This window comes from Suillus bovinus (genome assembly GCF_016758785.1).
Source record: "Suillus bovinus strain UH-Sbo-P2 chromosome Unknown EDB93scaffold_106, whole genome shotgun sequence".
In the NCBI taxonomy this organism is placed as follows: Eukaryota; Fungi; Basidiomycota; class Agaricomycetes; order Boletales; family Suillaceae; genus Suillus; species Suillus bovinus.
This window is the reverse complement of record NW_024542162.1, coordinates 1-114,236: the sequence shown is the minus strand read 5'-3', so window position 1 is coordinate 114,236 and position 114,236 is coordinate 1. Positions and strand designations below refer to the sequence as shown.

The following is a 114,236-nucleotide window of genomic DNA, read 5'->3' as shown; positions in this document are numbered from 1 at the left end:
ATGGTCGTATTGTAGCTGACCATTTTAAATCCTTATGATGCATCCGAGGTAATATGAGAGGGGGCTGGGTACTCACCTGCATCTTCAATCAAGGCACTGTAGAAAGCTGATTCCTGCTGGGCTCAGCAGAAATCATACTACCTAGACAACAAATATTTAGGTAGATCTTAGCACAACCTAGTCTGCTATACTTGCAGAACAAGTGTGTTCAATCCTATAGGGGTAGCTGTTTGGTATTAGTTTAGATAGTTAGTTATCAGTAATGGGAAAATAATCTGAAGCTAAGAACTACTTGTCCAAAGGGAAACTGTCGGGTCTGAAAATATCAGAGTCGGGTCGGGCGTCGGACTATGCGTCGGACTGTCGGGAATGCATCGGATGGTGAAGGAATGTGTTGGAAGTATGTCGGATTGTTGGTCAAATGAGTGTCAGATGTGTCGGAATGTTTCAGAGAAAAAGAGCGGATAGATATTTTGCAATACAGTGAAGTACTAATATCCAATGACTTCCATCCTACTACTGAGTAGGGAAAAGTAAGTAATGCAATAGGTAGGAAGTACTAGATATTAAATAGAGCCTATGTAGAAATTTGGAGTGCTATAGGCAAGAGTAGTAGCAATATTTTGGGTCCGAAATCCTATGTAATAGGACATGTGGTACTGCGGACCATAAGAAAACATGTAATAACGCTATATACAATGCTTAGCAAGTCAAAAGGAGTAAATGTGCACCTAGTGGGGATAGATGTGACTGGACAGGACATAGGGAGGACTGGTCTGATGCACGGGAATGTCAGGTCATGTGTCGGGTCGGGATTGGACATGCGTTGGACTGTTGGACTTGGGTCGGTGTAGTCAGAAGTGCATCAGACAAATACTGTTTGACATTAGTATCAAAATAGCTGGTTCCAAGCCCAGTGCCACGACCATCGTTACAGCGCCAAGGTCATTATGATGCCACAAGCAGTATGGTGATTGCTTTGCAGAGTTCCACTTTGCTCGGACCACCAGATGACCATGGAATCAGTCAACACATCAATGGACTCAACACTCAGCATCATGGAAAACTTTCCACTAGACTTCAGAACAGGAGATATGATGTTCCAGGTTCAGATTGTCCCAATGGCCAACTTCAACATATTGCTTGGTAGACCATTTTTCACACTAACCAGTTGTCAAATAACCAACCTTTCGAGTGGCAATCAGAATGTCACACTAACCGATTCAAATACCAGCAAAGTTGTCAGAATACTGATGGACCCCTGGGCTAGATAGTGCGTGAAGTGTAGGCACAATATGTTGTGTATGGACCATCTGAGTCCAAAGAGTTTTGAAGTACCAATGATCCTCTATTGTGGGGAGATTTACGAACTCTCGCAACTTCCATCATTCCTTATTATTTATGTTCCAAAACTAATATCCATCTTGCACTATGCACGCACACCTTGCTCTCACGGTGCATTGATACCCTGCACATTCCCATTGGTGCATTATAATTATCTCGTAACAACCCATTCGGTCATTAACCGCTCATCTGTCCATGTCTTTAATAGTGTATATTCATTTGACAAAACCAAGCACACACTGGTCTATAAGCTGGTTGCAAAGAAAGTCTGAACTATACAAATGGCCATGCCCCCCAAATATCAAGTTATAAGAAAATTACCCAATGATCCTGTGGCCAGGAAGCTAAAAAAGAGCATGAAGTGCTCTTTTTGCTTCCTGTACCCAAAGGCACAACAGGTGTGTGCTAGTAAGAAGTAACGAGCAGTAATGATAAGTGAAGTAATAAGTGGTGAGAAGTTAAGTAAGAAGTGGGAAATGAAGATAAGAAGAAGTGAGAGAAGTGAAGTAAGAAGTATATCATCTGGCTCTTTTCTGATACCCCAGATTTGCCTTGAATGCACAGATGAGAAGTAATGAGAAGTAGTGAGAAGTCAGAAACAAAGATGAGAAGAAGTGAGAGAAGTGATAAAAATGATGAGAAGTGTGAAAAAAATGAGAAATAGTAAAAAATAATGAGCAGTGATGAGAAGTAGTGAGAAGTGAGAAACAAAGATGAGAATTGGTAAGAAGTAATGAGCAATCTGTCATCTGACTCTTTTCTGCTCCAGATCTCCCTCACATGCACAAAGTGAGAAGTGATAAGAAGTAGTGAGAAGTAAAGTGAGAAATGATGAGAAGTGTTGAGAAGTAGTAAAAATAAAGTGAGAAGTGCAGTAAAAAAAATGAAGTGAGAAGTGATAAACACGAGGAAATTTGATATATGACATATGACAGCTATCTATGATCCTATATATTATCTATGATTCTGACCTTATAGACATAGCTAATAATCACACAAGGAAGAAATAATGCTAATGTTTGTTGATAAGATAGCATTTATTACCATTAAGCAAACATTTTATAAGAAACAATAATGAGAAGTGCTAAAATCTAAAGTAAGAAGTGAGAAGTAGTGAGAAATGATGAGAAGTAGTAAAAATGAAGTAGTGAGAAGTGAAAAGAAGTAGTAAAAATAAAGTGAGAAGGGGAGGTGAATGTGTAGTCTTTGAAGGCAAAACCCCTAAGACTCAGAGGTTGGTGAAAAATGAAACTCAAGTCAAGTAGCGGAGTCAGACAGAAGTCTTAGACTGGATATATAGAAGTAAGTGGAATAAGTGGAGAAATAGCTGTATATGTCTAAAGATGTGCATGTGAGGGAGGTCTGGAGCATAAAAGAGTTAGATGACAGATTGCTCATTACTTCTTACCAATTCTCATCTTTGTTTCTCACTTCTCACTACTTCTCATCACTTCTCACTCCACTTATCATCATTTTTATCACTTCTCTCACTTCTTCTTATCTTTGTTTCTGACTTCTCACCACTTCTGACTTAACTTCTGACTACTTCTCATCACTTCTCACTCCACTTCTCATCATTATTGTCACTTCTCTCACTTCTTCTCATTTTGTTTCTGACTTCTCACCACTTCTGACTTAATTTCTCACCACTTCTCATTCTTGTTCTCACTTCTCATTACTTCTTATCTGTGCATTCAAGACAAATCTAAAGTATCAGAAAAGAGTCACGACACACTTTACACTTCACATCTTATCATTATTATCACTTCTCTCACTTTTTATCATTATTTCTGAAGGAGTGAGAGAAATAATAAGAAGTCAAGTAGGAAGTGGTAAGAAGTGAGAAACAAAGATGAGAATTGATAAGAAGTAATGAACAGTAATGAGAAATGAAGTCTGGACCATATATAATTGAAGCCCCTATATTTTAATATCTACTAGTAAGTGAAACTCTTGTTCTAATGTACTATAATGTTCAATGCTGATGAATAGTTAGCTTCTCATGCAGAGTGAAGACCAAGTTTGTCTTGCTATTACAGTTAACTTAGGGAAGGCTTCAGTCAAGCTCATGTAAAGTAATGAGAGAAAGAAAACATAAAATATTTGAGTATATGTAATTATCACATACTACAGTGACCTATCTCTGTATTATACAAGTAAACTGATGTACATAATATCCCATATAAGATGGGCCAATGTTATATATATCCTCAATATTGACAGATGGGCTGGAAGAGATATAGGTAATATGTAGAAGTAGGAGTAGCATGGACATGAATATTATAGATAGCTGGGCTGAAGAGAGATGTAAGGCAAATATTATTATTTAGATATGTGGGCCGATGTAGAGATTCGCACTATTGCAGGCTTGCAACACCTTATACTTTAGTTCATACCACCCGGGTTTGCAGCACCAACTCGCAGCATGATTTTCTAGCCTTTCCTTAGCTATTTCCTTATTAGGCGACACTTTCCCATGGGGGGCAACTTTCCCATGCCTTACAATGCCTTCACATTGCTTGCTTTTCCATGCTTTCATTGCCCTATCGTCCAGGAGCATCCATCTACTGTCCAGCAAGTCTCACTGGTACATATTAGAGCATAGACCCTGATTTACATACCTTACTACATACATTATCTCCTACTCGGTGAAGGTTGAACAATTCAGATGGTTAGTCTGAATAATGTTGGGTCTTGCTGCCTAGCTACATTGTCTAGAAGACAGTGTTTGACCCTAAAGGGTTTCTGTACTAAGCTCAAAGCTCAGAGAGAGAGAAAACTACGAAGACTCAAACTCAAGGTGCTGGAAACTGGTGGAGGTAACTTGATTATGTAAGCTACAAAATAGCAAACATAAGGTAAAGACAGTATCTACAAGCCTAGTCAGGAATGAGTCTCTACATCGGCTCAGCTCAGTCTCACTTAGTGAGATACATATACAGGTCCACATTTTTCACTCTTTACCACCACACCAAACCTTACCTTAGTGGAGTTTCCCCATCATGTCCATAGCTAGAGTTAGAATCTATCAGCAGTCTTTTCATTGTCATTCATTAAGCCCTCATCTGTTGCTTGTTTCATTTTGCATAGCACCAACTTTCAACAGTTTAGATTCCTCATCTTCAACTGGAGCCCACCGCGAGGGGCACTACTGAGACTTCTGATAGGGTACTCAGACCAAACATGCATTGTTTAGCTTGCGTGGAATTTATCACACACTTCAGAGAAGCAATAGAAGTATTACCTGACAGTTCACTTTTTGCTACCATATCACCTGCAGAAGAATCCACTGTTGATGGGCTGCGTCCGGTGTAAAGAGTAGATCTGGGCTGGGCTCTACAGAATGTGAGTCCCTAGTCCTGAGAGTTGCAAGTATGCTTCATCCCAAGAGACAACCTAAAGAACCACCTTGATAATGCAAGGGAAGTCTTATACAGTCAGAGAGTAGACAAGATATTGGAAGTGAACCTCTCTAATGCCCGTCCAGAGTTCCAAGACTACGTCTGAAGTACCGAGGTATTGTCCGATGCGACCGAAAGTTGTCTGAAGCTGCGAAAGTGTTGTACAAAGTACGCTTCTCAGGTAGTACGGTAGCAAGTGAAATGCCGCATATTGTAACTTTGATACTGTTCCATCTAACTTGCCTAATATGTATGATCCTCTGAGAGTCCAGCAAAGGACAATCATTGGTCTGATGTACCTCGGCTTTGTCTTCTGGTTTAGCTCGTACTCTATCTTCGAATTCCGCACAAGCACTAAGGTGCCCAGAGCGAAGTCTTGATCTTGGATGGTGTTTCGGAACTTTGTTTCAAATTCTGGGATAGACCAGAACCTTGCTTTTGTGACTTTGTCTTTGATGGAATCTAGATCTTCCTGCCACTTCATAAGTTGGCGGGCGCGCCATGCTATAAGCTCGTCGGAAGTCAGTTTCTCTTGGTTCAGTAAGTCAACTAAGAAGGTTGCTTCGGCGAGATCAAAAGGAAAGATTGGTTCTACTCTGTGTACCATGAAGTACGGCGAGAGTCTGGTAGATACCTGGATGGTTACTCTCTCGGCCCGTAGTACCACATGCGCATATTGATACCAGCGAGACTCATTCCCCTTGCAACTTTTCATGATGGCCTCCCGGACACCTCGGTGATGTCGCTCAATGATTCCGTTAGCTTGCGAGTTGTATGGTGATATTTGGACATGGTTGATGCCGTATTGTGTGACGAGGTCCTCCATTGCTGATATAATGGCTGGGGCGTTGTCGGTGACGAGTTCAGTGATTGGACCCCATCTGCAAATTAGCTCTTCAAAGATAAATGATGCGACAATCTTCGCAGATTCCTTGCAGAGCATCTGCCATTCTGGATATGCAGTGAGCGCACAGCGAGCATGAATGATTTGGTCAAACGCGCCAGCCCTCGGCATCATCATAATGTCAATGTGTACCCTTCAGAATATTCCTCCGGGTATCGCAACTATCGGCAGGATGTGCAACTTCTGGGTCTGTTGGATCTGGCACTCGTGACAGCTCCTGTTATACCATTTGATGTCTTCAGTCATTAGCAGCCACCAAAATCTGAGAAGAAGACGGATTTGGATTGTAAATACTCCCTTGTGCCCAAGGTCATCATGTGCCTCTTTGAGTAGCTGATACCGCTTTGCTTTGGGGACAACAAGCTGATGCTTCCCCTGCATATGTTTCCTCCATAATCTGCTGTTGAAGATGAAATACTGTTGAGATGCACTGACGAAAGTCTTGAATTCTTCATCCGAGAGTTCTGAGGGTCGTTCTCGGTCCTCTATGAATTTCTGAATTTTCAAGATTCTCGCATCTTGTGCTTTAGCAATCTCAGAGCGCAGGATGCGGATATTGTCGGACCCATCTTTAGTGGTACCTAAAAATGCAGAAAGGACAGGGGGTGGGTTAGCGGGTTTGGTACGGACATGGTGTACAGGTAGTGCGGGTTGTCAGAGTCTATCTGTGCAACAGCATAAGTGCGGTCATTGAGAATTTCCATGGAAAATGAGTATGAGCAGTCAAGCTAGTCCTCATGATCGTCACTTTCATCCAAATATTTGGGTGCACGAGGTCTCCTTGAGAGTCCATTAACACCTGCATGCTTCGCTGCGGGAACATGAATTAGCAAGAATCAGAATAAGAGAATGCCAGCGTGGCAAATTCCTGGGTTCTCCGGAATAGTCTTGTATGAGCCATCAGCTCGCTGATGCCGGGTTTTTACCAATTTGGTGGGGACATTGTCAATAAACGGAGAAGTATATTCTGGTATCTTGTGCTGTAAAATGAACACTGTATCCCCTTGGTATACTTGGACTGTGTTAGTGTGGCCTTGTGGCAGCATAGTTAACCGATGGGGTCCGAGTGGGGTTCCGAAGGTTGTCAGGTCGTGCAAGTCTTCATGCAAGGCTCACTGATCATAACCTGAGTACAGATCTATCATACCATATACCGCGTATCCTGTGAAGGACTTGGCGAGGTGCTCAATAAATGGTGGGACTGAGGAGTCTCATATGGTTACCACATTGAGCAGCTGCAAGTTGTGAACTAGATGTAGGGACTTTCTGTCTTTCTTGACAACACAGAACCAGCGAGAACGGTATGTGGCAGTGGGCAGTTTGTAGACTCTGAAGTCAATTTTCTCCTTAATGATTCAGATAACTTCGCTGATGGTTGCGGGTGGAATAGGGATGTTGCACTGAGACCATGGGGTATGCGGAATTGTCGGAATTTTGTACGGCAGAAAGTAGGTTTTGTTGAGACGTCCATGTTTGCTCGCATCCCAAGTGAATGCCATTTCATGTACTCTAACGAGCCAATGCACAAGCTTCAGTTCTTCGGGCCATAACCAGTTTGCTGGGTCTAAGTCTAGGTTGTCGGATCTCTCTTGCGTGTAGTAGATGCCCAGAACAAAGTCGGGTGGAAAGAATGGCAGTGTAGGCATGCCAGCCAAAGGATCGTCGGGTAATTTTCTTATAACTCTATATTCGGGGTGCATAGCCGTTTGTACAGTTTGGACTTTCTTCGCGACTGGCTTATAGACCAGTGCGTGCTTGGTCTTGTCGAATAAATATACACTGTGAAGGCACGGACAGATGAGCGGTTAATGACTGAACAGGTTGTTACAAGATAATTATAATGCGCCAAAGGGCATGCAATAAAAGGAATGTACGGGGGTATCAGTGCTCCATGAGAGCGAGGTTTGCATGGATAGTGCAAGGCGGTGGGATTAGTTTCAGAACATAAATAATAAGGAATGATGGAAGATGCGACAGTTCGTAAGTCTCCCCGCGATAGCGGATCATCGGTTCTAAAAACCCTTCGGACTCGGATGGTCCACACACAACATATTGTGCCTACACTTAGCGCACTTTCTAGCCCAAGGGTCCATAGGTATCCTGATAATTTTGCCAGTGTTTGGATCAGTGAGCATGACATCCTGATTGCCGTTAGGAAGGTCAGTTGTTAGACAACTGGTTAACGTGAAGAATGGTCTGCTGAGTAGTATGTCGAAATTGGCTGTTGGGACGATCTGAACCTGGAACATCATATCTCCCATTCTGAAAGCGATTGCCAAACTGCTTGCAGCATTACAATGACTTTGGCGCCTTGATTAAGGACACAGGAGAGTACCCAGCCCGCTCTCGTAGCACCTCAGATACATCGCAGGGCTTTAAAAATGGTCAGCGATGATACGACTGTCATCGGCTTGCTTCATATGCTCGTCACAGTCCTTCAGGAATTGCTCCATCTGAGGAAGGCTACTGAGCTCGTTTTACCAGTACTGCACCAACCGTGACTCATTTAGACATTGTAAGGTCTTTTATCGCCTTCTGGATATCCGGTGAAGCTGCGATGATGTCCTTTATCGGCAAACTTACGTCTGTATTCAGAATCTTATCAACAACCCTCTTTGCTGCATCCTTATCTTCTAGCGGGAATGCTTAGCAATATTGCGGTGCTTGCGATGATGATGTGGCGCGTACTCTTGGTTCGCTAGTCGGATCCTTTCTAAGTGTTCGAACTCTTTCTCATCTTCCGGTGGCTCGCTGCGGGCATACATGAATGTGGATGAGTCAATTTCTGCATCTATCTCAATGTCCGGAGCTGCACAGCAATATAGCCCAGCCTGGACCTGAATAGTGTTAGCTCCTGTTGCTGGCGATTGACTGGCGAACATGTCAATTCATTGCTTCATTGATCCATCCTCTCTTCTGCCGGAGATCCTACTACCATCTGGCATGAATACCTTACCGTCTGTCTCAATTATTCTTCTGCTTGTAATGTACTCTCAGCGATGACTGCAGTACCGAGCGATGTGGTTCTGACCACTGCAGAAATAACACTCGTATTGCACGTTCTGCAACTTATATTCCTGTTTCACAACAACACCACTGGAAGGCTGCGTCATCAGAACCATACTTGTGGACATGCGGGGAGCTTGGCTAGTTGTCCGAAGAGGTACACTGGTGGCGACTACTTCCACTTCATATACCTATCCATTGGGTATGGTTGTCGGGGTGATGCAAGGTCATCATAATTCCTAAGTGCCTGTGGATTTTAGTGCTTGCGGTATCGTGAATACCCTCTAGGAACAAGCGGTCTTGTTTGAGCTTGGCAAGCTTCTTCTTTACCATTAAGAACTTTGACACTTTTAGAAGCTCCGGTAGTATGTACCGAATTTGTTGTGAGTCCGGATTGGAATATGAGCTTGTTCTGTGCTGTTTGCTGGTCCATCTCAAAAATGAACAGATGGTGTTCTATGACCCCAAGGATGATGCTGAGAAAGTCCTTGAGCGCGCAAAAGTGAAAGATACTTGCCTCACTGGATGGTTCAAAGCCAATGCCAATGAGAACTTGGTAGCAGCTGGAGCCCACGACAGCCTCTATCAGGATTTCCTCTCAAAATTTGTTTGGAGCAAAGGTACATGGAAGATATGGGAGTGAGGAATGGTGATTGGAAGAATGTACGCTGCTGTGCCCAGCTCTGGAGAGTGCTTCTATCTGAGATTGCTTTTGACTGTAGTGAAAGGTATGATGTCTAAGACAATTTTTATCAATCAAGCTCACCATAATTTCAAGGGGCTACCTCCTTTGAACACCTTCGGACACATGATGGGACTCTCTATGAGACTTTCAAGGAAGCGTGTCAGCACAGGGGTCTGCTTGATGACAATTATGAATGGATCCAGTGCTTGTGGGATGCCTCTCATATGTACACAGGAAATCTCATGCACAATCTCTTTGCCATCATCCTGCTGCACTGCAACCCTACCAGCCCTGATGATCTTTGGAACCACTTCAAGGAAAATCTCTGCAATGATCTGCGTCACTGCCTCACTCACGCACTGTTCAACATCCCTGACCCCACAGAGGAACAGGTACACGACTATGGTCTTCATCTCATTGATGGCATGCTCTGCAAAAATGGCAAGTCTTTGGAAGCAATTTCTCAAATGCCAGTAGCTCGAATGGCAGAAAGATGGAGGGCCATGGAGGGCAACCAGCTCATTGCTGAGCAGTGTCAGTATGACACACAGGAGCTTCAGCAGATAGTGGATGAAGGAGTCCCTTTGCTTAATGTCAAGCAGAGGGTGGTCTATAATGCTATGGTCAAGGATGCCATGAATTGTAATCAGCAAAGACCCGGACACACATACTTTGTCCATAGTGCAGGGAGATGCGGCAAGACGTATCTCTGCAAACTCATCACTTCAAAACTCTGTGCTGAAGGAAAGATTGTCCTCTGTGTGGCCTCCTCTGGAATTGCTTCCCTCCTCCTACCAGGCAGACGTATGGCTCATTTGTGATTCAAAATTCCCATTCCCATTAACGAGGACAGCACATCCAATATCAAAAAAGGAGATGTCATCCATGAGCTTCTCAAGGAAACCTCCCTCATCATCTGCGATGAAATTCCAATGCTCCACCATCATATTCTGGAGTGCCTTGACTGCACATTGCGTGATCTTCTAAACAAAGAGGCTTATTTTGGGGGAATAACCGTGCTCTTTGGTGGGGACTTTAGACAGACCTTGCTGGTGGTGACCCATAGATCCAGGGAGCAGATAGTGAGCGCTACCCTTTGCAGATTTTAACTCTGGCAAAAGCTTCGTATCTTCCACCTCAAGAGAAATATGCGGCTTGGTCAAGACCCCGCCTCTGATGAATTTGCAAGGTGGCTCCTTGAGATTGGAGCTGGCGAGGGCACAAATGAAGACGGAACTGTGACCCTCCCTATTCATATGTGCTGCCCCAACAATGATGTCCAGTCTCTCATCAATGCCCTATACTCTCCAGTTCTGCTCCCTGGGCAGCCTGCAGTGGATGATTCCTTCTTCCTAGAATGCGCCATCCTCTCCGCAAAGAACACTGATGTGGATGAGATCAACACTACCATTCTTGAATCATTCCCTAGAGATAAAGCGGTCTTCACCAGCGCAGACTCGGTTAGCGAGAGGGAATATGATTACATCCCCACAGAGTTCCTTCATACCCTCACCCCATCAGGCTTCCCTTTGCACAAATTGGAGGTCAAAAAAGGTGTTCCCCTGATGCTGTTGCGCAACTTGAACCCCTCCGAGGGCCTCTATAATGGAACTCACATGATCCTGCTGTCTTGGACCGTTCACATCCTCAAGTGTCGCATTCTTGGAGATGGAGTCAATGAAGCTTGCCAAGATGATCGGGACACGGTTCTAATCCCTCGCATGACCCTGGATGCCACATCTGAAGATAATCCCATTCCTCTCAAGTGTCGTCATTTCCCCGTTCGTGTCGCATTTGCTATGACCATCAACAAGGCGCAAGGTCAAAGCGTCAAGTGGGTTGGGCTTAATTTGTGGACTCCCGTGTTCAGCCATGGACAGCTCTATGTTGCATTATCTCGCTGCACTCACCCAGATAGAGTGTTTGCTATCTTTCCTGAGAATGAAGAGGGCTCAAAGACAACAAATGTAGTGTATACAGAAGTGCTTAGAAGAATTACGATTCATGTTGGATGATCGATGTACATATGATGTACTTTTATATAGAGAACCGACTTGGATGTGATGTATCATGTAGTTTTAGTTGTGTCGAAATGCTGCTCAAAAATGTCATTGTTTTTAAAATCCACTATGATCATTAGTAAGGCAAAGTGCTGCAGGCACCTCGCAAAGGAGCGTGAAGCGCTCCCTTGCCTTGCTGTGCCTTTGGCACAGCAAGTATTCAAGGTCAAGACTTAAGACACCCAAAGTAGGATGAAGCCAAAGACCAGGAAGCCACAAAAGAGTGCAAAGTGCTCTTTTTTTGCTTCCTGTGCCAAAGGCAGAATGGGTGTGTGCTAGTTACTGATCCCCTAATAGGACTCATCCCCCAGATTTTGTTCCAGGTATCTGTCTCACATAAGCATGAGCAGATAAGCTAAACTTTGATCCTGCAAATTGGCTATGGCCAGAGGAGGCTAAGCTAGTATGCTGGCTAGTCTGCACGCATGAACTCACATTTGCTTGGGAAGCATCAGAGCGTGGCTGCCTTGACGAAAGGTCTTTCCCACCTTACAAGATACCAACAGTTCTGCACGTGCCATGGTCGCAGCGCAATATACCAGTCCCGCCATTGACAAGGGACAAAGTCACGTGCATCATCAAAGAGAAGATCGCATCAGATGTATACGAGCACTCAACGGCCGCATATCACTTGCAATGGTTTTGCGATTCCAAAGCACATGCTACCATTTATCTACAACATCGCAGTAAAGTCCATTGAGACACAATACAAACTCGCAGATGGTACTTATGAGACCATCCCCGACAATCCCAGAATCCATTGCTTCATCTAAGAGCACCTCAAAGTTATAAACCACATCTTGCAATGGCTTCACAACGTCAGCATCACAGTTAGCGCAACATTTGTTCTCGCTGTGCCGAGTGCAGTTATCATCAGACATAAGTGTACCTTCGAGGGTCGCATACCTGAAGACACCAAAGTCCAGAAGATATGAGATTGGCCAGAGCCTACCAACCAGTCACAAGTCTGTGGTTTCTTGGGAACCTGTGGTGTTTTATGCATTCACTAACAAATCTCACCAGGAAAGATGTCCTTTTTGTCTTCAGACCAGAGGAGCATGAATCATATCAGACACTCAAGGACTCAGTATTAGAGTCTCCTGCTCTTCGTCGCCTCAATTACGAGAGTGAGTGCGAGGTCGTCCTTGCCATTGACACATTCAACATTGCGATTGGCTTCATTCTGTTGCAAGTAGGCACAGATGGCAAGTGATATCCTAATTGTTTCAGAAGCATAGTGCTGAACGAGGTGGAAAGCCGCTACTCACAAGCAAAGTTAGAGCTCTACGGACTCTTTCACACAGTTTGCATATTCATCTTTGGAGTCGAGAATCTCATTATTGAAGTCAACACTAAGTATATCAAAGGTATGATCAACAACCCTGATTTGCAGCCTAATGTGACCATCAATTGATGGATCACAGGTATTTTATTATTTTCATTTAAACTTGTTCATTTTTCTGTGACCAAGCATAAAGGCATTGATTGTCTCTCAAGGAGGCCACTTGCTGATGAGGATCCTCTCGAGGAGGACGATGACCATGAAGATTTGATTGATTGCACATACTCATTCGGAGTTGCGCTACTCAATGATAGAACCCATCATGTCGTGAGTAGTTGCATGGAACTTGTTCGCCGCATGCATCTTTAGACCTCACACAAGAAGAGCAACCAGACCTGATCATCCCTTGCTCAGAGGCCACACAAGTGCTTGACACATTGCTTGTCTTAACCAAAGAGTTTCTTATCTCACGCGAAAGACCCACTGACCTTTCAGATCACGAATTTGCAGTGTTCATAAATTATGCTGCACATTTCTTCATCCTCAAGGGCAATCTCTGGCGTAGAGAACCCCATGGAAAGCACCAGCTAGTAGCTCCACTGTGCAAGTGATATCACCTTCTTAAGGAAGCACACAATGATCTCAGCCATAAATGTGTCTATACCATGTGCATTGAAGATGAGGAATCTAAACTGTGAAGTAAGTTGGTGCTAAGCTAAGCAAACACAGCTAGTCCCGGGTGCAAGTGAAATCATTGACCCAAGGGCAGCTAACTGGTAAAGGGAAACCTCTCTTTGTAGAAAGAGGGACACCAAACAACTAATAGGGTACTACGACTATGGATGCACAAAGTGTGAGACTAAAACAATGCGATGAGCGAAAGGCGGAGACGTGCAATGATGTGCGAGTATGAAAGGTGAAGGGCGAGGTACACAATGCAAAGGTAATGCATGCGAGTGAAGGTGAGAGACTAGCGAGTGAGAGAAACAAAGGGAATACGAGGCGAGACTAATGTTAACACCCCAACTAAGGTTGGCTGATGCTAAGACGAAGGCGGAGAACCAAAGTGCGCGACTTTAGATAGTCACTTGCAAACAACGAGTAAAATTCCTTGTATCTAAGGACACAGAGAAAGTGGGCAGAAAATCAACCCAGTACATAAGTAATAGAGGGGTATAAGTAAAGTAGCTAAGCGGCGCTAGGCACACAGGTCCGATGTGACAAGCCAAACAAGTTATAAATAGTACGCGAAGTATGTAATAGGGTCTCAGTTACACGTGAAGTGCAGAGCTGAGTATTAGCGATGGAAACCAATTAGACGAAAAGGAAATATGATGGGAAAACACACCAATGAACTACTAAGGACATGGAATGGACAGGCGGACGGGTGCATGGACAATGTGAGTGCAGATATGCGAAATGCGCAAACCCATGAGGCTGCGCATGAAACCTGCGAAATAAAATATAAGTGCACTAATGCACTAGATGTATCCTATGGATTAGAGCTGGAGTTTGTAGGGAAAGTGGGAGAATTTGGAGGGAAGTGCCTGTGGAGACATGAGGCTCTACAGTGTGTGGTTGCTACTACACTTTTGGTGGCCACGCATTATCGAAGACATCAAGTGGTACACGTGAACATGCCACAAGTGTCAAGTCCACCAAATGCGAAAGCTCTATATCCTGCTGAAGTTGAGGAATCTAAACTGTGGTGAAAGTTGGTGCTAAGCTAAGCAAACACAGATAGACCCAGGCGTAGGGAACTGCGCGGGTATGGGTAACCTGCACGGGTCACGGGTAGGGGTACCGCTGGGGTACGGGTACGGGTCTGAGGTCATGATACCCCTACCCCTACCCATACCCGCGCTGCGGGTATCAGTCACAATGGGCGCCAAACGGATGCCAAACAGGTGCTAGTAAAATTCAACTACATAAATACGAAACTATACAGCTGCCAACTGTCAAACTCTAAAGACAAATATAAAATCATACCACGCCACCCGTGAACCTTCGTCACCCACTAGTGCTGCCCATCATGCAGCTCAACTTTGCAGCCACAGCGAAACACATCATCAAAATGACTGGAAAGGCGAGAGCTGCTCTAGAAGAAAAGAATTTAAAAATGTCATCAAAGAAGTGGAAAAACGATGCTGGTGGAGATAGCGTGAACACACACCTTAAGAAGGCAAAAAATAACCTGCAGGCTGGTAATACTCCCACCAGCAGTGTAGGGTCTGCAGATGAAGATGAGCTGGTCAAAAAAAATAGCTCACAGCTTCACAGACAGTGTCCATGTCTCCATGTCCAGACTCAGTCTCGAGTCGGCATGCCCTGGTGCACACCGAGGAGGAAGAGAACGCAATGAATGAAGACAAAACTGAGACCGGTAGCACTGTATCACAGGCTGAGGTGGAAGCCGACGAGACTGCGGAAGATGAGCTTGGTATGTGCAGAAGCCTTGATGTGAACATTACATTAATTGAGTACCAAACAGCACGCTCAATGAAGGACTGGAACTCACCAGTCTACGTGTTCTTCAATCCGACACCACAGATTACTGAACTTGATGGGCGCCATGCACATAACTTCAAGTGCCAAGCTAGGAATTGCAAGACCAAAGTGTGACGATACCTTGACAAAGGTGATGCATGCTCCACCAGTAACATGCGGAAGCATGTGCGTTCGTGCTGGGGCGATGAAGTGTTGAAAGCTGCGGATGAGGCCAACGATGCCAACGAGGTGCGCGAAAATATAGTTGGTAGTTTCCTGCGAAACAAATCGATCACTGCGTCATTCAAGCGTAAGGGTAAAGGGAAAGTTACATACTCACACCGTCAACATACACGTGCAGAAACACAGTACAAACAAAGTCTTATCTGAGTCTTGGACTGAAACATCTGCCTTCAGGGCCGAAATAGTGAGCTGGGTGTCCGAGAGCCTGCGTCCATTCGATATCGTCAAGGACCGTGCATTTCAGTCGCTGATGAAGACAGGGAGACTGGAATATTACATACCTTCTGCCTCCACTGTTTCGAGTGACGTGCAACAAGTATTTGTGCGAACTCGACAGCGTGTTGCTACAATGTTACAGGTAAGTATTTATCATTAATAAAAAAAATGAATATTCAAAACACACCAGGAATATGACAGTAAAATAAACTTTACTACTGATGGTTGGTCATCGCCCAACCATCGTGCGTTGGTCGCATTTTCAGCGCACTTTGAGCACGAGGGGGAACCACTAAGCATCCCATTAGACGTTGTTGAAGTGGGGAAGGTAAAAAAAACTCACCTATATAGATATATATGAGCTGAGAGCTTCATAGTCACATACCGGCGAGGAGCTTGTGGAGGTGTTTGCAAAAGTGCTAGAAGAATTCGGTATATCAGAAAAGCTATTGATCTGAAGAAAAATTGAACAAACTTACATGCAACTAAAACCGCATTGCACAGATCCTGAGCGTCACTTGCAATAATGCATCTAACAATGACACCATGATTCGTGAACTGAGCAGTAAGGTACTGGAATTCGGTGGACCAACCACTCACACTAGGTGTTTCCTGCACACTGTGAACCTGGTGGCCAAATCGTTGATCTGGGAATTTGATGTGAAGAAAGGAGAGGCCGACCAAGCATTGGCGCATAGTACTGACAGTACTGACATAGAGCTGGAAGAACTTAGCACAGATATGGAAGAGGACACAGGGACGATGTACGAGTCATTGTTTCCGGTGCCGACAGATACAGTTATTTTGTCACTTCCAAGTATTATGGGTACAAATGTTGCACTGAGCATGTCAGGTTCAGTAGCAATGATATCCTGAAAAGAATGTTCAATACAAGGAAGTAATATCCAATATAAAGACACATACCGCTTGCTGCCAGGCCCAGTCATCTGACATGAAGTCTTGGTAACAGTGTTCGTCTTTACTGACCAAATATTCATGGAAAGGGTGATAATCAAAATCATTCACATAGTCGGGGTTAGCAAGGATGTTGCATGCAACTTCACAAGGGTTGCGATAACAAACATCAAATTGTTGATTCATCCATGAAGGCACATCCGGTATATCAAGTTTCTCTCTGGAATACTGAATTTTGAAGGACTGCCAGTTGACACCACCAATTGGAATATTATTGATGGTCTTGTAGAGGTCCTTATGATCCACAAAAGGCAGCATATCGCCATGTTTGAGGAGTGACGTAGCCCAGAGATCAAGAAGAGTGTTTATATTGGGCACGGACATTTGTGCATGGCTGTACAGGAATTCAGCTGTCTCAAATTCAGTACGGTTCTGGAAGGGTGACCAGTCATCAGGTAACTGTTCTGTGAGAGGCAGTGGTGGAGTAGTGTTAGATGAGCTATAAGAATAAGGCATGCTCACCATTCAAACCAGTGTGATAGTTGTGGTACAAGTTCTTGTCCATGCCATAGAATTTGGTGTCTACTTCAGGAGCTGGTGGTACAGATAAATGGCAGGCATCTTCAGAAGGTGCTGTCAGATAAAACACACTGACATTGAGACTGAGACTCACCACCAATATCACCATCAACTTGCCCTGGTGGTGGTGGAGATGACAGGTGCAGTGTATCTTTAATAAGTAGTGTTAGAGCTGTTGTGGGTCGGGTATCACTGATGGGACTCACCAGCATTCGTGCCATAATCTTCTTCTTGTGCTGGCAGCACCAGAGATGAGCGATTTGAACCGTGATCTTGAGAAATCAGGGTCAGAATAAAGACATTAATCACTGAGTGAAACAGATGCTGGACTCTCCATCAATGTCTATGTCTTGTGACCCAGCTCCCTTTGTAGTATTTGCACTGCTCAGAATTGGGTGCATTGCAGTGTGGTGCCTTGTGTGTCCACTGAGGGATTTGAAGTACTTATTACATCCAGGACAGCCACAAGGAAATTGATATAAAATATGTTTCCTTCGAGTGTACTGAGTAGAGCATGGTGGCATGCTAGAGTGCAGAATGAAGAAAGAACATTAGTGGAGGACTGAATGCAAACCTTGCTCTTACAGTAACTTAATTAGGACTAGAGGTAGGGTAGTATCATCAAAAATTGAGCCGCTGCCTACAGAAGTTCGAGAATGTAAGAGAAATGTCAGCAAATGTGCGTTAATCCACGGGACCAGTACCTTGCAATTTTTTGTGCCCCAGTTATTTGCTCTACCTCGTCTATTCCTCTCATCAACTCCAATAGTCAACCATGGCGCCTAAAGCCTCACAAGAAGTGTCCACTCGTCGAACTCGTCCAGCAAATGCAAATACTCATCCTGGCAGGCCTGTTTTAGAGCTGAAGCTGAGGAGTGACTCCAGAATGCAAAGAGAAAACCACGTACCAAGAGCTCGAAGGTCACTGATGACCCACATGTGAATGAAAGCCCTGAAGAGAAGAGCACACAGATTCAGAAAGCTGCTGAACGAATTGCTGTTATTGAGGATACTATGGAGGCTCTTGAAGCCTAAGTGCAGGGAGGAATCAAGGCAAAGCCTGTTCATCCTCGTCCTGTAGGCAAAGGCAAGAAAACATCTAGCCCAGATATTACTAATGGTATGATGAACATTACATTGAGAATAGAAACTGATATTGACACTCACCAGATAAAACCACTTCTGTTGATCCAGAGGATACTCTACTGAGCGATGGAGAAAGTGAAGTTGTTGATGGGAAGAAAAAGAAAGAGAAGGTGCCAAAAACATTGCTGAAGGAAGCCATCAAGAATGCCTGCAAGACTGATCACTTTGATTCTGATGCACATGCCTTGAGTGATAAGAAAGGCAACAACATGCCTTTGTCGTGAGTCCATATTATTTATCAAAACAATGTTTTCACTCAGTGAATCAACACTTCTTTGTATAAATCAGGCGGTTTCAAGTACAACTAAAAAACTCTCTCTTGGTGGTCTTATCAACAGCTGGGCTAACGATGTACCAGCTGAACTGAAGTCCACTATATTAAGTTCCAGATTAAATACCTTTTCTGCTTCTCATGCTGCAACCACTCCACCCTCATTGGTATTATCTACTAGTACCAAGACCAGTTCCAGGGCCAAACCTGCGCACATCAATCAAAAGCAGTCAATTAGCACAACTGAGTCCAATGATGTCCTCATGGTCAGCGACAATAGTCTTGATGACCCTGAGGCTCTTGAACATCTTCCAGCTGTACTGTCTAGGAAGAAAGGGAAACAGCTGATTAAAGTAAGTCATTCTTCCCATCAGTTCAAGGACTCATTTAAATTTCAGAAGTCTACTCTAATTGTTCCCACCAGTGAGAGTGACTCTGAGCCTGAGCAGATCATGTTTTCTGCTCAGCCTGGTAGTATCAAGCGTAAGGCTGATAATGTTGGGGATTTTGTTGATGAGACTGCATCTGAGGCCACTGATGATTCTAGCTTTTCGGCTGATGATTCACAAGCAAGCCTCTTGCCCAAGGTTACATCAATTCCAGCCATTGAGAAGGGCCATGTTTCTCGCAAAACTACATCAGTACATGTATTTTTTTCATCTTGTGTGATGAACTGATTCACCATGTGTATCTCAGACATCTACTGTTGTATCTCAGGGTGCTACCCCTCCACCATCCAAAAAGTTGAAGAAAGAAAGCTTTGAGGTTACCAACTGCAGTGATCTTGTGCCTCTGCCCTCAACCCAAGTTCCAGCGGGTTATTACGACAATGACATACCTCCTCCCAACACCCAAGTCCCTCCGGCCTCACAGAAGGCTACTGTTACAATAACATTTACTCTGCTTATTCATCATCGCCGGATACGGCTATCTCACCTCTCCCAATTCCGACATCTAGAGCGTAGCTCTACAGATCCTCATCTCATGGCCGCCGCATCTGGAACCGGCCTAGACTTGCATCTAGAGGCATCTTGCCTCGTGTTTGATTATCATTGTGCACAGCACGATTCTCTTCTATTCTTTGATTGTATCTTGGACACCATCATGCGCAGCATGATTCCTTTATCTTCTATTGATTATCTTGATTGTTGCATCGTTACTATCAACATGCCAGAGCATGAACACTTACTTACTTAGATGCCTATCTCTGACTCATACTTATGGAAACCCGTCCTTGATAGATAGGCTTGCCCTGAACTACTCTTAGGATACATATAAATACCTTACATGTACCTAGATAGTTCTGCACTTTAATCTACTTGGTCTTACCTTGAAACCTGGTTCACTCTGAACACAGCTAGGTACCTTCGGGTACTTAGTTCCCCTTTTGGTGTATACACTAGTAATCCTCTCTAGTGTATAACCAAACTCTGAACCATCGTCGCCTAGACGGTTTACTGCCAACCTGCTTCCTTGACAGAAGAGGCTCCGCCAGTCGACTGTGGGACTAGTCTCGTTATCAGGCTAGCAGACGCGAAGCTCTCTACTTAGACATCCCTCATTATCAGGGATTAAAGAGGAGATCTATCCAAGTCATAACAGCTACTGCAAATGAGGTCATTAAGCTGCACAGTCAATATTGCAAAAATGATCTCCCGGTATCTGCCGACTCAAAGTGGGTGAAGGCCTTCTTGTCTATGACACTTCTCTGGGGCTGGAAGTCAAGCTAATCCATGGGAAATTTCCGAGTCTCTGATGGCAGATGCGCTGCAGGAGATCTTTGATGTGGTCTACCCTGATGTCAAATACAAGGTGAATTCAAATGGTGCTGTATTCACAGTGGTAAGTTCAGAGTTATTGTTATTTTTTGTTGTGTCTTTCATACACCTTTTTAGACACAACAGTGTCTCTCAGAGTGGAGGAGCAACATCAGCTCAACAGTGCTTGCGATCATCGTTGATTTTTGCTCTTGCATCAAAGATGCACCAAATGCCCTTGTCACCAAGCAACTCTTGAAGGATTTCTCATTCATATCTGAAGACCCAGATAACATATCACGGGAGACAGCCTACCTGTCTGCATTTGTACTGCAAATGATCACATCCACTCACCTCAGTGCCATTGTTGACCATGCCAGTGTACCCGCATTGAATACTGATGAGCTCACTTTGGGCAAAGGTATGGATGGTGTTATTGTGCTCTGTGTCATTGCCATGAGTTTTTTTAAAATTTGAAACCATGTTTCTTTTCTGATTGTTTCCAGCTTGAACATGCCCTCAAGTTTGTCAAAGACAGCATCATCAATGTCGATGAAGTTCTCACATCTATGGCCACTGGCAAGTTTTCTGTCAAGCTCCCGGTGAAATGCAACAAGGTAACAGACAAGATGTCAAGCGGATGTTACAAATTTTCCTTTGCCAATTGGCACAACAAGATGGAAGCATACATAAAGTCAATCAGCAACAGGAACGAGGACTCTAAACTAATCATCATTTCATGCCCACAAAGGTATATGAAGAAGTCTGCAAGGGGAGATGCCTCAGATGAAGGTATCGAGGAGACTCAGAGTGTTAACAAGCGCGCCCTCATTTGTAAAGTTTCTCTCTCCCCACTTAGCGTTATCATTGCTGACTTCTTTTTTTAAATAGAATACTACCATACTATGGGCTTTGACACAATATTTCTTTTTTTTTTCCTGCTGACACCAATAACAGACTTGCACATTTTTCCTACCTGTTTTCTACCAGTACTATTACTAATACATTCAAGTTGCTTTGCTGCCTTATATTTTCTTACTACTGTTTTTGCTGTTTGTTTGCAATGTGCACTTTTTCTTCTTAATACCAGAGGGATAAGTGAGATTAAGCCGAAAATCAGAGACACCTGGCATGTCAGGCAGGATTTGCAGAAGGCCTATACGTCAGAAGACATGCCTTTCCACCAGATGTTTTCACGAAGGTAGAGGTGAATCTTGGCTGGCCTGAGGTGTGCTAAGATAGAGTGAGCATGAGAGATAATAATTTCTCATACTTGCCATTGCTTTATCTTAATGTCTGGGATGCATAGGACATATTTTTCTTTCTCTCTCAAAAAGATTCAGTTGCTGCTGACCTCGAAGTTCTTGAACACAGCTGGGCTGCCCAATATTGATAGAGGGGTTGCCTAGTGCAATAACCTCAGTTAGGTGAGGAGATGAGACAAGAGACTGATCAAGTAGTGTAGGTGTGGACTAGGTTGTGTGTTGTGGGTCCTTGTTTGTGTCAGTGCCATTATTGTTCAGATCATGTGATTTGACTGATTGGGGTTCCAGGTCATATGTTTATGGGCGCTTGTTTGACAGTTCCTTGTTTCTTTGTCCTGTCACCTTCCTGCTCTCTAGTGATTCTGTAGGGGGTGACACCTTCAGGATTACTGGCTTAAATGTGGTGACAGGTGAGTCTTTTGCCTTTTGCTGAGTTACTGACATCTGCTTAGGTGTACTAAGTCCAACCTCATCCTGGTATGGAGTGATATCCCAATCTACTGGCTGTTGAGGTGCATTCTCCATGTGCAGGTCCATCAGAACTTGCTGGGGTACACCTTTGTGATCACTAGTTGTCAGAACATGCTGGAGTACATCCTTGTCCTCGTTCGCCTTCTCAACCTGCAGGGGTGCGCTGACATCTCTGTGAGTTGTCAGAACCTGCTGGGGTACGTCCTTGTCACATAGTATAGAGGGTACCTGTTGAGGTACGCCCTTATTCTGTCAGCTTGCCACTGTCTTATGAGTTCGGTCCTTTGTTGATGCAGTGTGCCTGCCAGCCTCATCACAATAAGTTCATAGCTTTTCGTGTAACACTTTGATGTGCATTGACACAGGCTCTCACAAGATAAAATGCACGCTGGTCGGTAGGGCTCCAGTCCCACTTGGTAGTCTGTGCTGCTACCTTCAACAGATGTTGCATGTAAACTCACACCCCTTCACACCTGGTGTAGAGACTCGCATCTCCACAGACACTTCCCTCGAATTCTTCCATTTCCCTCACACACTTCAGCTCTAATCCAAAGGATATGTCTTGCACAGTAGTGTCCTCTATTTTATTTTGCAGATTCCATGTGCAGCCACTCGCATCACGTGTTCACCTTCACATCATCCGCATACCTGTCCGTCTGTCCTCCCCATGTCCTTAGATGTTCATTGGTGCATTCTCTCACTATATTCCCATTTTGACTGATTGTTTTCCATCGCTAATACTTGGCTTAGTGCTACGCACGCAGCCAAGACCCTATTACCTACTTTGTGTACTATATTTAGCTTACTTGGCTTGCTACATCGGACCTGCATGCCTAGCGGCACTTAGTTATTTTACATATACCATCCCTCTACTCTATTTTCTGGGTCAATTTTCTGCCCACTTTCTCGGTGTCTCTAGATACTAGGAATTTACTCGTTGTTTGCCAGTGACTATCTAAAGTCGCACACATTAGTTATCCACCTTCGCCTTAACATCAGCCAACCTTAGTTGGGGTGTTAACACTTGTCTCACCTCGTCTCTCTTTTGTTTCTCTCACTTGCTAGTCTTTCACCTTTGCTCATGCACTACCTTTGCATCGCGCATCCCGCCTTTCACCTTTCGCACTCACACATCCATCCATTGTATATCACATCGCTCTCACCTCATGCTTTGCATGTCCATCAGTCTTATCACTCTATTAGTTGTTTAAGCAGTGTTTTATGCATTTTCATCCATGATCATGTGAAAGGTGTGCCTGCTAACACATCTCACCAGGAAAGGTGTCCCGTTCATCTTCAGACCAGAGGAGCACAAATCTTGTCAGATGCTCAAGGACTCTATATTAGAGTCTCCCACTCTTTGTCACCTTGATTATGAGAGCAACCGCAAAGTAATCCTCACTATTGATACATTGAACATTGGTATCAGTTTTATTATACTCCAGGTAGGGACAGATGGCAAGCAATATCCTAATCATTTTGGCAGTATTGTGCTGAACAAGGTGGAAAGCCACTACTCACAAGCGAATTTAGAGCTCTATGGACTCTTTTGCGTGCTTTGTGCAGTTCACATATTCATTTTTGGAGTCAAGAAACTCACCATCACATTTGATGCAAAGTACATCAAAGGTATTATAAACAATCCCGATTTACAGCCTAACACAACCATCAATCAATGGATCACGGGCATTCTATTATTTTCATTTAAGCTCATTCATGTCTCTGTGACAAAGCACAAAGGTGTCGACAGTCTCTCAAGGAGACCACTCACTGATGAGGATCCTCTTGAGGAGGATGATGACCACAAAGATTGGATTGACCACACATACTCATTCAGAGTTGTGTTGCTCAATGATAGAACTTACCACATCATGAGTAGTTGCACAGAACTTGTCTGCCACACACATCAGAACACACACTTATTGCTAGACTCACACACACCAGTACATTGTGCCTTCCTAGATGTCATGCAAGAAGAGTAGCCAGACCTGATTATTTCTTGCTCAGAGGCCACACAAGCACTAGACGCATTGCTTGTCTTAATTAAAGAGTTTTTTATTTCATGTGAAAGACCCACTGACCTTTCAGATCATGAATTTGCAGTGTTCATTAATTATGCCACATGCTTCTTCATTCTTGAGGGAAATCTCTGGCATAGAGAACCCCACAGCAAGTACCAGCTAGTAGCGCCACCATGCAAGCAATATCACCTTCTTAAGGAAGCACATGATGACCTTGGCCATAAAGGTGTCTACATCACGCACATGTGGTTGCTACTACACTTTTGGTGGCTGCACATCATTGAAGACATCAAGTGGTATGCACAAACATGCCATGAGTGTCAGATTTGCCAGATGCAAAAGGTCCATATCCTGCCAACCATACCAATACACAGAGGTTTGTTTTGCAAAGCACACATTGACATGATGAAGATACCCAGAGCAGGTGGATTTGAGTATCTCATGCAAGCACACTGAAGGTGAATCAACTCAGTTCTAGGTCAAATGATTAATCTAAGGGGAGGGACACAAGAAGCTGATATAGTGATCTAGAAGCACATTCAATCCAAGGGGAAGTAAGGAAGACAAATCCACAGTTGCACAGTGGCTGTGCAAGGCGAGCAATGTGCGGGCAAAGCATGGGAACACAAAATAGCAAAAATGCGAAATGCAATAAGCAATAAGCAAGGGCTCAATGAATGACAACTAAAGGACTGCTAATAGATTCTGACTCTGGCTATGGACATGATGGGGGAACTCCACTAAGGTAAGGTGTGGTGTAATAAAGGGTGAAAAATGCAGTCCTATATATGTATCTTGCTAAGTGAGCCAAGTAGGAGATAATGTATGTAATAATGTATGTAAGTCAGGTCCATGCTCTAATATGGTGTCATATTGAATAAAAATGCGAAAATATGTACCAGTGAGACTTGCTGGATAGTGGATGGATGCTCCTGGATGATAGGGCAATGAAAGTGCAGGAAAGTGGGCGATGTGCAAGTGCAAGAAGGTCGCACATCACGGGAAAGTGTCGCCTGATATGGTAATAGCTGTGAAAAGGCTAGATAATGATACTGCAAGTTGGTGCTGCAAATCTGGGTGGTATGAACTGAAGTATATCATGTTGCAAGCCTGCAACAGTGCAAATCTCTACAGCACGGGGCATCTCGCATCTTGCATGCATCCATCCTTGCATTGTCCACGCAGCCATCTGCCTGTCCTTCCTATGTCTTTAGATGTCCATTGGTGTGTTTTCCCACTATATTCCCATTTTGTTTAATTGTTTTCCCTCGCTAACACATGGCTTTGCTCTACACATGTAGCTGAGACCCTATTACCTACTTCACATACTATTTTTAGCTTGTTCAGCTCATCACATCGGACCTGTGCACCTAGCGGTGCTCAACTATTTTACTTATACCATTCCTCTACTCTATATCCAGGAGAATTTTACTTGTTGTTGCAGTGACTATCCATGTCTTGTGCACTAGTTGTCCGCCCTTCGCCTTATCATTAGCCAACCTTAGTTGGGGTGATATCAGTTGTCTTGCCTTGTCTCTCTTAAGTCTCTCTCACTCTTTCGTATTTTGCTCTCACTCACGCACCCTACTTTTGCATCACATATCTTGCACTTTGCCTTTCATACTCGTGCATCTGCATATCATTTCTCACATTGCTGTAGGTACAACAATTCTGCTAGGCTCTGCAGAATAATGTTGGGTCTTGCTCTGCCTGCTACTTCTTGAGACAAGCATGTTCAACCCTAAAGGGTTTCTGGACTAGGTATGGATTCAGAGGAAATAAAAGGATGACAAAAAGTATAGTAGTGATCTCTGACAACAGGTAGAGGGTAGGTAGTCTAGTAGTCAGTAAACAAGTATACTGGTCTAGAACATCATGGGTAGTATTCAGTAGAATTCTTGGTGAGGTTTGGAGTGCAAGTGTCAGGGTACTAGGTCAAGGGGAACATGCTTAGGTAAGCAGTGAAAATGCGAACCTAAGGTGAAGGAATGACTATCTGAAAGGTGTATCAAAATTGGCCCTTTTGAGCCCAGCACAGCAACTATTGTTACATCGCACTTTGTGCAATCATTAGTCCCATTACTCTAGTAGTAGTTTGGTGTCCCAGGCAACAGCAGGAACTCATTGTGATGAGCAATAAGCTGTATGCATTCTTGGATGATTGGAGGCAGATGGGACAGGAAATGGGAGACTTTGTTGTGGGGCAAGAATGTGCTCTCGAGTAGTTAGTCTTACTATAGCTTTTTTCTTCTGTGCCTTGCCTTCGCACATTTACTATACTCCATATCTCCTCGCATGCAACTTGCACCGTACTATATGTTTTTCTTGTCTTGCTGTACAATGTACCAGTTTCATGTCATGTCAAATTGAGTCCATGTGATCCTTGCATAAGTCCTAGTCCATATCCATGTCCAGAGAGTCCATTGGGCCTGGATATAGAATGAAATAGAATTGTAAGCGAGCGTGAAACAATTAAAACATGAAAAGAAAGGAATTAGCTGTATGTGCATGAGCTTTGTGCTCAACTTGTCTCCTTCGTGCGGCTTTTTCACATGACAAATAGTGTGCACTTGGGTTTGTCTTCATTGGGTTCTATAGTATTGTTAGCTTCTAAATGGTCTATACTTTTGTCATCAATTCCAGTCATCTGAGTGATGGATACACAATCTTTGCTATGCAGATAATAGAGTATCATGCGAGACACGGTGAAGCGAAGCTTTGATATTGTGCCATCTAATTCTGCAAGCATAAATGAACCTCCTTTCATGTGCCGCATGACCATCATTGGTCCAAGGTAGCGCAGCTTTGTCTTCTTGCTAATTTTATACTCAACTTTTGAGTTGTGGACGAGAACTAGCATGCCAGGTTCGAAGTCATAAGACTTGATCAACGCACAAAAACACTTTTCAAAGTCGCAAATAAACTTGAATCACACCTTCACTACCTTGTCTTTGATTATGTCTAGATCTGCTTTGCACTTCTGTAATTCACACACCTGCCATGCTATGAGGTCAGCTGTGGTAAATGCATCTTGACCTGGCAAAGGAGTGAGAAATGTCTCTTCAGCTTGGTCAAATGGATAGATAGGCTCAATGCCATGAGCCATGAAATACAGCGATAGGCCCGTTGCATGATGAATAGTAAAACACTTGGCCCAGAAAACAGAATAAACACCTTTATACCAGCATGAATCATCACCATTACAACTTTTGATGATGGCCTCCTGGACATCTTGGTGTCACCTTTTGACTATACCATTCACCTGGGAGTTATATGACGATATGTGAATTGGGTGAATCCCATACTTTCATGGGAGTTCATCTACCACAAGTCTATAGGTGCATTATCAGTCACGATTTCGGTAATCGGACCCCATCTGCAAAGGAGTTCTTCAAAAATGAAAGCAGTGACTTGGTATTCTCTTTGCACAACATGTGCCATTTGGAATAAGACATTAGCGCTGAAGATGAGGAATCTAAACTGTGGGGAAAGTTGATGCTAAGCTAAGCAAACACAGATTGACCCGGGCATGAGTGAAATGTCAAACCAAGGGCAGCTGTCTGGGTAAAGGGACACCAAACTAGTAATAGGGTAATAGGACTGTAAGACACACAAAGCGCAAGGCAAGAGCGATGCAATAAACAATAGGCAGATGTGCGAGTGCAAAGGGCAAAGGGCAAAGGGCAAAGGTAGTGCATGCAAGCGAGAGTGAACTAAGAATGAGCGAATGAGACAAGAAAGAGGCAAGGCGAGACTACTGTTGACACCCCAACTAAGGTTGGCTGATGCTAAGGCGAAGGGTGGACAACTAATGCATGAGACTTAGATAGTCACTGCAATCAATGGGTAAAATTCCCTTGTATCTAAAGACACAGAGAAAGTGGGCGGAAAATTGACCCAGTACATAAGTAATAGAGGGGTATAAGTAAGATAACTAAGCACCGCTAGGCGCACAGGTCCGATGTAATGAGTCAAACAGGCTATAAATAGTACGTGCAAAGCACAAAGCTGAGCATTAGCAATGAAAAACAATTAAACAAAATGGGAATATGATGGGAAAATGCACCAATGGACTTCTAAGGACATAGGAAGGACAGACAGACGGGTGCGCGGACAATGCGAGTGCAGATGCGCGATGCGTGTGAAAGCGAGAGGCCACATGCAAAATCTGTGAAAATAAAACATGTGTGCTAATGCGCTAGATGTATCCTATGGATTAGAGCTGGAGTTTGTAGGGAATGTGGGAGAATTTGGAGGGAAGTATGTGTAGGAATGCGAGTCTCTACAACAGCGGGAGACTGTAAAATATGACTGTCCCCAGTCAGCGTGTTCACACGAATGGACTTGGAGAAATTTTGATGAAGTGAAGGTCACGTGATTGCAGTCCATGGTCTGAATGTGAAGTGCCGGTGGTCAGCCTTGTGACTTCAGAAATTAGCGTGAATGCTGACATAATTGTGGTTAGCACAATTAAAAAAGTGCTACGTGGCAACACATTGTTCTTCCATCTTTTGCTGTAACCGCGATGAACACTTTACAACATGTCCACTTTCAATCTTAACCTGCTTGACTCTTATCGTTCTCCCAAGCCCAAGCCTGAGGCTCCTGTCGGTGATGCAGCGCCCAAGGAGGGTTCAGTGTGTGGTAGTCCTGCAGCTGAGCCTGAATCAGATAACACTTGTGTTACCTGGACATGGGCCACAGTGGTTAAGTTGCTTGACACATCCAAAATGACGTGTCCAGACCTTAAGCAGGAGCTGCTTGAGGACATAGAGACATGGTTGCATGAGTGGGATGTGCTAGAGGTACATTTTTCTTTTCGTGTGGCAAGTGTTGTCTGACTTACTGGTTTTTGATAGACTAATATTCGTGCATGTCACAATGATGCTAACAAGGCAGGCATCGCACTTGCTCTTACCGACGATGAAAAGTCCAAGATGACAAGAATAAAGTGATGGGCCATGGTAGCCCAAAAAATGGTGAAGGACTGGAAGGTTGCTGCGGAGAAGTTGATGGAGGAGTCTTGCATTGCACGTGAGGTGGGGAAGAAGGGGAAGGGCAAGAAGAAGGAGACTGATGCAAATATGGACATGGAGAAGCTGGTAAGTGATGAAGTCCCTTTCCTCTTCTTACACTAAAAGTTTTTTGTGATAGAAATTGGGGGGATGCATGTCCGCCAAGAAGACTAACAACCTGAAGTGTGAGTGCTGCACTTTGCGCAAGATTTCATGCATGGAGGGTTGTACCTCACATTATGTGCCATGCAACAAGTTGCATATTGTGTGCTCTTTTGGTATGTCCCTGTCATGTTAGCATTTCGGCTTCGTACTAACTTGTTTTTCAAAAGCTGCTAAGTGTAAGGCCGCTGGTACTGCAGGTCCCACTTGCAAGGTGGCTTGCATAGCTGGCGGTTGCGCAGCTACAGGTCTGACTTCAGTGGACAATGCCAAACCTACAGTCAAGTCTGAGGTCGAGGTTGAGGAAATCGCCCCCCTGGCTCCAGAGCAACCTGCTCACCCTAAGATTCACCTGCCTGTTTGTCCGGTTGCAGGAGGGTCTCAGGTGGATGATAAAGGGGAGCTTGTTCAACTTCATGCTGAGGGTGCACATCTGACTGAGGAGAACACTCACCTGTGCGCTTCGCAGGAAGAGTATGCGCAGTTTGTCCAGAACACGCATCAGCAAGCTCAAGCACAGCAAATCAAATTTGTTGCAATGAGCAACAAGCTCTACACATGGGCAGATGACTGGAGGGACATGGGGTGGGAGATGGAGGACTTTGTCGTGGGGCAAGAGTGTGCTCAGAAGTAGATAGATCCTGTTACAAGAACATCTTGATGCTTGGGCCCCTACCATTTTTCTCCTCATCCTACTCGTATCAGCCCTCGCATCACACCCTTACCCCGACCTTACTCTTGTCATACTGGTTATCCTCGCAATCCCCTTTGCCCTCTACCTGTCATTGCAGCAAAGCCAGTACATCTGGCCAGATCCCTTTGCTGACGAAGCATACCCATGCTCCGTCCCACCACCTGACTGATCCTGTGGACAGTCCCTCTGCCCTTACCATCCGGATGGTAACCTATGATATGACGCATGCTGCATCCCTCTGCCCAGTTCCCTTTTCAATCTATGACTCGGTGCGCAGTCGCGCATGTGTACTTATACTTAGCTCCGCAGTTGCACGATCGTGCCCTGCGCGTTTCACTTCTTATTTCGATCTTTGACTCACTTTCTTATCAGCACGTTCATGTTCACTCGTGTCTCACCGCAAACGTGCTTTTCTGTTATAGTCTTACCCTTTACCGATTGCCTCTCTTGGTAGTATGAGTTATCACCCACTAATACACTTCCTATCCTCTATATAAACTCACTACCATGTACTATATTCCTTAACTTGAATCTACTTGGTTCTTGACCTCCTACTCTCACCAGAGTGATCCTTTCTGCCTAGCCAGCAGTCTATATTCTATCCTCTTATCTGCTCTTCGCGGATAAGTCTTTAGTCTCGATCTTTACTCATCGACTTCGTCGATGAGCAAAGCCCCTGTTAACTAGTCGGACTTCTGTCCTTCTAATTAACGACAATCTTACGATTAACCTTCGGGTGTCGTAAGCCTTGGCCGATATAGCTTATCGTCTAGCACCCACTTGACATAAGCTAGCCGATTTGGACATAGGCATCAAATCTTACTTGCCAAAGCCTCGCCAAGTAAGACCCCTAACCTTGGGCTAGCCCAAGGATGTCCTCGACCGTTGACGACACATGCTCTGTTTGAGCGTCGCCAACAGATACCATCCAAGTCGTAACAGATCCTACTTAGTTTCCTTCTTCCTTTTTCTCTTTCGCACGCCATCTTCGCGCATCTGTACTATACATCTGTCTCTCCACATGCGCTTTGCACTGTACTTATACAAATATATCAGGTTCTCGTCGCATCTGAATTTGTGTATGATCCTCATGTTAAGTTCTAGTCCTCATCCATGTCCATGTCCAAAGAATCCATTAAGCCTGGATATAAATGAAATAGAACTGTAAGCGAGTGTGATATAGTTAGAATGAAAAGAAAAATATTTAGCGATATATGCGCAATCACATGAGCTTTGTGCTCAACTTGTTTTCTTCATGCAGCTGTCTGCATCTATTCCTGCTTTGGGCAATTAGGGTGATCAAGTAAAGTCTATATAAAATGGGCATGGTGCAGCTTTGCACGTTCGAAATGGAAGGTCTATGCGGATGGTTATGCACATGCGAGTCAATAGGAGAACTTATCCGTATATACTGTTATGGTTATAATGCGTGATGCACGTGATATAATAGAGTCTGTGTTTTTGTCATGTTCAGTGAATGTGCAGGATATATGATGAGATGTGAGATAGAAACTGAGGTCACCGGATGAAACCCAGGGTAAAACTCAGAGTAAATACTTCTAGTGAGACTGTGTTTTTGTGTTTTCTATATTTTTGCAATGTTTTTGTTCTTGTGGTTGCGGGATGATATGTATGAGAGCTGGGGTCGAGAATTTGGGAATGCGGGGGTGCGGATATGAGGGTACACAATGAGCGAGCCTTCACACGCAATTCATCTTGCGCGCATCAGGTTTGTCTTCATTGGATTCTATGGCTTCATTAGCTTCTGAATGGTCTATACTTTCATTGTCTATTCTGGTCATCTGGGTGACAGATATGCAATCTTCGCTGCATGTATAATATGGTATCACACAAAACACGGTGAAGTGAAGCTTTGATATTGCGCCGTCTAGCTCGGTGAGCATATAAGAACCTCCTTTTGTATGCCGCATAACCATCATTGGTCAGAGATAGTGCAGCTTGGTCTTTTTGCTAAGCTCATACTCGACTTTCGAGTTGTGGACAAGAACTAGCGTGCCGGGTTTGAAGTCATAAGACTAGTGTTTTTCAAAGTCGCAAACAGACTTGAATTGCGCCTTCACAACCTGATCTTTGATCACATCTAGGTCAGCTTCACACTTCTGTAATTGGCACACATGCCAAGCTATAAGGTCAGCGGTGGTAAATGTGCCTCAGCTCAGTACTGTTAAGACTTGGATGGTATCTGTTGGCGACGCTCAAACAGAGCTTGTGTTGTCAACGGTCTGTGGACGTCCTTGGGCTAGCCCAAGGTTAGGGGTCGTACTTGGCGGGTCTTTGGCAAGTACGATTTAACGCCTATGTCCAAATCGGGTAGCTTATGTCACGTGGGTATGGGACAATAAGCTATATTGGCCTGGGCTTACGACACCCGAAGGTTAATTGTAAGGATCGTCGTTAATTAGAAGGACAGAAGTCCGACTAGTTAACAGGGGCTTTGCTCGTCGACGAAGTCGATGAGTAAAGGTCGAGACTATAGGCTTATCCGCGATGAGCAGATAAGAAGATAGAATATAGACTGCTGGCGAGGCAGAAAGGATCACTCTGGTGAGAGTAGGAGGTCAAGAACCAAGTAGATTCAAGTTAGGGAATATGGTACATGGTAGCGAGTTTATATAGAGGACAGGAGACATATTAGTGGGTGATAACTCGTACTACCGGGAGAGGCAATCGGTAAAGGGTATAACTATAACAGGAAGGCACGTTCGGTCGAGGTAGAACGTGCTAGATAAGAAAATGAGTCAGAGATCGAAAATAAGAAGTGAAACGCGCAGGGGCATGATCGTGCAACTGCGGATCTAAGTATAAGTCGCATGTGCGACTGCGCACCGAGTCAGAGATCAAGAAAGGGAACAGGGCAAAGGGGATGCGTCGTGCATCGTGTCATAGGTTACCGTCCAGACGGTAAGGGTAAGGAGACTGTCCGCAGGATCAGTCAGGTGGTGGAACGGAGCACGGGTATGCTTCGTCAGCGAAAGGATCCGGCCAAATGTACTGGCTTTGCTGAAGTGACAGGTAGAGGGCGAAAGGGAATGCGAGGATGATGAGGATGACAAGGGTAAGGTCAGGGTAAGGGTATGATGCGAGGGCTGATATGAGGAGGATTAGGAGAAAAATAGTAGGGGCCCAAGCGTCTAGATGTTCTTGTAACATTACCCCGGTTTCTAGGACTGAAATCAACGAGTTCAGTTATCCATGTTGTCATACCAGGAGGGGTTGCAGTCGAGGTCACGGAGTATGTCCATGGCCTCTAAAGCATTCTCTTCTCTATCTTGTTCGAGTCGCGCAGCATCATGATCATATGCTGCCTCTAACTGACGCATGTCAGTGTAGAATGTTTCCGAAGATATTCCTCGACGAAGGATCTTCTTGCCGTGAAGGCGAGGGCAGAAGGGGGTGAGATGTCCGGGGGCGAACAGTCCACAAATGCAGCAGAAATATTGCTCGCATTGTTTTTGTTTGTGGCAGTACTGGTGGCAGACCCTGCACTCAAAGTTGCACTGGTAAGGTTGTGGGGTTGTTCTAGTGTGCGTGTCGTTAAGTAGTTGTTGCCTAGTGGGATCCTGGCCCGGTACATGTCGAGTGGTGGGTAATCCGAGTGCAAGGATGCGCTCGGTATTCAGTCGGCGACTTCGTCGGGGTCTACATGTGGGTGGAGGGACGGGGACAGGGGTATCGTCCCTGATGATAGGTGACCCGATAGATAATATCGGTATGTCATCGGTAGAGGTGAACCCTGGAGGGGGAGTGGTAAGACGAGCTTCCAAGCTCGGTTCGTCTTCTTCGTTCGTCTTTCTCCAAGGTGGTGTGCGAGTTTCCTTACTCGACTTTTCTTCTTCGTGCTTCTTCTTTCCTTTATAGGGAGTAGGTAACGGGTCGTTGGCTACGACCTCGTCATTGATGATGGCGGCTTGGAGTTCTTCGAGCTCGTCGCTAGTCATCATCCTGTACTGCTCTTCTTCGTGTTCTGCGAACAGTTTGTTGATTTCTTCGGATGTGAGGTTGGTGGGAATAAGGTTGGTTCATTCAGGGGGAGGAGTTGGAGCACTGCACTCGGCAGTACGCTCAACAACGGTTGCCTGTACAGGCGGTTGGTTGTATGCGATCTCTTCTTCTATCTTGACGACTACGTCGCCGAAATTCCTGGATGCGAGAAGGTTCAAGAGGGCCCTCTTGGCCTTTGTAACGGAGTACCGAGTGATCGGGCTATGGGGAAGGATGCCGTATGGTCCGGTTGTGAAAGCGACAGTGTCAACTGCCTGAAACGCGTTGACAAGCTCCAGGAGAACCGTGTCTTTGGTACGGTCAATATAGCTGTCGAGTCTAAGCGCGTACTGCGCGTCGAGAATAATGGCCTCCCAGAATGCCTTCTGAGAGTCCGGGGTCTGCGTGAAAGGAACGGTGAACTCGTGGATGAGTTCGACGATGGAGGGTGTGGAACCGAGAGAGAGGGAGGAGGCATTGGACGAAGTGGTAGACATGGAGATGATGGTAGCTGGTTAACAACTGAGGAGCTTTGTTGTCAGCTTGAGTCTCTTCTTATAGTCCTTGAGCATCTCCGCTGCGGACTTCAAGTCCTTCTCTGGGATCCACGTTCGTTCGGAGGGTGGATAACCAACCCAGGAGACCAGGTATCGGTGTTTCGTTCCGGTACCCCTGTGTTGGAGGATCGCTTCTATTTCATAATGTTCTTCCCCGTCGATCAGGTCCGGTGGCGGTTCAGTAAAGTTTGGGCCATGCACGTCCGTTTCTTGATAGGAGGATAATTCTGATGCATGGAACGTGGGATGAACACGCCAGGTGGCAGGGAGTTCGAGGGTGAACGTGATGGGGGATAGGACCTGTTTAACGGTAAAGGGTCCGTATCGCTCCGGAAGATCAGTGATAAGATCGACTGAAACTTGGGAGAACGGTCGAGTGCAAGTGGAGGGAATGGGCATAAGGGGAGGTGTGGTGGGATGAGTGTCGGATTTCATCTGCTGGCACATAGTGCAGCCATCAACATATTGTCGGATGAAGGTGCCCATGCCGGGCCACCAATAGCTTTTCTTGACGTTCCATTCTGTATTGGAACGTCCGGGGTGCCCGGCAGTCGGGTGATCGTGGTGGAGCTCCAGAATGCGCTTCCGGAGGTCAGGGGGAACGTAGGCTCGGTCCTTGAAATAAAGGATGCCTTCGTCCATGCGCCAGTCTGACAAGGCAGACTTCATAGGGGGGGCGCAGAGGCCATTTAAGGCGTCAGCTGCTGTCTTTATAGTGAGATCAGCAGGGTTATCGTTCGCTGCTTTGAACTTTGACGCTAAGGCAGTGTCAATAAGTTTAACAAAGAGTGAATCTGGGAGGAGGACAACGTCCTCATTATCTCGATCCGAATTGTCATGATCCGGTCATCGGGAGAGAGCATCGGGTGCAGCAAGCTTGCTGCCCGGGACATGGTGGAATTGGAGGTCGTATTCGCAGAGAGTGAGCTGCCAGCGGGCTTGCCGGCGTGTCAGTGTCTGCGAGGACCGGAAATACAGGAGGTTCTTGTGGTCAGTGAAGACTATCACGGGATGGGGATTGCCTTCGAGGAAGTGTCTCCATGCCTTCAGGGCACGGATAACCGCAAGAAGCTCTCGGTCGTAAATCTGATAATTCCGTTCCGCAGCGTTAAGAGACTGCGAAAGATATCCACATGGGTGGTAGGACCCATTGTCGTCGGTTTGTAGGAGGACTGCTCCTGTCGCAAATAGCGATGCGTCTGTGGCCAGTGCAAACTGGCGAGAGGGGTCGGGGTTCCGGAGTACAGGTTCGGTGGTAAAACATTGCTTTAGCTTCAGGAATGAAGCTTCGCAGTCTGTGGACCAAGAAAACACGGTGTCTTTCTTTGTAAGGTCCAGGAGGGGGTGAGCGAGGTCGGAATAATGGGAGATGAAATGACGGTAGAAATTGCAGAATCCCAGGAAGGATCTGACTTCTTTTACCGTCGATGGAGTCTGCCATTCGCTGATCCCCTTGAGTTTTGCCGGGTCCATGGCAACCTGTCCGGGTCGGATGATCATCCCAAGGTACTCTACCTCTTGGGAGTCGAAAGTGCACTTTTCGGGTTTGAGGAAGAGTTGCTCCTGACGGAGCTTCTCTAAAACCCTACAGGTGCGCATCTGGTGTTCTGCAAGGTCAGAAGAGAATATTAGGATGTCGTCCATATAGACGATCAGCCATCCTTCATCTATCTCCTTGCTGAACGTCTGGTTCATGTAGGCCTGGAACGTCGCTGGCGAGTTACAGAGCCCAAAGAACATCACTTTTGGCTCGAAGAGCCCAAAAGTTGTCGAGAAGGCTGCCTTCCATCTGTCGTCGGGGTGGATCAAAATATTGTTGTATCCTGAACGGACGTCCACTTTGGTGAAGTATTTCGCGTCTTTGAGTTTGGCGATGAGAGGCGGAATGAGTGGAAGTGGATATGCGTTCTTGATAGTCCATTCGTTGATGTATCGGTAGTCCTGACAGGGGCAAAGGGAGCCGTCCTTCTTTCCTACAAAGAAGAAGCCGGAGGCTTGAGGCGACTTCGATTGTTGGATAAAATCTTTCTGGATATGTTCGTCCAGTAACGCTTTAACCGCTTCTGTCTCTTTTGGAGAGAGAGGGTAAGCTCGGGAAGATTTTGGGATGAAACCTTCCTTCGTTTTGATCCGGTGGTCTACACCTGGTCTCGATGGGGGGAGCTTGTTAAGCCCATCCTTCGCGAATATATCTGCGAAGTCGTGAAGGTATTCGGGGACGAGCTCTTCGAATGGTTTCTTCTTCGTTTCTTGAGCTTTGTCCTTGGCGAATTCCTGCACCTTGTTACTGGTTTTCGTGTACTCCTCCTTCGCCGTAGCAAGGATCCAAATGTTGCGAAGGGGAGTCTTCCTTGTCTTCGTGGTCTCCATCTTGGAGGTTCCATCCCTAGTTAGGGGGGTATCGAAGGTGAGGTTCTCGATCAATCTGACCGAAGAACCATCGGCCGAGTATTCTATAAGAATCTCGTCGTCAGTCAGAGGGTGAGTCGCAACTTCCTTGACTTCGGGTAGGGGGTTGATCTTCCCTACCCAGACGTCTTCCATGACGTCGGTTTCTTGAGGCATTTCGAAATGCTTTTCTTCGGCGGGTACCTCCTTGGCAGGTTTTGCCTTCTTCGTCTTCTTTTTCTTCTTTTTGCGTCGAATTTCTTCGAGTATGTGTTCCGTACCCAGGGGGAGTGACTTGAGAGGTTTGAAAGGTGCCTCTTCCTCGTCCTCGATCATAGGTCTGAGACCTTCGAATCGGTAGGGGGTTACCCTGTTCCTTCTTCGAATCTTGTTGAGTAGATTCTCAATGTGTCTGGATCTGGGTGTGGGGAGCATTGTGATTTCGTTGCGTCCCCAATCGATATCTGGTTTCATGGCGGATAGCCAGGGTTTCCCTAGCAAGATATTGTCTCGTTCGGAAAGTCTAGTGACGTTAAACTTTCCCCACATAGTTCATCCATCGAGCCGGACGAAGAGTATGCAGTATCGGGTGACCTTCCCAGCAGTGGATTGACTTCCATCTACTGTGGTGATGCGGAAGAATTTCTTCAGGAGGTGGGTTCTAATATTGTGCTTCTTTACGAAGGTGTCACAAATAAATGTTCCCCCAGCCCCTGAGTCGATGATGGCTGTTGTTGCAACAGTTTTCGTACTCGTGGAAGAGAAAAGTGTCACCAGGACACGGAATTCATTTTCTTTTCCTACAGTATGAGTACACAGGATATCTAAGGAGGGGACGCACGTTGCTTTTGCGGTCCTCCGTTCTAAAAATCCTCTTCTCCTTGGAGCCGGTTGGTCTCCATATCGTCTTCGGAGTTTTCGTCGTCACGCTGGTCTCTACCAGTCGTTACCGGAGTCTTTCCTTTGGTATCTTTCTTCTCTCCACGTCGTATCTTCGGGTGGAATCTGGGATCATTGGCTCTGTGGCCATGCTCTTTGCATGAGAAGCAAAGGCCCTTCTTGTAGCATTCGTCTTTCTCTGCCTGAGAGAGGGTGCGGTCTACGTCCATAGTGTTAGGGTCTCTGGATGATGAGACATTAGGCTTGGGGTAGTATTTGGAACCGCGAGGGGCGTATCGGGTGTGTTGGTTACGGGAGTTGGCAGAGACGGCCTTGCTCCTACGGTAGTTAGCGTCGAGCTGTACCGCAGAAGTGTACCATTTTTTGATAGTGTCAGGAAGTGTCTCCTTCCTGTAGATTGCTTCGCGAAGGCTTGGGTTCAGGCCTTTCTCAAAGAAGTGTGAGAGTGTCACGCCTTCCTTGATATTGGTGATGGTAGCCAACGTTTTGAACTTCGAGATGTAGTCCGTAACATTGTTTCCCATTCTGAGTTCGGCGATTTCGGTGAGGGCATTCACCTGCTTATCAACGGGTTGAAATGCAAGGTTGAATCCTTTCTCGAATTCTGCGAACGTTCCAAATTTCGGAGGATTGGTGCTGAAAGCTTCGCGATAGAAGTTATCAGCCCATGCTTTAGCGCTGTTCTTTGTCATTAATGACAGGGCGACTGAGACCATGATCTGCTCGCTGCAGGGTATGCTTCGTCAGCGAAAGGATCCAGCCAAATGTACTGGCTTTGCTGAAGCGACAGGTAGAGGGCGAAAGGGAATGCGAGGATGACGAGGATGACAAGGGTAAGGTCAGGGTAAGGGTATGATGCGAGGGCTGATATGAGGAGGATTAGGAGAAAAATAGTAGGGGCCCAAGCGTCTAGATGTTCTTGTAACAAGTACAGGAGCGAGAAATGTCGCTTTAGCTAAGTCAAACAGAAAGATAGGCTTGACGCCATGAACCATAAAATAGGGCGATAGGCCTGTTGCATGATGAATAGTAATGCGCTCAGCCCAGAAAACAGAATGAACAACTTGGTACCATTGTGAATCATCACCATCACGACTTTTGATGATGGCCTCCCGGACATCGCGGTGTCATCTTTCAACTATACCATTCACCTGGGAGTTATATGGCAATATGCAAATCGGGTCCTGTACTTTCGTGCGAGCTCATCTACCACAAGTCTGTATGTGGGCCCATTGTCGATCACGATCTCGGTGATCAGACCCCATCTGCAAAGGAGTTCTTCGAAAATAAAAGTGGTTAGCATTTTGTTATTTTCCTTGTGCAACATGCGCCATTCTGGATATGACATGAGCACACAGCATGCTTGCACACAATACTCGAATCCACCAGCTCTGGGCATCTTCATTGTGTCTATGTGCACTTTGCAGAACAAACCTCCTGGTATTGGTACTGTTGGCAGTGTAGAGATTCGCGCCTCCACAGACATCCTCCAAATTCTCCCACTTTCCTTACAAACTCCAGCTCTAATCCACAGGATATGTCTAGCACATTAGCACACTTATTTTATTTTGCAGATTTCACATGCGGCCTCATGCTTGCATTGTCCAAATACCTGTCTGTCCATCCATCCCATGTCCTCAGAAGTCCATTGGTATGTTTTCCCATCATATTCCCTTTTTGTTTAATTGTTTCCCATCACTAATACTTGGTTCTGTGCTTTGCATGTAACCGAGACCCTGTTACATACTTCATGTACTATTTATAGCCTGTTTGGCTCGTCACATCGGACCTGCATGCCTAGTGGCACTTACCTATTTCACCCACACCCCTCTATTACTTATGTACTGGGTCGATTTCCCACCCACTTTCTCTGTGTCATTAGATACTAGGGAATTTTACTTGTTGTTGCAAGTGACTATCTAAGTCTTGCGCATTAGTTGTCTGCCTTTTGCCTTAGTATCAGCCAACCTCAGTTGGGGTGTTAACAGTCATCTCTCCTCATCTCTCCTCCATCTCTCACACTCATTCATCCTTTGTCTTTGCTCACGCACACTACCTTCACATCATGCACCTCGCCTTTCGCACTTGCATGTCTGTCCATCGTTTATCGCATCGCTCTCACCTTGCATTTCGTGCGTCCCTTAGTCTTTATATCCTATCATTAGTTTGGTGTCCCTCTTTCTATAAGAGAGGTTTCCCTTTACCCAGACAGCTGCCCTTGGGTCGATGTTTTCACTCGCGCCCGGGTAGGGAACTGCATGGGTAAACCCGTGGGTGTGCGCAGTCGGACCCATACCTGTACCCGGAGATATACCCATACCCATGGTGCGGGTATCAGCCAAACGGACCTGGGGTATTACCCGCGGGTCACTACGAAGAGCATTGTAATGAATTGTAACAACAAATGTAATACTAATCTACTTGGACTCTGTCCCAACCCTCATTCATTGCTTCCTCTTCGCCAACGACATCTGGGAGCTTAGACGCGTGAATGATATCCTCAGATTTGACCAGGCCTAACTTGTTCCATAAGCCGACACAAAGCAGTGCACGTGTCGACTGCGCCAATAAACGATTTCTGACATGTGACAGGACAAGACGCCCACGACTGAAGAGACGTTCAACGTCTACAGAAGTAGCTATAGGCAATGTAAGCTTACAAGGCATTAAACATAATAATGCCACATACCAGGGATAGTTAGATAATCAATGGCCATGTGTGACAGGTGGGGGAATAATTTGCAATGTTCTTGCCACCAAGCGATAGGGTTGGTGACATGTTCCACATCTGTACTAAGGTAACGGTTGAGTTCGGAGCCCAAGTTAGTAGGTTTGGGGACTGCAAGTGCAGGGAGGTTGTCAAAAATGTTGTCGCTCTAAGATTGAGTCAGTACAGACGCTAAGTAAAAAGCAAAAAAGCAAAATACCATCAATATATTATCATTTGACTCCAAGACATCCGCCTCATGCCCCAAATCAGAGTCGGCATCAAGGGACAGGTATGAATGTTCGAATTCCTCACGCACAAGTTGCTCTGCAGTTTGGATCCAGTTGTCTTCCCAGTCTGCTGCCTTGAAGTATAATAGCTTGTGTTGGGGATGTAACACTAGTATAATAATATTAACCGTCAGTAGAAACTAAAAAAAACCTAGATTGAATAGAACTTACCCATGGAGATCCGATATGTGTGAGACCTGTCTGTGAGCTGATAGTACCAGTTGAGTGTCTTTTTTGCAAGCCAAACTGCTGAATGAATTGAAGGCAGATATTTCTTGTTGCGTGAATAGGACATGAGCATCTTGTCGACGTGATCCATTGCTGGTATCACCTTCGCAAGGTTAGGTGTTGCACGCGAGAAGTAAAGTGTGGCATCCTTTAGAATCTAACAAGAGCAAACAATATAACACAAGCATATGCGCCAAAGCGTCAAACAAAGAGTGCAAACCTTTAGTATATCACGCAATTGCTGTAGTATTTCCCACTCATTATCCTCCAACTCATACTTCTGTAAACCGAGGTCTCGCTGTTGCATAACGGTATCTACGGCCTCACGATGTTCAAGTGTGTAATCCAACATATCAAACGTCGAATTCCACCGTGTGGCCACATCGCGTGGCATGAGGGTTTGGGGTTCCGACAAGTCCTTGAGGATGGCATGCCATGCGGGAAGGATGATAGTAGTTGAATGTATGGTCTTGTATGCGAGCTTGCGCACCTGGAGCAATTGTGTTCAATAGTGAGTCCTCTTTTGTTGCACACACTTACTTTGACAAGTGCTAATTTGACTGGTCTTATCTCTTTGCTTAGTGCGGCCCGCTCTTTCTTGTCCAACAACTCAACCTTGTCAACAAAGCCGTCATCATTATCTACCTCGTACATCGTCCCTGTGTCCTCTTCCATATCTGTGCTAAGTTCTTCCAGCTCTATGTCAGTACTGTCAGTACTATGCGCCAATGCTTGGTCGGCCTCTCCTTTCTTCACATCAAATTCCCAGATCAACGATTTGGCCACCAGGTTCACAGTGTGCAGGAAACACCTAGTGTGAGTGGTTGGTCCACCGAATTCCAGTACCTTACTGCTCAGTTCACGAATCATGGTGTCATTGTTAGATGCATTATTGCAAGTGACGCTCAGGATCTGTGCAATGCGGTTTTAGTTGCATGTAAGTTTGTTCAATTTTTCTTCAGATCAATAGCTTTTCTGATATACCGAATTCTTCTAGCACTTTTGCAAACACCTCCACAAGCTCCTCGCCGGTATGTGACTATGAAGCTCTCAGCTCATATATATCTATATAGGTGAGTTTTTTTTACCTTCCCCACTTCAACAACGTCTAATGGGATGCTTAGTGGTTCCCCCTCGTGCTCAAAGTGCGCTGAAAATGCGACCAACGCACGATGGTTGGGCGATGACCAACCATCAGTAGTAAAGTTTATTTTACTGTCATATTCCTGGTGTGTTTTGAATATTCATTTTTTTTATTAATGATAAATACTTACCTGTAACATTGTAGCAACACGCTGTCGAGTTCGCACAAATACTTGTTGCACGTCACTCGAAACAGTGGAGGCAGAAGGTATGTAATATTCCAGTCTCCCTGTCTTCATCAGCGACTGAAATGCACGGTCCTTGACGATATCGAATGGACGCAGGCTCTCGGACACCCAGCTCACTATTTCGGCCCTGAAGGCAGATGTTTCAGTCCAAGACTCAGATAAGACTTTGTTTGTACTGTGTTTCTGCACGTGTATGTTGACGGTGTGAGTATGTAACTTTCCCTTTACCCTTACGCTTGAATGACGCAGTGATCGATTTGTTTCGCAGGAAACTACCAACTATATTTTCGCGCACCTCGTTGGCATCGTTGGCCTCATCCGCAGCTTTCAACACTTCATCGCCCCAGCACGAACGCACATGCTTCCGCATGTTACTGGTGGAGCATGCATCACCTTTGTCAAGGTATCGTCACACTTTGGTCTTGCAATTCCTAGCTTGGCACTTGAAGTTATGTGCATGGCGCCCATCAAGTTCAGTAATCTGTGGTGTCGGATTGAAGAACACGTAGACTGGTGAGTTCCAGTCCTTCATTGAGCATGCTGTTTGGTACTCAATTAATGTAATGTTCACATCAAGGCTTCTGCACATACCAAGCTCATCTTCCGCAGTCTCGTCGGCTTCCACCTCAGCCTGTGATACAGTGCTACCGGTCTCAGTTTTGTCTTCATTCATTGCGTTCTCTTCCTCCTCGGTGTGCACCAGGGCATGCCGACTCGAGACTGAGTCTGGACATGGAGACATGGACACTGTCTGTGAAGCTGTGAGCTATTTTTTTTGACCAGCTCATCTTCATCTGCAGACCCTACACTGCTGGTGGGAGTATTACCAGCCTGCAGGTTATTTTTTGCCTTCTTAAGGTGTGTGTTCACGCTATCTCCACCAGCATCGTTTTTCCACTTCTTTGATGACATTTTTAAATTCTTTTCTTCTAGAGCAGCTCTCGCCTTTCCAGTCATTTTGATGATGTGTTTCGCTGTGGCTGCAAAGTTGAGCTGCATGATGGGCAGCACTAGTGGGTGACGAAGGTTCACGGGTGGCGTGGTATGATTTTATATTTGTCTTTAGAGTTTGACAGTTGGCAGCTGTATAGTTTCGTATTTATGTAGTTGAATTTTACTAGCACCTGTTTGGCATCCGTTTGGCGCCCATTGTGACTGATACCTGCAGCGCGGGTACGGGTAGGGGTAGGGGTATCATGACCTCAGACCCGTACCCGTACCCCAGCGGTACCCCTACCTGTGACCCGTGCAGGTTACCCATACCCGCGCAGTTCCCTATATTTAATAGCAACATTTGTTTGAATCAAAAAAGTGGGTACCAGTAAAATAAGTGACATCAGAGCTTTCCTTTTTCTACTCAGCGAGATCAGTAATACAAATCAGACATTTAAGTGCAAAAAGGGACTTGAATATTCTGCTGATGTGGTATGAGTGCCCGAACTAAGTCTATTTGGTGGGGGAAAGATCAAATGTCCTACCAGTAGGTAGGTAGCTACCCAAATACTGTCAGAAATGGAATTTCATTGTATGGAGAAGAAGGAATGAACTAAGTAGGAAGAAAAGACAACGGTGAATATTGGTTGCCATCATCACCTGAAGCGATGATGGCTTTTAGCGAGCATTACAGGATAGCAGTTCCTAGAGCTAATTAGTCTTAATTTTGACGATTATCAAAAATTTATCTAAATAGCTCTAAGTTTGTGCGGGAGGGTTTTCCTCATGGAGGCAAAACTCTGAAACCACCAGTGTCTTATCACACATTTATTTGTAAGGGGCAGCAAACCTGCTTACAAGCGATGGAGGAACGTCAGTTGAAGGCAAATACTACTTTCATTCGATATTTATGCTACGTCAATAATGAAATTAAATGAAGAGACACACGGTGCATGACAGAGGAGAGTGGTGGGTGGGAGCAAAGAATATTGAAAGGTGCGAGTGAGGATGTGCCGAACTCGTTGTCGTTAGATCGAAAATGAATCAAGAGGAAAAACGCGTCCGCTCAGCTGGACTTGTAGCGGCGGGATACTCCCTGATACTCCGACAGGCTACATTACCCGGCACCTGTACATCACATCTGAGGAAGTGGCCTTACAGTAGCAGTCCAAACAACAATGTCCATGAGCTGCATAGTGTCGTGCTGTTTGTTCACCGTCGTGGACCATATAGCGAAATCCAAATCACTCTGGTCTTTCAAGGCCGGAAATCTGATGAGCAGTGATTGTCTTAGATCGGGATCGGTCCAGCAGGTCCAACCGATAGTCCGGATAAAATCTGCCAAGACGCAGGGCCTCCCTGCAGAATTGTTGGGATGTAAAGACCCTTTCTTTCGGATGGTCAACACCAACATTTCCCTGACAACCAGCGAAAACGGTACTTACTTGAGGAAGGCAACACTTGAAACAATGAAATTTTGGAAGTTGCAAGTCGGCTTTCCATCCTCGATAGCGAACGTCGGTAAGTTGCTGAAAGCGAGCACAATCTGCCTGTGTGTGATGACATGGTGCACCGACAACCCAGCAGACTGCGCACCGCAGCCCGGGAGAAAAAACATTCTTGAATGAAAACATCTGCTGCTTCATGTGTTGCATCTGGTCGGCAGATAAACTGGATACGATGGCCTGAAGCGTTGTAGAAGGGGCACTGGAGTTAGGGCCGAGCGGTTGGATGGGTTGCTGAGGGGGCACTGTAAGGAGTATAGGAGGGGCAGTATACTGGGGGGGCGTAAGAAACTGAGGGAGCTCAAGGCACAGAGTGGGTGCTGCCAGTGGGGGCAGAGGGGGCGCAGCGAACGGGAGTCGATGGGATACAGAAAGCTCAGGCTGAGGGTGCAGCGAGAGCTGGGATTGAGGGAGCGACGTGCACTCTGGTGCTAGAAGCATAGCCAGCGATGGGTCATGAATACTCTGCAATGTAGGCGTCAGGAAATCTAAAGTGTTGCGAGAGCATGGATAATACCTTGGCGACAGTTATCTGACAGATATCGCAAAGCTGCACCGTCACCATTTGAAGACAGTTTGAAGCCCTGCCATCAAAGAATAACGATAAGCCCAATCTCCTACACACCGGCGTGGAGAGCCATGAGGCTATCTCCGATACCCCGGTATCATCTTGACCTGTCTGTAAAGTAAAAGGCTTGTGCTTAGGGTCATAAATTATGAATGCCCATCCTGGTCTTCCGTCCCGGCATCCACGACCAAATTCTTGTCCGTAGTCCAGCATGCTGTTTGGCTTGCGCAGGTGAATGACCACTCGAATGTCTCGGATATCCAAACCAGCTGAGAGTGCAGACGTAGTGTAGAGCACACGGAATGAGCCAGCACCGGCTCTAAAGCTGTCCAAGGTTGTCTTTTTCACGTCGTCGGGTAACTCTGAATGGTAAAATTTAGTGTCTGAGGCCTTGGCCATTGCCTCAGCGGTTGCCTTCGTTTGACAGAACACAAGTATCTTATCCGTTGCTGGTAAATTGAGGAGCAGGCCCGCAAGCCATACGAGATAATTTTGCTCTCGCTTCTGTGCATCTCGAAAGCGTAGCGACGAAGGAATGGAAAGCTGACCGTCGACAATGGTGAAGGCATTGAACGAAATTTCCTTCCTGGTGGTATCGCCGCGGATAATCTCGGTGGCACCGGAGAGCATTTGAAAATGCTCCAAGAATCGAGTGATAGTGGCGGGAGGTAGCGTTGCAGTACATGCAACAATTGGTAGAGGAAGTTGACGAAGGTGTGGAATAAGACGCAGACATGGACGATAATGCTTGGAGGTTAAGGCGTAATGAGACTCATCTACGACGATGCGGGAAAGAGCGCCCTGCTGAACTCCTTCTCTGAGATAATCGAAAAACGACGGAGACTCTAGCTGCTCCACGGAAACAAAGATGGTCCTAGCGTCGTAGGTCCTCATTCCAGGGCTCCAGGTGATGGTTGCCAAGCCTTTCGCCTCAAAGCGAGCGCGAAGCTCATCCAATAAGGCCTTGAGAGGGACAATCACAACTGTTGCACAGTGTTTTTCCAGAATGCTGACCGCAGGCATCATGTAAAGAAGGGTCTTTCCCTCCCCAGTACCGAGGACAATGACCAGGTCCTTGACCCTTGCGCTGACAGCTTCTGAAGCGCGGGCCTGTTCTATGGATCTAAAGGTTGCGTTACGACCCATGAGAGATCGAAGTTCTTGAAAGCGCAAAGGGTTGATGTAATAAGGGAAACTTGGGCTAAACTCTTGGACTGACTGAGATGTTTGACGAAAGGCATATGCCGCAAAAGCGTCGGATATCGAGCTCACCACCAAGGGTGTTAGGGTAGATAGCAGAGGCATGATAGCTAATTCTGATTGCATGTGGACGTCAGTACCAGTGGAAAGCACCAGTTGCTGCGAAGAGGTGCTTTGCAGGGGGGCAGCGGGAGTGGCTGGAGGGAAGAGAAGGGCGTGATGAGCGCAGCTAAGGGCCACAAACTTTTGCAGGTGCTCGCTTGAGACGGATTGTACATATGCGTGGTCAACCGCATAGCCCCTTGCAACACTTCCCTGGTGTCCACTCTGTTCGTCAAAATAATATTCCAAATCCAAATCAGCTACAAGGCGTTTGCAGTTCTTGCGCATAACGCCAATGAGAAGATGGCGGATATCGGCCAGGCCCATGGGATGACCCAATCCACCCTCGGATACAGGTCTACCGGTATGGGCGATAAGGATGTCAGAGAAATCGTCCGAATCCCATGGCCCATGCAGCCCGTTGAATAGATGATCTTCATATCCAGCAGAAAACTGGAAGTCTTCCCCGTCCAGGCTGAGATAAAGAGCGAGCATGGCTAAAGTCTTGAAGACAAGAGTCAGCCACGGTTTGGAAATGCGACAAAAGTGGTCAGAACCTTTGGGACGAACGTGAGGTACGCTATCATCAACCGAGCAGCTTCCGGAGGCATGCTCCGCGAAATGACCCGCTCCTTCTCCTGGTTGGTCTGAGTCTTGTTATAGCGTGATACGAAGTTCAAATGGCCAGAAAACCAGTAGACGTTTCTAGGGTGAAGGTTGGTGTTTTGCCAGGCCATGACGGCCAGCTCAGTGCCTCGAGCAGGCTGTCCAGAACCCAAATGATAGAGAAGAAAAACCTTCTGAAGAAAGTCCTCGCAATCCCCTATCCAGCGCCTGATTTGGCCAAGGTTCCACACCACACCACTAGAATTGTGAGACACGACAAAACGCCCCGAGAACGTCGACGTCATCTCTTTCATCAACGCTGATCCATGTACACAAAACTGGTTCCTTCTGTCGGATAGGAACGAGTAGCCCGGTTCAAGGTTGCTCAAATCGTCATGAATGTGCTCCTGCTCAATGTTTGGTAAAGAAGCGCCGAGGAGAACAACTTCATACAGCTGAACCTTTGTCTCCTCCATGAGGTTGCGGTACAGGTTTACGAAGTTGGCGATGGGAATAAGTCGACCATCAAAACTGAGAGCAGAGCCTTCAAGATCTGCCCACATCATTCGGGGAAGCAGGGACGTGTTGGCCGTAACAAACGAGAGAAAATGTCCTATCTCCAGCAGGTCGCCGAAAAAATTCAGACAATCTTCTCGCAGCCACCTGTGAACTTCTTCAATCAAACTGTTCGTCGAATGAAGTCAGCCAGCAGTCGAAGACAAGAGAGAGGTAACACTTACGCCTGCGGATTGTTTTCCACAACAAAAGCGGGAGCATTTTGGAACAACAGACAAATTTGATAGAAACCTGCGGCTCTCAAACACCATCTCAACTCGCTCAAAAATGGGTTTATGTGGATAGGATCCAGTATTTGACCGGACAGCTTGACGCAGCTGAAGATGAGAAAGAGCCTGCCTGGACAATCCAAGGGCGTTGAGGGCGGATATTGGGTTGTCAAAAGTGCCATTATTAGGTTATGGGCAGCTGAATGAGCGGCCTGGCATTGATCCATGTCAGTAAGAAGCTGCTCGGCACAGCGCTGTATCTTGCTCCCCAAAGCCACTTTTCGAGCCGTAGAATTGCTGGTACGTTCGAGCCGACCGTCCCGTGCTCGAGACACAAATGCGATCAGCTTTGCAAACGTTCGCACGTAGCGCTGGACCGTTTGCTTTCGAAGTGGTGCTTTGAAGGGTCGATTATTGAGTTCATGGCTAGAACATGGCGCCGTCAGTCAAGGATGATTAGATGAGAGAGAAAAACGCACATGGATTTCGTGGTGTTGACCGCCCGTAGTATACGAGTCTTTCGAAATGCATTCTCGTCGGTTAGCAGCTTGATGATCTCGTCAAAATAACGTTGAAAACACGGCAAGATGCCGCTTAACTCGATTTCATCTTTCTCGGGCATCTTTACCCAGTCGATGATATCAGACGGCGACTCGTCCTTGATCACCTCTAGCCAATTATACTTGGCCAGAAAAGGGTTCAGGTGGGCTCTGTCCATAGGCGGTCCTAGGCGTCCCTTGTGCAGAGCGCGGTGCTGCTCGTAGAATGATTCTACCTGGGCGAGTAAGTCTTGAGACCCTGGCGGAGCTACATGTAGAGCAGAAGGGGAGTGAGGGACGACTACTGGGTACTTCCTTTGCATGCTGGCATAGAAAGCCTGCACAGTGCAGCTCTTCCAATTGTTGCGGGTGTTATGGAAGTCCCTGTCATGGACTTGGATGCGCTGCTTTGAGATAGTGGCGAAGCAGCAGCCCTGAAACGTGCACATATATCCTTCTTGGTATGGAATACCGGGAACAACGGGGCTGGAGTTGTCCCAGTCCTCGAAGCTATCCGACTCGTGAAGTTTGTAGGCCTCCAAGACCGAGATCTGTTCAGCGGTAAGGGCAGGCACATCGTGATGCTTCTGTCTGTGGGCAGAGAGACACTTGGTAGCGATGCCAATCTCACAAATTATGCATATAAGTAGTCCAAGGGGTTTATATATGACGCAGGCAGTCATGTTCAGAAATGCAGACGTAAAGATGGACGGATGACCATAGGGAATAGCAAAGATTCCCCTGCCATCAGCGGGCTGCGGACCAAAGACTTGAATGTCAGCTGGATCTGTGTGAAGGATTAATTAGTATCTCAAACGCAGGAAGAAATATAAATAATACTGACTCAGCACGGGCTTGGTCCTTGCTGGTGCTGGCTTAGCGTTAGGATCGACTTTTGTGAATTGAGATGGAGGTGGCGCAGTGACCTCAAAGCTATCATCTTCGGTCGAACTCCTCACCACACGCTGTGCAGAGGCTGCCGTCGATGATGGCTGCCGATGCGAGAGTTGCAGATCCCAATCAGCCGAGCCTTGAGTGCTCGGTGGCATGATCAAACTGTTGGAATGATGCCGAGTAAGTGGGATGGCAGGGGGAGAGGATTCAGGAAAGGTAAGCTGAGTATATGGATTTCCTAGAGGTGATGACGGAGCTATATCGTAGTCTTCATCTGCAGGTGCTAACAACGACTCGTCAATGTTGTCCTCTTCGTGCATCCTGTCTTCAGTGTCGTCTTCCTCGCTTTCTTCACATTTATCCTCGAGATCACTCTCGTGTTTAATCGGCTGCGTCTAAAATTTAGATCGCTTATAACCCAGACGGCTGGAATGTACTCACCCGTGCTTTCACCCATTTGGCCACCGAAGCTTTGTGTATTGGACCCCTTACTCTCGATCCATGATTGTGCATACTCTTATACATCGTGAATGTTTGGAGACACGCTGGGCACTGGAATGTGCCATCAGCCCGGCGGGCAACGACGACAGGTACTTCGGGATGCTCGACGAATCTAAACCGGCAATAGGATGAATGGAACTGCAGACGATGGTCATCCGCACTTTTAACATCTATGCAGCAGATGTCACAATAATCGTTTCTCCCCACCATTTTCTGAAGGTAGGTCACTGGCAGAAAAGAAAACTGAGTGTCGCGTCTTCGGAAACAAGCCTGGCGCTTACGTATCGCCTAAATTACGGCTGAGAATGTTTACGTTCTTCTGGGTTTCCATATATAATTCCGGCACATCACTGCGATCATATCCGGGAAAAGGCATGGGTGGCATTGTGCTAATCTAACAGCTTTATTGGGCACCAGCACGGCATTCCCTTCGGTTCACCTCGGCGTCTTTAAATTTTTATCGCACAACGTTCAGTTCATACCCAATGATACGGTGTGATGCGCGCGACGTACCCATGCGGTAGAAGAAGTTTGAATGTTTCCTTCCAGCAAGAGGACAGCCAAGGTACTCGTGTGGGCCAGGCGAGGGTGGTGATAGAGAACGATCTAAGAGGCCTGGTGAAGAGAATGGAGGTGAAGAACATGATAAGACGTCTCTGAACATAAGTTCAGTAGTGCAGGTTCATCTATAGCTGGAAAAATTATTTCAAAGAATGATGATCAAGAACAACGGTTAACAGACCTTTGGCACGGGCATCATCACGTCGAATCTCTGCGATATGGTCGTGATATAACCATCCAGCGCGCAACTATGTACAAACCGAGCATAGCAAAGTGCCCAAATCTAGCAAGGGTCGCTGACGATGGACCTTTCCCTTGCCAAAATTATTCACAGAAAGCGTGAATTGTGATTCGTGCGGTCAATGGTGGCGTGGTTAGTCTGTGAGCAAGCGCTTGGGATCTGAGTCTTGTGCGGATGATGCAGAATCGGAGTGAGAGTAGGACCACGAAAAGGAGAGGAAGACGAGAGGAAAGCCTGAGCGTCCTGAGTATGCTATGGCGCCTCGTCTCGCCTGAAAATGGCTTGAGAGGAGTAATCTGTGATATTCCATGAGAACGGCTAGTGAAACTTGAACAAAGATGGACCACACATACCCATGCATGAGCTAATATGTGCAATGACCGAACACACGAACGCATCGGATGAGATGCTCGTTCGATGAAGTATGTCCTGGGGCTGAATACGAATGGAGTTCATGTTGAATATAGTTTGTCAGATAAACACACCTTATCGTCTATGTCTGACAGTAACATTCATGACGAATTGAACGTTTTTAGCATGATCGTGATTCCTGTGAGTATGATTTTAGTAAGGAGATACGGTTGAGGAGACCGGGACATGCCTCGTAAATCGTGCAACCGTGCTTTTGCTCAGAATTTATACCGGCCCCGCCATTCGCATACCATACGATAAGGTACTAGATACCAGCTTATATCGAGATTCGCAACGAATAAGATCATATAACTGTGTTAACGATCGTCAGGAATATCAATAACTCACTTTGAACGCCGGAGGAGGGCTTTTCATCTATAGAGGGTATGGGGGGGAGTCCGATGCGATGGGTTACGTGCTGACTCATCTAGTCACTTACTGCGTGGGAATGCAAAGCTGCCAAATCGCTGAAGTTATCGGGTGCACCTTCCTGTAGTGAATTCCAACACTGTTATCTCGTTTCATGCGTCCTCGCCTCAGATTCAGTCCCTTACCCAACTCGACCAGCATGAATCCGATGCTTCACATTTTTCACAAAAGCAAACTCATTCAAGTTCGACGGCAACATTGTCCTCGTTATAATGCCCGGCTGCTGTTCATTATCTCGTCTCTCACCTCCTCCCTTCCATTCGTTCGGTAGGTGTCCTTGGACCATGCCGGACGAATCGGCCCTCAATTCGACGAGCCGATTCTTTGCTCGTCTCAGGCCGTCCGCGGCACTGGTGGTCTGTTTCCCTTCTTTTAGGCTGAGCCAGGCGAGCGCATGGTGGGTGCCTTGGACGCTGGATCAAGCAATGGTTTGGTTCATGAACCTGTCTTTGGCCCGATTGCTGGGGTAAGTGACTGTTAAGTTGATAAACTCGTTGACGGTCTGATCGTTGACCCTGGTTTCTTTGCGTGTCCCCTAGTAGTTGAGAGGCCAGCCGTCATACGCTCTGCGAACTGTGCACTGCGATGAGGTGGGACTGCCTGTGCCTCCGCGCCTACTCACCCTCGCATAGACACAAGGTCTAGCACCCAGGACACTCCCAATTTTTTGTAATATCATCAGGACATTCGAACATCTCAGTGGGTCCTTTTCAGCTAGAGGATTGATTACACTCCGGTCGTACCTCGAGATTGTTGTTAGGAAAAAAAACAATTAGGATGAACATTTCGGCGATGTTCACAATGATGTACTAAGGTAGAAATTGACCAACCACAGCAGTCCTTCCCCTACTATATCATAGATATCATGCTCTACCGCGTATTCTTAATAGCAACCAAAAAATTGCGGTCACGACGAATGTGAAATGTAATATGTTGCAGTAGGCAGTTGGTGGGCAGCGCTGAATATCAGTGAATCCACGAGTTCACAATATTAACACAAACTGCAAACATGACGCGTGATGGCAACTCGGCCACACGGTACACCACGGCCTTCCTTATTGGGCTGTTTTTTGCGGATGGGCCCGACAACACTGAAACAGACAAATGGCAGCAGGTCTATAAACAACTTCCCACTTTGAGTGAGCGCTACTCAAACCTCTATCTTCCGCGAGCGCAATCGATCTGTTTTTGTTTTCTTTTTTTTGTCGTGTCAAGTTGAGTTGTCACCAGTAGCTGGGGCTGCGGGTGTGAAAACATGATGTAGCAGGCGCCGAGTGAAGTTCCTTACAAAGGAGGTCTGTTATCTACAGCGAACTGGCGAGATATTTGAAACTTATGAGTTTGTCAAACCTTTTCTTTTTCCAATGTCTCCTACAACCATGTTCTCCCCAGGGCCTACGCTGCGCGGACATCATTTTACAGGGGTGCGAGGTCACAGGAAAGAGCGGCCTTGACTACTTTCAGGCGCTTGAAAGCGAACTGCAGGGGGCACAGACTATGCACTCCAGGTTCCCCGAGCCTCTGAAAGCCGCTTTCCTCAAGGCCATGCCGAGAATCAAGTCTCATCTTGATCAGTGCCATCTCCGCCTCACGGAATTGCTGACGATGACGCAGTTCAAATTCACAAGATTGGTGGAGACTTAAAGATCCCAGCGAAGGAAGGATTGGTCCGTGCTGACCCCCCTTATGTACACCTACAAGGTGCAGATACTTGAAGAGCAACACGAGAAGAGTCACGAGAAAGGAATGGCTGCATTGAAAGACAAAGTTAAATGGAGCGGTAGCTTTATGGATGTCCAGTGCAGCATCATGAGGTTTGTGGCCCTCGTTAACATGAACAAAACTGACCACGTCTTGTTGTAGCTGCGATCACCTTGCATTCTCAAAATCTATTATTCGTCGCTTTATCCGTGACTGTGTTGATCGTGATGCTGCACGTTCTCCACTGCTTCCACACAATGTTCTCATCCCACGCGAGGGTCCCATCCTACATGAGGCTCCTTTACACTGTGACATGCACGAGCTTCCCAGTCATCCTCGCGAGCCATCTGTGCCATTGCGAGAGCCTCTGCTTCATCGTGATCCCTCCGTGCACTCTTGTGATCCCTCTGTGCACTCTCGTGATCCCTCTGGTGCACCCGCGTGATCCCTCTGTGCACCCGCATGATCCCTCTATGCACCCTCATGAGGGACCCTCCTACCCACACGATGTTGCTCACTATCATGATGCGCACGACACACCCTATGATCGGAATGGTCCCCCTCACATCCACCCTCATCCTACTGGTGTCCTCAATCCCCATGGCCTTCCATGCACCCGTAATCCCAAAGAAGCTCGGTATGGTCGTGCACCTATGGGATACAACCATCCAGGTTATCTTTCTCGTTACAACTCACCTGCTGATGGATATAACGACCACTATGATGACTGCAGGCATCCACCAGACTCCTACTATCAAGATGTGCGCAGTCATGACAGGAGGTACTATGGAGATAATAGTAGATGGCCAGACCACCGCTGATACCTTTTGTGCTTGTTTTTTTGACTAACTTTTCTTTCTCGCCTTTTAATTTTGGTGTCTGTGCCTCTTGCCTTTTTAGTGTAGTGACTGTCATTTTGTTACCTCATGCTTCGCCTCAGATTGGATGTAGTGCCTCCTCCTGAATATATTGTGTTGGTGTTTTCGTGCTCGCACCTGATGAATGTTACATGCTGCCTCCTGAGTTTTTGTCCCCAATCTTTGGTTATTTTAAATTGACTGATTAAAATCAATTAAGACACGAAAAAAACACGCTATTGAGGAATCAAACTCAAGACTCCCACATGGACCTCGCCAACGATACGAGACACTAATACCACATTGCCATAAGACCTCAAAATGTGCAGAGCGCACATATCATATAATGGCACTTTGCATGCCAATGCTTCTATCAATCATCGGCACACCATCAGCTTCAACGACTTTATCACTTCTATTGATTATTGATGAGGGCACGCCTCCGAGTTATCTCAATGTGTAAGTTATTGATATTTTTCTTCTACGCTCCTCCCTCTCACCATATATTTGTTGCATTGATGGATTTCACGCAACTTGACTGTGTTCTCGAACGTATCACATCACGGCACAGGGTGCAAGCGCAGGAAGTGTTGGACAAGTGGTTGGAGAGACGACGGATTGGTGATCCTGATGGATGGAGGCTGCTTGACGGTATACCTTGCATTATTGGGGGGCTGACAGGACTTCTCGGTAAGTGTGCTCATCAGATCACAGGTAGAATAGCTAAATATGTTACAGGATCACTCGAAGGGCGAGGGGGCAACTTTCCCTGGAAAACGTTACCCACCATCCTAGCCCGTCGTGGCTATATCCTCGAAAACTACCCGGAAAACATACTAATGCCCGGTGAAAGACGTTCAACACTTGCAAAGAGCAAGGGCATACACGACCTCTCTATCCACGAGTGGCACATCCTTGCAGATGCCCTCAAGAATAATGCCCTCACCGTCAAAACTGTCGCAACAGACGCCCTCGAAAACCTCATGGCTTCACGTGTCCCTGTCATCATTGGAGAAGCGCCCTCCACAGATTCTCGTCACACTCGTGGTCGACAAGGGTTTGCTGATGGACAGATTGATAGGCTTGGATTGAGCCATCTGGGCAATACTTCTCCTCCAAAATCTTGTGCTGTGTCGTCTAAGCGGCGGAGACTTTGCGTGTTCGTAGAGGTACCACAGGCCCCACCCTCCTGGAGGTTGAAAGCGATACGGCGACGCTCACTAAACTTTGGACCCAACTATAGCGACCTTATCCCACAGATTACCGCCATCAGGAATGATGAAGTGGGGGTTGGCACTATCAAGGATGGTGCTATTGATGATGAAGAAGCCGCCAATGATGCCACCACCAAGGACGAAGAGGAAATTGACGAGCTTTTTGCGTCACAGGAAAGGACGTGATCTGTGTAAGCCTCTCGAGCCTCCATTCAACCCTCGCAAACCTCTATTCAACCCTTGCAAGCCTCTCTCTTCAACCCTCGCAAACCTCTCTTCAACCATCGCAAACCTCTCTTCGACCCTTGCAAACCTCTCTTCAACCTTCATCACATCCTCACGAGCCTCCCTTCCGCGGCATGTACTAACCATCAGCATCTGTGCACGTGATCTTGTTGATTCGAGTGTTGGTGTCGCGTGTTGCCTTTTATCTTACTCTTTGTCTCTTTACCGCTGTCTGAGATGTCTTCCCCGCGCCTCACAAAGTCACATTCTCGAGTACAATACATGTTTGCCTGGGATTCGTGGTTATGAGATTAGGAGATGACGAGGATAGATGGCCTGACAGAGAGGGATAACGGGTGTGTATTTTCTTCGTAGTTTGAATGTGTTCTTGTATCCCTTTCGCGTGCATGGCTTTTCTTCATGTTGTTAGTCACTGTCTCTGTCCGCCTTTCACGTCAAATATATTGCCTTTCGCGCAATTGGATTGATGTTCACCAAATTCCAACATGTATTGCAAAACATATAGATCAACTATTTTAAACAGCGAGGGCGCACGGCCTCGCGTGGTTGGTTCCTACCCTCGCAAGCCTCTGGGAGCACGGAGACAATACACAAAGGAAAAGGCATGTACCTCTTGCGGCAATTACAGGGAGCCTCCGTGGAGAGGCATACCTCACAGGTGGGTTCCCTGCAACATAGAAACCCCACCTGATAGACCGTGAGACGGGCGCTTAAGTGCTGCCAAGGGTGGCCTTAGCAGGAATAGGATGTTTACAAAACGTACATTACACAGAGTTGACAGCTCTTCGGTTTGTTCACATCATGTAGGGCTCTCGAGAGACATTGTGACCAGAAGATTTAGTTTGGGTGCTGCGTCTCGCTTCAGGAAGCTTTGCACTTGTGTTGAGATCCTGCTCTTAGTGATTAGACAACGACAATTGTCGAGATTTCTATTACTTACAGAAAAGTGTTTGCGCATACCAGGAGCGATATGATTCCACCACTTTATGAATGAATTCTTCAGGGCTAGTTCCCGAACACCCTTATGGTTTAGCCAAGCGAGGAACTCGTCAAGCTGCAAAGCCAAACGGTCAACAATGGTCAACAAAACGACAGCTAAAGGAGAATACCTCCTCGGGCTCAGCATACTGTGCCCACTCGGATGGAGCCAACATTCCCTCTGGCCCTTCTTCTTCAAGCCTCTTAGCTTCATAGTCATCATCCTCCTTCTTTAACATCAACTCCAAGTCCATCACGCTCGGACCCTGTATAAAGATTCGACCAGCTTCGTACTGGACGACGCCTCCACTACCCAGCAAAGAAGCAGATCCCATGCCGTCGAACCACCAAATCTGATTATGGAACCGGTCCTTTCCCAATGGTTTGACTCGCACCGCACCAAGTAGCTTCCTGAACTCTCGTTCAATCACCTCTAATTGACGCTCGAGCTTATTAACCTCTTCATCGAGTCTGCGATGTTCTGCAAGTGCTTGCTTCGCAGAGGCTGCTTGAGCGCGAGCAAGCTCTCGTTGCTTCGCATGTGCCTGAGGATGGGCTTTCTGACGAAGATCTTTCTGACGCGCTGATCTCTTTTGGCGAGCACTAGAAGTTGATGCGGTCTCCGAGCCATCTTCTGAAGGAACGTCCGAAAGATCACTGGACTCATGCATCGTAGTATCTTCGTCTGGAACGACACTGTTGGTCCCAAGCTCCTTCACCTCCATTTCCCCAGCAAGGGAATTCATTTCCTCAGTGCTGAAAAAGGACGTTGAATGGAAATACCGCTGTGCGCCAAAGCGAACGCAACACATAGTAACGCTCACTGGGTGAGGAGTGGACACTTAAGATGTTTGCGGCAGGACTTGAAACACGAGAACTTGACGATGAAGACAAAGCTTCTGCATGTAGTTCCGGGGCAAAGAATAATCTTGTCAAGATTTCTCGTAGACGAGGAAAGTTGTCGAGTGTGGCATGCTATCAGAAATGAGCATCGAATATGAATAATAGGCTGAAATCACTTCACATCTTTTAGGCATCCTAGAAGAGCCTCCTCCCACCCGTCTCGCATCTCATTGTGCCACAAGGGAATCCATTCCCAGTTGTTCCCTATGTCAGCCATGGCACCAGCTAACTCATCGATTGAAACACCAAGCACTCTATAGTCCCCTTCTGGTGTATCTTGGATACGCAGTAACAACAGGACGGCACTATGCCGAGTAAATGGCACTGTGCGTAGGTTGTAAATGAGCGTCGAGTGAATCTCTCCTAGTAGTGCGCAAGGCGGGTCTACGAGAGAATGCCGCAAGGCATGTTCAAACTCATACATTGTAAATGTTGATAAGTGGAGTGGTTGCCTGCGATAAACTGTTAGATATTCATATGCAACTATTTGCGACTGTTCACTTACCCATAAATGGCCAGGAAATTCCATGCCGTTAAAAATGCTTCAAAAGTACCCTGATTCTCGCCAAACGGAAGTCCCAATTTACTCAGCCTTGCGGTCCTGATCCAGGTGGACGTGGAAGACATCTTTGGAAAATAATGTTGCCATTCGGTCCGCCTCGACTTCGGTGGGGCATATAACAAGAATTAGTTCTGTCTCCGTCGTGAGATCCTGGAGGCTATTATTGAGACAGGCTGACAACGGGCCTTCGAGATCGTTACTCAGAGGAGCCTCAAAAGCAGAAAAATGAATATTCCGAAGATCCGTCCGACCACGACAGAGCTGGGCCACAAGAGGATCCATTTTGAAATATGCCAGGAGCTTTGGGGTAGCTGTTAGGGCTATGGCGTAAGTGAGCAGGATAACAGGCAATCTCAGTCGCTGGAGACGCTCGCAATTAGCTATCGCACACTGATATTCCCAAGCTTGAAAAGCGTATTCTGCTTGACCGACGATTATCCTCGAAAGAGATCCCTTTGCATTCTCCAAGAAGGTCCAGAAGCTCGTACTCTCGAGGCTCTCGTAACTGACCAATATAGCTCGCGCACTGTGATTGCCGAGTCCTGGGGACCAGATCACCGCAGAAAGGTCTTTCCTTTCGAATTCAGCCTTGAGCTCTCGAATGGGCTCTAATCCTGGCAGCACGACAACTGAGATGAGACCGACTTCCTCTGGACAGACCGCAGGGAGCAAATAAAATAAGCTCCTATCCTCTCTCAAACCCAGCATAATGACGGCATGCACCTCCCGTCTCATGAGAACCTCCACCGCTTCTGCCTGTTCTAGAGATTGAAACATTGCCTGGGGACCCATGAGAGCCCGGAGGTCCCTGAATCGACTGGAACTAATACACGGGAGGTTCTTATTTGCAGCCGGGCCTACGGGCAATTGGTCGATGGGTGGGGTATTCAAAGAGGGTCTTGAGAAGGGAGAGCAGACAGCCATGCCATCAGCAATGGCGCGATGGATGATCGGGAGCATGGATATGCTGAGATAGGGTGAGATAACCCGGGAGAAAGAGTTAAAGTCAATCTGCTGCGTGTTAACATAGGATAAAACAGGAGGAGATGCGGGAATAGCTGGGGTTGCCAGAGGGAAGAGAAGGCCGTGATGAGCGCAGCTAAGGGCCACAAACTTTTGCAGGTGCTCGCTTGAGACGGATTGTACAGTGGAAATGCGACAAAAGTGGTCAGAACCTTTGGGACGAACGTGAGGTACGCTATCATCAACCGAGCAGCTTCCGGAGGCATGCTCCGCGAAATAACCCGCTCCTTCTCCTGGTTGGTCTGAGTCTTGTTATAGCGTGATACGAAGTTCAAATGGCCAGATAGGATCCAGTCTTTGACCGGACAGCTTGACGCAGCCGAAGATGAGAAAGAGCTTGCCTGTACATTCAAGGAGCATTGAGGGCAGGTGCTGGGGGCGTGGACAGACAAGAAGTTGGCTCCGACTGGTGTCTCGATCTGTCTGTAAAGTAACAGGCTTGTGCTTGAGGTTGGTGCGAAGAGATAAAAGTTTGAAAAAAGAACGATGGGGTGATATCCTGTACTACGTGATGTAAGGATTCATAGATACTGTTGGATTTCATTCTTAGTGATATGATTTGACATACATATATCTGTACTCAACATGGAAATCCCGCAGTTACTGAGTGCTTGCTCAACAAACTCGTCGACCATTCAGACAGACACAGGTGAGTCACCGTCATAGAATACTCCTGCAGTATTCATTACTCCATTGTAGCGTTGACTGCTCTTCACTCTACCGATTCAGACGCAACATTCGACCGCTCTAAGTCGCTCACCAAACCACCCCAATGTCACAAGCTTCCACATCATTCGACCTCTATCTTTGTCGTCCTTCACTCAGCTCGACAGGTTTCCCGCCTGAAGGCGGTCGCACCTACGACCTTGTCAAAGACCTCCTCAAATCAGAGCTCGAAGGCCACGTCATCTTCGAGGCCGACCTGAACATTCAATGGAGTGCTAGCATTTTCCACCAATTGGTTCTGAAATCTTCGTTGAAGATCAAGGATGTTACAGGGATCACATACTACGGCCGAGATAATGGGCCACGGGTGTATGTCCGGGGCGCGTGGAGCTTCAATCGCCAAAAAAAGCCTAAATTTAACGATCAGACCGACGATTCTGGGTCAAGCGACTACAATCATACATCCACCAACACAGATACATACGTTGACACAGATGCTGAGACCTCAGATCCGGGGATAACCTCTCAGGATACGGACGCCACCTGGAGCCGCGATGAATACGATGGCACCCCAAACCTAGGATCGAAGAGGGGACGTAAAGCGTCATCGACCGAGAAAGACTTGCAGTACCTTTTCAAAGCCATTCAGTATGCCCTGCGCCGTAAATCGCACATTCGAGCCAAACTTTCCTTCGAAATATCGGACATCGAACGATACTGGTCTGCAGAGTTTTCTAACTCACCGATACCAGACCCCTATAATGCACAAAAGCCTGACCTCGCTTTATTCTATTACAAGAGTAAAGCTTGCGTGAAAGCGTGGACAGACGTCCTGAGCTTTGTCGAGCATACGTACTCTGACTTTGGCAAGAGGCGTGATTTAGGAGTGTACTGGGGGTCTACCAATAAAGCTTATCTCATTATGCGAGACCAGCCCTGGCGTCGCTTCGTCGTCTCATTCTCTATATGTGCGGAACAGCTTCGCGCCCATTATTGCGACCGCTCGGGCCTCATCATAACTCTTCCGACTCCCATCCAATCGTGCCCCACCGATGTCGTCGATACAATAGCTACCCTCTCGTTAGCGGATCCGAGCCTTTTGGGTCTCGACCCCACCATCCATATGTGCATAACTTCGTGCAAGGGCACTCATACCGACCTAGTAGAGGGGGCAATCGGTTGGGTAGATAACAATTTTAAAAGAAGATACACGATTATGGCTGTTTTGTGGAAGAGCCAGGGTCTATTTTGTCGCGGAACGGTTTGCTACCGCGTTTGGGATCCTGTAGACGGGAAGGAATATGCGATGAAGGATTGTTGGGTGACTGAGGCGAAGAGATACCACGAAGCGGACGTCCTTGAGAGGGTCAAGGGCATCCCTAATGTGGTCCAACTCATAGACCATTGGGATGTCCTGTTCAATGGAGAGCCCGACTGCACATCCCGCATCCGAGATGGATATGGTATCCTGCTTGAGAACAGACCGGACAAGAGGTTCTGTAACAGGTATCACCGGCGCCATGTCTTGAGCCCCTGCGGAGATCCGTTATGGGATTTCAGCTCCAGAAAGGAACTGATTTGCGCCTTTCGTGACTTCGTTGTCGGTGAGTCCAGTTTAATGCGTTTGATCTGTCGCATCATCTAACATTTTGACTATAGCTCATGAAGCGATGATAAAACGACGAGTTTTACACGGAGACCTTAGCCCAAACAACTTCATAATCCATCACGGTATCGGGTACTTCATCGATTTTGACCACGCGTCAATCATAAAGGAAGGCGAAACATTCACAGTCTCGTTCGGTACTGTAAGTTCGAACGTGATGATCCTGGTTCTCGCTGTCGATCGCTGATCTCAATTTTTCAGGGAACTATACCATATATTTCTATGCGCATTTTGAAGAAGATGTCAAAGAACGCCGACATCATCAAGAAGTCCAAGACGAACACCGACGCAAATAATAATAACATTAACAGCATCACTCAGCTGGAACTGGTTGAACACAACCCCAGTGACGACCTTGAGTCACTTTTCTACATTTTTTTCGAATTCGTTTCGAAGTACGGCGGGACACACGGTAAACTTGCTTTGACTTGGGATAAGACGAATATGCCGTGGGCCGATGCCTATGAGAATTTGGGCGGTACAAGCAGTTTGCTTGCCACATTTTTGGCGAAGAAGGGAGCTATGTCTGAAGGTGATATCCTGATTGATAGGGTATCCGACTACTTTGCAGACTTCAAACCTATCGTTGACGAATGGCGCACTCGAATTAATCACATGGCGTCAAATGCCGAAGAAATCATCGTTCACGACCATATCTTTCAAATGCTTGTCGGATTCATTACGAAACTTGACAGTAGTAAAGAAGAAACCCCATTGGACTCTCCGCTCCTTCCTGTAGCTCCTTTGAGTGCCCCAACTACTCATCGTACCGGGGCTCCCCCCGGGCCTTCCCTACGACGTTCATTGCGACTCAGCACAGGCCGGACCTAACAATACAGCATGAGCTGACGCAATTCTGATGCCCCTTCCTAGAATATCCTTCATTCGACCTCGCCCATACATCTTTTTTCTTCTTTCATGCTACCTTTCTTAGTACAAGCGATGGCCTTCGGTCGTTGCGATTTAAGGACACCATTACAAAAGTAGACTTTTGTACTCAATATTAGCCGTATCTTTGAATACTGCAGGAGTATTGTATGACAATGACTCACCTGTCTGTCTAAATGGTCGACAAGTTTGTTGAGCAAGATCTGATTGCGGAATTTCCATGTTGAGTACAACAATATATGTATGTCAAATCATACCACTAGGAATGAAATCCAACAGTATCTATGAATCCTTGCAACACATCATCAGTGAATTCATGAGACCTTGATATTGTAGCTGTGCAAACTGTAGAAGTATATAATTTTGCTCCTGCAAAATATGATCATTTATACTGTTAAAATTTTGATTTGTAGATACATAGCCATAAATGCCAGCAAATTCAGAGTGAAATCAGCAGTGCACGACAATGTGATGATGTTCCCGCATTGCAGCCAACGAGGGGTTGGTAGCATACCGGTGGCAATCATTTTGAGCATTGTTGTTTGGTCTTAACTTTGCTTTGCATTATAACTTTATTTAAGACATTCTTGTGGAAAGCACCTTTAGCACTGGTCAACAAATGTAGAATAGTGTGCGACTTCATAGTGAAATCATGACCTGTACCAATGAAGACTACCATAGGATGAGACTGTTCCCACGTCAAAGCCAAACCCCTATTCCAAGCGATGGTGGACCAGGGACCTCACCAACTTACAGCATGAGGTAGTGAAACTAAGTCACTGTGCTTACAAGCTGTGAGGCAATGCTGACCATCCTGTCCATGAGGAATTCTGTGTAAGGCGCAAACAATATGCTGAATCTATCAAACAGACCAAGAAGGAGCACTGGATCAGTTGGCTCAAGGAAATCAAAGGTAATGATATCTGGATCACTAACAATTACCTTACAGTGGCCTCTGGTGAAGGCGGACACTCTACTAGTAGAATTCCAACTCTATGCTGATCTGACAGATCATTTGCCAACACCAATGAAGAAAAAAGTGCAGCCTTAGTATGCACCTTCTTCCCACCACCACTGGCCACCTCATCAGTTCCAACAGATGCCATATTCCCTGACCCAGTTCCAACACCAGCACCTATCAATGATACCCAACTTTTGAGAAGCATCGCCAAGCTGAGCCCTTACAAGGCCCCCGGTCCTGATGGAATTTGCAATATCATTTTTATTCGGTGTATGGAGCTGCTCAATCCATACTTACTTCATCTTCTTAATGCAGTGTTCACCCTTTGGACTTACTACCCACCATGGTGAGATTTTACCACAGTGGTGCTGCGCAAGCCCGGCAAACCAGATTACACAGTCATGAAAGCTTATCGGCCAATTGCACTCCTTAACACAATATGCAAACTCCTCACAGCCATTGTTGCTGATCAGATGACATACCTACTTGAGCACCATAACCTCCTACCAGAAACTCACTTCAGCAGCCGACCCGGCAGATCCACTACAGATTCGTTACACCTACTTGAAGCAACCATCAAAGATGCATGGAGGCAGGGCAAGGTAGTATCAGCACTCTTCTGGGACATTGAGGATGCATTTCCAAATGTTGTAACTGACCACCTGCTATTTAACATGAGACAACAGAGACTACCAGACTCCCTATTGGGTTTCACTGAACAGTTATGAACAGGGCATCGCACTCAGCTCAAATTTGACGGCCACCTCTCTGAGTGGTTGGTGATCCGAAATGGTATAGGCCAGGGTGATCTACTTCCAATGATTCTGTACATCATCTATGACTCAGACCTTGTAGACATAGCAAAAGGGAGGGGCAAAGAGGAACAGACACTTGCTTTTGTTGACGACACAGCATTTATCGCAATAGGGAAAACCTTTCATGAGACTCACTCCATTCTTCAGCAGATGTTGGAACGACTGGATGGCAGCTACACCTGGGCGAGAACTCAAAATTCCAAATTTGAAATTCAAAGTTTGCATTAGTTGACTTCTCACTGAATCTGACCAAGGAACACCCACCTCTCATCACAAGAGGCACAGTGATCACCCCAACTGCTACCCACTGCTTTCTAGGGGTCATTCTGGACAAGACACTACATTGGAAAGCCCACATCACCTATGCTCTAGTGAAAGGAACAGCCTATGTATTTCAGCTGCACCATTTATCTTCTACCTCTTTGGGGATGCCACTCTCACTTATGCATCAATTATATTCAGCAGTAGCCCTACCCAAGATGCTCTATGCAGTGGACCTATGGTTCTGTCCTTTATTCATAGGGGATAGTGACATGCCACAAAGAGGTTCTATAGGTGTAGTAAGGCACCTAGCTAGAGTTCAACACATTGCCGCATTAAGTATCATGGGGGCCATGTGTTCAACAGTGACTGACACTCTGGAAGTGCACACCAAACTACTTCCTGTCAAACACAGACTCCAGAACATATACTACCAAGTAGCCATTTGGTTAGCAGTGCACCCCCCATCACATCCCCTATACATGCCAGTGCAAAGAGTGGCCAAGTGATATGTTAGATGCCACAGATCCTTCCTCCACCATCTATACCATGCCACCAATCTCAATGTGACCACCATGGAGACCATTACACATGATAGACGCCCCCCCAGTTTCCGAACTCCATACTGTACCACCATTGCTGAATCTCGTGACCTTGCTATCCAAGACCATGACGACAACACAGATGAGATTAAGATTTACACTGATGGTTTGGGCATAGACAGTAAAGTGGGTGCAGCGGCAGTCCTAATGCGCAACAGTCAACAGCAACCAAAAATTCTACATTATCACTTGGGATCTATGGACAATCACACAGTATACAAAGCTGAAGTGGTTGGTCTCACTCTAGCAGCACAACTACTTTCTATGGGGGATGATATTAAGTACCACGTCTCTATCTTTGTTGACAATCAAGCCACAATCAAATCTGGTGATATTTTCTCAACTAAATCAGGCCACTATTTAATAGATCACTTTCACAGACTGATAACAAGCTTAAAGGAAGAAAACCGCAGTCATCACTTTGAAGTTACGGTTAGATGGATATCAGGGCATGATGGTGTGGAGGGTAATGAACTAGCAGACCAGGAGGCTAAGAACGCAGCCAAATTGAGTGCAGCCCCAGCAGACAACTCCTGCCCTACCTTCATAAAGAAGTACTCCCTTGCAGCATCTCTGCACTAAAACAAGTGCAAAAATGTGAGTCCTCTGAATGCTGGGCAAGCTTCTGGCTCATCTCTCTTGCTAGTCATCTACCAAAACATCATATTAGCATGCTCATGTGGCTCCGCACCAAGCACATTTCCTTCAACCAACACCACCACCACATCAGCAAAAGCCCCTCCCCCAACTGCCTGCACTGTGAAAACACTGCAGAAACAGTTTTGCATTACCTGCTCATCTATCCCCAATATGCAAGGGCTCACCATGTTCTAACCTCTACCCTTTGATGCTGTGCATCCTCTATACCCTACCTACTCTCCAACCCCAAAGCAAGTGCACCACTCATCTGTTTCATCAATAGCACAGGCCGTCTGCGATCAACCTTCAGTGATGCTTCCCCCCAAACTCGAAATAACAGTTGATGACCCAATTTTAGTAAGAAACACTCCTCAAAGACACATCTCAATAAGTGGCAGTGCAGGTCACCACTTACCACTCTCTTACTCGAAGACAATGGGAGCTGAACCCACCCTGGCAGTTCATCAGGAGTTCTTAGGAGCATTAAACAGGAAGGCAGGGAGAACAAATCATCTGCAGTGAGGTAAAGGAATTTGTATACATCAGAGACAATGGTTTAGAGTCATCTGGCCTACCTACCCTTCTTACTTTATTTTGCTCTGTGCTCCATATTTGCCTTCATACATGGTATCACATCCGAGTACTTGTTTCATCCACAGCCAATGACAAGGACCTATTCACCACGTTGTAAAGAGTAAATCTCTGCTGGGCTCAGCAGAAATTGTACTATGTAGTCAACACATATTTAGGTAGATCTTTGCATGACCTAGTCTGCTATACTTGCACAGCAAGTGCGTTCGATCCTAAAGGGATTGCTAATTGGTATTAGTAGTAAAATGCATCAGTAATGCAAATAACAAAATATCTGAAGCTGCGAAACGATGTCCGAAGGTAATCCGATGATGTCTGAGGGTACTTATCCGATGTCCGAAGCCAAAGTGCAATGTCCGAGATTTCGGACTTTCGGACTTCACGATAATAGGTCAGAAACTTTACAACAAGTGTTGGATTGTGAGCGATATGTGCAAGTATAATGAGTGACAGAGTATGACAGTGAATGAATGGTAATATTTCGCAATGCAACTAAGAACTACGAGAATATTCTGGGTGATACGCAGAGTCGGGAAACAGCTCCTGACTACTGGATGATAATTGCTATGGGTCACTACAGAGTATTTAAGTAAGTACATAGAAATCTGGAATACTATAGGCGAAGGTAGTAGCGATATATTTCGCGTCCAATGTCCTATGTAATAAGACACGAGGTGCTGCGGATATGTAATAATGTGGTCCAAATGTCAGGAAATGTGCACGGGAATATTTACGCACCTAGTGAGGCTAGTTTGGAAGGACAAGGACATGGGATGGACAAATGCGCACAAAGTGCAATTGGCTGATGCAATGTCCAAAGGTCCGATGCGGAGTGGCTCAGACATGTGCGGAAGTGCATCGGACATGTGTGCATATGTTTCAGGTGTTGATGTGAGTATGAAAATATGTGGTTCCAAGCCCAACACCGCGACCATCGTTACAATGCGAACGTGCCATGACTGTCAGGTTTGCCAAATGCAAAAGCTTCATATTCCACCAACAGTTCTGATACCAGGAGGTTTATTCCGCAAAGCGCACGTAGACACTATGAAGATGCCCAGAGCAGGCAGATTCAAGTATCTCGTGCAAGCGTGCTGTGCACTCACAACGTATCCCAAATGGTGCATGTTGCACAAAGAGAACACGAAGACACTAACTGCTTTCATTCTCGAAGAACTTCTTTGCAGATGGGGTCCGATCACTGAGATTGTGACCAATAACGGACCCACATACAGACTCGCAGTAGATGAGCTTGCGCAAAAGTACGGGATTCACCTGATTCACATCTCGCCCTACAACTCTCAGGCAAACAGTATAGTCAAAAGACAACACTGAGATGTCTGGGAGGCCGTCATCAAAAGTTGCAATGGTGATGACTCACAATGGTATCAAGTCATTCATTCTGTTTTCTGGGCCGAGCGCATCACTATTCATCATGCGACGGGCCTATCGCCTTATTTTATGGTTCAGGGTGTTGAGCCTATTTTTCTGTTTGATTTAGCTGAAGCAATGTTTCTCGCTCCTTTGCCAAGCCGAGGTGCATTTACCACCGCTGACCTTATAGCATGGTGCACGTGCCAATTGCAGAAGCGCGAAGCCGATCTAGATGTGATTAAAGATCAGGTAGTCAAAGTGTGATTCAAGTCTGTTTGTGACTTTGAGAAACACTTTCACGCATCTATCAAGTCTTATGACTTTGAACCCGGCATGGTAGCTCTCATCCGCAACTCAAAATTTGAGTACGAGCTGAGCAAGAAGACCAAGCTGCATTATCTCGGACCAATGATGGTTGTGTGGCGCATGAAAGGAGGTTCTTATATGCTCGCTGAGCTAGATGGTGCAATATCGAAGCTTTGCTTCACCATGTTTTGCATGATACCATATTATCCGTGCAGTGAAGATCGCGTATCCATCACCCAGATGACTGGAATAGACAACAAAAGTATAGATCATTTAGAGACTAACAAAACCATAGAACCAATGAAGACAAACCCGAGCGCATGGAAGCTTCGCTCATTGCGTACTCGCATATCCGCACCCCTGCATTCCCAAATCCTGACTCTCGCTCCAGTACATATCATTCTGCAATCAAAAAAGAACAAAAAACACTACAAAAATAAAGAAAACACAAAAACACAGTCTTGCTAGAAGTATTTACTCTCAGTTTTACCCCGGGTTTTGTCCGGCAACCTCAGTTTCCCTCTTGCATCGCATCATATATCCTGCACATTCACTAAACATAACATAAACACAGACTGTATCATATTGCGCACATCACACATAATAACCGTAACAGTATATACAGATAAGTTCTCCTATTTGACTCACACACGCATAACCATCCACATAGACTTTCTATTTTGAATGTGCAAAGCCGCACAGCGCCCCTTTTTATATAGACCTTACTTGATCATCCTAATTGCCCCAAGCAGGAATAGACCCAGACAGCCCAATGAAGAAGACAAGTTGAGCGCGAAGCTCATGTGATCATGCCTACACCACTAAAATATATCTCTTTTGATTCTATCTATGTCACTCTCACTTACAATTCCTATTTCCCTTATATCCAGGCCCAATGGACTCTTTGGACATGGATGGGGACTAGGACTTCACACGAAGATTACACGGACTCATATTTGGTGCAATGCGAAACCACTAGATTGTACAATGTGCGAAGATGGGAAAAGTATAATACAGCACATAAGCACGTGAGGCGAGGCAGATTATAGTATGTGCACAAAGATAGCACACAGAAGAGAAAAGAAAAGGCTATATATGTCTATCTACTTCCAAGCATGCTCCTGCCCTGCAACAACCTCATCCATTTCCTGCCCCATCACCCCTCAGTCATCCGAAAATGTGTACAGGCAATTGCTCATGGCGATGAGCTCCTGTTGCTGCTTCTGTGCCTGGTAGTTGATGTTCCTCATGAACCGATCATAGTCTTCATGCGAGGTGTACAGCCTGTCCACCTCCGCCTGGAGTCGCTTGTTGTTCGTGCAAAGGCATATGAGTTCGGAATTGTCAGCCCTCACCCACAAAGGTCCAGCAACCACACGCACAGGCAAAGGCTTCACCAGCCTAGGCACAGGGTGCGCCTTCTTCGGCGGTTCCTCAACCTCTACCTCAGACTCGCCGGAGTCGTCGGCATCATCAGCCATGGTCGGTTTGACCATTGGAAGACATTCTTCGGCCACACAAGGTACTTTGCATAGCACCACCACAGCCTCGGATGCCTTGCATTTCGTAGCTATCCCAATCATTAGACATTCCAATTAAGAGAAAAGAAAAGACCACTTACTGAAGTTACATGCTCGGTGCGAGCGTTCACAAGGACCGCAGCACGTGTTCTTGCCTTGTGTGCACTTGACCCTGCGCTGCACGCAATTCTTGCAGGGAGAATCAAGTATCTTTGAACCAGTGGACATGCACCCACCAGCCTTCTATCAACATGAATCAAGAGTTAGCCAGATGCAACAAAAAGATAGACAAGCACTCACAGGTTTACCCGTGTCTGGGTTCTCCTCCCTCTCATTCCCCTTCCCTTTCTCCTTAGCCGTGTGTGCCTCCACCACAATCTTCTCCGCTGCCGCCTTCTATCCACTCACCGTCTTCCTTGCCACTCCTACCCACTTGTTCAGCTCTCATAGGAGCTCCTTTTCTTCATTGCCTATGGAAAACAATGTCTCAGCTTCCAGTGCATCACAGGTGCAGATGCGTGCATTAGCCTAAGATAAGTAAGTCAATGTGAAGTCAAAGAAACACGAAGATGCATGCCACTCACCTCAAAATGTGCCCACTCACGGAGCCACACTTCAATATCCTCCAATTGTTCTTGAAGAAGCTTGGGACGCAAGCCTGACAGTACAACCAGCGATGGGAGAAGCACGTTCCAGAGGCGTAACACGCGGTTGCCATCAGACTCGATGATGGGCGCAGGCTCAGGAATTTCTGGAGCCAGCTCCTCAAGCACAAGAAAGATCGAAGTTTGACATGTTAAAAAATGCAAGGGATTATTGCGGTTAATGTGAAAGATGAGAAGAACAACATTTGCCACATAGTGCTCTTTTAAATGCACTAACCACAAATTATGTCAGCATTCACACTAATTCCCAAAGTCATGAGGCCGACCACTGGCACTTCGTTTTCGGAATATGGACCACAATCACGTGACCTTACTTGTCGACATTTCTCTAAGTCCATCTGCGCGAATGCACACATGCGCTGACTGGGGACAGTCAGATTTTAAAGTCTCCCGCTGTTGTAGAGACTCACATCTCCACATACACTCCCCTCAAATTCTCCCATCTTCCTAACAAACTTCAGCTCTAATCCAAAGGATATGTCTTGTGCAGTAGCACACACTATTTTGCAGATTCCACATGCAGCCACTTGCATCTCGCATACACCATGCGCCTGCCTTTGCATTGTCCACATATCTGTCTGCCTGTCCTCCTCATGTCCTTAGATGTTCATTGGTGCATTTTGTCACTATATTCCCATTTTGACTAATTGTTTTCCATCGCTAATACTTGGCTTAGCGCTATGCGCGCAGCCGAGACCCTATTACCTACTTTGCATACTATATTTGGCTTGTTCGGCTAACTACATCGGACCTGTGCGCCTAGCACCGCTTACCTATTTTAATTATACCTCTCTATTACTTATGTACTGGGTCAATTTTATGCCCACTTTCTCTGTGTCCTTAGATACTAGGGAATTTTACTTGTTGTTGCCAGTGACTATCTAAAGTTGCACTCATAAGTTGTCCACTTTCACATTAGCATCAGCCAACCTTAGTTGGGGTGTTAACACTCATCTCATCTCGTCTCTCCTTTGTCTCTCTTGCTTGTTTGTACTTCGCCTTCGCTCGCACATGCTACCTTTGCATTGCGCACCTCACACTTTCCCTTTCACACTTGTATCTGCATATCGTCAATCACATTGCACTCGCCTCACACTTTGCACGTCTCTTAGTTTTATTACTCTATTAGTAGTTTGGTGTCCCTCTTTTTACAAGACAGGTTTCCCTTTACCCAGTTAGCTGCCCTTGGGTCAATGTTTTCACTTGCGCCTGGGTCTGGCTGTGTTTGCTTAGCTTAGCACCAACTTTGACCACATTTTAGATTCCTCATCTTCAACGGTATTACACATGATATGATAGAGTCTGTGGTTTTGTTATGTTCAGCGAATGCATGCAGTATATGATGGGATGCGAGAGAGAAACTGAGGTCACTGGACGAAACCTGAGGTAAAACTGAGAGTAAATACTTCTAGCGAGACTGTGTTTTTGTGTTTTCGATGTTTTTGTTCTTTTTGATTGCAGGATGATATGTACGAGAGTGAGAGTTAAAATTTTGGGAATGCGGGGGTGTGGATATGAGTGTATGCTATGAGTGAGCCTTCACATGCTATTTGTTATGCACGTGCTCAGGTTCATCTTTATCAGGTTCTATAGTTTCATTAGCTTCTAAATGGTCCATACTTTCATTGTCTATTCTGGTCATCTGCATGATGGATATACAATCTTTGCTGCACTGAATAATATGGTATCATGCAAAATGCAGTGAAGCGAGGCCTCGATATTGTGCCATCTAATTCTGCAAGCATATAAGAACCTCCTTTTGTGTGCCGCACAACCATCATTGGTCTGAGGTAGCACAGCTTTGTCTTTTTACTGAGCTTGTACTCGACTTTTGAATTGCAGATGAGGACTAGTGCGCCAGGTTTGAAGTCATAAGACTTGATAGAGACACAAAAGCATTTCTTGAAGTTGCAAATCAACTTGAATTGTGCTTTGACTACCTGATCCTTAATTGCATCTAGATCTGCTTCATGGTTCTGCAATTCGTGCATGCGCAATGCTATAAGGTCAGCAGTGGTAAATGCACCTCAGCTCAGCAAAGGAGTGAGAAACATTGCTTCAGCTAAATCAAATGGAAAGATAGGCTTGATGCCATGAACCATCGCGTGATAAATTGTTATGTGCTTGGCCCAGAAAATAGAATGAACAACTTGGTACCATCGCAAATCATCACCATTGCAACTTTGATGATGGCCTCCCAGACATCTTGGTGTCATCTTTCAACTATACTGTTCACTTGGGAGTTGTACAGTAATATGCAAATCGGGTGAACCCTGTACTTTCGCGTGAGCTCATCTACTGTGAGTCTGTATGTGGGCGAGTTATCAGTCACGATTTTGGTGATGGGACCCCATCTGCAAAGGAGTTCTTCAAAAATAAAGGCAGTTAGCGACTTGGTATTTTCTTTGCACAGCATGCACCATTTGGGATACAATGTTAGCACACAGCACGCTTGCACAAGATACTTGAATCCGCCTGCTCTGGGCATCTTCATAGTGTCAATGTGCGCTTTGTGAAACAAACCTCCTGGTATTGGTACTGTCAGTGGAATATGGAGTTTTCACATCTGGCAAACCTGACATGTGTGCATACCACTTAATGTCTTCGATGATGTGTGGCCACCAAAAGTGTAGTAGCAACCACATGCGCATGTGTAGATGCCTTTATGTTAGTTGTGTGGTGACTTCACACTAGATGGGTTGAAGACTTCTAAGACTTCAAAGACTTGAAGGACACTTCAAGGACATTACTATATTAGTAGATAACTTCAAGGACTTCAAGGACACTTTGAGGACAAACCTCTAAGACCTTGAGGACACATACCATACTAGGAATTGTTTATATTTGTTTACATAGACTCGCCCATGGTGCAGAGTTCACAAGTCTTACATGCTTCGTGCATTGACTTTGAACTCTCAGGTATAGTACTTTACTTATTCACACAATAATATCAAGTGCATTGACTTTGAACTCTCAGTTATTCTAACAGGTTATGAGCCCTGCGCTTTAGCAGTCAAATCTGTTGCTGGAGTTCACTGTCTTTGGGCCAACATAGTGCGCATTTTCTCTCCTCTCGCATCCAGCCACTGGTACACTCTCCCCACCCATTATTCCTTGCTCTCTTTGTTGAAAATCAGCAAAGACAGCCCTTCCCTCGAATTCTACCAAGCCCTTGCCCTTAATTCGTCCCACTGCTGCAAAACTGTGCTGTCTCCCTCGCCATGCCCTCAGAAGACTCGAAATCTATTCACACTGTCACCAAACTCACTTCTACCAACTATGCTACCTGGAAGGGTGAGATGAAGGCCTACCTTCGAGTCAAGGGTCTCTGGTTGCTTGTCAATGGCATCAAGACTCGACCTACAGAGACAGAAGCTGCAGCAAAGTGGGACACCAAGGCAGACAAGGCAGCTGGGGAGCTGTATCTGGCGTGCTCTGTAAAGCAAAGGACCCATATCGATGCTGTCCAGGATGACCCTGTCGAGATTTGGACCACCCTGGCTTCCACACACCTCCAGAAGCGTCCTGGCGCGCACTTCAATGCCTGGGACGACTTCTTCTCTATTAGGAAGCAGCCTGACGAGTCCTTGAGCACCCTCATTGCCAGGATCGAAGATGGCATGTCCAAAGTCCAGGAGCTTCGACCCTCAGACCCATCCAAGCCTTACACCATCAAGGAACTCGACCAAGAGCTGGTCTGCATGACCATGGTTCGTTCCCTGGGCGAGGAGTACTCCAATTTTGCGTCGTCTTTGATGCTACTCAAGTCCTTGGACAAGGAGGAACTGAAAGCAGCATTTCTGGCTGAGGAAACCCAAAGGAGGAGACGTCCTGAAGGTTCTGGGACCAATGCAGCACTGTTTACTGCATCTGGAGACTGTAGATGCGGCACCTCTGTCACCTGCTGGTACTGTGAGAAGTCTGGTCACTGCACCCACAAGTGCAGGAGTCTTAAAGGTGATAAGGATCGTCGCAAGACCAAAAACAATGGTCGAAAAGGTGGAAGGAGCGCTAACAAGGCTTCTGAGGCGTCCCAATCATCGTCTGCAGCGTCTACACCCTCTCCCAACACCGCTGCACCCGCCTCCAACTCAACCACTGCCCAGAACACCTCCCAGAGCGCCCAACAGGTCATGGAATTTGCTGGTAATGCAAGTCTTCGCACTTTTGACCCATCCCATCCACTCTGTCCCTTGCAACTCGATTCACATGCTGACTGGAATGCAGACACAGGTGCTACCTCTCACATGACCCCCCATCGTCACTGGCTGCGCAATTATGCGCCCAAATGCATCCCTATCAAGCTCGCAGACAACAACATAGTCTATTCAGCTGGTGAGGGCACAGTGGTATTCAGTCCAGTCATTAATGGGAGGCGTGTCGAAGCTGTAGAATTCACTAGAGTCCTTCATGTACCAGATTTGCGAAATAATCTACTATCTGTCCTATATCTAACTCGCAACATGGGGTTCACTGTGCTCATTAATGCATCTAAGATGTCCTTCGAACGCCCCACTGGTACCCCACTGTTTGTAGCCAGCATCAGCAACTCGAATGCTGCATTCCTGAATGGTTCTACTGTTGCATTAACTGAATATGCATCTGCAGCTGCAACTCTGCCCCTAGACTTTGACCTATGGCACAGGAGGCTCGCTCACCATCACCTAGAAGGCATTAAGATGCTTATAAGGGAGAAGCTTGTCACTGGGATGACCATAGAGTCGAAATCTGCACCAGATCCTATCTGTGAACCATGCCTAGCTGGAAAGATGCATGCAAACCCCTTCCCTCCTTCTGAATGGCGCGCTTCCAGGCCTCTCGAGCTTGTCCACACGGACGTGCACCAAGTCCCTCACCCCAGCTTCTCAGGATTTTGCTATTGGGTGTCCTTCATAGACGACTACTCCAGATTTAGGTTCGTCCTACCCATCAAATAAAAGTCTGATGTCTTTGAGGCCTTCAAGACATTCAAGGCTTATGCTGAGAACCAGTCAGAGCGAAAAATCAAGATCCTGAGGGACGACAAGGGAGGAGAGTACATGAGCAATGCTTTCTTGCAGTTCACCAACTCCTGTGGCATAGAACGGCAGCACACAGTTCGAGCACGTCCTCAGCAGAATGGTGTTGCAGAGCAAGCCAACAGGCTGCTCTCTGAGCGCATCACCACCATGCTGGATGAAACTGGCCTACCTAAAGCATTCTGGGGCGAGGCTCTAGGTGCCCTAGTGCACGTGTGGAACAGATGCCCCACAAGCGCAGTGAAAAGTGCCACTCCCTACAAACTGTGGCATGGAAGGAAGCCAGATGTCTCCCACCTTCGAGTCTGGGGTTGCACTGCCTATGTGCATGTCCAGAAGGACAAGAGAGAAGGACTCGGATCTCACATGGAGAAATGCGTGTTCATTGGGTATCCTCAGGGCTACAAGGGCTGGAAGTTCTACAATACCACCACTAAGAAGACAGTAATATCAGAAAGGGCTGATTTCGATGAAAGATATTTCCCCCTCTCGAAGCGACCTACTGAGCCTTCGATACCAGTCCCTACTGCCCCTACACCTGCACCAACTCACCCTACTGTCCCACCTATTCCATAGACACAAAGGATATTCCAAATATCTGACGATTCAGATGCTGATGATGAATCCAGCTCTGATGAGTATCAGGATCATGGGGGGAGCAATGGTCCTCCAGATGTGCCTCCTGCTGCCCCTGTAGTGCCTAATATTGATCCAGATCCTCCTCAAGTCCCAGCCTCGTCTCCAACTCCATCACCACCATCATCTCCACCTCCTAGACCTCCCTCTCCCATTGGCATCGGAGCCAGACTGCCCAGGCGCAATAGAACCAAGCCTAGAGAGTGGTGGAATCTATCTTCAGCCCAACTACACTCTGATGTCGATGATGAGATTGAGGACGTGGATCTTGGCCATGAGATTGTCCTCTCTGCAGCTTCACCAGCTGAATCGCTGTCCTACTCCGAAGCTCTGAAGCGCCCTGATGCGGAGCAGTGGAAACAAGCTGCCATAGGAGGAGCTGAATGCCCACAGCATCAATGGCACTTGGCAACTTGTTCCCAGACCTGCTGGAAAGAAGGTCATAGGCTGCAAGTGGGTGTTCAAGGTGAAGCGCAATGCTGATGGATCTGTAGAGCGCTACAAAGGCAGATTAGTGGCCAAAGGCTACAACCAACGACCTGGCTTCGACTACCTCGAAATATTTGCGCCCACAGTCAGAATGTCCAGCATAAGAGTCGTCCTAGCCATGGCCGCCATTCACGACCTCCACCTGCGCTCTATAGACATATCTCATGCCTACCTCAATGGGGAGATGGACTGCGACGTCTACATGGAGCAGCCTGAGGGATTTGTTGAAGGAGATGCAAAAGAGATGGTTTGCTTGTTGAAGAAGAGCATATATGGCACCAAGCAAGGAGGCAACAGATGGAACCAGAAAATGCGCTCTGTGCTCGAGTCTTTGGGCTACACTCAGTCCTACTCATATGCGTCCATCTACATCTATCTAAAGGACAATGTAAGGATCATTCTGCCAGTCTTCGTAGATGACATGACATTTGCTTCGAAATCTGCTGCTGCCATCGACCGCACCATCAAGGAGCTCTCCCAACACTTCAAGCTTCGTGATCTTGATCCCACTACTCAGCTTCTGGGCATTAAGATAGACAGAGACTGGTCTAAGCACTCCATCACCATATCTCAACAGCAGTACTATCTAGACATCCTCGAGCATTTTGGCATGGCTGATTGCAAGCCCATATCCACTCCCATGCAGCCCAACCTTCGACTCAGTCACTCCCAGAGTCCCAAGATGCCTGAAGAGGTCCAGTTCATGAAGACTGTACCATACCTAGCTGCAGTAGGCGCCCTGATGTACCTGGCAACAACAACTCAACCAGACATTGCCCACACTGTCGGTTATCTTGCCAGATTTAACTCGAATCCAGGATTAGCTCACTGGCAAGCTGTCAAGCACCTGCTTCGCTATTTCAGAGGTACTGCCAACTACAAGATCACTTATGCGCCTGATCCATCAAGCACCGAACTGTTCTCAACCTATTCCGATGCTGATCATGGTGGATGCAAGGACACAGGGCGCTCCACTGGTGGATACTTGGTGAAGATTGGTTTTGGAGTTGTCTCATGGTCTTCTAAGCTACAAAGTATTGTAGCACTATCTACTACTGAAGCAGAGTACATCTCTGCAGTCTCAGCAGGCAAGGAGATCCGATGGATGCGAAACTTGCTGCAGGAGATGGGATTCTCTACCACTGCACCATCCATACTTAGAATAGACAACCAGAGCGCCATATCTGTTGCCAAACACCCAGAACACCACGGGAGGATGAAGCAACTGGATCTTAGTTGGTATTGGCTCAGAGATGTTGTTCACAAAGAGATAATTGCGCCTATCTTTGTGCCCACAGCTGATCAGCCAGCTGACATCTTGACAAAGTCTTTGAGTCGACCAAAGGTGGAACTGTTTTGCAGGATGATGGGAATACACAGATGAGGGGGGAGTTGTTAGAGATTAGAGATGTGTTCAGTCAGGGGGGAGTGTTAGTTGTGTGGTGACTTCACACTAGATAGGTCGAAGACTTCTAAGACTTCGAAGACTTCAAGGACACTTCAAGGACATTACTATATTAGTAGATAACTTCAAGGACTTCAAGGACACTTTGAGGACACATACCATACTAGGAATTGTTTATATTTGTTTACATAGACTCGCCCATGGTGCAGAGTTCACAAGTCTTACATGCTTCGTGCATTGACTTTGAACTCTCAGGTATAGTACTTTACTTATTCACACAATAATATCAAGTGCATTGACTTTGAACTCTCAGTTATTCTAACACTAGCTTATGCAAAGGCAAAGGTAGAACAGAAGCATGGCGTGAAAGCTAACGCGAAGGAGAAGAACGTCCGCTTCAATGGTGTTTCTGTTCCTAGTAAAATGTGATTGTAACCAGGCCCTGCATCATGCCAGCCAACAGTTGAGGAAGGAATCATCTCCCCAGCTATTTAAGTGACATCTAGCAAAGGCAAGGAGGTAGCCAAAATACCCATAGTAATACAGCCCACGCTGATCACGAGCGTGGAAGCATCGTCTTCATTGTCATCTGCAAAAAAAACCACTAATGTTTTGCCCCCAGCAGCAGCAGTAGCAGTAGCTCCCATGCCTTTGGGCACTTATCATTTAACCTGTCCGCTCGAGGACGAAGGCGCCAAAAAGTGCATAACTGACCGGATTCTAGATGTTGCAATCAGCATTCCTGTGTGCAATGTCTTAGCCATTTTGCCCGACATCCAGAAGAACCTCCATGACATGTCGACCAATCGAAGGGTCACAGTCGCGACAGTCTCTGTCAATGAACTGTTCAGTCACCCCGCTTCACATCATTGGATGTGTGAGTATGAAAATGTGTGTTCACGTAGTGACAACAGACACATCATTGCAGATCACTTTGCACCACTGAGGTGTATTTGTGCAATGACCGTAGGTGGCTGAACACTTACCTGTGTCCTAGATCAGGGTGCAGAAGTCGTTGTAATGCTGAAGGAAGTTTGGCAATCACTTGGTGTAGGTCTGTGGTCAGATCACCGCATGTGCATGGAGTCAGTCAATATGTCACATGACTCGACGCTCAGTGTCATAGAGAATATTCCACTCAATTTCAGAGGAGGTCCAATGTACTTCCAAGTCCAGGTAACAGAGTGTGCAAACTTTGAGGTTCTGCTCAGCCAACCATTTTTCACTCTCACTTCTTGTCGCACGTTTGATCTCCCTAGCAGAGCATAGGACATTTTATTAACAGATCCGAACATGCACATCCCGACCCTCCCTTGGGTAAGAAACTGTCAAGTAGCAGTTCACAGTGCACCTTGCAGCGAAGCGACACATACGCACTCGCACATTAACGTCACCAAGGTTGAGGGTCAGGATTTTTGAGTATCAATGATCTGCAGCATATGCAGGGAGACACTACAGAGTGTTTGTGCTCCTCGCTTCATCCATCACACTCATTTTCTATTTCTTATCTTGCTACCAATGCAAGTAAGCTTTTTTGTTTTGTTTTGATTCATATATTTATGCTCAAGGAATGTAGATGGCTTTATGCCTTATTTCTCGCAATGGATGCCAATTTTTACTTATGCTGCCGCAACAAGTCCTCTGAGCAGGCAGACCATAGCCTAAGCAAGGGCTGGGCTTACTTTATAGAACACAATGGATTCAAAAATGTGCTTGACGCTTATGCCAGCCAGGTGCAAGAGGTGAGGTTGAGCATGCCCTAGTAGACATTCACTGAGATTGTGTTTAGAAAAGTTCGTGCACCAGCCATAACACTGTTAATCTTGCTGACACCAAGAATTCGCGGGGACTTGCTGCCACAGGTGTTGGCGCCATCATTTGCACTCGTCATAACCTTACACATCCATCCTCAGTCGGAGATCTCCAAAAAGGAGAAAGGTATGCAAATACGGATTACCTATTCTTCTCGACAATGCGACATTCTAACAAGGTTCTGGCTCTCAATGTCTCATATGATATTGCCTGTCAATGGAGTAAACACTTGTGTCAGCAGATGTCACACTATCCCTCCCAGATTCATTTTGCAACCGACTCGAAAATTTTACCATTTGTCATTCCCAAATTTCATCTACCGGCGCACATTGCAGCATGTCAAACTTCATATTCTCTCAACCTCATCAAAGGCATGGCGAGGACTGATGGTGAAGCCATCAAATGTGGATGGTCCAACATGAATCCTGCTGCTACAAGCACATGGGAAATGGGCCCGGGGTCAAGACGCAACATCTTGGATGACCATTTTGGTGATTGGAATTGACGTAAAGTGTCCAACTTGGGTATGGACTACACTTAGATTGTACCTTTGCCTCTGATAGTTTATTAGGTCCTTTGCTCCTCAAAAAACTCAAGGAGGCAATTCCAGAACATTATCAGCATGCCGTAGATCTTCAAGACTTCAAGGAAGCTATTCCATCTTCGAGTCTTAGTGCTTGGCGGAAATTAGTAGAAGACTGGGAGGCTGATTGTTCTAAACCAAACCCTTTCGAGATTAAAGCATCAGGTATATTTTTGCTTGTATGATATTTGCATTCTTTAACTTGTGCACTACAGTTATCACTCAGGCATCTGTTAGACTAGAGCTTTCTCAGCTTGAAGCCCACCAACTAAGACAAGGAATCGACACCTCCCTCCACACAGATGTCTCCCCTGGCATATTAATCACTGCTGGGATTGACCTAGAGGCTTTACAGTATGTCTGAGTTTTACACTGACAAGCTGGGCTTAACAAATCATTTTACCTCAGATGTTGACTTGCAACAGATGCTTTGAACATTGGAATCCACGCCACTGATAACCAATTGTCTACTATGCAACAACGTACTAATGCACTGCACCGTTGTATCAAGCAGTGGATCCAAATCCAAATGCTATATATTCCCAGCATTGCCAGACTTCAAGCCGACATCTCTGATGCTGCAGATACTACTACCCTTGAGGAGCCTACTCACGCCATCAAACTATGGATGCTGTCTGCAGTTGTGAAGGCAGGTATGTCTTGCAATGTGAACCTGTGTAATATCAAGTGGAAGTTATGCCATGCCCAGGCACATGACACTCTCCAGGGACTCTGGCAACACCTACAACCAAAGTGTCATCTTACTGGGTTCAAGAAAAACTGGGTAACTGGTCAGCAAGCACACATGAGATCCCATGCTGTTATTGATACTGTGGAGGTGAAAATCGCCGCTGCTACAACAAAGTATTGCACAGTGTGGAGGGCACCAGATGCCTTGGCAGATGCACTCCTACGACTTGATTGGAAAGTCGAGTTCCCAAAGCTCAAGGATGAGGACATTCGCGGTATGACAGAGGCGCAGGCAGGAGGCTTGGTGTCAGAAGGTTGAAGGCTCATGGCTGTATCTTGGATCTGGAAACAGTGCCATGGAGCAGGTGAAGAAGAACTTTCTGAAGGTGAGAGTTACTAATTATTTAATGTAGTTTTTCTAACCAGAAATAGCAATGCGCATCGAGTGGTGCAAAGCACGAGCTCATGCAAACAGGTGGGAGGAGGAGGTTGAACTTGTGCAGGAGGAGATGTGACATGTAATAGCATTGTTTGAGTGGCATGCAGGTTGTTGGGAGGAACAGGCAACTTCCAGGTTAGATGACGGAACAATGCAGCATGAAGGAGCAGTGGGATATGCGTTGCAACAGGCTGCAATTCGCCAGTCCATGCAGGACAATTGTCTTTTCTTGTAGGACATAGTTCCCAGCCTTCTCTCTGTTCAGACGACTGCAGAACAAGCACCCTTACCCGCCACAACCACCATGTAGCATTAAATAGGAGGGCTGTATGTTTTTTTTGGCACATTTTTGTCATTTTCCTGCTTTTCACCCCACTATGTGTCCCTAGTCAGTAGACTACTACTAGGTGAAATATGTTGTCCATCGTCGAGCTATACAAGTACTGCATTGACCACATGACCACACCCGCTATGATATTTTTACCATCTATTTTTACTGTCTCTCCTGGATGTTTATGCTTATTTGGGATATGTTGCATGCGGGTGTATGTGGTGGTTCTAACTTTGCACTGATTTGAGATATTTTTATCATCTATTTTTACTATCTATTTTTGCCTCCTAGAGTGTTTGGTGTTTGGTGTATTTAGGGCAGGCACAATAATTTGGTCAAAGATATGCCCAAAAGAACAGTGTCAAGGCACACTATGGCTCCCAAGGGCTGTATGAATACAAAGAAGCCTTGAGAATAGCTGGTGAGCATGAATACATAGCCTTCTACAATAACCAAGGGTGTATGGATACTCCTGCCTAGTGTTGTTCTGGCCCGGCTTGGCTCGAAAGCCATGGCTTTGGCCTGGCCTTGCAAGGCTCTGGCCCATAGAATATTCAGGCCAGGCCAAAGCTATGATTGATGGCTGGCTTTGGCTCGAGCCATGGCCTGAGCACATGAAATGTGAAATATTGGTGCAAGAAATATACTACAAACATATGTACTAGGTTTCAATGTCAGTACTATTGGATTCCGAATCCGAGTCACCATCATCATCAAGCAATAGACCATCCCAACCCTCTTCTTCAGCCTTCTCCATATCTTCACTCTTCTCCCCCAATCCACCCTCAATTTCGAACTCATCAACTTGAAGTTCCTCCTCCACAACAGACGACAGCCCTGGTTCATGAAACAGAAGATCATGACAGATAGCGCATTTGACACATTGAAGGGCCTCGACGACATCCCCTTTGAGCCAGTTGTGTTATTTGCTAATAGTTATTCCACCTTGAGAAAACGCACGCTCACTGAAAACAGACGATTCATAATAGATAGATAGTTATGTGCAATCGAGGACCATACTGGCCCATATCTTTGACCGTTAATCTTGTTCGAAGGTGAGGAATATGAAACAAATAGTAAAAAAAAAATGAACGTACACCCCACCATTGAATCATGCTCATGCCAGGCAAAGGTGGTGCCTCAAATGTGTTGATATAGTTCATGAAATTGGCCTGCCATGGTTTAGCCCAAGTTGATGGCACTATTGTTGGAACATCTTCGTCTTCATCTGAGCTTTGCGTTTCGCGAATGAGTTTCTTGAGACAACTTGCTTTTCCTTGTTTGACGTGAGTGTCTTGCGCTGATGCAGTTGTACCCATTTCAAGGTAGCGAGCTTCGAACTTTTAAATCTGTCAGATATGAAAAGATATATGAAGCATCATTTGACCTACCACTTGTTCTGCACAGGCAAGGACATCTTCCTGAAGATCTTTAGGCCAGTTTTTCTTGAAGTGAGCCATTTTGCCTGTTGGATTGAGTACTTGTATGTCAAAGTTAGCAATCACGATTCACAGTGAATGCGATAAATAGATGGATGAACTCATAGCCATAATATATGCAGGAGTCTTTATTGTCTTCTCATAATACTCGTCAATCTTGTCGGCAGCAGCATCCAGTGCAAGTTCAAAATGAGCATACTTAAGCTGTCTTGCATGAGAGGACCATGCTTTGTAGAGTGTCTCGAGTGCAGGAACCACTAGGTGTAGTGTAGTTCCTGCATCCAATGAGAATGCCTGTTGGGCAATGCTTGCATACTTGCCAGAAACTCTTAGGCAAAAATGGATGAAATAAATCATACACGCACTGAAAGTAAGTCGGCAAATTGGCCAACATGAAGCCACCCTGTACTTGTCAGTCTTAAATAATCAATCTTAGCACACCTCATAAGATCCCGCTCCTGTAACCCCATCTTGTTATACAAAAAGATCAACATGCACTTTGCTACTCTTGGCACAATTGAGCATAACATAGGTCGATGACCAGTGAACCTTCATATCGAGTAGAAGCTGGGTTGGGGATACATTGGCCTTTTCTTGAACACGTTTATATAGCTCCTTCCGTTTTTCTGATGAGTGTTCCTTTAAAAATAGTTAGTGTTAGTTAATTCAGTGCACCAAAGACATCAGCTAGACTTACCTTGATACAAATGCTATGGACTAGTCCTATCTCATCATGCTCGCCTTTATTCAAAGTGTCTGATTTGTGTGCCTTGGGATTGTTACGACTTGGATGGTATCTGTTGACGACGCTCAAACAGAGCGTGTGTCGTCAACGGTCGAGGACGTCCTTGGGCTAGCCCAAGGTTAGGGGTCTTACTTGGCAAGGCTTCGGCAAGTAAGATTTGACGCCTATGTCCAAATCGGGTAGCTTATGTCAAGCGGGTGCTAGAAGATAAGCTATATCGGCCAAGGCTTACAACACCCGAAGGTTAATCGTAAGATCATCATTAATTAGAAGGACAGAAGTCCGACTAGTTAACAGGGGCTTTGCTCATCGACTTCGTCGATGAGTAAAGATTGAGACTAAAGACTTATCCGCAAAGAGCAGATAAGAGAATAGAATATAGACTGCTGGCTAGGCAGAAAGGATCACTCTGGTGAGAGTAGGAGGTCAAGAACCAAGTAGATTCAAGTTAAGGAATATAGTACATGGTAGCAAGTTTATATAGAGGATAGGAAGCGTATTAGTGGGTGATAACTCGTACTACCAAGAGAGGCAATCGGTAAAGGGTAAGACTATAACAGGAAAGCACATTCGCGGTGAGACACGAGTGAACCTGAATGTGCTGATAAGAAAGTGAGTCAAAGATCGAAATAAGAAGTGAAACGCGCAGGGGCACGATCATGCAACTGCGGAGCTAAGTATAAGTACACATGCGCGACTGCGCACCAAGTCATAGATCGAAAAGGGAACTGGGCAGAGGGACACAGCATGCGTCATATCATAGGTTACCATCCAGACGGTAAGGGCAGAGGGACTGTCCACAGGATCAGTCAGGTGGTGGGACGGAGCATGGGTATGCTTCGTCAGCAAAGGGATCCGGCCAGATGTACTGGCTTTGCTGCAATGACAGGTAGAGGGCGAAGGGGAATGCGAGGATAACCAGTATGACGAGAGTAAGGTCGGGGTAAGGGTGTGATGCGAGGGCTGATACGAGTAGGATGAGGAGAAAAATGATAGGGGCCCAAGCATCAAGATGTTCTTGTAACAGGGATCATGTGGTGAGTAGTGTGGAGATTTACTGTATGTAGCAATTAAAGTCTGTATTCCCAGATTGACAACATGTGCCAGACAACTACCGTGATACTGTTAGATAGTACAAAGTATATGTTGTAAATGAACTTACTTTATCCTTTGTTCACACCATGGGAACTTCTTTTGGTGCCGCTGATGATAAAGCCGTGCAAACTCATCAAGCATTGTGCCATTATTGGCAGCATTATCACATGTGACATAGCCAAGCTATGGAATGTATGAGTATGAAGTGAAGCGATTGAAATCCAAGTCAAGATACCTTGTGCATGATGCCAACATGGTTCAACACCTTAAACAATGCACCACCAAGACATTTTCCATTGTGCGCATTATTCAGTTTAATGAATCTGAGGAGCGCACTCTCACATTTCCACATTGAGGGATTGTCTTCCTGGATCCAATGACCTGTCATGGCAAAATAACCATCAGTATTACCAGCTTGCTATGCATCACAGGTAATGTTGATGGCCCTGTAAACAGCGTCACTCTAAGTCCCATTCAAATATATATCAGATGAAGACAGAAAGCAAGATGCACATTCAAAGTTGCCTTGAGCTTCATTAAGTGATTTTTGAACATGTGCATAATCTGCGCCTGCATTGCCTTCCTTCCAGGAATTTTTATGCCATTGGTAGCATGAGCAGCCACATCAATCATCTCTTTAAATTTTGGATGTTCGAGGGCTCGGATGGACTCAACACAGCAAATATTAGCGATAGACTCTGATCAAGCAATACAGACACACCTGGTCCGTCGCTATGAGCCATTCAACAGCTGCAGTCTTGAACAGCTTGTCAGAGTATGGAACCACACACTCCGCAAGCTTATGTTCAGTAAGATGCAAAGTGATGGCCTGCTGAGCGGGCACGGCTTGGCCTTGCAATCCTTGACATCGCCGGGCAACATTGAATTGAATTTGTTGGTTTTGGCCCAGGTTTGATATTTTCCCTATTGTAAGAGTATTTGTTAGTTTATATTCAGTGTGATCAATGAGTACATACCACAAAGTTTGCTTCTGTGTGCTGACGAAGAGTTGTAGTTTCATTTACAAGAACACAGCCTTTCCTATGAAATATGGGTGAGTATGTCAGCAACATTGACAGCTAAAATCTTATGCGCAGCTCTTGCATTTCCAATGCTTCTTTACCTTCCCATTTTCTCCTGTCTGCTCGAATGCTGGTCCAAAAAACTGTTCAATATCAGCCATTCTACCTTCACATGTCAATGATGCATCAACAATTGATTGGACGTCAACATCAATGGGGATACCATCTTTGTCAACGTCTTTGTCAACGTCCACTTCCTCAATACATTTCTTTTTTGCTGATGCTTTAAATTAATAAGAATGTTCAGTTAGAAGTAGGTTGTAGCACTCACGCTTCGGATTAATATATGCACTTTCCTGCATCTCTATGTCATTGTTGTCCTCATCATCCTCAAAAATCTCCTCTAAGTCAACACGAACTCTTTTCATCTGGTTGGGGACATGCAAAGTTGGTGGTGCAGCAGCAGTCTTGAATGTGGTGGAAGTTGGTTGCTGTGAAGGGCCTGCCACAGATGACAGTTCAGTACCTTCTGCTTGTTTGATGCATCATGCAGCTTCAGCAATATGAAAGTCGTTGACAGCCTTTTTCTGGAAGGAAAGTGTTACCAGTTCCACTGAATGAAGGAGTGCTGCAGTAGGTTTGGTTTTGCGGACTGGACGTACAGCAACACAAGTTTTGCCCTCATCATCTGAGAGAATAGTGGGCGGCATAGCGTCAGTTCAACAAGGGGAAGATGAGTATCTCACCTAATATTATATTGCTGGTCTTTTTGTGGCTAGTTCAGTCATTTTGGATGATTAGATGCCTGATATTGCAGAGAGAACAGAGACATACCATGTTCCTGAAAGCATATTTGAGATGTTGATGAGTTTGAGAAACCTAAGCGCACATATTAGGAGCAAGATCGAAGGCGGAGAACATTGTGCCGGATGCTGGAACCAATTTTGGCTTGAATACACATTCTATTTCTTTGGTAATAGTGATGGACAGGTCCAGTTCGGTCCAGTTCTCTGGGAAATTAAGAGAACCAAGAACCGAACCTATGGTTTGGTTCTCTCAGTAAGCAGAACCATGGACCGGACTGTCAGTTCGGTCCAATAATGGTCTGGTTCTGGTTCAGTGAGGGTTCGAACCAAGAACCGGACCAAACAAACACTATTTCTCTCCCCTTGTCACATCGTCACCATGATAGGCACATTGGCAAGGCTATTGCCTCAGCACTCGTACAGAATGGTGCAAAGGTCTATATTGCTGCTAGGAAAGAGCTCCAGTTGAAGGAGGTGTGTTTGCTGATTACTTTATAGAGATGATCTGATGAAGTTGATAACTGCAGCACTGAATTTGAGCGTGCTTTGCAGTCCGATTTGCTTGCCCTGTGCAAGGGACAAGTCTCCTTCTGATGGACTCAACATGCCCATTATGATCAAGCTGCAGTTGGCGTGACATGCTACTGCCTGTAAAAGGATTCCCCGCAACGACACCTGGGCAACTCTATGTCACGTTCATTGCTGGCCTCGGGCCCACTTTTGCATCACTGAGCTCTCAAATGACAGTTGATATCCCATCAACTTTACAGGGTGTTGCGTTTGTCTGTTTTCAGCCACTCATATGACTCAAACTATATGTTACAATAACATTTACTCCTATTCTATTTTTCTTTTTCTTGTAACCATGACGCCGATTCTAGACTCATCTAGACTCGGCTATTCTCTTCAAGCGGGCTGTCCGCACTTCTGATCTTCTTTTGTAATATAAATACTATCTTGTGCTGCATGGCAAGACCTTACCTATCTTGATAGGTTGTACTCTTTTTCCTATCTTTGATACCGTTCTCGGAGTGCACTTACCGATGGTCCGTGCACTATTTCTTTACATATATAAACCCCATGTACTTCACTAGATTTCCCTAACTTAATCTACTGGGTTTTCCCTTTGAATCCTGATCTACAAGGTCTCCACCCTTGTAGCCTGATATCTGATTCTAAGGCAGTCACTCACTGTCCTTAGCCTGAACTCTTGATCACGGTAGAAGTGCTAAGACCACTCGCCACCAGTCCTACATAGAAGCCCTAGCGCTCGTGTAGAAAGAACCCTTGATCCAGAAACCCTCTTTGTATTAAGAGGGCCGACGAACTGTCAATATAAGATAGGTCTATCTTTGACCTTTGACAGAAGACCTATCCCAGTCGTAACACTATATACTAACTTGCCACCGGTTCAAACTGTTACAAGAACATCTAGACGCTTGGGCCCCTACCATTTTTCTCCTAATACTCCTCGTATCAGCCCTCGCGTCATACCCTTACCCCGACCTCACCCTTGTCATCCTCGTCATCCTCGCATTCCCTTTCGCCCTCTACCTGTCGCTTCAGCAGAGCCAATACATCTGGCCGGATCCTTTCGCTGACGAAGCATACCCATGCTCCGTTTCACCACCTGACTGATCCTGTGGACAGTCCCCCTGCCTTTACCGTCTGGACGGTAGCCTATGATATGATGCACGACGCATCCCCTTTGCCCTATTTCCTTTATTGATCTCTGACTCGTTGCGCAGTCACACATGCGACTTATACTTAGTTCCGCAGTTGCACGATCGTGCCCCTGCGCGTTTCACTTCTTATTCCGATCTATGACTCACTTTCTTATCTGCACGTTCAGAGCTCGCCCGTGTCTGGCCTCGAACGTGCCTTCCTGTTATGGTCTTACCCTTTACCGATTGCCTCTCCCGGTAGTACGAGTTATCATCCACTAATACGTTTCCTGTCCTCTATATAAACTCGCTACCATGTACTATATTCCTTAACTTGAATCTACTTGGTTCTTGACCTCCTACTCTCACCAGAGTGATCCTTCTGCCTCGCCAGCAGTCTATATTCTATCTTCTTATCTGCTCCTCGCGGATAAGCCTATAGTCTCGATCTTTACTCATCAACTTTGTCGACGAGCATAGCCCCTGTTAACTAGTCGGACTTCTGTCCTTCTAATTAACGACGATCCTTACGATTAACCTTCGGGTGTCGTAAGCCTAGGCCGATATAGCTTATCGTCTCGCACCCGCGTGACATAACCTACCCGATTTGGACATAGGCGTTAAATCGTACTTGCTGAAGACACGCCAAGTACGACCCCTAACCTTGGGCCAGCCCAAGGACGTCCACAGACCGTTGACGACACAAGCTCTGTTTGAGCGTCGCCAACAGATACCATCCAAGTCGTAACACAAACAGGTTCGAACCTGTTCAGAACTGGTTCTGCAATTCTGTAAGTCCTCAAACCATGGACTGGACCAATGGTTCGGTTCTCCCTATTGCCCGAACCTTGAACCGGACTTTGGTCAGGTTCGAAAAGGTTCAGGTTTGAACCGTGGTTCAGAACTGGACCTGGCCACCACTATTTGGTAAACATCTTACCAAAAAGTGCATAGTTCTGGACTGGACCGTGGCAGCACTAGCCCGGCCCGAGTTTCAATATTTCTGCTCTAAAAACTTTATAATTCTCATTTATAATGCTAACTGTATCATTTAAACACACCTCGTCACCACCCGCACTCATCCTTGACATGTGAAAGGTGTCAATATTTGTAGTGTTGTTGGCAGAAGTCTGCCATTCTGCCAATGGCAATTGCCGGCAGTAGGTCGAGGGCGTTGGGCAGAAGTCGGCAGAAGTCAATGTGAATCTTATTTGTACTATCATCAAATAGAATATGTTTGACTTTGAATAAGTGTATCTGAGCCTCCGTGCATGCCAATATGTCCTCGAAAAAGTCTACTGGCTGCCCTACTCGAAAAATCATCACCAACCACTTTATCCAGGATCAAAAAGTCCAAAATTCATCCAACCGTTATTTTTACAAATGCAACTACTGTTTGACGTCTATAGAAGGTCGCGACGACAAACATCTCAAGCATATTCTTGACCGGAATATTTGCCCTATGGCTCCAGATCATGCTCGCACAGAAGTCCGCAACTATCTCACTATAAAAAACGGAAATCAAGCACTACTACTCCCACCTATCATGGATACAGATTCTTCTTCATTCCCATCAACTTCAGGAGACACAGCTAAAGCTCCACAAAAATGGAAGAACCTCTTCGGATTTGTGGATCTTCCAGTCACTCCAGAGCAAGCAACACATGCAAATTTCAAATTGTTTCGGTGAGTTCAAGTGTCACAAATCATTAATTGTGTACTGACTGTGTGAATATTAAACCCACAGATTCATTGTTCACGCTAATATACCTTTCTTGGTTGTGGAGAACTGGTTTTTCCGTAACTTCCTTGATGAAATTTGGCCCTTGTATCAAGCACCATCACATTATGTGCTGTCACATTCAATTATGGATAGCAAAGTTGCGCGCGTCCAAATCGAGGACATTGCACATCTCAAGGAACGTAAAAAGCTTACATATTTGCTTGATGGGTGGGAGGATAAAATAAGACGAAGCTTGTATGGGTCGTTGGCTGCTGAAGTCAATCAGCCTCCAGTCGTGTTGAACCTTGAGGATATGACGGGCACCGAGGTTCTGCAGACAAACTCCTTGATGTCTCAGTGAAAGCTTTGGAAAGAATGGAGATCAGAGATGGATGTAACATAATCGCGGCAACAACTGACAATCCCACTGTGATGATGTGCACACCCGTTTATGAAGCGGCATGTGACAAAAGCTACTCAGGTAGTGCGAAAAAATATGACTACTATCAGTTAGAGAAAAGAATTAAATGAACTATAGACAATCACTTTCCCATTTATGTCTGTGGGAAGATGCACAGAAGAAGATTGGAGGCCTCTCACCTGTTGCCCCAGATATTGTCACCATTGTCCTCCGCGACGCAGAGTTTTGGCCTGCCATTGAACAAGGGATCAAGGTTATGAAGCCAATTGTTGACCTTATCGGAGATGAGGAGTCCCACGATTCATCACTCGCTTCCTGCATGCTTGGGCTAATTCGGCTTGCGAAGACAATCTCTCAGTTGCCAATCAAAGAAGGAGATAATGTTCACTTCTGGCAACATGCAAAGGCTGTCTTCAACTAGCGTTTTTTCGCAATGAACACAAAAACTCACAGTCTCGTGCTATTCTTACACCCAATGTGCCAAAAACTCGCAATTTCGCAAGCCATAAATGGACGTTCATTCAAATTTATGGTGGAGGTAGCTCTCGACATTGCTAAACAGTGGCGATGGAGCAAACAGCTTGCAAAAATGCTCGTTGCTGACTTAAAGGATTATCACAAATGCTCTCGGGAGGGCAGGCCGACACACTCAATTGGTGGGAAACCCTCCCCATCAGTGCCGAGCACTGTCCATTGAAGGCATTTGTAATCATAATCCACTTAATTGTACCTCATGCTGCTGACATCGAGCATTATTTCTCAGGTCTGGGTGGGGTACAATCTGTGAAGTGCTGCAACCTATCAGTTCAGACTTTCGAGTCTCTGAGCAAACTCCGGGCAAGCTACGCAAATTTCTTGCACAAGGTGGATCACGAAGCTGGCAAGCCAGCACGTCGCAAACACGCCCATATGCACACTCGGCCAGAGCATGGACTCGACACAGCCTTGGCAGACGAACTTCAAAGGTCGTTTGCATGGGTGCCACCACTCGCTGGTGCCTCTCGCAACTCAGATGACGAATTTCTTGCAGGTCCCGAGTCAATCACAGATGAGAAGCTGCTCGAAGAATTTGACAGATTTGAAAACGAGATGCTGGAGTCACGAGGCTTGCAAGAAGGTACTGGCGAAGTCCCAGATATTTTCGGGGGAGATATTATTGATTGGGATGAGCTGGAGAAAGTCGATAAAGGAATTACACCTGCAGGGTTTGTCGAAGAGATTGAAGTGGTTGGCCGTGGGTCACAAGGCACGGAGGCAGGCTGGAACATCAATGCGCTGTTGACATCAGGGGTGTAGCATCCATGCAATAGCTTAGATAATTTTTTTGCTGTTATCTTACTAGAACACGCAGAAACCCTCAAAACAATTCTGCCGACTTTTGCCATTCTGCCAATTGCCGTTCTGCCGTTTTTTTGGCAGAACTCGCCCCAAAATACTTCTGCCCCCTACACTAGATATTTGCCATGGTGTAGTACCATGCTTACATAATGACACGCTTTGTTTGGAGGCGTTGCCCATCCATTATGATCATTATTATTATTGGGCACACCTCCTTGTGTTACTGTAGTGAATTCAAACACTGTTATCTCGTTTCATGCCGTCCTCACCTCAGATTCAATCCCTCTCCCAGCTCGGCCAGCATGAATCCGAGGGTTCACATTTCCCACAAAAGCATGATTCCCTGTACCTATTCGACGGCAACATCATCCTCATGGCGCCAACCAAGGCTGGCGGAACGACCCTATTTCGGGTCCATCAGTCTATACTATCTAATCATTCACCCATATTTGCAAATATGTTGAAATCCTCTATCAGCGATGAAGGCCAAATGTACGATGGTATTCGATTAGTGCGGCTCACTGATGATGCCGAGGAAATCGAGTCTTTGTTCAAATTGATATATATTCCATCGTAAGTGGCCTTTCTCCGGCAGATACAATAGCTGATTTGTTTAACCTCTTCAAAGCCCTCTGATACTCTCTCAACGCCTGAGTAGACATGTTCCTCCGATAGTGCGTCATGTCCTGAAGCTTTCAAACAAATACGAGATGAGCAAACTTCGCCAAGCGGTTGTTCAGGTACTGGAGACACAATGGCCAACGTCACTAGCGCAGTGGGATAGACTTGAAGGCGAAATAGCAGCCATGGCCTGGGATCAAGATTATGATCACACACCACTTGATCTTGATCGCAACCTGCCAGAACCTGCTTTGGCGATAAGGCTAGGTAGAGAATTCCATGTGCCAAGCATAATGCCCGCTGCTTTTTACCATTTATCTCGTCTCTCCATTGGCCACTCGCTCCATATCCCAAGAGATGCAGTGCGACAACGCACTGCTGACTGGAACCTTCTCACAGCAGCCGACTTGATCTGTCTGATTATGGGAAAGGAAGGTCTTTCGATGGTGGCCGCTTCCATGTTAATGTCGGACTGTTCCGGTGACGAGACCATGAAGACTCATTGGGCGGAAGGAGACTGCAGGGGATGCAGAAGGTCGCAAATAATGGAACAAATTCATTGGGAGTGCAAGCGCACGTCCGACGTTCTCTCGACTCTTCGTCGGTACTTGACGGTGGAACCATTTCCGTGGTCACCAATATGTGAAACATGTTCCTGCGTCATCAAGAATCAGTTGAGGAAGGTGCGCCAAACACTATGGGCTATGTTACCTCTTCTGTTTCAGTTGGAAATTTGACTTGGCATTCTTTGTGATACAATATTACATACATAGTATTTTACTGCCTACATCCCAAAAAGCGGAAGTCGCTCGCGAAGTGCTTGCGAGCGTTTTACAGCACCGTTTGCATATGTATCAGAGGTCTGGTAGTTTGTAGTGGAGTATGTTAATAGTGGCGAGTCGGGGATGATAGTGATCACGTGACTTCTTGCAGAGCCGAAGCTCAGTTTTTTTTGAACATGTTCGAACACCAAATGGCACGAAGACACGCTTCTTTGTATTTTTTTGATGGCAACATCGCGCTCACGGCCTCAAATAATTTCGGCGAACAAACTGTTTTTCGCGTCCATCAATCACTCCTATCACATTATTCCACCGTCTTTGCGGACATGTTGTCGCTGCCACTTGAACAGGAAGCCGAAACATATGACGACGTTCCACTAGTGTGCTTGCCTGACAACGCTGAGGAGATCGAATCCTTATTGAAAGCCATATACTTTCCGCGGTGAGGGTACATCTCTTTCTACTGTAAGTTAATTGTTTATCAGGCTTCTCCCGCTAGCTTTCCTCCGTTATACCCACACCTAACTCGATGCGCACCTCGCGCAATTTACCACCTCTTGAATCTCTCAAATAAATATGAGATCAACGAACTTCGTCATGAAGTTGTTCAACAGTTGGAAGCAGATTGGCCAACTTCGCTAGCTCGGTGGGATCGACTAGAAGGTGAAATTGCTGGGTTGATCGACTCAGACGGTGATTCTATGTGTCCTGAGGATCCACTTCCAGATCCCGCCTCTGCCATTCAATTAGCCCGCGAGTGCCAGGTTCCAACAATATTACCTGCCGCTTTCTATCATCTTTCACGGCTCTCTATTCGTTGCCAGCCTGATAAACCCTCTAGATGTAAGCCATGGCGCCGCACCGCGAATTGGGGTCTCCTCACAGCAAGAGATCTCCGGTGCCTCCTTCTAGGCAGGGAAGGTCTTCGGCAGGTCACTGATTCCATGCTCACCACCGAGACCGGTGATGTTGAGAGTCAGATACACTGGATGGTGGATAGGTGTAGGGGGTCCCAACGAATAGAGGTTATGAACAAAATCCGTGAAGAATGTCAAAGTACTCCAGATGTCCTCGCGACTCTTCGCGGGCATGCTACAGCGGAGAAGCTCCTAATTTGTCACATTTGTCACAGTTGGATTAGAGACAGGCTGAAGCAAGTTCGCCACGCACTATGGACCAAGTTACCCACATTATTTCAGCTGGAGGATTGATCACACTCCGGTCGCATCTCGAGATTGTTGCTAGGGAAAAAAAAACATTAGGATGAACATTTCGATGTTCACAATGATGTACTAAGGTAGAAATTGACCAACCACAGCAGTCCTTCCCCTACTTATCATGCTCTACCACGTGTTTTTAATAGCAACCAAAAATCTGCGGTCACGACGAATGTGAAATGTAATATGTTGCAGTAGGCAGTTGGTGGGCAGCGCTGATTATCAGTGAATCCATGAGTTCACAATATCAAGCATGATAACTATCACCTTGCTCTGCAGCTTTGCAGTCGCGTCAACGAACTGCAAACGTGACGCGTGATGGCAACTCGGCCACACCACGGCCTTCCTTATTGCGCTGGTTTTGCAAATGAGCCCCACCTGACCACCGGCGATCAACGTTGCGGATGGGCCTGACAACAGCCTGAAATAGACGAACGGCAGCAGGTGCCTATAAACAACTTCCCACTTTGAGTGAGCGATACTCAAACCTCTATCTTCCGCGAGCGCAATCGATCTGTTTTTGTTTTCTTTTGTGTCGTGTCAAGTTGCGTCGTCAGCAGCAGCTGGGGCTGCGGGTGTGAAAACAAGATGTAGCAGGCGCCGAGTGAAACAGAAACATGGCCAAGTGAAATATGTATCGATACAGCTTACCTAACCAGCTGATGCGATGGCATCGGTCTACCTAGCCCGGAGCAGCAGCCCATAGGAACTTCCAGCAGCTCTGATGTTCCAACAATCTGTAAATCAGCTATTGGGTGTACTGGACCGGCTACGACGTCAGCATGCTGACCCGAGACTGAGTTGTAGGGCATTTCGTACCGTGTAAAAATATCCAGTCAGGGCAGGCTATGATTCTCGTATCTAGATTTACGCGCACAAACGTACTATCGCTGTACGAGAGTCGGTTAGATAAAAAGGAGGTAGATGAACTCTCTCGATCATAGCATTTAAAGTTGGTACAGGCATAGGCACCATTATGTGCAGGAAAGCATGATCTGATGCGGGCACACGTCAAGTTATCTTGCAAGAACATCAGATCTACATGAATACGATCAGGTAGCACAAGCTCACCTGCAGCCAGAATTGATGTAAGGGAATCGAAGGTGACTGATGGGAAAATGATGGTGCCAAGAGCACAGGACTGCGTGCTTCTGCTGTTGATCCTTCGCAAGGTAGGTGATTAGTAGAGGAGAAGACAAAGAACAAAAGAGAAAACACTTAGCAGATGCTCGCTTGAGTGTGACTGGACTTATGCATGATCAACAATATACCCCGTTGCAGCCTCCCCCTGGTGCCCATTCCGCTTATCGAAACAATGTTGCAAATCCAAATCAGCTAGAAGGCGCTTGCAGATCTTGCGCATGATACTAATGAGAAAAAGGCGGGTATAGGCCAGACTATGCGTGGTGGGAGCTGGAGTTGAGCCAGTTCTCGAGCTGCCCGATTTACGAAGTTTGTAGGACTCCGAGATCGAGATCTGGTTGGCAGTAAGGGCGGGCACGTCATGATATGCTGTCGGTGGGCAGAGAGACACTTAGTAGCGCTACAAATACCACAAATTATGTACATCAGTAATTGTGGGGGTTGCGTGATATGAGGTTTAACTAGCCGGAAAACCAGTAGACGTTCATAGGGTGAAGGTTGGTGTTCCGCCAGGACCTAATGGCCAGTTCAGTGACTCTATCAGGCTGTCCAGAACCCAAATGATAGAGAAGAAAAAGCTTCTGAAGGCAGTTCTCCCAATCCCTCATCCACCGCCTGACTTGGACGTAGTTCCACACCACGCCGCTAGAACTGCGAGACATGACAAAACGCCCCGAGAACGTCGACGTCATCTCTTTCATCAACGCTGATCCATGTACACGAATCTGGTTCCTTCTGTCGGATAGGAACGAGTAGCCCGGTTCAAGGTTGCGGAAGATGTCCTATCTCCAGCAGGTCGCCAAAAAGATCCAGACAATCTTCTCGCAGCCACATGTGCACTTCAATCAAACTGTTCGTCGAATGAAGTCAGCCAGCAGTCAAAGACAAGAGAGAGATGACACTTACACCTGCGGATTGTTTTCCAGAACAAAAGCGGGAGCATTTTGGAACAACAGACAAATTTGATAGAAACCTGCGGCTCTCAAACGCCGTCTCAACTTGAACTCGCGCAAAAACGGGTTTATGTGGATAGGATCCAGTATCTGACCGGACAGCTTGACACAGCCGAAGCTGAAAAATAGCTTGCCTGGACATTCAAGGAGCATCGAGGGCAGATGCTGGGGGTGTGGACAGACGTGAAGTTGGCTCCGACTCGGACTGGTGTCTCGATCTGTCTGTAAAGTAACAGGCTTGTGCTTGAGGTTGGTGCGAAGAGATAAAAGTTTGAAAAAAGAACGATGAGGTGATATCCTGTACTATGATCATCAGTGAAGCGGTGAACAAACGAGAATGGTATTTAAAGTAATATATTGTTCAGACTCCAACCTGTCACCTGTGGGGAGAAGTCCTCATGATCCTAGAGCAGCCACGATACAAATAAAACATAACATTAGTCATCGTATTATAGCCGAAATTTTGGAGGACACTCCCCACAAAGCGACTGGCAAAACTTGTTGGTGGCGCGTCTATTATACCTTGTTTGTCCCACCAAAAAATTCAGAATTCTTGCCGCCTTGTTATGAGTCAGCTTGCATCCCGCCCTCCCGCCCCGCCACTCCCATATACGGTATCCTTCTCTTATGTGATCTATGTCTGCTCTATGTTATATGATCCCAGATCTCTCACTGATTGAAGATGCAGTCGAGGTCACTTTCAACATCGCGCTGTGCAAGTTCCAGTTGCGGTGTGTGCAAGCACAACTAGATCGGAAGGACATCATCACCATTGCTCCAACAGGTGCAGGCAAAACACTAACGTTCTGGATCCCCCTCCTCTTCAATAACGATGGCATTGTAATCCTCATTACCGCGCTCAATGGGCTCGGTGATCAGAACATCAAGGAGTTGCAGCAGCTCGGTACTTCAGCAGTGAATTTGACTGGCACAAATGCAACAAACAACACAATTCAAGGTATGTTAAGTTATGTTCACTATCGTTGCTGCAATCATCCTGAGCTACAGAGCAGGAATCAAGAGCCATAAATATCAAGTAATTATTGTGAGCCCTGAGCTTATCATCAATGACTGGTGTTTCAATGATCTATGGAGAGCAAGGGACTTCACAGCTCACTTGTTCAATATCACCATCGATGAGGGGCATTGTATCAGTCAATGGGGAAAGGACTTTCGTCCTGAATATAGTCAACTCAGCAAACTTCGCTGGCTGCTTCCGCCACATGTGCTGTTCCATGTTGTCTCTGCAACCTTACCAGCACACATCCTGAAAGACGTCTCAGCATCTCTGAATATGCAGCATGAGAACACCTCCATGATCCGGCTTTCGAACGACCGATGAAACGTCCAGGTTGCTTTGCCGAAGTGAATCCATTATTGTTACAATAACATTTACTCTGCTTACTCATCAGCGCCGGATACCGGCTACTTCATATTCCCATATACCGATACTCGTGACATCTAGAGCGCAGCTCTACAGATCGATCGAACCTCGAGCAAGGCTAGACTTAGCCTAGACTCATCCTCACGGCCGCTGCATCTAGAACTGGCCTAGACCCTTATCGAGAGGCTATCTGCCTCATGTTGATTATCATAGTGCGCAGCACTATTCTCTTCTATTCTTTGATTGTATCTTGGACACTATCATGCACAGCATGATTCTTTACTTATCTTCTTGATTATCTTGATTGTTGCATTGTTACTATCAACATGCCAGAGCATGAACGCTTACTTACCTAGATGCCTATCTCTGACTCATACTTATTGAAACCCGTCCTTGATAGATAGGCTTGCCCTGAACTACTCTTAGGATACATATATATACTTCTCATGTACCTAGATAGTTCTGCACTTTAATCTACTTGGTTTTACCTAGAATCTGGTTCATCCTGAACATAGCTAGGTACCTTCGGGTACTTAGTCTCTTTGGTGCATACGCTAGTAATCCTCTCTAGTGTATGACCTAGATTCGTGAACCATCGTCTCCTAGACTGTTTACTGCCAACCTGCTTCCTTGACAAGAAGAGGCTCTGCCAGTCGACCATGGGACTAGTCTCGTTATCAGGCTAGTGGACGCGAAGCTCTCTTGGAGATCCCTCGTTATCAGGGATTAGAGAGGAAGATCTATCCAAGTTCATAACAATTATTGCCATTGGCTGATAGCGGCTTGGCTGTGGTGCTGACACTATTGTTTTCGTAAGGTCCCAGAGTGATATTTCATTCACGAGCATAAGTTGAAGGATGCTGTTCACAGCACTGGCTGGAGGAATGGCGGGCATGTGCAAGGAGGGTACATGGAGCAAAAATCTTCTCATTGTCTTGTAGGGATACGTTATCAACCACAATGCTGCCTGCTACATTATGAATTCATGTATGTGTACCATGTACGTAGTGCTATGAAGAACATTTCCATATATGGGAGTGGCGGGGCGGGAGGGCGGGATGCAAGCTGACTCATAACAAGGCGGCAAGAATTCTGAATTTTTTGGTGGGACAGACAAGGTATAATAGACGCGCCACCAACAAGTTTTGCCAGTCGCTTTGTGGGGAGTGTCCTCCAAAATTTCGGCTATAGTATGATGACTAATGTTATGTTTTATTTGTATTGTGGCTGCTCTAGGATTATGAGGACTTCTCCCCACAGGTGACGGGTTGGAGTCTGTATATTGTTAAGCATCGCAACAATCATCAGCGTCATCTCCAAAACTGTCCAAATGTCACAGCACATGACATTACCTGATTAGGCATTTTGAAATCAACCAAGTGTTACGAGGCCACCTGACTGTCACCGCTTACTAAGGTGCTGTTTGGACAGCGAACCCTGGTTCGAAAATTGCGGTTGAAAACAACACATGATGATGGCACGTGTTGCCAGGTGCCTGTCAACAACTGACTAATCTTTGTCATATACACATACCTTTGATCATTTTATCACCGTCGAAATGTCTGATAGATCCAGCAATGGATCTACTCACTCCCTGCGCTCCCAAGGTACTCTTGAAGCAGCGGCAGCATCTGGAACATCCCGTAAGGCCCCTGCAGTGTGGTCAAAGGCAGAGGAAACTGCCTTTCTTGAGTTTCTCTTGAAGGCCCTTCCTTCCTCAGGCGATGGGGGCTTCAAGATGCCCACCTTTAATCAGGCAGCTACCCACCTTAAGGAAAAATTTACACAGCAGAGGGGCGCAGAGAAGACTGGTCTAGTTTGTAAGAATAAATGGACAACAGTGCGTCTAGTGAGCCTTTCTGCCACCACCAATGTCATTATATATCTTTATAGTTAAAGAAAGCATATCACAGTGTCATTGAGATAAAGTGCACTTCGGGTTTCACATGGAGTGATGAGCATGGAGTAGTAGTTCAGGATGCTGACAATGCACATGCGTCCTCAAGCACGAGGAAGCGCACATTATCCAGTGCCACTGATCCTCCAGCACCGAAGAAAGCCGCCGCCATGTGCTTTTTCTCGCCTCTGGACACTGATGAAGAGGACGAGGATGAGGGCAATAACCCTTCTCCCCCCCCCTACCCAAGAAGGGTCATTTTATGAAGAGTATGTTCCGCACCCAGATGACAACGACAATGACAACAAAGCCAAATCTGGGAACGGAGATGATGCCTCTCAGACGACGGTACATTTCTTACTCTACATTCATTGCTTCTTAACTGACACTCGTGTTTAGGTCTCCAAAAGTGAACGTACAGCAGATCTCCGTACCATATTCACTCGCACCTCTGATGGGTGGGTCTGCAACTTGTGCAAGTAAGTTTTAAGTTTTCGCTCTATTTTTTAATTGTTTCTCACTTTGTGTAAGGGACGCTGGTGAACCTAGCCAAAAGCACACATTCCGTGGTGGCACCTCAATGTTGCGGACACATGTTGTTCGCAACAAGAAAACTCATTTCCAGGTATACAGACAACGGTGTGAGGCAGGGGGCATTATAATGCACCCTCGTGCAATCCCACCCGGCGAAGATCTCATGGAGATGCAAATGACTCTCGATGCCAGCCTTGTCTCGAGGCCGCCTGCATTTACCAAGGACAGCCTACTGGAATACATCATGGAGCTCATTGTGACCGAAGACGAGGCCATCCAGCTCATAGACAAGCCAGCATTTTGACGTTTGCTGCAGTATGCACGTCCATCTCTTACCGAAAAAGACATCCCGCATCACACGAAGTTAACAGATACCATCAAGGCTCGAGCAACCTCTATCATTCAAACTATCAAGGAACGTCTGGCGGTATGTTTTTTTTCTAATTATATTGTGACTAGTTATTAAAACATTAGTAGCATGTTGACAGCTCAATTTCCATGACATTTGACTCGTGGACATCAATTATTGGTGAACCGTTTTTTTCCGTTACTGGGCATTACATTTGGAACCCTCCCGACAAGCCACTACAGTGGGAGTTGAAAAACGAGCAGCTTGCTTTCAGCCATGTCGAAGGCAACCACAGTGGCTACAACATTGGCCGGATACTTATTGAGACCATAGATAGGTTCAGCATACACAAGAAGGTGAGTTTTTTTTAAATGTTTCGCATTAGCATTAGACTAACTATTGTATGTACAGGTTGGGTGGATGACATCAGATAACGCCTCGAACAATGACACCACCATGAAAGAAGTGGCGAAGGTCATTGACAAGGATGGCACTCATTGGCTTCCGGGTTCTCGCCGCATCCAATGTCAAGAACATATCCTCAATCTCGCTGCGCGTCACTTTGTTGATGCAGTCGCACCCACCCCTCAAGCAACATTACTCAAAAAGATCCGCGGCGCTATTGATAGTGGTGATGAGACTAACATTGACAGCTTGACCGAACAGCTCGCTACACTGGAGGATGATCCCGAGGCTATAACTGAGGATGGGTTTGATGTTGAGGACGCCGTTGGAAAGGCACTTGCTCTCATCGAACAGGTGAAGTCTTAGTTTTCATCTTTGAGTTGTTTTCTGACGCGACTTTTAGATTCGCAAATCCCCACAAGCCCACGCTTTCTTGAAGAAGTCCTGTGAGGAAGAGGGCATCCCTGTTTGCGAGATCTTGGCCTGGGTGAGAACACGCTGGGCGTCTCTCTTCAAATGCCTGGAATGTTTCATGTCTCTTCATCTGGCCATCAACCACTTCACCCTGCTTGCTGACGAGAGTCCCGAAGTCCCGACGTTGCGCAACAAATCTTACAGCGACTTCAAGCTTGATTGGACTGACTGGAAGAAAATTCAGCTTGTGTGTAATGTCCTCAAGGTAGCTATTCTTTTTTGTTCGTCTACTTGTTTACTTACTTATGTTTAATAGGAACCCGCTACTGCGCAACAATCATTCTCTTCAGCCGCACACCCAACAGCCTCCCAGACCATACCTACACTGGAGTGTCTCGCCGATACGTGGCAGACAATGGCCAACAGCGCAGAATATTCACTGATCGCCGATGCAATTCAGAAAGGCCTCAAGAACGTGGGGAAGTACTATGAGAAAACTAACGACTCAGACATATACTTCGTCTGTCTAGGTGAGTATTTTTTTTTTCTGTCTCCTGCAGTGTATTTCTAATGTAATTACAGTTCTTGACCCCAACTACAAGTTGGCATATGTTGAAAGTCATTGGAGTGCTGCAAAGGTCACGAGCGGGAGGGTTCGTCTTCAAACCCTGGTAAGTTTTACTTCATTTAATATTCCGTCGGCTGATTATTTTGTAGTTTAATAAATATTACGAAGCACCTCCAATGTCATGCACCATGGAACACGCTGCCGTGCCAACGAAAGTGTTGCAGGGTGTTCGGTACAGCCAATCCTGGATGCGCGATGCTGTCACAGCATGTCAAGCAGCAGACAATCGCACCCGTGACCCGCTTCAAGAACTCTCATCATATCTCACTTTGCCATTGGAAGAGACAGACAATATTGTGGCGTGGTGGGGGGTATGTTTTTTTTTGTATTATCACATTCTGAGCTCACTCTATTCATTAGCTACACTCACTTCAGTATCCAACACTATCTCGTATTGTGCGCGATTATCTACCAATTCAGGGCAGTGTGGTTCCCTCAGAACGTGCTTTCTCTAGCGGGGGGATCACATCAACACTTCACCGCAATGCACTGGCCCCAGCTACATTCTCCGTGCTCCAATTATTGAAGGCAGGTTACCGCAATGGTCATGTTTCAGCAGCTACAGAGGCAGAAGAGTTTGCAGCTATGTTAGACTAGCTACTCAATGTGTAGACTAGCTTTTTGTCAATGTTTTTTTTGCGCTCACTATAGAAAAAAATTCGTTTCGGTTCGAGTTCGGACCAGAAAAAAACCGGACCGGACCGCAAAGAACGGTTCTCGATGGTTCGGTTCTCGGTTCTCGTCCTGGACCCCCTGAACCGGACCGAACCGGACCACGGCAGCACTACATACATGCGTCATAATACTTGAGCGTTTTCACAATTCCTAATCAGGTAGTGTTACGTGTTGTGACATTTGAACAGTTTTGCAGATGACCTCCATGTGAAATGGACCCATTGCAAACATCGATTCTTCTCACTCTCAGCAGCTTCCTCAGATTCAATACCTCAGCCACCACCTCGCCATTCAACTTACTCATAAATCTTGCTCTCGCTCCAGCAGCCACTCTACTGTATGTGCTACTTCGTAAGACATCAAGAATCCCCTCCTTGACGCTGCCACTGATGAAAGGAGCGCCGTCTTGATTGCTCGTGAACAACAGCCACGGTCTTGTCGTGTCGTCTTGGGTGCCCACCAGTCAAGGAATATCCCCGTACGTCCATTAGATGAGCCTGGCGAGCTCAGGATCTATACCATATGTTTGCCCCTTTTCGTTACTGGTGCGCCCAAAAAGAAGTGAAAACCAGGGTCAAGCGCGAATATTAGTGCTCTTTTTTTATTAAATGAATCTTGAGTTGATGACGTAGCACCAGCTCGCGATGGCTTACACTAACACCTCCTAACGCTATCTTGAGTTGATGACGTAGCGCCAGCTCGCGATGGCTCTCCACTAACACCTCCTAACGCTATCGCCACCCCCATCGTACTAGTACCTCCACTTGCTTATCCCCGCACCAACGCTATCGGCCAGCGCATCTACCGCTAATGTGGCTTACCATGGCGCTACAAAGATCTCGAAAAATGAGGGCCAGGGCCAGAAGGGCATATTACCATGTGCAACCGCTGCAGAAAAAAAATGAGGTATATAGGCTGGCGGGGAACGACTGATGCAGTGTTCTCAGGTGGGTGAAACCTCCTCGATTCCATCAGCGCCTGGTTGACTCACCTCTCAGTGTTGCGTCTCTCTTCTTCACTCTGACCCCAACACAGATTCAGACGCAGATGGTGAAGGCGATGCGGGTGTAGACACGGAGTTGAGAGAAGCAACCGATGCTTCTGCTGACCACCGCAGTGCGTCTTCGGCTGGTATGAAGGAGGAAGCTGAGGAGTAAAGCACATGTCCATTACAGTGGAGGCCAACAGAACAGAACTCGAAAGTTCTCTTCATTTCCTTCGATTTAATTACATATGGATTTATACATAGTGGTTCCAATGAAATTCACTGAGCGAAATCACATCAATATCGTCTGAAACTCATCATTAGGTACTGAAATCGAGGTGCTGATATTGCATCTGGAAAGCTTTAGGCAGTGAGAAGATAAATACTGATATTCCTGCGCGTTCATGAGGCTTGTGCTTCCTTGATTGTGCTTTCTTGATTGGCGTCCTCGCCCCCTGGACTGCGTTGTCCTACTATTTCTCGTCCTAAATATCCCGTGATCTTGTTATTGACTATCGTCCAGTCGAATCTCTCTCTATCATCTAATGCAAACCATCCAACCAGATTACCCACACCCCGATCATATATTTGTCCACGCTGGTCTCGCTGTCTACCACTGTTGTCCCCAACCCTGTTCTCGTTTTTGTTTCCTTTCATATTTTCTCCTCTTTCTGTTTCGTTCGGTTCATCCTCTGATATTTGTGTCAACTCAATTAGTCCATGTGTCAATCCATAGGTCTTGTGCTTTATCAACGCCGCGCGTCACGTACAGCCTCAACTCTCACGTTATGAGCTGATCCGCACTTACTATGCCCCTCAACCAACGTTGCGGCAGTCAGGATACAGATGTTTTCCACGATGCCTGCCTGACCTTAATGCGCGTTCGTATGACGAGGGTTAAGCCTTCAGCCTGGCAATGTTCACACGTTCGGCTGTAAGGTGTGTGCTTGTTGAATCAACGTTTATATAGTGTAATGAGTTCAAATGAATCTGACTATGGTACAGGTCCCGTAACGGTTCAGGAACTGCTTCAGCGGGCTTGTGGAATCAGCTACTAGCAGGATGCATCAATCGATAGTGCAGGGTTTGGGATAAGGTGTGATCATCTCCAGCGTCTCAATAGTCAGGATCACTGAAATATCGTACTGTGACTAATTTAATGACAACCACATAAATTAACCACGCTCCTTGGTCATATTACTCTATCGTGGCAGCGCTTGGAATGGTTTACTACAGATGGTGTCCACCGGTGGCAGACTTGCTCGGTAAAGTACGAAGTGTCAGAGTCCATACTGCGACCTCGAGTAAATTCAGTATCTGGCTTTCCAAGTTGGTCGCCATCAGCCAAATTGCATAACCCATCTCATCTGCTGTGTGCGGTAAGTCGGGAAACTGCTTGAACATTCTATCTCGAAGTCCATCGGAAGTCCAGCAGGTCCACACCATGGGCCTGATCGCATCCGTCATTCTGCAGGGTGCGTCCGTGGTATTGAAATCGTGAATGTCCCTGATCTAGCAAATGGTGTAAATTAGGGTTGGGAGAGCCTTATGCATCATACGTACTTGGGGAAGGGCGCATTTGAAGCAGTGCTTTGGTGGGAGCGTCAGAATTCTTTTCCAGCGCTGATAGGCAGCACTAGCAAAAATCGTTTCCTGGTGCACTTTGCATTGTGCCATGTCGTGATACGGCACAACGTTGAGCATCCAACAAACTCCACAAATTTCCTCGCTAGAAAAAATATCTTTGAATGGACCCAATCCTTTCAGCGTGTCACTTTGAAGGCGGTGGGTGATGGCACATGTTACTACTGTCTGGTTCACTACCCGGGATGCAAGGGCGGCAGAAATCTGGATAACTGTGCTAGGTGTGAGGCTGTCAATGTTGCTATTACCTGAACTAGTCCGGTGGGCCTAGGTAACGTACATCAATTCGCTCAGCCGTACGAAAATATATAGTTTAGTACTTACGTCGTCAAGTGGCTGCAGTTTCTCCTCGCAGACATCACAGATTTGGCAACTAGTGATGTCTATGCAGCGGCCACTGTCTTCGAAGCCAAAGAACGAACTTAAGGCGAAGCGTCGGCATATCTTTTTCAGCAAACACCTGCCAACATCACCGGCACCCATTAGTTGAGCCTCAGGCTCGTCCCCATCCCAAGCCTTTGGCCGAAGCTCCGAAGTGAAAAAGACAAAGCTGTAACTGGGCCTGTCATCGCTACGTAGCAAAGACAGTGCATGGGCATAGCATATGAAGTTGGATGGTTCGTGGTAGTGAATCACTACCCGGATATGTGTAGGATTGAGGTTTAGCGGAAGGGCAACGGAGGAGAAGAGAATACGGCGGTCGCCGCGTGATGCCTTCCAGGCTTGAAGTACGGCAGCCTTGCGGTCCTGATCCAGGTGGACGTGGAAGACATCTTTGGAAAATAATGTTGCCATTCGGTCCGCCTCGACTTCGGTGGGGCATATAACAAGAATTAGTTCTGTCTCCGTCGTGAGATCCTGGAGGCTATTATTGAGACAGGCTGACAACGGGCCTTCGAGATCGTTACTCAGAGGAGCCTCAAAAGCAGAAAAATGAATATTCCGAAGATCCGTCCGACCACGACAGAGCTGGGCCACAAGAGGATCCATTTTGAAATATGCCAGGAGCTTTGGGGTAGCTGTTAGGGCTATGGCGTAAGTGAGCAGGATAACAGGCAATCTCAGTCGCTGGAGACGCTCGCAATTAGCTATCGCACACTGATATTCCCAAGCTTGAAAAGCGTATTCTGCTTGACCGACGATTATCCTCGAAAGAGATCCCTTTGCATTCTCCAAGAAGGTCCAGAAGCTCGTACTCTCGAGGCTCTCGTAACTGACCAATATAGCTCGCGCACTGTGATTGCCGAGTCCTGGGGACCAGATCACCGCAGAAAGGTCTTTCCTTTCGAATTCAGCCTTGAGCTCTCGAATGGGCTCTAATCCTGGCAGCACGACAACTGAGATGAGACCGACTTCCTCTGGACAGACCGCAGGGAGCAAATAAAATAAGCTCCTATCCTCTCTCAAACCCAGCATAATGACGGCATGCACCTCCCGTCTCATGAGAACCTCCACCGCTTCTGCCTGTTCTAGAGATTGAAACATTGCCTGGGGACCCATGAGAGCCCGGAGGTCCCTGAATCGACTGGAACTAATACACGGGAGGTTCTTATTTGCAGCCGGGCCTACGGGCAATTGGTCGATGGGTGGGGTATTCAAAGAGGGTCTTGAGAAGGGAGAGCAGACAGCCATGCCATCAGCAATGGCGCGATGGATGATCGGGAGCATGGATATGCTGAGATAGGGTGAGATAACCCGGGAGAAAGAGTTAAAGTCAATCTGCTGCGTGTTAACATAGGATAAAACAGGAGGAGATGCGGGAATAGCTGGGGTTGCCAGAGGGAAGAGAAGGCCGTGATGAGCGCAGCTAAGGGCCACAAACTTTTGCAGGTGCTCGCTTGAGACGGATTGTACATATGCGTGGTCAACCGCGTAGCCCCTTGCAACACTTCCCTGGTGTCCACTCTGTTCGTCAAAATAATATTCCAGATCCAAATCAGCTACAAGGCGTTTGCAGTTCTTGCGCATAACGCCAATGAGAAGATGGCGGATATCGGCCAGGCCCATGGGATGACCCAATCCACCCTCGGATACAGGTCTACCGGTATGGGCGATAAGGATGTCAGAGAAATCGTCCGAATCCCATGGCCCATGCAGCCCGTTGAATAGATGATCTTCATATCCAGCAGAAAACTGGAAGTCTTCCCCGTCCAGGCTGAGATAAAGAGCGAGCATGGCTAAAGTCTTGAAGACAAGAGTCAGCCACGGTTTGGAAATGCGACAAAAGTGGTCAGAACCTTTGGGACGAACGTGAGGTACGCTATCATCAACCGAGCAGCTTCCGGAGGCATGCTCCGCGAAATGACCCGCTCCTTCTCCTGGTTGGTCTGAGTCTTGTTATAGCGTGATACGAAGTTCAAATGGCCAGAAAACCAGTAGACGTTTCTAGGGTGAAGGTTGGTGTTTTGCCAGGCCATGACGGCCAGCTCAGTGCCTCGAGCAGGCTGTCCAGAACCCAAATGATAGAGAAGAAAAACCTTCTGAAGAAAGTCCTCGCAATCCCCTATCCAGCGCCTGATTTGGCCAAGGTTCCACACCACACCACTAGAATTGTGAGACACGACAAAACGCCCCGAGAACGTCGACGTCATCTCTTTCATCAACGCTGATCCATGTACACAAAACTGGTTCCTTCTGTCGGATAGGAACGAGTAGCCCGGTTCAAGGTTGCTCAAATCGTCATGAATGTGCTCCTGCTCAATGTTTGGTAAAGAAGCGCCGAGGAGAACAACTTCATACAGCTGAACCTTTGTCTCCTCCATGAGGTTGCGGTACAGGTTTACGAAGTTGGCGATGGGAATAAGTCGACCATCAAAACTGAGAGCAGAGCCTTCAAGATCTGCCCACATCATTCGGGGAAGCAGGGACGTGTTGGCCGTAACAAACGAGAGAAAATGTCCTATCTCCAGCAGGTCGCCGAAAAAATTCAGACAATCTTCTCGCAGCCACCTGTGAACTTCTTCAATCAAACTGTTCGTCGAATGAAGTCAGCCAGCAGTCGAAGACAAGAGAGAGGTAACACTTACGCCTGCGGATTGTTTTCCACAACAAAAGCGGGAGCATTTTGGAACAACAGACAAATTTGATAGAAACCTGCGGCTCTCAAACACCATCTCAACTCGCTCAAAAATGGGTTTATGTGGATAGGATCCAGTATTTGACCGGACAGCTTGACGCAGCTGAAGATGAGAAAGAGCCTGCCTGGACAATCCAAGGGCGTTGAGGGCGGATATTGGGTTGTCAAAAGTGCCATTATTAGGTTATGGGCAGCTGAATGAGCGGCCTGGCATTGATCCATGTCAGTAAGAAGCTGCTCGGCACAGCGCTGTATCTTGCTCCCCAAAGCCACTTTTCGAGCCGTAGAATTGCTGGTACGTTCGAGCCGACCGTCCCGTGCTCGAGACACAAATGCGATCAGCTTTGCAAACGTTCGCACGTAGCGCTGGACCGTTTGCTTTCGAAGTGGTGCTTTGAAGGGTCGATTATTGAGTTCATGGCTAGAACATGGCGCCGTCAGTCAAGGATGATTAGATGAGAGAGAAAAACGCACATGGATTTCGTGGTGTTGACCGCCCGTAGTATACGAGTCTTTCGAAATGCATTCTCGTCGGTTAGCAGCTTGATGATCTCGTCAAAATAACGTTGAAAACACGGCAAGATGCCGCTTAACTCGATTTCATCTTTCTCGGGCATCTTTACCCAGTCGATGATATCAGACGGCGACTCGTCCTTGATCACCTCTAGCCAATTATACTTGGCCAGAAAAGGGTTCAGGTGGGCTCTGTCCATAGGCGGTCCTAGGCGTCCCTTGTGCAGAGCGCGGTGCTGCTCGTAGAATGATTCTACCTGGGCGAGTAAGTCTTGAGACCCTGGCGGAGCTACATGTAGAGCAGAAGGGGAGTGAGGGACGACTACTGGGTACTTCCTTTGCATGCTGGCATAGAAAGCCTGCACAGTGCAGCTCTTCCAATTGTTGCGGGTGTTATGGAAGTCCCTGTCATGGACTTGGATGCGCTGCTTTGAGATAGTGGCGAAGCAGCAGCCCTGAAACGTGCACATATATCCTTCTTGGTATGGAATACCGGGAACAACGGGGCTGGAGTTGTCCCAGTCCTCGAAGCTATCCGACTCGTGAAGTTTGTAGGCCTCCAAGACCGAGATCTGTTCAGCGGTAAGGGCAGGCACATCGTGATGCTTCTGTCTGTGGGCAGAGAGACACTTGGTAGCGATGCCAATCTCACAAATTATGCATATAAGTAGTCCAAGGGGTTTATATATGACGCAGGCAGTCATGTTCAGAAATGCAGACGTAAAGATGGACGGATGACCATAGGGAATAGCAAAGATTCCCCTGCCATCAGCGGGCTGCGGACCAAAGACTTGAATGTCAGCTGGATCTGTGTGAAGGATTAATTAGTATCTCAAACGCAGGAAGAAATATAAATAATACTGACTCAGCACGGGCTTGGTCCTTGCTGGTGCTGGCTTAGCGTTAGGATCGACTTTTGTGAATTGAGATGGAGGTGGCGCAGTGACCTCAAAGCTATCATCTTCGGTCGAACTCCTCACCACACGCTGTGCAGAGGCTGCCGTCGATGATGGCTGCCGATGCGAGAGTTGCAGATCCCAATCAGCCGAGCCTTGAGTGCTCGGTGGCATGATCAAACTGTTGGAATGATGCCGAGTAAGTGGGATGGCAGGGGGAGAGGATTCAGGAAAGGTAAGCTGAGTATATGGATTTCCTAGAGGTGATGACGGAGCTATATCGTAGTCTTCATCTGCAGGTGCTAACAACGACTCGTCAATGTTGTCCTCTTCGTGCATCCTGTCTTCAGTGTCGTCTTCCTCGCTTTCTTCACATTTATCCTCGAGATCACTCTCGTGTTTAATCGGCTGCGTCTAAAATTTAGATCGCTTATAACCCAGACGGCTGGAATGTACTCACCCGTGCTTTCACCCATTTGGCCACCGAAGCTTTGTGTATTGGACCCCTTACTCTCGATCCATGATTGTGCATACTCTTATACATCGTGAATGTTTGGAGACACGCTGGGCACTGGAATGTGCCATCAGCCCGGCGGGCAACGACGACAGGTACTTCGGGATGCTCGACGAATCTAAACCGGCAATAGGATGAATGGAACTGCAGACGATGGTCATCCGCACTTTTAACATCTATGCAGCAGATGTCACAATAATCGTTTCTCCCCACCATTTTCTGAAGGTAGGTCACTGGCAGAAAAGAAAACTGAGTGTCGCGTCTTCGGAAACAAGCCTGGCGCTTACGTATCGCCTAAATTACGGCTGAGAATGTTTACGTTCTTCTGGGTTTCCATATATAATTCCGGCACATCACTGCGATCATATCCGGGAAAAGGCATGGGTGGCATTGTGCTAATCTAACAGCTTTATTGGGCACCAGCACGGCATTCCCTTCGGTTCACCTCGGCGTCTTTAAATTTTTATCGCACAACGTTCAGTTCATACCCAATGATACGGTGTGATGCGCGCGACGTACCCATGCGGTAGAAGAAGTTTGAATGTTTCCTTCCAGCAAGAGGACAGCCAAGGTACTCGTGTGGGCCAGGCGAGGGTGGTGATAGAGAACGATCTAAGAGGCCTGGTGAAGAGAATGGAGGTGAAGAACATGATAAGACGTCTCTGAACATAAGTTCAGTAGTGCAGGTTCATCTATAGCTGGAAAAATTATTTCAAAGAATGATGATCAAGAACAACGGTTAACAGACCTTTGGCACGGGCATCATCACGTCGAATCTCTGCGATATGGTCGTGATATAACCATCCAGCGCGCAACTATGTACAAACCGAGCATAGCAAAGTGCCCAAATCTAGCAAGGGTCGCTGACGATGGACCTTTCCCTTGCCAAAATTATTCACAGAAAGCGTGAATTGTGATTCGTGCGGTCAATGGTGGCGTGGTTAGTCTGTGAGCAAGCGCTTGGGATCTGAGTCTTGTGCGGATGATGCAGAATCGGAGTGAGAGTAGGACCACGAAAAGGAGAGGAAGACGAGAGGAAAGCCTGAGCGTCCTGAGTATGCTATGGCGCCTCGTCTCGCCTGAAAATGGCTTGAGAGGAGTAATCTGTGATATTCCATGAGAACGGCTAGTGAAACTTGAACAAAGATGGACCACACATACCCATGCATGAGCTAATATGTGCAATGACCGAACACACGAACGCATCGGATGAGATGCTCGTTCGATGAAGTATGTCCTGGGGCTGAATACGAATGGAGTTCATGTTGAATATAGTTTGTCAGATAAACACACCTTATCGTCTATGTCTGACAGTAACATTCATGACGAATTGAACGTTTTTAGCATGATCGTGATTCCTGTGAGTATGATTTTAGTAAGGAGATACGGTTGAGGAGACCGGGACATGCCTCGTAAATCGTGCAACCGTGCTTTTGCTCAGAATTTATACCGGCCCCGCCATTCGCATACCATACGATAAGGTACTAGATACCAGCTTATATCGAGATTCGCAACGAATAAGATCATATAACTGTGTTAACGATCGTCAGGAATATCAATAACTCACTTTGAACGCCGGAGGAGGGCTTTTCATCTATAGAGGGTATGGGGGGGAGTCCGATGCGATGGGTTACGTGCTGACTCATCTAGTCACTTACTGCGTGGGAATGCAAAGCTGCCAAATCGCTGAAGTTATCGGGTGCACCTTCCTGTAGTGAATTCCAACACTGTTATCTCGTTTCATGCGTCCTCGCCTCAGATTCAGTCCCTTACCCAACTCGACCAGCATGAATCCGATGCTTCACATTTTTCACAAAAGCAAACTCATTCAAGTTCGACGGCAACATTGTCCTCGTTATAATGCCCGGCTGCTGTTCATTATCTCGTCTCTCACCTCCTCCCTTCCATTCGTTCGGTAGGTGTCCTTGGACCATGCCGGACGAATCGGCCCTCAATTCGACGAGCCGATTCTTTGCTCGTCTCAGGCCGTCCGCGGCACTGGTGGTCTGTTTCCCTTCTTTTAGGCTGAGCCAGGCGAGCGCATGGTGGGTGCCTTGGACGCTGGATCAAGCAATGGTTTGGTTCATGAACCTGTCTTTGGCCCGATTGCTGGGGTAAGTGACTGTTAAGTTGATAAACTCGTTGACGGTCTGATCGTTGACCCTGGTTTCTTTGCGTGTCCCCTAGTAGTTGAGAGGCCAGCCGTCATACGCTCTGCGAACTGTGCACTGCGATGAGGTGGGACTGCCTGTGCCTCCGCGCCTACTCACCCTCGCATAGACACAAGGTCTAGCACCCAGGACACTCCCAATTTTTTGTAATATCATCAGGACATTCGAACATCTCAGTGGGTCCTTTTCAGCTAGAGGATTGATTACACTCCGGTCGTACCTCGAGATTGTTGTTAGGAAAAAAAACAATTAGGATGAACATTTCGGCGATGTTCACAATGATGTACTAAGGTAGAAATTGACCAACCACAGCAGTCCTTCCCCTACTATATCATAGATATCATGCTCTACCGCGTATTCTTAATAGCAACCAAAAAATTGCGGTCACGACGAATGTGAAATGTAATATGTTGCAGTAGGCAGTTGGTGGGCAGCGCTGAATATCAGTGAATCCACGAGTTCACAATATTAACACAAACTGCAAACATGACGCGTGATGGCAACTCGGCCACACGGTACACCACGGCCTTCCTTATTGGGCTGTTTTTTGCGGATGGGCCCGACAACACTGAAACAGACAAATGGCAGCAGGTCTATAAACAACTTCCCACTTTGAGTGAGCGCTACTCAAACCTCTATCTTCTGCGAGCGCAATCGATCTGTTTTTGTTTTCTTTTTTTTGTCGTGTCAAGTTGAGTTGTCACCAGTAGCTGGGGCTGCGGGTGTGAAAACATGATGTAGCAGGCGCCGAGTGAAGTTCCTTACAAAGGAGGTCTGTTATCTACAGCGAACTGGCGAGATATTTGAAACTTATGAGTTTGTCAAACCTTTTCTTTTTCCAATGTCTCCTACAACCATGTTCTCCCCAGGGCCTACGCTGCGCGGACATCATTTTACAGGGGTGCGAGGTCACAGGAAAGAGCGGCCTTGACTACTTTCAGGCGCTTGAAAGCGAACTGCAGGGGGCACAGACTATGCACTCCAGGTTCCCCGAGCCTCTGAAAGCCGCTTTCCTCAAGGCCATGCCGAGAATCAAGTCTCATCTTGATCAGTGCCATCTCCGCCTCACGGAATTGCTGACGATGACGCAGTTCAAATTCACAAGATTGGTGGAGACTTAAAGATCCCAGCGAAGGAAGGATTGGTCCGTGCTGACCCCCCTTACGTACGCCTACAAGGTGCAGATACTTGAAGAGCAACACGAGAAGAGTCACGAGAAAGGAATGGCTGCATTGAAAGACAAAGTTAAATGGAGCGGTAGCTTTATGGATGTCCAGTGCAGCATCATGAGGTTTGTGGCCCTCGTTAACATGAACAAAACTGACCACGTCTTGTTGTAGCTGCGATCACCTTGCATTCTCAAAATCTATTATTCGTCGCTTTATCCGTGACTGTGTTGATCGTGATGCTGCTGTCGCTTCGCCATGGACGGTAAAACCGGTTATTGCGAAGCACTATGGTGTCGACTCTGTGATGCCAGAGGAAACACGGAAAGATATGGGAGGACAAGGAAGGACCACCAACCAAGAAGCAGAAGAAGATGACTGCTGCTCAGGAGGAAAGAGGTAACATTGCGCTATGTTGGATAATACTTGGTGCTGATTACTGTAACAATGAAAGTCTTGGCTGTTGCAGCTGAAAAGCGTGAGCGCGAAGCTCGTGAAAAGGCAGAGCGTCAACAAAAGGCAAAACAAGAGGCTGAGCGTCTGGCTGCAGAGAAGAAGAAGAAGAAACCCATT

At 46.4% G+C, this 114,236-nt stretch overlaps 21 protein-coding genes across 21 annotated transcripts; 15 read left to right on the top strand and 6 right to left on the bottom strand.

Annotated features, from left to right (window-relative positions):
• Positions 1-986: 986 nt before the first annotated feature.
• On the top strand, positions 987-1,274 carry EDB93DRAFT_1094960 (uncharacterized protein; the record flags this gene model as incomplete). The annotated part of the gene is made up of 1 exon (XM_041446649.1): positions 987-1,274. A coding segment is annotated over one exon (288 nt), but the record flags the coding sequence as incomplete, so codon positions are not given.
• Positions 1,275-16,224: 14,950 nt separating this feature from the next.
• On the bottom strand, positions 16,225-17,059 carry EDB93DRAFT_1094952 (uncharacterized protein; the record flags this gene model as incomplete). The annotated part of the gene is made up of 2 exons (XM_041446647.1): positions 16,225-16,500; positions 16,553-17,059. The coding sequence occupies 2 exons, from the start codon at positions 17,057-17,059 to the stop codon at positions 16,225-16,227; spliced, it is 783 nt and encodes a 260-aa protein (XP_041302066.1).
• Positions 17,060-17,897: 838 nt separating this feature from the next.
• EDB93DRAFT_1255949 (uncharacterized protein) lies at positions 17,898-19,736 on the top strand (the record flags this gene model as incomplete). Its single annotated transcript, XM_041453872.1, has 6 exons — positions 17,898-18,026; positions 18,164-18,242; positions 18,293-18,488; positions 18,529-18,892; positions 18,938-19,180; positions 19,236-19,736. 6 exons carry the CDS (start codon positions 17,898-17,900, stop codon positions 19,734-19,736), a joined length of 1,512 nt encoding a protein of 503 aa, XP_041302065.1.
• Positions 19,737-20,294: 558 nt separating this feature from the next.
• Positions 20,295-21,183, top strand: EDB93DRAFT_1255948 (uncharacterized protein; the record flags this gene model as incomplete). The annotated part of the gene is made up of 3 exons (XM_041453871.1): positions 20,295-20,381; positions 20,435-20,743; positions 20,803-21,183. 3 exons carry the CDS (start codon positions 20,295-20,297, stop codon positions 21,181-21,183), a joined length of 777 nt encoding a protein of 258 aa, XP_041302064.1.
• A 7,411-nt stretch (positions 21,184-28,594) lies between these two features.
• EDB93DRAFT_1255947 (uncharacterized protein) lies at positions 28,595-30,093 on the top strand (the record flags this gene model as incomplete). The annotated part of the gene is made up of 6 exons (XM_041453870.1): positions 28,595-28,858; positions 28,913-28,922; positions 29,022-29,155; positions 29,208-29,346; positions 29,401-29,837; positions 29,869-30,093. 6 exons carry the CDS (start codon positions 28,595-28,597, stop codon positions 30,091-30,093), a joined length of 1,209 nt encoding a protein of 402 aa, XP_041302063.1.
• A 10,713-nt stretch (positions 30,094-40,806) lies between these two features.
• EDB93DRAFT_1059643 (uncharacterized protein) lies at positions 40,807-41,294 on the bottom strand (the record flags this gene model as incomplete). The annotated part of the gene is made up of 3 exons (XM_041444801.1): positions 40,807-40,877; positions 40,940-41,153; positions 41,217-41,294. Coding segments are annotated over 3 exons (363 nt in total), but the record flags the coding sequence as incomplete, so codon positions are not given.
• A 3,925-nt stretch (positions 41,295-45,219) lies between these two features.
• On the bottom strand, positions 45,220-49,293 carry EDB93DRAFT_1094957 (uncharacterized protein; the record flags this gene model as incomplete). The annotated part of the gene is made up of 4 exons (XM_041446648.1): positions 45,220-47,096; positions 47,162-47,925; positions 47,982-48,452; positions 48,506-49,293. Coding segments are annotated over 4 exons (3,900 nt in total), but the record flags the coding sequence as incomplete, so codon positions are not given.
• Positions 49,294-52,966: 3,673 nt separating this feature from the next.
• On the top strand, positions 52,967-53,748 carry EDB93DRAFT_1263768 (uncharacterized protein; the record flags this gene model as incomplete). Its single annotated transcript, XM_041454210.1, has 4 exons — positions 52,967-53,026; positions 53,067-53,234; positions 53,304-53,416; positions 53,466-53,748. 4 exons carry the CDS (start codon positions 52,967-52,969, stop codon positions 53,746-53,748), a joined length of 624 nt encoding a protein of 207 aa, XP_041302060.1.
• A 1,203-nt stretch (positions 53,749-54,951) lies between these two features.
• Positions 54,952-55,272, top strand: EDB93DRAFT_1048557 (uncharacterized protein; the record flags this gene model as incomplete). Its single annotated transcript, XM_041444650.1, has 1 exon — positions 54,952-55,272. A coding segment is annotated over one exon (321 nt), but the record flags the coding sequence as incomplete, so codon positions are not given.
• A 1,000-nt stretch (positions 55,273-56,272) lies between these two features.
• On the bottom strand, positions 56,273-59,292 carry EDB93DRAFT_1263767 (uncharacterized protein; the record flags this gene model as incomplete). Its single annotated transcript, XM_041454209.1, has 9 exons — positions 56,273-56,351; positions 56,419-56,510; positions 56,561-56,674; positions 56,730-57,354; positions 57,407-57,573; positions 57,623-57,953; positions 58,007-58,128; positions 58,184-59,192; positions 59,252-59,292. The coding sequence occupies 9 exons, from the start codon at positions 59,290-59,292 to the stop codon at positions 56,273-56,275; spliced, it is 2,580 nt and encodes an 859-aa protein (XP_041302058.1).
• A 566-nt stretch (positions 59,293-59,858) lies between these two features.
• EDB93DRAFT_1255937 (uncharacterized protein) lies at positions 59,859-62,249 on the top strand (the record flags this gene model as incomplete). The annotated part of the gene is made up of 3 exons (XM_041453869.1): positions 59,859-61,356; positions 61,412-61,560; positions 61,620-62,249. 3 exons carry the CDS (start codon positions 59,859-59,861, stop codon positions 62,247-62,249), a joined length of 2,277 nt encoding a protein of 758 aa, XP_041302057.1.
• A 6,769-nt stretch (positions 62,250-69,018) lies between these two features.
• Positions 69,019-70,603, bottom strand: EDB93DRAFT_1255935 (uncharacterized protein; the record flags this gene model as incomplete). Its single annotated transcript, XM_041453868.1, has 6 exons — positions 69,019-69,425; positions 69,477-69,618; positions 69,676-69,771; positions 69,960-70,252; positions 70,355-70,403; positions 70,451-70,603. The coding sequence occupies 6 exons, from the start codon at positions 70,601-70,603 to the stop codon at positions 69,019-69,021; spliced, it is 1,140 nt and encodes a 379-aa protein (XP_041302056.1).
• Positions 70,604-79,189: 8,586 nt separating this feature from the next.
• On the top strand, positions 79,190-80,992 carry EDB93DRAFT_1255933 (uncharacterized protein; the record flags this gene model as incomplete). Its single annotated transcript, XM_041453867.1, has 5 exons — positions 79,190-79,330; positions 79,378-79,891; positions 79,972-80,148; positions 80,199-80,337; positions 80,530-80,992. 5 exons carry the CDS (start codon positions 79,190-79,192, stop codon positions 80,990-80,992), a joined length of 1,434 nt encoding a protein of 477 aa, XP_041302055.1.
• Positions 80,993-86,545: 5,553 nt separating this feature from the next.
• Positions 86,546-87,494, top strand: EDB93DRAFT_1108430 (uncharacterized protein; the record flags this gene model as incomplete). The annotated part of the gene is made up of 3 exons (XM_041447841.1): positions 86,546-86,803; positions 86,833-87,024; positions 87,432-87,494. The coding sequence occupies 3 exons, from the start codon at positions 86,546-86,548 to the stop codon at positions 87,492-87,494; spliced, it is 513 nt and encodes a 170-aa protein (XP_041302054.1).
• A 1,999-nt stretch (positions 87,495-89,493) lies between these two features.
• Positions 89,494-90,298, top strand: EDB93DRAFT_1094964 (uncharacterized protein; the record flags this gene model as incomplete). Its single annotated transcript, XM_041446650.1, has 2 exons — positions 89,494-89,900; positions 89,962-90,298. 2 exons carry the CDS (start codon positions 89,494-89,496, stop codon positions 90,296-90,298), a joined length of 744 nt encoding a protein of 247 aa, XP_041302053.1.
• A 535-nt stretch (positions 90,299-90,833) lies between these two features.
• EDB93DRAFT_1180350 (uncharacterized protein) lies at positions 90,834-91,811 on the top strand (the record flags this gene model as incomplete). The annotated part of the gene is made up of 2 exons (XM_041450638.1): positions 90,834-90,953; positions 90,998-91,811. The coding sequence occupies 2 exons, from the start codon at positions 90,834-90,836 to the stop codon at positions 91,652-91,654; spliced, it is 777 nt and encodes a 258-aa protein (XP_041302052.1). The 3' UTR covers positions 91,655-91,811.
• A 141-nt stretch (positions 91,812-91,952) lies between these two features.
• On the top strand, positions 91,953-94,310 carry EDB93DRAFT_1094950 (uncharacterized protein; the record flags this gene model as incomplete). The annotated part of the gene is made up of 4 exons (XM_041446646.1): positions 91,953-92,269; positions 92,325-93,041; positions 93,302-93,541; positions 93,599-94,310. 4 exons carry the CDS (start codon positions 91,953-91,955, stop codon positions 94,308-94,310), a joined length of 1,986 nt encoding a protein of 661 aa, XP_041302051.1.
• Positions 94,311-97,048: 2,738 nt separating this feature from the next.
• Positions 97,049-97,754, top strand: EDB93DRAFT_1255927 (P-loop containing nucleoside triphosphate hydrolase protein; the record flags this gene model as incomplete). Its single annotated transcript, XM_041453865.1, has 2 exons — positions 97,049-97,370; positions 97,426-97,754. The coding sequence occupies 2 exons, from the start codon at positions 97,049-97,051 to the stop codon at positions 97,752-97,754; spliced, it is 651 nt and encodes a 216-aa protein (XP_041302050.1).
• A 1,600-nt stretch (positions 97,755-99,354) lies between these two features.
• EDB93DRAFT_1108427 (uncharacterized protein) lies at positions 99,355-99,959 on the top strand (the record flags this gene model as incomplete). Its single annotated transcript, XM_041447840.1, has 2 exons — positions 99,355-99,636; positions 99,690-99,959. 2 exons carry the CDS (start codon positions 99,355-99,357, stop codon positions 99,957-99,959), a joined length of 552 nt encoding a protein of 183 aa, XP_041302049.1.
• A 5,635-nt stretch (positions 99,960-105,594) lies between these two features.
• EDB93DRAFT_1094947 (uncharacterized protein) lies at positions 105,595-109,665 on the bottom strand (the record flags this gene model as incomplete). The annotated part of the gene is made up of 4 exons (XM_041446645.1): positions 105,595-107,468; positions 107,534-108,297; positions 108,354-108,824; positions 108,878-109,665. Coding segments are annotated over 4 exons (3,897 nt in total), but the record flags the coding sequence as incomplete, so codon positions are not given.
• Positions 109,666-113,338: 3,673 nt separating this feature from the next.
• EDB93DRAFT_1255923 (uncharacterized protein) lies at positions 113,339-114,066 on the top strand (the record flags this gene model as incomplete). Its single annotated transcript, XM_041453864.1, has 4 exons — positions 113,339-113,398; positions 113,439-113,606; positions 113,676-113,788; positions 113,838-114,066. 4 exons carry the CDS (start codon positions 113,339-113,341, stop codon positions 114,064-114,066), a joined length of 570 nt encoding a protein of 189 aa, XP_041302047.1.
• Between the last annotated feature and the right edge of the window lie 170 nt (positions 114,067-114,236).